Here is a 144,179-nt window from a genome sequence, read left to right on the forward strand (position 1 = left end):
GTGACCCTTGAGTTACTCTCCTCATGCTTTGCTTGATAATTTGTACTGCACGTTCAGCTTGCCCGTTGGACGCAGGTTTGAACAGTGCTGACCTTACATGTTTTATGCCATTAAGTTTCACAAAATCCTGAAACTCCTGACTGATGAAGCATGACCCATTGTCATTCACCACTATGTCAGGTAGACCATGTGTAGCGAATATGACATTGAGATTCTTTATGGTTGCCGTGGACGTGCTGGATGACATGATTATTCATTTTATCGACTTCGAATAAGTATGCACCACCACTAAAAACATCTTGCCCAGGAATCTGCAAAGTCTACATGGATCCTGGACCAAGGTTTGGATGGCCATGACCACAGACTCAGCGGCGATTCCGCTCGTGCTTTGCTGAGCTACATGCAAGTGTTGCACTGATGCATGCATGCTTCCAGCTCAGAATCAATTCCTGGCCACCATACATGGGACCTGGCGATGGCCTTCATCATCACTATACCAGGATGTGTGCTGTATAACTCAGGCATGAACTTCTCTCTCCCTTTCTTGGGCATTACAACGCGATTGCCTCACAATATGCAATCTGCTTGAATAGACAGTTTGTCCTTACGACAAATGTACGGTTTGGCCTCCTCACACATTTGCTTAGGTATGGCAGACCGATCCCCTTTGAGGATACAACCCTTTACCACCGATAAAATCGGGTCCTGGTTGAGCCATGACTGGGGTTTCTTCACTCTCAAAAGCATCCATGATTAACATTAGATCCGTCGGTTGTGGCGTTTCCACCTCCATTGTGGGCAATGGCAACCGGCTCAAAGCATCGGCACAATTCTCTGTGCAGGTCTGTGGTGAATGAAATAATCATAGGCAGATAATGTCAGCGCCCACCTTTGGATGCGGGATGAAGCATTGGTATTGATACCTTTGCTCTCAGAAAACAATGAAATGAGCGGCTTATGGTCAGTCCCTAATTCGAACCTCAGACCGAACAGGTATTGATGCATCTTTTTAACACTGTACACACACGCTAAAGCTTCTTTTTCTACCATGCTATAGGCTCTTTCTGCTTTAGACAAACTTTTGGATGCATACACGGCAGGTTGAAGTTTCCTTGACTCATTGGCTTGTTGGAGTGTGCAACCAATTCCATATGACGATGCGTCACAGGCCAAAATTAAACGTTTACATGGGTCATAATGTACCAGCAGCTTGTTCGAGCAAAGCAGATTGGTGGCTTTCTTGAAAGCTCTGTCTTGCAATGCGCCCCACACTCAGTTGTCGCCTTTTCTCAATAGCATGTGCAGTGGTTCTAGTAAGGTGCTCAATCTAGGTAGGAAGTTACCAAAGTAGTTGAGTAGGCCCAGGAACGAACACAGCTCCGTCACATTCTGCGGCTTGGGTGCATTCTTGATGGCCTTGGTTTTCACGTCAGGAGGTCTGATGCCATCAGCGGTGATTTTCGTCCCGAGGAATTAGACCTCCAGTGCCATGAAGACGCACTTCGAGCGTTTCAGTCTGAGTCCCACTCTATCCAAATGCAGTTGAACCTCTTCCAGGTTGTTCGGATGTTCCTTGGAGTCACGACCGGTGATCAGGATGTCATCTTGGAACACAACGGTTCTGGGAACGGACTTCAGTAGACTTTCTATATTCCTCTGGAATATTGCTGCAGCCAAGCGAATTCCGAAAGGGCACCTGTGGTAAATAAACAGTCCTTTGTGCATGTTAATGCACGTAAGTCTCTTCGACATCTCGACCAACTCCTGTGTCATATAGGCCAACGTCAAGTCCAGTTTTGTGAACGACTTCCCTCTGGCTAGCATTGCAAACAAGTCATCAGCCTTCGGTAACGGGTACTGATCTTGTTTCGAAACCCTGTTGATCGTAGCCTTGTAGTCTCCACAGATTCTGACTGTGCCATCACTTTTCAGCACAGGAACAATGGGGCTGGCCCATTCATTAAATTCGACCAATGATATGATCCGTTCGTGCTGGAGTCGGTCCAGTTCAATTTCGACCCTCATCATATGCGTCACTGCCTGAGCTTAGTGATGGACGGGTCTTGCATCTGAGTCCACATGGATCTGCACCTTGGCTCCCGTGAAGTTGCCGATACCCGGTTCGAACAGCGAGGGGAACTTGCTCAATACTTAGGCACATGTATCTTGCTCCAATGACAACGCCTTTATGTCATTCCAGTCGCATCTGATTTTCTCCAAACAGCTCCTGCCGAGCAGCGTTGGGCCATTGCCTGGAACAATCCACAGCGGTAACTCGTGAACCGCACCGTTATATGACACATTCATTTGTGCACTGCCAATCACCTTTATTAGTTCTTTGGTGTACGTGCACAGCTTGGCGTTAACAGGGCTAAGCCCGGGCCTCACATACTTAGTATCCCACAGCTTATTAAATGCCCTCTCGTTCATGATCGATTGACTCGCCCCCATGTCCAGTTCCATCGATACCGGTATCCCGTTAACCTTCACATTAATCAAAATTGATTTACTCGTGATTATGAAGGAGTACAGTCCATACACTTCCTCCTCTGGCATCTCGGATTCCATATCCGGATGTGCGCTAGTCTGACTCTCATCCTCCCTGTGTTGTGTCGCAGCTCGCTTGCTCATCTGTGGACACTTGCGCTGGAGATGCCCCACTCTCAGACAGCCTTTGCAACTATATTGCTTAAATTGGCACTGCTGGTGCCGATGATTTCCCCCACAACGCCAACATGGAGAAGTCGGATACATTCCCACTGGCGGACTTTGGGCAGCCACAGGTTTCGCGAACACAGCCGGATAGGCCCTGCCATGTGGCGCTCTGCCGAACGCCGAATCAATCGCATTTACAATACTTGCCGAGGTTCGGTTCTTCAGCGCTATTTGCTTTAGACTCCTGTCCATCGACATACATGATTGAGCAGTCTGAATGGCCCTTTTTAAATCCAACTCCTCCACCGCCAGAAGTTTGCGCAGGATCACTCGTGGTTGATACCGATAACAAAGAAGTCCCACAGCATGTCTGCCAACACCGTCCTGAACTTGCACAGTCCCGCTAGACGTCTCAGGTCGGCAACAAATTCTGCCGCGCTCTGGCTCTCCGATCGAACGTGTGTATAAAACCTGTATCTCGAGATGATGATGCCGTCGTCTGGTTTGAGGTGCTCCCGTACCAATGTACACAACTCCTCATACGTTTTCTCTGTTGGATCACTAGGCATGAGTAGATTCTTTATCAGACCGTAGATCTTTGAACCCACACACAGTGAGGAACACGGCCCGGTGCCGATCTGCATCGTCGTTTGTTGGCCACAAAGTACTGGTTCAAACAGCTCACAAAGTCTGCCCAATCTTCTCCCTCCACCAATTGCTCTAAAAATCCAATCGTGCTCATTTTGCAAACAAAGGTTCTTGTATTCTCGTCGCCAAATGTTATGAATGCAATAAAGGTTCAAACTGAGTACTGTTTAACTAAGCAAGGTACAACCTTGGCTTTGCTTTATTTCGGCCCAAAGTGCCTGACTCTCAAAATGGCTGGCCTTTTATGCCTGAGCAGCACCATGTGCGTGCTGCTCATTGGCCTCCAACAATTCCGCCATCTGGTGGCTACAAACAGAATGTATATACATGACAGAAATGTTAAACCGAGGCCCCGTCTGTCCTCTCAGGTGGACGTAAAAGATCCCGTGGCACTATTTTGAAGAGCAGGGAGAGTTATCCCCGGTGTCCTGGCCAATATTTATCTCTCAATCAACATCACTAAAACAGATTATCTGATCATTATCACGTTGCTATTTGTGGAAGCTTGCTGTATGCAAATTGGCTGCTGCGTTTGCCACATTACATTAGTGACTACACTCCAAAAGTACTTCATTGGCTGTAAAGCGCTTTGAGCCGGTGGTCGTGAAAGCTGTTATATAAACCCAAGTCTTTCTTTCTTTTTGAAGGCCTGTTTTGAGAAGGAGGAGCCCTGATGCCCACATGGGACCCATCCGTTCCACCTGCCACCCAGTAAAAACTCTGGCTCCTGTCCATGTTGTGTCCTCCTTCCCATAGTGGAATCAATGAAGGTGTTACATAGAATGACACAGTATTTACAGTATAGAAACAGGCCATTCAGCCCAAACAAGTTTTTTTATCCCCTTCATAATCACTCTATTTGCATTGTGCAAAGGTTATATTCCTATCCATGCTTGATGTGGCTAATGGTGATGTGTTAACGTGATGCCCTAATGGTGAGCTCTTACCTTTCCCAGGACAACTGACAATAACTTCTTCAAAGTTAAGAGGTTTGCACCACACACACACACACACACAGTCATATATATAAAAATGTAGTGGAAAATCTGTGCCTATCTATCTGTCTATACAGAAGAAAAAAAGACTTGCATTTCTATAGCCCCTTTCACGACTACCGGATGTTGCAAAGCGCTTTACAGCCAATTAAGTATTTTTTGAAGTTTAGTCACTGTTGTAATGCGGGAAACGCGGCAGCCAATTTGCACACAGCAAACTCCCACAACCAGCAATGTGATAATGACCAGATAATCTGTTTTAGTGATGCTGATTGAGGAATATTGGCCAGGCAGCTGAGCACAGTTCATCACTGGCTTTGCCATGTGTGGTATCCGGTCAGATGTGCTTGTAAGACATACTGCGACAAAATATCTACAATTGCTTGACCGTGCATGCAGTATGAAAGGCAACAACAATCCAGTACCATCCCTGAAATGAGCCACACTCTCCTGAAAGATTTTCGCTGAGGCCTGTGTATATTTTAAAATCGCTGCATGTGTCACAGGCCCAATTTCCCTGGGATAGGAAACATATCTTTTTCACTGTATTTACACTACAACCTTTGGTTTGCTTTTCACCCATTGTAAGGTGTGTAAATGCACCCTTATATATTGTAATATTTGGTAAGTTACGGCTTAAGGTTGGGCTGTGGTTTGTGTTAATTGGGGCTGGTGTTTCCCTCCCGATTGGACTCCCTGCAAGGCAGAGTCTACTCTTTCGGCTAATCAATTAGAAAGACAGAGTTTCATTTATACAGCGCCTTTCACAATCTCAGGACATCCTGAAGCACTTTTACAGCCAATGAAGTACTTTTTAAAGTGTAGTCATTGTTGTAATGTAGGAGCAGCGTGCAGCCCACCTCAGCATTCGGCGCGGTGGCCCCGACCTGCAAGGACCATCAGCAGGTCGGGGCCTTCAAAGGTACAGCGCGTGCTGGAGAGCGACAGCTGTGAAGAAGGCGACTGGATTGGACATCACCAAGGTCCAGATCGTTGATTGGATCATAGGCAGGTACAGCAGGAGCGGTGAGTGATTGTGGAGCAACGTGATCGGGGCCCAGGAGAGGCGTGTGTTCGAGGGCTAGAAGAGCCGAGGGCCCAGGGGCAGCACAGGCCAGCCCACACTGCAATATGTGTGCGCACTAAGTCCATGCAGCAGAGCTGGTCTCCAGTCGTCTTGGTTAACCCTTGCCACTGGACCAAGACCTAGCTCTGTCAAGCCCGTGAGGTGGCTGGTGAACAACGGTCACCACACGTTAAAAAAATCCATGCACAGGCATCTTCCACCCTTCAACATGTAGTTCGAATCCTGGAATATTAGGTCCTTCATTGAAACACCTGTGAGCTCATCCCTTTTTTGGCGTGGAATCCTCGATACAAGGGACCGTCTATGATGATGACGTAGGAAGCACGGCAGCCAAGTTGTGCACCACTTGTAATTTAACCTTGGAGTCCAGCTGTCATTCTAGTGAAGTCTACGCTGCACCGGCTCCAAGGCCAGGATATCCTGCCTGAGCTATGGTTGCTCTATCAATGCAAGTTGTTGGTGTGAGCACGTGGAAGGCAAGTTGTTGTAGTTGGGAGCAATACCCAGCATGCACCACGCGGGGTGGGGGGCGTGGTTCTGCGCGTCCAATAGTGTGCCGCGCAGAAACCCCACCCTTTCATCACGTTCGTAACCAATCGGGTGGGTGGTGGGGGCTGTCGATCAGGAGGCGGGCTTCACAATGGCCCCGTTGATTGGCGGAGAGGCCTGTCGAGCAGGAGGCGGGGGTTCACAATAGCCAAGCTGATTGGAGGACATGGCTGTCGGTTAGGAGGCGGGCTTCATAGTGGCGGCGCTGATTGGTAGAGAGCTGTCGGTCAGTTTGGGTTGAGATTGGCTGAAGGTGAAGAGCGCTCGGCTCGGCTCCGCCCCTTTTACGACATCGGCAACCAATCGGGCAGAGGGGGTGGCTGGGCCGCGCTGATTGGCTGAAAGAACTGTCGATCAGGAAGTGGGGTTCATAATTGCCGCGCTGATTGACGAAAAGGGTTTGCCCGTCAAAGGGGCGGGCGTCATAATGAGCGGTGTCAGGTTGGGTTGAGATTGGTTGAAGGTCACAGTGCGCCGCACGCCGGTTGTTCATTCTCGGTCTCGTTGTCCTTCAGCGACCGGACCCTCGGATCACCTGGACCTCGGCGCCCCGCAACCATGGCCCGTGCCTCCTCGCTCTTCGCCGCCGTGCCACTGGCCTCGCCTGTTGCCGTCTTCAAGCTAACGGCCGACTTCAAGGAGGACCCGCACCCCAAGAAGGTCAATCTGGGAGTGGGAGGTAAGGATCGGCCCGAGGGGCAGAACAGCGCCAACAAACCCGCGGGGCCTCGGCTTACAGGCGTGGGTTAACGGACAGTCGGGTGTTCGGAGTCCCGTGTCGCAAACTCTATAGATCGCCGGTATAACTGATTTGGGACCATTACCTGACCCTTGAACCCCGATGGGCAGTGTCTGAGCCCCCCCTCCGCCCGATGGGCAGTGTCTGAGCCCCCCCTCCGCCCGATGGGCAGTGTCTGAGCCCCCCCTCCGCCCGATGGGCAGTGTCTGAGCCCCCCCTCCACCCGATGGGTAGTGTCTGAGCCCCCCCTCCCCCCGATGGGCAGTGTCTGAGCCCCCCCTCCCCCCGGTGGGCAGCGTCTGAGTCCCCCCTCCCCCCGATGGGCAGTGTCTGAGCCCCCCCTCCCCCCCGATGGGCAGTGTCTGAGCCCCCCCTCCCCCCCGATGGGCAGTGTCTGAGCCCCCCCTCCCCCCCGATGGGCAGTGTCTGAGCCCCCCCTCCCCCCCGATGGGCAGTGTCTGAGCCCCCCCTCCCCCCCGATGGGCAGTGTCTGAGCCCCCCCTCCCCCCCGATGGGCAGTGTCTGAGCCCCCCCTCCCCCCGATGGGCAGTGTCTGAGCCCCCCCTCCGCCCGATGGGCAGTGTCTGAGCCCACCCTGCCCCCCCGATGGGCAGTGTCTGAGCCCCCCCTCCCCCCGATGGGCAGTGTCTGAGCCCCCCCTCCCCCCGATGGGCAGTGTCTGAGCCCCCCCTCCCCCCGATGGGCAGTGTCTGAGCCCCCCCCTCCCCCCGATGGGCAGTGTCTGAGCCCCCCCCTCCCCCCGATGGGCAGTGTCTGAGCCCCCCCTCCCCCCGATGGGCAGTGTCTGAGCCCCCCCTCCCCCCGATGGGCAGTGTCTGAGCCCCCCCTCCCCCCGATGGGCAGTGTCTGAGCCCCCCCCTCCCCCCAATGGGCAGTGTCTGAGCCCCCCCTCCCCCCGATGGGCAGTGTCTGAGCCCCCCCCCTCCCCCCCGATGGGCAGTGTCTGAGCCCCCCCTCCCCCCCGATGGGCAGTGTGTGACCCCCCTTCCCCCCCCCGATGGGCAGTGTGTGACCCCCCTCCCCTTCCCCCCCCCCCCCGATGGGCAGTGTGTGACCCCCCTCCCCTTTCCCCCCCCTCCCCTTTCTCCCCCCCCCCGATGGGCAGTGGGTGACCTCCCCTCCCCCTCCCCCCCGCGATGGGCAGTGGGTGACCCCCCCTCCCCACCCCGATGGGCAGTGGGTGATCCCCCCTCCCCTTCCCCCCCCCTCCGATGGTCGAGTGTGTGACCCCCCCCCCCTCCGATGGGCAGTGGGTGACCCCCCCTCCCCACCCCGATGGGCAGTGGGTGATCCCCCCTCCCCTTCCCCCCCCCTCCGATGGTCGAGTGGGTGACCCCCCGCCCCTCCCCTCCCCTCCTACCCCGATGGGCAGTGGGTAATCCCCCCTCCCCTTCCCCCCCCCCTCCGATGGTCGAGTGTGTGACCCCCCCCCTCTCCGATGGGCAGTGTGTGACCCCCCCCCCCCTCCGATGGGCAGTGGGTGACCCCCCGCCCCTCCCCTCGCCTCCTACCCCGATGGGCAGTGTGTGACCCCTCCCCTCCCCTCCCCTCCTACCCCGATGGGCAGTGTGTGACCCCCCCCCCCCTCCCCTCCCTCCTGCCCCCGTTGGCCAGTGTGTGCCCTCCCCTCCCCCCCCCCCCCTCGATGGGCAATGTGTGAACCCCCCCTCCCCTCCCCTCCCCCCCCCCCCCCCCCCCGCCCCATCGATGTGTAGTGTGAAATATCAAAATATCACTCCAAATGCACAGTAAATTCCCTTGCGCTGACCTTGGGCTTTTCATGATAGCTGCTGATTGCAAAGACAATCCAAAATGGAATAACGCCGCAGGTTTTATCAGAACAAATAAAAACTCATCAAAGGTAAATATGTGGTTACCGAGGGAATTTCTAGACAACAAAAGTAACTGCAAACGGTTGCCACATAGACTTGTTTGTGACTTGGGTATCTTGACTGTTCCAGATCTGCCTTTCAGTGTTAATCTGCCACATTCTGTATCTGTTCTCAATCTGACTAGAATTTCTTGTCAACTGTAAATATGCTTGATAAATTTTCAGTAATTACGGCTGCTCTCTTCTATACCAGTTTCATATCCTATTTATTGCAATAAAGGCAGTATTGTAACATATGCTGGTACCCGTGATGGTGAACCATTTGGACTGTGGTTGAATTTGGCAACATTGTGTCATGATTGCAGAAGTGTAGTTACCAACTGTGTTTCTTGATATTCTGGCCACAGAGCTTACCTGATGTAAGAGGAGGAGGTCTGTGTAATCCAGTAGTGTGGAATTCACATTATTGGGCTATCATGTAGGCTAGGAGCTCAGTATGTCGGTGGCCAGTATCAAAATGGCAGACTTGATACCACCTGAGTTTAGGTTGCAGAAATAAATACGAATGGGGATCCCATTCGGCCCATCTGTACCTTCCTATAGAAACCAAATGCTCCCCCCCCCCCCCCCCCAGCAGAACTTAATTGCTTCTTGGATGAACCTATAGTATTTTGCCTCTGAAATGTCTTGTGAAGTGTAATATAGACCCTGAATTTGCCCATGGATCCAAGCCCCCTCGTCCTTTAGCATGGTTTAACTTGAAGTAATGTCTGAAGGATAAAAGGGGCATTAGTCGATACAGATCGCTCCTGACTGATGTAACATATAACCTTTGTTTTATGCATTTCATAAGTCTATAAAGGAATCATTTCCAAAACTGGTAATTATCTCCATTGACACTGCCATATTAAAAGCTTGTTCTGCTTTCCTTCTGTACAGAAATTTGCGGCTTCTATTTTACTGCAGTCTTGAGCAATTGGATATGTAAGCAGAATCCCTCCTGCTATCCATGCATCCACCCAGACCATTTGTCTCTACTGGTGATAACCTTCAGTTGACTGACATTTTTTTTTTCTGGTCACTTTTTTGACTTTAGTTGTCAGCGTGCGAATGAATTCTTTTTTCTTTCCATAGAACCTAGTGCCAGTTTAGATTTACTCGCTGAATGCAAGTAACATGATAGAAAGAAAGATTTGCATTTATATGGGGCCTTTCACAACCACCAGATGCCCCAAAGTACTTTATGGCCAATTAAGTACTTTTTTTGGAGCGCAGTCACTATTGTAATGTAGGAAACGCGGCAGCCAATTTGCACACAGCAATGTGATAATGATCAGATGATCTGTTTTTAGTGATAAATATTGGCCAGGACATTGGGGAGATCTCCCCTGCTCTTCTTTTGAAGTAGTGCCATGGGATATTTTATGTCCACCTGAGAGGGCAGACGGGGCCTCGGTTTAACGTTTCATCCGAAAGTGCAACACTCGCTCAGCACTGCACTGGGAGTATCAGCCTAGATTTATGTCCTCAAGTTCCTGGAGTGGGACTTGAACCCACAACATTCTGATTCAGAGGGGAGGGTGCTACCCACTGAGCCACGGCTGACAATAGCAGAATAGCAGCTATCCCAATACCGATAGTCACAGTTGTGCTCTTTGAGAAGCTGCGTTTAATTGCAAATTATAATTTGGGAGGGATTCTGATGATAAGGAGGGGTGGTCGGTGGTTGTGTAGTTTCCTGCTATTCCGCATTTCACACAGTAAAGTTACGAGGCATGACTACCAGAAGAATAACTGAATTTATTGTATGTGTGAAATGAAGGTCTGAATGCAGGCATTAGGAGGTTGATTTTTGGCTGGTTTCGCCTGTCGTTAACGGGGCGGTAATAGCCTCACCAAAACCCTGGTCGCCGTTTTGGAGTGTGGGCAGGAACATCGGCGGGGCCCAGGTACAGAGGAATGGGATGGTTGGGGCGGATGAGCGGCGAGTGTTTGTGGCGAGATGCGGTGAATGTTTATGGCGGAAGAACAGTGAGAGATCGTGGCGGAGGTGCGACAGATGAGGGTACATGGCCCAGAAGAGCCGAGGGCCCAGGGGTAGTACGGGCCAGCCCACACTGCGATATGTGTGCGTGCTAGGTCCGAGCAGCAGAGCAGATCTCCCGTCGTCCTAGTTAACCCTTGCCACTGGATAAAGGCCGAGCTCTCAAGCCCATGTGGTGGTTGATGTGCAACGGTCACCACACTTTAAAAAAAATCCGCGCACAGGCATCTTCCACCCCCTCAATTGGAGTTGAGGACTGGAACATCGGGTCCTTCATCGAAACACCTGTGAACTTGTGGAAGCAAGTCATCCTTGTTCGAGGGACTGCTTATGATGATAAACAGCCTCAAAATGGGGCCGGTAGCCTTATTGCCCTGTTAACACTGGTGGCGTGGCAGCCCGCATTTTAATAGGGGCCTACCATCAAATGTCCAAAGCGCCTGCTGGTTTCAGGCAGCGTGGAAACCGGGGCCCCTATGACGGAAATAGGATCCCCATTGCCATTCTAGAACGGAATTGATCGGGACCTGTGCAGTGCCCACTCTGACCAGTTCCATGGGCGATGGAACCCAAGAGGCTTATTTATGTGGGTGTTGGAGGAGCATTGTCCGGGACCCACACAAATAATCTGAGCCGCTGCTGTCCCGGAACCCCCCCGCCCCCCCACCCCTCCTCGCCACCGGAATGGGAGGTCAGTCAGCGCACTCCACTAATCGGTCACCCCAGAGAGGTCACATGCAAGAAGGCAGACTCAGGATATACGAGGAACAGTAGGACATAGAAGGTGCGAGCGGTTCCAAAATACATGAACTGAAGCCATTTGATAGCAATGTTCCCATTAATTTTTTGGGGGGTACAAGGCAGGTTTTCCCCATTTAGAAGCCGGTGAGCTGGCTTTGTGGGGGCTTCAGAGCGCTGCCTGGCCGCGCAGCCTGAAGGGACCATTGTTTGATAAACTGAGTGGCTTACTATACCACTTCAAAGGGCAGTTAAGAGTCTACTACCACATTGACATGGTGCTGGAATCACATGTAAGCCAGACCGGTTTCTTTCCCTAAAAGACATTTTCGACAATTCAGCAGCTTCGTGACTTCGTGCCAGCTTTTTAAAAAAAAACACAATTCAAATTCTGCAAATGCCACAGTGGGATTTGAACTCGTGGATTATAAATCTAAGCCTCTGGATTGCTAGTCCAGTAATATAACCACTACACTACAGTACTCGTACTAAAGTATGCCCCTGATAGTGAATCTTTTCTGCACTGTCTCCTTGACTTAAGGCAGGGTTCCCAAAATTGGGCACAAACATTCCAGTGGTGTGTCTTAAATAATTTGTATAGGTTTGCTCTTGTGTTGTATATCCCTAATTTTTTAAAGGCCTAGGATTGTGAAGAGGACCTTGTTCTCGTTGCTGTTGCAATAAAGAATTGTCCATCAATATTGGCAGCACAGAAATTTTTCTCGCCGCTAAGGTGCTTTCTGTGTCCTTGAAGTAGCGTCCTTGCTATTGTGGGAGTGTCTCCATTCCATTTTTAACACATTGGGTAGCAGGTTCTTGTAACCGTTTCACATGGTTTGAAATGGCAATATCCTGTTTCATTTCAGTGCATGCTACAAGAGAATGTGCGCACCTGTCGCCGTATAGTTGCAAACATTCTGCAAGCTGCTTCACTGGCATGTGCTGAGTCAACTGGTGTCTACACTGCAGCAGTTCAGATGCCCTTAGCAAGGGCGGGTATGCGCCTACTCCTGCTTGCACACAAAGGGGTCGAAATTCACCGCCCCAAAGGGGCGGCTTACTGAAAAAATCGACCGGCTGCCACGGTCGAATGATTTTCCCTCCGCGAGTCATTTTCCGCTTGTGGGGGGGATTTGAGCGGTGTGCACTTCTGCCGGAAACAACGCAGTGAAGCCGCTGTAAAGGTTACTTTCCAGTGGTGACCTCTGCAGCATGCGGACCGCTGTAAACCGGCGAAGACCGGGATTTTCAAAAAAGGTAAGACTTTTCCCAGCAGTGCCCCCACAAGGTATTCGATGTGGTGCTCAAACGCGACACTGCTGGAGTGTTGCTGCGATCGGAACCCTTTGGTAGGGAAATCGTTTTATTATTTTTAGTGTTTTTATTTCAGATTCCAGCATCCACTGTATTTATCTTTTAATATAATTTTATTTATTTTGGCTCTATTCAACCTGCTGAGTGCTGCTCAGAGGTTTGCACATACCTTTGTACAACTTTCAGGTCTGACTATTTAGTGAAGGTCTGTGGGCTGCAGAGACCTGCTTGGCAGGGTTCACCCTGAGAATGGGAGGAGTGTTGGGAGGGTAACACTTGGTACACCTGCTCAGAAGCAGGATGGCACGCAGGAGAAAGCGTAGCCGTCAGTAACGCAGAGAGGCAACAGGCAAGGGAGGCAGCAGCCATGATTAGTTAGTTCTGTGTTAGGCCAGTGTGCCCGCCATCTTGACCAGCCCGAATCAGGATTGCGGTCGGATAGCCCCTGTCCACTTGGCTGCTCACTCCACTGCGGAACCCCAGGACAGCGCCAGAGCATGCATACAATGACGCTCATTGTGCCACCAGGTGCATCATCGAGCAGTGAATAGGCATCCTTAAATAGAGGTTCCTGGACCACTCTGGTGGCACCTTGCAGTATTCTCCTCAATGGGTCTCCATCATCGCTGTATGCTGCACAACCTGGCCATCTTGAGGGGACAGCTGCTGGAGGTCGAGCCAGCAGTACCACCCGAGGAGGCACAGGAGGAGGATCCCCGTTGCCCCAGAGCTCGGAGGCATCGACCCATCACCACCCTGGAAGGGCTGGGTGCAGACTGGCCAGCACCCTTCTGGGAGGGTCCTCACATATGGAGGTGCCTGACACCTCCCCTGCAATCTACCTCCATGCATTATGTACTGACTGTCTGCCAGGTCTCCCCATGTCAGGAAACTGTATTCTTTTCTGTCCTCCACACTGTCCATCAGTGTCTCCAGCTCCATATCAGTGAACCTGTTGGCTCTCCTTGCATCTCTTATACCAGCCATCCTTCTGGACTCCTTCCAAACTCCTCCTCCTCTCCCCCCGCCTCCTCCTCCTCCCCCCTGCCCCCCCCCCCCCCCTCAGCTTGCATGTCAACAAAGGCCTTGGGAGTGAGGCACTGGAGAGCTAGAGACATTTTTAGGCAAGGGTGGGGTTTAGTATCCACATTTATTCTCAGATTTCAGCAATTTGGGAGGAGGCATGGTTCCATTTGTTTCTGCTTGATATTTACATGACATCTTTTTTTTAAAACTTTGTTCACGGCATTTATTGCCCCATCCCTAATTGCCCTCGAGAATGTGGTGATGAGCTGCCGCCGTGAACCGCTGAAGTCCATTCTCCCACAGTGCTGTTAGGAAGGGAGTTCCAGCAACGATGAAGGAAAGTGATATATTTCCAAGTCAGGATGGTGTGTGACTTGGGTTTGAGAAGTTTTGCTGAATTGCTGCAGGGCATCTTGGTACACACTGCAGCCACGGTGCGCCGGTGGTGGAGGGAGTGTGTTTAAGGTTGTGGATCGGATGCCAATCAAGTGGGCTGCTTTGTCCTGGAAGGGCCGAGCTTCTTGAGTGTTGGTGAATGATGTTCAATCTGTGCAAAGATGTTCATCACTTTAATTATCTCGGTGATTGACCAAGTGTCCAAGAAAGAACAAAACAGCTGCCAGTTTGTGAAGCCAGTACTCTTCTGATTGTTGTTGTGCAACGAGGATGTAAAGCAACAGGATATTGCACCTTGTAATATGTAAGCCGAGTAGAACAGAGAAGCACAATGTCTGACCACATCCAGTAATGGCCAGGCTTTCATTGCGGCCCGTGCAGCTTAAAGGGAAGATTAGTTATAAACACTTTGTTTTTCCTACTTTAACATAAAAGCAGAGTAGAATTTTTTCCAGAGTATAACACAATTTACAAGCGGAATTGTGTCAGTGGATTTGAACGTAAGCATGTGCTCAATTCTTGTAGGTTTCTCTCTTCTCCAACTTAATACAAAAGCTTTCTTTATACACGGGTTCTCCTTATCAGGTTTGAAATGGCCTTGCCTTAGATGGTAGTCTCCGGTCAATGCACTGTCCTTCAGCTGATTCTTACGCACACAAGTTTATATTTCTCTAACATACATACATCAATCTTTTTCAATGTACACCCAAACATCCTTTTGCGCAAGTTGTAATGTCCCTGTTGAATATCCTCCTGGCAGGAATCCCAGTTTCAGTCCCAAGGTCCTGAAACTGGTCACTTGAACAAACTGACTGTTGCTGAGTGAAATCCGTAACACTCTCTTCAATTTTGTTCTCTATTGACTGAGCTGAACATGAACCCTTTCCAGAAGCTGAATTAGCTGAGTTCCATGTACCAACATTTCCATTTCCCTCCTTGTGACCCAAGTTGTAGTCCGCACATTCATTTATCTGCACTGTTTTAAAAACTAACGCATTCTACCAGTTTTCTCCGATGGCCTAGTGGATAGGGGTGCTGTAGTACTAAGCTAGATCGGAAGGTTCGAGGTTTGACTCTTGATCCATTCCGAGCTAGCAGCAAGTGTGCTGCAGTTGTTCTCGACAGTTTTCCAAATCTGATAGCTGCGATTCCTGTTGGATATTGCACGTTTGTGGTCACGACAGGACCTGCCGTGCTGCTTTCCATGGTGGAATAGCTTGTTGACTTTCTTGCTCTCTCCCTCCCTTCACATATGAAGTATGGCTATTTGAAGTACCAGTTTTCAGCTGTGGAACTCTACCCCAGCACAGGTCCGCACCTTCAATAAAGGAGAGAAGCAAATTGGGAGGGTGGAAGAGAACGCAACCATTTCACCTTACTGACCAACCAATGGGCTAGACTTTCCACTAGGTGGCTAAGGCCCCAAAAAATGGGCCTTATTCCAGCGATGTGGGATGTATCGCCTGTGCTGATTGCCGGCACAAGGCCCATTTTATTTTTGCGATTTTTCACTCTGCCTCACCCTGGCGATGTCAAATGGGCGATCTGATTTCACGATCCCCCCCAAAAAAAAAAGTGAAACAGAAGTTTAAAAAAAAGCTTCCCTAGCAACGCTAGTGTGCGCATGTGTAGGATTTTTTGGGTTTTTTTTGCCGCGTTTGGAGAGTTCATGGGTCATCGCACATGCTCAGAAGCACAGGGAGGGTCGGAAAGAGAAGGAGAGAAGCAGTGAGGAAGAAATATTCGATAATTTGAGAAATCTATTTTAAAAAATCTGTATTACATTTGATTGTATTGCTAGCTATCTGTTAACTTTGTTAAATCTGTTAATCATCATCAATGGAACCACAAAAAGCAAGGGAGATGGAGATGGAGAGGCAAAGGGCAAAAGCCTTTAGTGAGGAGGCCAATGAGGACCTTGTAAACGTGGTCTCCACAAGATGGGAGGACCTGACACGGGGTGGCCATGGGAAACCTCCACCCCGTGCCTATAGACGAATTTGGCTGGAGATTGCCGATGTCGTAACATCGGCATCAAATGAGGTGCGGATGGCTGACCAGTGCCGCAAGAGATGGAACAGCCTGCTGGCAGCTGCCAGAGTAAGTTGGATTATCTATATCTAAAACATATTTAAAAGTCATATTTAAAATCACACATATGTATTATTTACTTCGTTTATAAATTATTATGTATTATTTACTTGACATTTATAAATTGCAAACAAAATCCTCTTATTTATTTATAATGTAAAGTAATAACAAATTAAAAATTACATTTATTCACGCTAATAGTAAGTTGCATGTTATAGTATTAAAAATTATTTTTATGCAGCTACCAGAGTAAGTTGCATTTTAATATTTAAAACATATTTAAAAGTCATATTTAAATCATATGTATTATTTACTTGCTGTTTATAATTAGAATAATAAAAATTATTATGCACTACAATGTTATGTAATAATTGAACATTTTAAATCTGTCAGTCTTCAGTTGACAGTTTATTGTCAAGTACAGTAGCTTATGCCGAGCAATGTTAAATTATCATTTACAGAAAAAGATAAGCATCAACCGTGCGGAGCAAAGGATGACGGATGGTGGCTCCGCGACGGTGCACACGAGCTTGCGGTGGCCTCGGTGGGGCCTGAAAGCCGTTCGGTCACGACCCGTGAGTAATGGGAAATGTGCAATATGTCAAACATTACTAAATACATACGAAAAATATCGTAGTTACGCATGTAATGTTATGCAATTATAATTCAATAATTTCGATGTAGTCTTGATCTACGAATGAGGCCATGTTAACCCTGATGAACCCTTATGCATATGTGGTTTTGAAAAGTATTGCAATGTTTTGGGTTATTGAAATATTGATATATATTGATATGTATTATGAGTTATTTAGAAATTTCGTTCATCTTTCGAAGGTCAAGTGTCCGTTTAACAATGCTTGGTAGCCGAGACATCCGCAAATCTAGACCCCTCCAACAGCTCGCAGGAGGAGGAAGAGCAGGAGGAGGAAGAGTAGGAGGAGCAGGAGGAGGAGGAACGGGAGGAGGAGGAAGAAGAGATATTTTTTGTTGTGGGGGGGGGGAGAAACAACCTGCAGCCATCTCGCCTGAGATGGGCGAAGCACTGGGACCGAGTGGTGTGCAGGTGGCGACGCCAAGGCACGTCATTTTGCAAACGCCGATCCCACGGAGGTCCGGTCAGCGTGGTGAGCAATCTCCTACTATGGAGGGCCAGAAAGAGAGCTTGATATCCCTGTGCTGATTGGTCGCGACCTTATCCAGGGTTTCGCGGGATTCCCTGCGAACTGGAGCCAGTTCTCCGCGAACTGGAGCCAGTTTCCAGCATCCTGGAGTGAGTTCTACACTAACTTCTTCAATTGGTCTTCCGAGCAAGCACAGATTGCAAGGGTGACCTTGGAGGCCATTTGGCAGCAGACAGCCGCAACCAATGCCCTACGGCATGCGTTGCTGGCTGGACACGGCGCTGCACCCCAAGGTGTCGTGTCTGCTCGCAATGAGACCCCGAGCACGCAAGCGAGTACTGAAGACACAGTTCCTCCTGACTCGGAAGTGGAGCTTCAGGCTTCCGCTTCCGCTTCGTCACCTCCACCATGGCAGGAAGTCTTGCCGTCCCACTCTGCACGACGTCTTGGTGTCGGTCTGCGTAGACCAAAACGGGTGGGTGGGGTATGAACACGGGGTGGGACTGGACCTGGAGGGAAACGTGGCTGCAGGTAGGGAGGGGGGCGTTTTTTCACAAAGTTTGTTCACTTGTTCAATTGTTCTTGTTCCTGTTTTGTTAGTTGTTATTGGCTAATTGTTAATTAAGATTTTGTATATTTGAGGGAAGGGTGGGTTGGTGCGGGGGGTTGGAGGGATAGTTTACCAAATTTTTTTTTCGTATTTGTTAATAAAAATTTTTTTTCTTTCATTCAATAAATTGTGTGTGTCTTCTCTTAGTTACATTAGTTATCAACTATACAGATGTTATTCCATATTTGTTACTTTAATATACGAGTACTTTAGTAACACTAAACTTTATAAAATAAGCATAAATTCTGATGATAGGCCAGTGCAGGCAAGACAACAAGGACACCCCACGCAATTGAAACTTTTGATTAACCCTAACTGTAAATCAACATCTGAATCTCCACATTTAGCGAGTGGAACTCCTTTCTGTTACGAAAGACCTCCACATTCTTTAAGGGTGCTTTGAGGGCAATGTGCGTACAGTATATTGCTCCATGCAACTTGGGGAAGTCTGCTATTCTATGGAAACCGAAAAGTACTCTCGGTCTGTGCCTCCCTGGTCATTGTGAAGCTTATAAAGTCCCTCCACGAGCATAAAGAGCTTCAGTCACCTGTCAAATGCAGCAGTGTGTAGCATGCTGATGTCTAATTTTAATAATCACTCAACAATATCTAATCACTGTACTCTGTACTCTCTACGCTGTATAGCAGTCAGTTTGATAGGCTCCAACAATATCAGTAAATAACTTCACTATGTAAAAGCTATTTAATAAATTCAATATATAAAACATAATAAATTCTATTATATTTACTAAAAATAACATAATAATACCTATTTATATTCCCCGTCCCAATATTCTGAGTACAACTACTCTCTCTAATTAAATCACAACTAATCCTCCACCCTTCCATTGAAGTCAAAATGGTGTCCATAGTGCCCATTTTCCTTCTCTTAGGCCCAGAAAAAGCAACTATTTCTCAGCACTTGTTTGGGCCTTGCATCGGCCCAGCGAAGTGCATGCTAGATGCTGAAACTTGGGATGGGCCTTGTGTGGGCTATAATTTTGCGATCTTCTCGGTGATCAAAGTGGAAACTTGGGCACCTGTTTTTCGGGCGATATTTTGGACCTGGTTTCCGTTTTTTGCTCAAATGGGCGATAGAGGTGGAAAATCTAGCCCAATGTTTGAAATTCGAAGTGTCAGCTTTGGCTTCGTTGGTAGCACTCATGCTTCGGAGTCCGAAAGTTGAGAGTTTGAGACCCACTCCAGAGACTTTGAGCATAAAAAGCTATGACTCTCCCAGTGCAGTGCTGCACTGTCGGAGGTGCCGTCTTTTGGATCAGACATTAAACCGAGGTCCCCCCCTTGGGTGGACATAAAGATCCCATGGCACTATTTCAAAGGAAGAGCAGGAGAATGATCCCCGGTGGTCTGGCCAATATTTATTGCTTGTCCAACTTTAAAAAAAAAAAGAAACAATTAAAAAAAACCCATCTGATCATTGCTTCCCAAGCGACCAGTGTATTCACTTTGGTGTTATCAACAGAGACTCACTGCTCCATCCTCTCACGTGCAAGAAGTATGTCTCATGCCACTTGTGGTGTCTATAAAGTGCATTGGTCAACAGCTTTGTGTATTATGTTTTTTTTTGCTGTGAATTATTTCCTTCGATCAGTTATTTGTCTTTTGGCCTTGATATTTTCACACCAAAATCAAGCTACTTCTGTTTACAACAACAAGTTGCATTTATATAGCACCGTTAACATAGTAAAATCTCCCAAGGTGCCTCACAGGAGTATAGTCAGACAAAATTTAACACACAAGGAGATAGTGGGACAGGTGAGCGATTTTAAAATCGAGGCATTAATGGACCGGGAGCTAATGTAGGTCAGAGAGCATGGGGATTTATTACTAAATCTTTTCCCATTACTAGATAAAACCGGTAAAACTAGTAAGAGATTCAATAATTGCAGCACATGGAGTTTTCACAAGGGTTAGGGTGGAATTGTGCTATAATATTAGCATGCAATGGCTTAAATGTGTGTATGCATAATTCCTTTGCTACTTTCACTGTTGGCTTAACAGAATAACTGTGATGCAGTGATACAGAGCTATTTCATGAGGGAGTATAACCCAAATTTACCTCCTGATTCCCTGCCCCTCGCCCCAAACACCTTGGTTTTCAACTATGGAGCATACAAAATCGATGGGCATGAAAAGACTAGCTCGTCCATCAAGTGTGCCCCAAGTTTGCTGACGATACAAAGATGGAGGAAAAGCAATGTGTGAGGAGAACACACAAAATCTGCAAAAGGACATAGACAGGCTAAGTGAGTGGGCAAAAATTTGGCAGATGGAGTATAATGTTGGAAAGTGTGAGGTCATACACTTTGGCAGGAAAAATCAAAGAGCAAATTATTATTTAAATGGAGAAAGATTGCAAAGTGCTGCAGTACAGCGGGACCTGGGGGTACTTGTGCATGAAACACAGAAGGATAGTATGCAGGTACAGCAAGTGATCAGGAAGGCCAATGGAATCTTGGCCTTTATTGCAAAGGAGATGGAATATAAAAGCAGGGCAGTCTTGCCATAGCTATACAGGGTACTGGTGAGGCCACACCTGGAATACTGCGTGCAGTTTTGGTTTCTATATTTACGAAAGAATATACTTGCTTTGGAGGCAGTTCAGAGAAGGTTCACTAGGTTGATTCCAGCGATGAGGGGGTTGACTTATGAGGAAAGGTTGAGTAGGTTGGGCCTCTACTCATTGGAGTTCAGAAGAATGAGAGATGATCTTATCGAAACGTATAAGATTATGTGAGGGGGCAGAGAGGTTGCTTCCACTGATAGGGGAGACTAGAACTAGAGGGCATGATCTTAGAATAAGGGGCCGCCCATTTAAAACTGAGATGAGGAGATATTTCTTCTCTTAGAGGGTTGCGGATCTGTGGAACTCGCTGCCTCAGAGAGCTGTGGAAGCTGGTACATTGAATAAATTTAAGACAGAAATAGACAGTTTCTTAAACGATAAGGGGTTATCGGGAGCGGGTAGGGAAGTAAGTGGACCTGAGTCCATGATCGGATCAGCCATGATCATATTAAATGGCGGAGCAGGCTCAAGGGGCCGTATGGCCTACTCCTGCTCCGATTTCTTATGTTCACACTCCTGATGGCTGGAGTATTGAGACTAAACACTTCTCCTGCCCTCCCCTTCCCGCTCGCAGCCATGTACTTTCCTAGGAGAGGCAAAAACATCCAGGGCCAATAGAGGAAAAAAATACACTGGAAAATTCTTCTCTGATCCTCTCGGGCAAACGAAACCAGTCCAAAGTGATCTCTCTCATTCCTTCTCATTGGCTGTCTCTCTCCCTTCAGCCCCCCCCACCCCCGTGCCTCCCTCTCACTCCGTCCCTCTCACTCCGTCTCTCCCACTCCATCACTGTATCTGTCTCTCTCTGAGGGGAGGAGCAGTTGATCTGGTGATCTAGCACCATGGAATCTGGACCGCGACATCAAAAAAGGCGGATTCCATAACCTCGCCAGCTTACAGTACTTCTTTCTCCAACTGCTGCTATTAGAAGCAGCTCTATCGTATAAAGAGGATCTTGGCTTCTGACACAGTGACAGCACTCTTATCATTGGCGTTACAATGAACCATGCTATTCCACAATGTTCATCTCTCTGAATTAGGTATAACTTAATCCCAAAATAATATAGAATTGTTTTCTTAAAATATCTTAAAAATGCTGAGTGGAAAGCAGCATTCTGTCTCTGAATGCTTGAAAAATGATGTCAGTGGGAAAACCATTTATAAAAGTTGGCAACATTTACCTGCAATATCTGTAGGTGGTGCATGCTGGGCACTTGCAGTGTTAAATATCTGTTGCGTAGGTGTAAAGCTCACTGCACCTATTTTTTATGTTTCTATGTATCACGACATCATATTCCGACCTTGAGTCAGATTGCAATTCCAGCACAAATCCACTAGATGGCAGTGCAGGAACAAGGTGGCTCTTATCCGAGGATCGTAATCTGAGGGGTTTTTTCAGGTGACGTGTAAATAAACCCAAAGTAAAGCCTTACTCCACAGTGGGTAGCCTAATGCCACTCCTATTCCCGGCCCCATTCCTGCAGTGTGCTGCGACACCTATGGAATCGCCTATGGATCCTTCCTCACCTCCCCGCCCCTCCTGCTGGGAGATTTTTCCACTTCTCCCAATCTTGATATGACGTCTACTGTGATGCTGCTAACGCTTGTGCTCCAAAGTCCCACGGTATGGAAAAATTCCATAGCCATCTGATACTGTTGGAGGTCGACACTTTTTCCCTTGTCCCCCAATAGGCTGAATTATGTGAACATTGGACCCACCCCCCCCTTCCTTGACAAAGATAATCCATTGACCACCTGTATCCCCCTCCCTCTCTCCCACTTTCCCCCTCCCGTCTTTTTTTCCTCCCCTCCCTCTCTTAATTTCCCCCTCCTTTTTCTTTCCTTCCCTTCATCTCTCACAAAAGACTGAACAGGCTGAGGCTCCCTACACGGGAGAAGAGAAGGCTGAGGGGTGACCTAATAGAGGTCTTAAAAATTATGATGGGGTTTTTGAAGGTCGACGTAGAGAAGATATTTGCACTTCTGGGGGAGTCCAAAACTACGGATCATAAATATAATGAATCCAATGGGGAATTCAGGAGAAACTTCTTTACTCAGAGAGAGAGTGGTTGGAATGTGGAATTCGCTACCAGCTCACTTAGATGTACTTAATGGAAAGCTAGATAAACATGTGGGAGAAAGGAATAGAAGCATATGCTGGTGGGGTGAAATGAAGTACGGTGATCGTGTGGAGAATAAACACCGGCATAGGCCAGGTGAGCTGAATGGCCTGTTTGTGTGCTGTAAATTCTGTAATCTTCCTTTCCCCCTCCCTGGTCCAATTTATTCCCTAGTCCTTCAATCCTTCAGAACGTGATGCCGATGTGCACCACCATGGTTGATTGACCAGTATATATTAAAAATCTTGTGTAGGATGTGAAGTTCCTGTCCACAAACCTTATTTTTGTGTGAGTAGCACTCGTGCCTCTGAGTCAGAAGGTTGTGGGTTCAAGTCCCATTCCAGAAACTTAAGCACAAAAATCTAGGCTGACACTCCCAGTGCTGAGGGAGTGCTGCATTGTTGGAGGTTTTTCGGACGAGACGTTAAACCGAGGCTCCGCCTGCCCTCTCGGGTGGACGTAAAAGATCCTATTCCGAGAAAGAGCAATCCCTGATGTCCTGGCCAATATATATCCCTCAACCAACATCACTTAAAAACAGATCATCTGGTCATTATCACATTATTGTTTGTGGGACCTTGCTGTGTACAAACTGGCTTATGCTTTTTCTACATCACAACAGTGACTACACTTCAAAAGTACTTCATTGGCTGTAAACGTTTGGGATATCCGGTGGTTGTGAAAGGCGCTATTGAAATGCAAGTCTTTTCTTGCTTTTCTGTCAGCATTTAGCATTGTAAATTGCTACGTCAGCATTTCCCCAATTTTGCTGTGATGATGTAATTGAATGCTCTGCCAATGGGTGGCTCTGCAGAGTGAGTTTCTGAAGTCTCTGAATTCCATCTTTTTAAAAAAAATATTATATTCATTAACTAGGTAATTTATTAGTTTCTTATAAATATTAAAATCGGATTCCTTTGAATATAGATAATCCATCTGCTGTCAGTTTCCTAATCCAGCAAAACACCCTAATGTTTACCTATTGCAGACTTCCATTGCAAGGGATCATTATATATGTGGGGGGGATGTGTGTTGGGGGGATGTGTGGGGGGGGAGTGGGGGGATGTGTGGGGGGGTGGGATGTGGGGGATGTGTGGGGGGAGGATGTGGGAATTGGGGGGGGAGTGGGGGTTTGGGGGGGATGTGTGGGGGAGAGTGGGGGTGTGGGGGGGGGAGTGGGGGGGATGTGGGGGGGGGAGTGGGTAGGGGGGGAGTGGGGGTGGGTGTGTGGGGATGTGTGGGGTGGGGGGAGAGTGGGGGGGTGGGGATGTGTGGGGGGGGAGTGGGTAGGGGGGGAGTGGGGGTGGGTGTGTGGGGATGTGTGGGGGGGGAGTGGGGGTGGGTGTGTGGGGATGTGTGGGGGGGGAGTGGGTGGGTGTGTGGGGGGGCTTGGGTGGGTGTGTGGGGGGGCTTGGGTGGGTGTGTGGGGGGGCTGGGGTGGGTGTGTGGGGGGGTGTGGTGGGTGGGGGAGTGGAGATGTGGTGGGGGGATGGGGTTGTGGGATGTGGGGTTGGGGGGGTGTGGTGGGGGGATGGGGTTGTGGGATGTGGGGTTGAGGGGGTGTGGTGGGGGGATGGGGTTGTGGGATGTGGGGTTGGGGGGGGGTGTGTGGGGGGATGGGGTTGTGGGATGTGGGGTTGGGGGGTGTGTTGGGGGGATGGGGTTGTGGGATATGGGGTTGGGGGGGTGTGCTGGGTGGTGGTTGGGGGGGATGTGGTTGTGGTTGGGGGTGTGTGTGTGGGGGATGGATGTGGGTGTGTTGGGCGGGGGCGGGAGTGGGGGGGTTGTGTGGTGTGGGGGAGTGGGGTTGTGTGGTGTGGGGTGGTGTTGTAGAGAGTCGAAAGATATATATAGACTTAGGCATTAGGCACCTGCTGGATATTTAGAACTCACATAAGCTTAAATGGACACACACATAAAATGGCTGCCCAGGCATTATGGGAAATCAGGTAGTCAAACTGTGAACTGTTGAACGTTCACTGACCGAGCAATAACCCTGTGAGGCCCACTGTAGGAATGCCTGGGAAGGCAGAGATAAGAAGGAAGCCATCTCCTGTGAACAAGGCCATAAACCAATTAATTCCCCAGGAAGAAAGATAAGAGGGAAACCATTTGCTGTAAACAAGGCTACAAACCAATTATTTCTCCCAGATGAAAGAACTAGGGAGAGAACATATAAAGTCATCGATCAACCCAAATTGACAATGGTTCCCTGGTTACTAGGAGAATTCTATTGGATTAAAAAACCTATATGTAATCTATAATCGTTATGATTGGCTTGTGTCCAGCCGTGATGAGCTGTGTAACTGCAGTAAGCTGTTTTTTAACTGTTGTAAAACATATAAAGGTACATGTAACTCTTTGTTCTGTGAAGAGAAACCTGGATACGGTCCTGAGTTTTTCCTTCCCGCTGAGCGTAATAAAAGCTGCTTCAGCATTGGAACCGACCCTGAGTGTTGAGTGATTCTTCTAAGAAAACACTAACGCTAACAGGTGGGGTGGGGTTGTGGGGGGTGGGGTTGTGTGGGGGTGGAGTAGTGTGTGTGTGGGGGGTGGAGTGGTGTGTGTGGGGGGGGTGGAGTGGTGTGTGTGGGGGGGGTGGAGTGGTGTGTGTGGGGGGGGTGGAGTGGTGTGTGTGGGGGGGGTGGAGTGGTGTGGTGGTGGTGGGGGGGGGGGAGTTGGAGTTGGAGGGGTTGGGGGTACGGGGGGACACCATGCAGCTTGTGTCGGAGCTGTCAACGACAGACCGCTACTTCAGGATTTCCGCCTGCGCATGTGCCAAATCCTGACGTTGCGGTCAATTCTGAAGGCCGAATGTCGGCGAAGGCTGCCAGTTCGCTGTCAGCCTGACCATAAATTCCTGGCTTTGTACTCCTCTTTCAGTCCATGCATAAAGCAGCTATAGTCTCCAATCTTTTAGTGAGCACTGCTAATCTGTGCTAAATTCCGAATACTTGTTCAGTATAACCACTCACTCCTGCACAAAAGTTATTTGGAGCTTTCGTTGGCTGTGAAAAGTTTGTGAAATGCCAAATTGTATCTTTATAATTTTTTTTGAAGAGTTCCATGATTTTATAGTTTCCTTTCTCTTGACTTGCAGTTTACAGCCTCACAGCTCAGTCTCGTCAAAAGTTACATTATGCTCAGATTGCAACAGACGTAACTTTAAACATTAACCATGCTCACAAGGTAGATGTGTGATTACGTTGAATCTTTAACCATTCCTTTTAACCCCGTTCCATTTAATGTGTCTTGATTGATGGGCATGTACAACAGGCAGTTGCAGTGCATTAGTACTGCAATGTCCTTTAGCCGTGTTCCATAACAAGTTTGTTCATTTGCTCTCCTTTCCTGCTTGTCCCTTGTAGCTTATCGTACTGATGAAGGGAAACCCTGGGTCTTGCCTGTCGTGAAGAAGGTGGAACAACAGATTGCTAATGATTCCAGTCTTAATCATGAATACATGCCCATTCTGGGCCTTCCAGAATTCACCAACAGTGCTTGTGAAATAGCTCTCGGAAAGAACAGTCCTGCAATTGCAGACAACAGGGTAAGTCTCCCAGTTTGTGTAGATCTGAATTCTTAAACATATGAATTGGGACGTGGCGTAAATAATGGAACATTTGAGATGTATTTGGTGGTGCAAGGTGTTGAACCAAACCATCTGCACCTGTTCGGAGGTGCAGATGTGATTTTATTTTCATCCCAATGCGATCATTTAAACTAGGTCCAGTTTGAAATGTGCCTTGAATTAATGAGCATTTACAGGGTTATATCAGTGCTGCAGAACTCGCATGTCATTTAGGTAGAACTGCTGTTCTTTGCATCGATGCAGACTTTCTGTGCCTCTGGCAACAGATTTTACACATTGGGTAACAGTGCTGGAGCTAAGTGGGCACGGCAACATTAAATAAGACCCCACTATGTTGTACACCTGGTAACCAACGTTACCTTTAAGCTGCATGGCTGCGCAGCGCTCTAGGGGTCCTGTGCAGCTGGCGAGCCAACTTTTAAATTGGGAAAAAAAAAGCACATGCATGGAATTTTGAATGGTGCACGCAGCCCAAATTTTTTTTTACAGCGTTCATTGCTGATAACTAGTTCCCTTCAAAATTTGGGAGTGCCGGTCTGCAGGCAGCCAAGCCCATACCTGTGCATTGGTGCTCTGAATGGTGGACAAAAGCAGCAAAACCGCTTCATAGTTACACCCAAACGTTGGCTAACATTAGCAAATGGAGGAAAATTTGCACCAGTATGATTTTGACATGACATTGAGCTGTTTTGAAAGAATGAGGGAGAGCACACACAATAGGAAAATCCAATTTCAAAGTTGTAGCAAAAAACCATTTACAAAACGACACACTGGTTGAGAAGTGAATATTTGAGGTGTTTTTAAATGGTGTATAGGGCTCTACCAAACCATCAATGAAATTACCGCAGTGATTAACTTAATAACCCTGTAAAGAAGGTGGTAAATGATTTAATTTAAATCCTACATTTTCATTAAAACAAGACTCCGTTTAAGATGTGTTTTGAATTGAGGGATATGCACGGCATTACATGTACTCTATAGTTTTTGTACGTCCTCCCCAGGTGAGCTAGTTGTTATGGCATGAAGTTGCTACTGTATTAATGCGGGATTCTACGGTTGAGTTGCGAGTGCTGGCATCTTAATATGCTCAGCTGATTGCTTTGCAAATGAAAAATATAGTCAGACACTGGTACAAATAGTGGGGAAGAATTCATTTGCTTGTTTGTAGTAAATCTAAAAAATTTTTTTTGTTTCAAGCCTCAAAATGATGAGGTCTACCCACGTACACTTCGTCTTTTTTTTTAACCATTGGTCTATTTTGTATCTGAGATTGATGTGTGACTTTCTTGTGTCAGGTGGGAGGCGTGCAGTGTTTAGGAGGAACTGGTGCTCTTCGCATTGGTGCTGATTTTCTGCACCTTTGGTACAATGGAACCAACAATGCATCCACGCCAGTATATGTTTCAGCACCTACTTGGGGTACGTACTTGTCCATTGAAATTTCGCGGCATTTTTTTAAGGATTGTAACGCAACCGAGTTCAGTTCTACCAGCTGCTTTTTGCTGATGACCATGAATTGTCTTGGGAGATTCGGGCCAAAAGGCAAATAGGCTGATGTGACATTGCTTGCATTTGCTGTCTTAAGGCATTCTGTAAATGGAGCACCGCAAAAACACTTCAAGAGTACTTGGCAGGGTTTGGTTGCTATGTAACTCGCAAAGCGAAAGAAAAATGCAAAAGTACAGTGGGACCTGGGGGTACTTGTGCATGAAACACAAAAGGATAGTATGCAGATACAGCAAGCGATTAGGAAGGCCAATGGTACCTTGGCCTTTATTACAAAGGGGATGGAGTATAAAAACAGGAAAGTCTTACTACAGCTATTGGTATTGGTGAGGCCACACCTGGAATACAGCGTGCAGTTTTGGTTTCCATATTTACGAAAGGATATACACTGTACTTGCTTTGGAGGCATTTCAGAGAAGGTTCACCAGGTTGATTCCATGGATGAGGGGGTTGACTTATGAGGAAAGGTTGAGCAGGTTGGGCCTCTACTCATTGGAATTCAGAAGAATGAGAGGTGATTTTATCGAAATGTATAAGATTATGAGGGGGCTTGACAAGGTGGATGCAGAGAGAATGTTTCCATTGATGGGGGAGACTAGAACTAGAGGGCATGGTCTTAGAATAAGGGGCAGCCCATTTAAAACAGAGATAAGGAGAAATTTCTTCTCAGTGGGTTGTAATTCTGTGGAATTCGCTGCCTTAGAGAGCTGTGGAAGCTGGGATATTGAATAAATTTAAGATAGAAATAGACAGTTTCTTAAACGATAAGGGGATAAGGAGTTATGGGGAGTGGGCGGGGAAGTGGAGCTGAGTCCATGATTCGATCAGCCATGATATTGAATGGTGGAGCAGGCTCGAGGGGTCGTATGGCTTATTCCTGCTCCTATTTCTTATGTTCTTATGTTTAATTGAAGGGGATAAAAGCCCTAACTACTTGTTTAGTTACTTTTTTGTTGAGTAATTCCGATCCTTTCACTCTTGCTGCAGAATAAAACTTTCTTTGACTCAGGCGCAGCCCAATTAAGACCAACTTCAAAACATTACTTATCACATCAATGGGATTTTGTTTCCCCCCTCTCTTTTCCCACACCAGCCATTCTTGTGACTTCTTAGTTACTGCCAGGTTACGGACAGTTTTGTGCTACGGATCTATGCCTACAGGAACTGGGATGAGTTGGCCAAAACCCATTCGTAGCAGAGGGAAGACATTACAGGATGGATAGGAAGGACCAATTTCCCTTAGCAGAGAGGTCAACAGCCAGGGGGCATAGATTTAAAGTAATTGGTAGGAGGTATTGAGGGGAAACCTTTTCATCCTGAGGGTAGTGGGGGTCTGGAACTCATTGCATGAAAGGGTGGTAGAGGCAGAAACTCTCTTCACATTTAAAAAGTACCTGGATATGCACTTGACGTGCCATAACCTACAGGGCTACAGACCAAGAGCTGGAAAGTGGGATTAGGCTGGATGGTTTTTTGTCGGCCAGCGCGGACACGATGGGCCAAATTGGTCTCCTTCCGTACTGTAAATTTCTGGTTGTTGTGGACATGGTTTTTAAAATATGTTTCACATTACGCAGTAACTTATTGTGTAATGTGAAACTTACTTATTCAGGGTCGGTTTGATATTTCTTATTGTAGGTGATGAGTGCACAAAGTATAATAAACCTTTTCTTTTATGGCCTTATTTGTTACCAAATTGTCTTCCCAGTTGTGGAATCATGAGGCTGAAAACTAAATTGATTGGATGGCTTTATGGCAAAGTGTATCGGGGCACTGAGACACAGGAGTTCAAAGTGTTGTTGGGAGCTTTAATTTCTCCCCTCGCCCCCATCTCCCCCCATCTCAGCCGCACTGCTGTGAGGAGACTGCTGAATGGAGAACAAGTGAGGTAGAATCTACTGCTCTTGGATATGATTCCTAGAGAGTGGTCCAAGACTGGCATTGACAGAGGCCTGGGAACAGACATCCCTGTTCAGCCCTTTCACCAGTCGGTGGTGTGTATACCGAGGGAACCAGGAACATAAGAAATAGGAGCAGTAGTAGGCCATTTTGGCCCCTCGAACCAGCTCCGCCATTCAATAAGATCATGGCTGATCTGATCCTGGCCTCAACTCCACTTCCCCGCCCGCTCCCCATAACCCCTGACTCCCTTATCGTTCAGAAATCTGTCTATCTCCACCTTTAAATATATTCAATCACCCAACCTTCACTGTTCTCTGAAAGGAGGGTGGCACTTGCTCTAGAAAAAACAGGTTACCCCTTTTTGATTGGTAAAAAATACCTGTTTATGGGTTGTATCAAATGAGCCAAATGGACCAGTAAGCTCTGTTTTGATCCCGGGCCGGTCCCGAGTTGATTGATCCCAATTAATGCAGAGGTGGGAGTGCGACAATTGGCATGAGCGGTCCTAAGTTAGAGGGGAAAATCAGCCATGGTACCCGCTCCTGATCATTATTCAGTGCGAATGTGGGGACATGGGATGAGAATACAATTGCATTTGGCTGTGACCGCCCAGCCCCCCCTTCCCACTCCCAATGGACAAACTAGCCTGTTGACGCTCACTGTCTAGGCGCATTATGAGTAATGATTGCATGAACTGTATGGAACTGTACTCCAACAAAAGAGTCAACACCTGCAGGAGAATAAAAGGGGAAGGGTAGGAGCCGTGGGTAAAAAGACATTCACCCAGCGGTGCCTGTATTCTACGAGCTAGGTTGTAATTTGTTTCGCCAGTGCAGACATCAATCCTGGGAAATTCTCTTGCCTGACATTAAATTGAGTCATGTTATTAGGTGAGTGGCCATCACATTATTCTATCCCTTGAGTTATGATAAATGAATGGATTCACAAACAATTATAAACTCCCAATCCTTTATTGTTACGTTCCCCAGATCATTGCGTAGCCTAATTGAAAGGTCTTTTGTCAATGAGGGTGAAGTGTAATTTCCAGAATTGCTTCTTGATCTTAAATATCATAAAAGATTTCCATTACTAATGGAAGAATTCTGAGCAAAATCTGCTCCTGCCCTGCTTCTAACTGCTTCAAAGCATAAGTAGCACAGACTAATTCAGAGTAATTATAGCATTCTTTTATAATTAGGATTATATTTGCAATTCAATAGATTACACTTCATCCTTCTACATTTTGCCCTGTTAAGCTTTGGATCAAACTTTTATTCATTTACTCTAGGCATATCCCAGTAATCCTTTTTAATGCTGCCTTTTTGAATTAAATGCAACAAATGCTGTAATGTCTCTCCTCAGCTGGCGGACACTTCCTCTCGCTAACGTGCTTGTTTTTTCACCCCTTCATATTTTTTAAAAATTCTCTGGGTGCTGGCAGGACTACATTTACGCCTTTCTTGTTGCCCCATGATGCTGGGGTGTAGTGATTTGTTCTTTTCAAACTTCAGAGGGCATTGAGAGGCAACAATTTGTGTTGGACCATGGCCACTAGTGGGCTAGATTGGGTCAGGGTGAAACCAGTTGAATTGTTACTACAGTCTGGCAGCTTTTGTGGTCACTTTCTCTGAAGCAGCCCACCAATGACCAGATTATGGTGGAATTTGAAGCCACAACATCTGGGCAACTAGTCCGGTGCCATAACCGCTGCTGTTTCCTATTCAGCAAACGATTGATGATCAATTCAGAATTGACACTCCGCTTTTGAAACACATCCAGCCCAATTCACCGCCTCGATACAATGGTGCAGAACTCCCAATATTACATAAGAAATAGGAGCAGATTAAGAGTTCCTTTTTGTATCGATGGAGACGGAGGTTACCTCTCCTTTCTCCGTGAGAGAGAAACCTCTTTGTGACAGTGCTAATGGAGCACTTTCTAAACTTCGCCTCATTAGCTAGAACGTGACTCTCCATCTTCAGAGGAGAGAGGTCGATTAAAGTAAAGTAAATGACAGCAGGGGCCAGGGAAACCAAATCAAATACTTCACATACCAGATGATAACACCCACTGTTCTTCTTCATTCTCCGTCTTGGAGGGTGTTGTCTTGCAACCTCTTCACACATCAGAAGCTTTAAGGTTTGGATACTTAATTGCAGTGGTAACATTAACATTTTGTTCATAGAAAACCACAATGGAGTGTTCACTGCTGCCGGGTTCACCAACATTCGCAGCTATCGTTACTGGGAGCCAGCCAAGCGTGGCCTCGATCTACAAGGACTTCTGGATGATATGGAGGTACGCTTTGTTAATGCACTTTTTATTTCAGCCATTTATCCAAAATTTGCTCAGTGTAAAACTTGATTATTTTGCTCTTTCAAGTGCCGGGTTTATGGCAAAACCTCTAGTGAAGGCTGTGCTTGCAGTCTGCCCAGATGAAATCGGCTCCTCCTTGGTACATATTTCTCTGATAAATCTGCTGTTCTTTTCTTTGCCCCCCCCCCCCCCCCTGTTCTGTGATAAATAGGGAGATTAGCACTAAAGAATCTTAAAAGGGGACGCACACGATAAAACTAGGCTCAACAATAATCGAGAAAATCATAAGAAATAGAGAAAGTCCAGGGGGGAGTTCAAAGGAAAGACTCGAAGGGCTAAAAGGGAATGTGAAATGAGCTAGCAGATAGTATAAAATGAAATGGAGTTTTTATAGGAATGTCAAAAAATATAATTAAGGAATGGGTAGGACCACTCGGGATGGAGGGGGGAAATCTAGTTGTGGAGGATGAAGGTACGGCAGAGATATGTAATAAATATTGTCAGTTTTTACGAATGATGCTGGAATAATAGAGATCACAATATTGAAATTTCCTGATGACACAAAAGAAGGTTTGGCAAACAGTAAAGCAGGCTATAAAAGCAATTAGCGAGAGGAAATGTCTGCCAGCATTTGTTGCATTTAATTCAAAAAGGCAGCATTAAAAAGGAATAAGGGGATATCCTAGAGTAAATGAATAAAAATTTGATCCAAAGCTTAACTGGGCAAAATGTAGAAGGATGAAATGTAATCTACTGAATTGCAAATATAATCCTAATTATAAATGGAATGATACTGAAGTGGAGGGAATGAACAGTCTGAAATACGTAACTTCTTGAAAGCGTGAGTGCGGATAGAGTACTGGTAGCTAAAGCCATAAACATGCCATTAGCATTTTAGGTTTTATAAGTAGGGCCATCGAGTACAAGAGCCAAGGGATAAAATTCTACATGCAAATGGTGAGGACAGAGTTGGAGTCCTGTGTGTATTTTGGGTGTCCCATTATAGAAAGGTCATTTAGCCACAATGGTTGCTCTTCATGTAAGAGTAGGTGTCTAGTGAGGAGAAGGTTAGGCTCCCTTGCAATGCCACCCTGTAGGATTGTTGCTCAATGTCCAAGCTCTTGTGTGGCCACTTGAGTGAAGTACTGGATAGCATCTGACACCTGGGAGTTGTATCCTCGAATGAGTCACCACCAGGAGGGGGCGGAAGTAAATCGGAACAATGACTTTAGCTATACAACAGGCGATGAGAAAGTGTCTGGTTTTTAATCTGTGAATAGCACATTATGATTGGCTTGGAATGCCAGAATTTCTGCAGTTCCTTTTGTTGACACACTGGGAAAGCGGAGGATTGGCAATATTATCAGTGCAGTCTAATGTATGCTTCAGCTTCTCCTGAACAGTAACATTGTTATGGCACTTCACTCAAAAGTATTGTGTGTTGTACAGCGAGGAGCTCAGTAGACAGGATTGTTCCCACAATCAGCAGCTAGCAACAGCTGTACCAATGGTGACAGCTGTAGCTACATCTAGACCATGGAGTTGGTCTCGAACAGGGGTGAACAAGCTTTTGTCCTCGTGGGCTGCGTAGGTGCACAGTTCGGGAGTAACGTATGACGTTTAAAGCCACTAAATATGAAGGTTAAATCTTGGTGTTCAAATGAATTTCTCCCATCAGTGAGGTATCTGTGGTGAGGTAACTGTGCTAAAAAGAGCCTTGCCCAAGCCTCCAGGTCAATGAAATTCAACCTCGATAAACCAGAAACAAAAAAAGAAAGACTTGCTTTTTATATAATGCCTTTCACAACCTCTGAACGTCCCAGAGTGCTTTACAGCCAATGGAGTACTTTTGATGTGTAGCCACTGTTGCAATGTAGGGAATGCAGCAGCCAATTTGCACACAGCCATCTCCCACAAACAGCAATTAAATAAATGACCGGATAATCTGTTTTAGGTGTTGGTTGAGAGATGCATATTGGCCAGGGGAACTTCCCTGCTCTTCGAATAATGCCGTGGGATCTTTTCCGTCCACCTGAGGGAGAAGACGGAGGACTTGGTTCCAAATATTTGTGCAAAGACCGTGCTTTGGTTGCCAGGCTTGAGGACCGTGTGGCCTTCGGGTTGCAGATTGGGCACCTCTAGTCAGAAGCATTGACTTGAGGAAAGTTTAAAGCTTTGGTGATTGCGTAGATGGGGAGCGGGAATGAAGAAGTGTGGTGAACCAACGTTCCGGCTAAGCTGGAAGTCCCGCATAGGCCGCTTACCGGCTTTTCAAGGGGAGATTTTGTGCATGTGCGAAATTTTGAATGGGGCGTGCGGCCTGTTAAAGGGACCGTGCACCCCAAAAAAAATTCGGGGGACCATTGGCTGGCACAGTAATTAGTAGAATGACTAGCCACCTATTGTTTTTTAGCCTGAATTAATCGTCCATCCTCCTGCTTGTATGTACATAACACTGAGTTTAGGGGTTTCTTTTCCTCTTTACCACTAGAAAGCTCCAGAATTCTCCATTTTTTTGCTGCATGCGTGTGCACACAATCCAACTGGTACGGACCCGAGTCAAGAGGAATGGAAGAAGATTGCCGAGGTCATGAAGGTACAGCAAGAGCCGTTTTTAAAGTCTATTTAGTGACGGGCAAAATAAACTGGATGCTATTACCATTCAGTTAAAGGATACATTTTGTGCCCTGTGCATTTGAAATTCACGTGGGGAATTTTGAGTACGGCGGCATTAACCGTTTAAATGTAATCATACCATCTAAGTTAGCTTGAGTTGAGTTTTATCTTCAATGTGTCATACCCAGATTAGCCTGTAGGTTTGTAAAATCACGAAAACATGGAAATACAAGATTGACAAAACAGTCCCATACTGTCTGGGACTTGGTATGGATAGCTGTGAACTTTGTATTGTAATACCCTTGGTTTGCATTTCTAAAGGGTTTGGTAAACATTTCACAATTCCACTTGTGTAGGAGTAATGTTTGATGTACAACTGCTTAAACATTGTCAGGTGGTTTTAAATTTACTTTGCATCCAGCCTGACATTGCACAACATTCAATTGAACTAAATTCAATTTAATCATTTCTTGCTTCATCATCATGCAGTCAGCAAAACCTCAGGAGCATTAAGTTACTGGTCTGGAATCAGAAGTGTAGACTGAAGCTTTCTGTCGCTCTTAGTAATGCGCTGGACTTGCCTTCTTGATTGTCGAGCTCCACTCCAAGAGGAACTGAAGAAACAGGCTTGGGGGTGGTGGGAGGGGTGGTAACTTTCCTGATTCCCTGTGCACTGTTAACTTCCTCACCATCACCTGAACAGTGTACTGATGGTTTGACACATCCAATCACCAGTATAAAATCCTGAAAATAAACAGATGTCAGTCCCACTCCTTTTTGCATAATTATAAAAACTAATAGTGAACTCAATACCTGAAGGAGAGGAGACTGGAACTTTAAGTAGTGTGTGCTTTTTTTGTGTATGGTGAGGGGTGAATTTGTAAAATTAACCTGCAGTGTCCCTTTCCACAACCCTTAATCTATAGCTGGAAATAAATGGCCTATCTGTTTCTTTTTGATTTTTGTTTTATAACTTGCAGAAATTCGGCATCATCCACAGACATTAGCAATGTAGTTTAGCTTGATAGATTCTAAGCATACTGAAAAATACTGTGCGCTGTCTTCAACTGCCATGTTCTATAAAACTCCAGGACCTGTGGCAGTTCACTCTTCACCAGCTAAAGGCTGATTCTTTGTTGTCTCGGTTCGGTTACTTTACGTAATGTATTGCAAATAAATTATTTGGCCACCTTCAGGGTATTTTGGATCCCTTTTCAAGTTTCCTAGAAGACTTAAGTTGCTGGCACTGGACACAAATACCAAATATCATACTCTGCTGTCTGTTTCAGGATAAAAGCCAATAAAAAAAGAGAGCTATGCTATTTGGATCATATAGTAACACCACTAACTGATTCCATCATCTCTAGATGGCCACAGAGAGCAAAATTCATGAGTATTAGCATACGGCGTATTAAGGCACGAATTAGAATTTTACACACTATAGACAGTGTACTTGACTGGACCGTGATCACATCCAGCACCGACTAGATGATCCTGATTGTTCCATAAAATATTAAGAGGTTGTTTCCCCTGGCTGGAGAGCCGAGAACTGGGGGGCATAGTCTCCGGCCATTTAAGACTGAGATGAGGAGGAATTTCTTCACTTGGAAAGGATTGTGAATCTTTGGAATTCTCTACCCCAGAGGGCTGTGGATGCTGAGTCGTTAAGTATATTCAAGGCTGAGATAGATATATTCTAGGAGAATCAAGGGATATGGAGATTGGGCGGGAAAGTGGAGTTGACGTCGAAGATCATCCATGATCTTATTAAATGGGAGGACAGGCTCGAAGGACTATATGGCCTACTCCTCCTAATTCTTATGTGACGTCTGCTGTTGTACATCAGCTGTATTTTAGTTGGGTTGAGAAGTTGTCCCATTGTCTTATCTGTCACATGCTTTCCTTCCACTGTGTAGATGCTCACAAAGCTCATTATTGACCTTTACTAAGGGAAAAAGGTCCTTCCTATCCACTCTATTGAGACTCCTCATAATTCTGTGCACCTCAATAGATTTCCCTCAGCCTGCTCTATTCCAAAGAAAACATTCTCCAGATCTGCTCGTAGGCACCACAGATTCCCTGTAGATGGCGCCGCATTGGATCAAACGCCTGAAAACTAGAAATCTCCACTGACAAGCCCACAAATAGTCTCTGGGCTCCCGAACGCGAGGTGAACGGCAAACACCAATCCTTCGCCGCTCACAGCAAAATCATTAGTTTTACGATTAGTTTATAATTGGCAAATGGCGCAATGATAGAGGTCCTGGGGCTTAATATCAAACAGGACCAGGAGACCACATGTGATACCACTTACCCGTACTGCCATGATGACATCTTTAAGTGTTCAGTACAAATATTGAAGGCAGATAAGACTCTTGCACTGTGTGGAGAATGTTTGTAATTTGAAGAATGATAGACTATATGAAGTAGGTAGGTAATTTTATCTGTTTTTCCACACTGGGACTCTGCTTCTGAATCGGCTAGAGTCCTGAGATCACAGGTTGATTTTCGAATATAACTAAGAAACTGACCTGAAAGCGACAGAGATGGACACATGACGCCTAGTGGGTAATGAAGGAATGCTGACGCTCAACTATACTGGACTTGGTAGTAGTGGCATTAGTTTGAATTTCTCTAAATTTAGTTTGGTTTTTGTTTGTGCGGCAAACCTTATAAGGCACAGCACGTGTAGATTGTTCATACAGTGGGTGCTGTTGAGCATCCTGTACCTCCAGTATCCGATTCAAAATAATGGCATAATAATACACCAGAGCTATTCCAAATTCAATAACTCCAATTGGCAGTAAAATGGATAACATCCTGAGTAGCAGCAGTACATCTCTGGTGACTTCTCCCGTGGCCACCTTTAGGAAACTCTTGTGTACTGATGGTCTGATGTACCTTGCTGGCATTATCTAACCACCATTTTTGAGTGACCTGGCTATTGTAGACTCGATCGACATTTGTTGTCCCTTTAGAAGTGCAGGAATAGAAAGAAAAGAAAGACTTGGATTTATATAGCGTCTTTCACGACCATCTCAAAGCGCTTTACAACCAATGAAGTACTTTTGGAGTGCAGTCACTGTTGTAATGTGGGAAATGTGGCAGCCAATTTGCGCACACCAAGCTCCCACGGACAGCAATGTGATAATGACCAGATAATCTGTTTTTGTTATGTTGATTGAGGGATAAATATTGACCAAGGACACTGGGGATAACTCCCCTGCTCTCCTTCGAAATAGGGCCATGGGATCTTTTACGTCCATTTGAGAGAGCAGATGGGGCCTCGGTTTAATGTCTTATCCGAAGAAATCAAACTTTTAATTAAACACCGAAGGCAAGACCTTTGAAGTCATGGGAATACTCAATATATAAAGAGAGGAACATTGGAAGCAAAAAATGGTTATGGCATCCTGCACTCACAACTTTCCCATAGTATGCATAGAGAACAAACTAAATGCACGGGTGAACTTGCTGGAAGTGCTGGGAAGTCTGGAGGAGTGAAGTTCAACCACGGTCCGGAAGTAATCCGTTGAATGTTTCGCACTCTTTCTGTGTTGTATCCTTATGTCTTTATCTTCTGTCCATTTGCAGAGAAGGTTACTTTTCCCGTTCTTTGATTCAGCCTATCAGGGCTTCGCGTCTGGAGACTTAGAAAAAGATGCCTGGGCTGTTCGTTACTTTGTGTGCCAGGATTTCGAACTCTTCTGTGCACAGTCCTTTTCTAAGAATTTTGGACTATACAGTAAGTAACAGCTTCCAATAACTTTTAGAATGTTTAAGGAGCCGTACATTTGCACACTTAACAGTGAAGGAAGGAAAGTGACAAAGCAGCAACAATATGTCCTGAAGTTCTGTATAATCATAAGAGGGTTGAGAAGTCTGCAACCCATTCTATTGCCCGAGTAAATAACCTTGCACAAGCATAAATGGTGCCTAAATATAAAAGCTGACACAGCTCCAAAGAACATGTGAAAGTAAGTAATTACACAAAGTGCAGCAGGGCACAGGTTTATAACTTGAGGTGCGTGTGTGTACCCAATTGTTGCAAATTTGCTATGGATTCATTCTCTGGCTCATTGGCTTCACATGCTCCCTTAAGAGGACTGAGCCTCTTTGTTTTATGGAAGTTAGTTCTTACTACCCTACTCATATGACGATATAACCCACAGATGTAACAATAGCGCCCTGCTGTGATCTTTCACGTGTGTATCTCTCCGTAGTACCATATTGGGACCAGAAGCGGAGAAGATTGGTTTGAATCATCAAACAGCTTTATTCTGTAGTGAGGTGAAACGTACAGAGGAGTGGGTAGGATCAGAGTCTCTGTAACTTGCACCAATGACACACAGTTATACAAAGCCCTGCTGCGACTGATCTGCAAACAGCGATATGTTCCTGGAACACTGAGTGACTGTCAACCGTGCATAGTTCTCAAAAATGTCATTCCTATTGCTCTTAATAATGACTTTCCCCTCTCTGTTGTCTTTATCTCTTTCCCCCCCATCTCCCCATGTCCCATGCCAAAATATCTTCAAACACAATTCCATTGCTAAAGGAGTGAGTACCTCCCTCTGCTGTTCTGGAACTGGCACCAACGGAGTTGCTTGAGAAAAAGGGTTCTGCTGACTACTTCCCTCCTCTTCCTCTCTTCCTTTGCACACTCTCTCCTTTTTAAAGAAATTTCATAGCTCAGCCACCCCAGACCTCACAGCCGAGCTCAAGACAAAATAACGTTGTACAAATGCCACATTGACATCTGCCATCCACTTCAGGGCCTGTGATTGTTTAGAAAACTGGCACTTGGGAAGCAAAATTTCCCTGCAAGTTTAGTACACACGATGGTATCGATTTTAACGCCTCCCCCCCCCCCCCGCCACCCATCCCCCCAAGAGAGAATGGTGAGTTGCGCAGGGGAGGGGCGGTGGGGAAGAAATGTCTGGGTTGGTAGGCATTTGAATGTTTAAGCATTTAGGAATGCTCTCATAATGATTTGGGCAAAATATCACTGGCCCTTTAAAAATTATAGTAGGTTCTGAAGATTGATTTTATAATTCTAGCTATTTGTATCACGTTTACATCCAGAAGAATTCTACAACAGAAAGATGGGCCTCGATTTTAACTGGGGGTGGGAGGGAAGCATCAATTGGGGATCTCAGCGTGAGATCTCCTGGGCTCCATTTAAATAACCCAGGACTGTCTCCCGCCCAAAACCTTCGGCAGCTGATGCCAGTGCCGAGTGGGTGAGGCAAGGCTGGGCTGGGGAGGCCCAAGGACTCCCTTGCTGTGCCTGAGGAAAGCATCCCTGCCCCTCCTGGCCCACAAGGATTTCACAGGAAAGTAATTAAAACATTTTTACCCTGGTGTCATGCGGTGAGCTTGACTCTGGGCGGAGCTCCCCCAGAGTCGTCGTGAGAATCGCATCTTTACCGGTGCGCAACATTTAAATTTAACTGAGGCCCTCGGCTGGCTTCAGCAGGAGCCTCACCCGACTTCAAAGCCGGTAAAGATAAGATGGTGCCGGGCGGGAACGGAACGGCCTCAGGTTGGTATGTGGGCTCTGCCTGATCTGAACCCCCCCCCGGGCCCAATGCACCATTCCTGCTTGGGGGGGCAGGGGTTAATACCGATACCATCGTGTATACTAAACTTGCAGGGAAATTTTGCTTCTCAAAAGTCAGCAAAATTCCAAGGTGTTTTTCCTTAAAACTTCTCTTCTCTCCCTTCCTTATAGCAATAGGAATTTATCAGAATGATACCAGGGATGAAGGACTTCAGTTTTGTGGAGAGAATGGAGAAGCTGGGATTGTTCTCCATTAGAGCTGAGAAGGTTAAGGGGAGATGTAATAAAGGGTTTTGATAGGGTAGAATGGGAGGGTTGGTAACCAGGGGACACCGATTTAAGATCATTGCAAAAGAACCTGCAGGGAGATGAAAATCTTTTTACGCAGCGCTGCCTGAAAGGGGGGTTGAAGTAGATTCAGTAGTAACTTGCAAATGGGAATTGGATAAATACTTGAAGGTGAAAAAAAATTTCAGGGCTATGGGTAAAGAGCATGGGAGTGGCACTAATTCGAGTCGGCACAGGCATGTTGGGAAAATTGGCCTCCTTAAGTGCTGCATGATTCTATGAATTAAAATCTTGTTGGTGCAATGCTGCTAAAAATCCAGAAGATGGCAGGCAGTGAGTGTGAATGCAGCAGGGTGTGCAACACTATAGATAAGTAATAATTTGCACCTGTTTCGCTTTCCTAAAATAGATCAAAGCAAATGCTCAAAGGCATGTGATGCTCAGAAAAACTTGTGTTTTGATTTTGTGCTGTTGGGATGTGTGTGTGTGTGCATGCGTGCGTGCGTTTCACAGAATAAGTTAATTAGAAATGAATGAGTGCAGTATTGAAAATGGATTCTTCTGTGCATAAACGCTACATTTACTCTTTGCCAATGTACCAAAAACAAACTAACTGGTCATTCATCTCATTGTAGTTTGTGGGACCGCGTGATTCACAAAATGGCTGCCACACTTTTTTCTTGTCAGCAGCCAACCGAAGTGCGATAAGGTGCTGCATAAAATGCATAAAATGCAATTCTTCCTGTCCATTTTGGAGTGCAAGTTTGAAAAACTCGAACATGTAACCCCCATATTCTAAAAGCAGCCAGGTTTCATTTAAAAAAAGATTGTCCCCCAATGGCTTGTAATTTTGGCTGCAGCTTAGAAATCGTGAAATCTGTATAAAGTAAAACCCATCGCATTCCCAGTCAACCCAGCAAAACAACTTGGGGTGCGAGATTTATTTAAGTGTTTAAACGCGAGCAGTGGGGTCGCTTAATGCAGCAATGAGTTGTGCAGGCTGGAAACTTCCCGCAAGAGTAAGATGTTGGTCAGAAGTGGCAGTGAATACCACCACTGGGGACAAGCTAACTGCAGTTAGGTGTTGTTGACCCTCTATTGACCACAGTTGGTTGGCACCATACACTTCAGAAATTGAGAGTGCGCTCTCAATAGGGACAGCTGTTCTTGTTCTTTTCTTTTGATCAATCAGTGCGATTTTACATCTGCTTGTCATTCCAAGGCTGCACTACATACTTGATCAGATGTAGTTCAGTAGGAATTTTGGCTGCAGCTTAAAAATCGTGAAATCCGTATAAAATAAAATCCATCGCATTCCCAGTCAACCCAGCAAAACAACTTGGGATACGAGATTTATTGAAGTTTTTAAACACGAGCAGTGGTGTTACTCACAGTAAGTTGGGTAATACCCCGGATATAAAAGGGGTCAGAGGGTCTAGTAAGGAGGAGGAACTGAGGGAAATCCTTATTAGTCGGGAAATTGTGTTGGGGAAATTGATGGGATTGAAGGCCGATAAATCCCCAGGGCCTGATGGACTGCATCCCAGAGTACTTAAGGAGGTGGCCTTGGAAATAGCGGATGCATTGACAGTCATTTTCCAACATTCCATAGACTCTGGATCAGTTCCTATGGAGTGGAGGGTAGCCAATGTAACCCCACTTTTTAAAAAAGGAGGGAGAGAGAAAACAGGGAATTATAGACCGGTCAGCCTGACCTCAGTAGTGGGTAAAATGATGGAATCAGTTATTAAGGATGTCATAGCAGCGCATTTGGAAAGAGGTGACATGATAGATCCAAGTCAGCTGAAAGGGAAATCATGCTTGACAAATCTTCTGGAATTTTTTGAGGATGTTTCCAGTAGAGTGGACAAGGGAGAACCAGTTGATGTGGTATATTTGGACTTTCAGAAGGCTTTCGACAAGGTCCCACACAAGAGATTAATGTGCAAAGTTAAAGCACATGGGATTGGGGGTAGTGTGCTGACATGGATTGAGAACTGGTTGTCAGACAGGAAGCAAAGAGTAGGAGTAAATGGGTATTTTTCAGAATGGCAGGCAGTGACTAGTGGGATACCGCAAGGTTCTGTGCTGGGGCCTCAGCTGTTTACACTGTACATTAATGATTTATACAAGGGGATTAAATGTAGTATCTCCAAATTTGCGGATGACACTAAGTTGGGTGGCAGTGTGAGCTGCGAGGAGGATGCTATGAGGCTGCAGAGTGACTTGGATAGGTTAGGTGAGTGGGCAAATGCATGGCAGATGAAGTATAATGTGGATAAATGTGAGGTTATCCACTTTGGTGGTAAAAACAGAGAGACAGACTATTATCTGAATGGTGACAGATTAGGAAAAGGAGAGGTGCAACGAGACCTGGGTGTCATGGTACATCAGTCATTGAAGGTTGGCATGCAGGTACAGCAGGCGGTTAAGAAAGCAAATGGCATGTTGGCCTTCATAGCGAGGGGATTTGAGTACAGGGACAGGGAGGTGTTGCTACAGTTGTACAGGGCCTTGGTGAGGCCACACCTGGAGTATTGTGTACCGTTTTGGTCTCCTAACTTGAGGAAGGACATTCTTGCTATTGAGGGAGTGCAGCGAAGGTTCACCAGACTGATTCCCGGGATGGTGGGACTGACCTATCAAGAAAGACTGGATCAACTGGGCTTGTATTCACTGGAGTTCAGAAGAATGAGAGGGGACCTCATAGAAACGTTTAAAATTCTGACGGGTTTAGACAGGTTGGATGCAGGAAGAATGTTCCCAATGTTGGGGAAGTCCAGAACCAGGGGTCACAGTCTAAGGATAAGGGGTAAGCCATTTAGGACCGAGATGAGGAGAAACTTCTTCACCCAGAGAGTGGTGAACCTGTGGAATTCTCTACCACAGAAAGTAGTTGAGGCCAATTCACTAAATATATTCAAAATGGAGTTAGATGATGTCCTTACTACTAGGGGGATCAAGGGGTATGGCGAGAAAGCAGGAAGGGGGTACTGAATTTGCATTTTCAGCCATGAACTCATTGAATGGCAGTGCAGGCTAGAAGGGCCGAATGGCCGACTCCTGCACCTATTTTCTATGTTTCTATGTTTAGTATGCTGTTTTATAACCAGGAGTCTCGTCCCGTGTAACAATATTCTTATTTTTAAGCTAGAAGGACACAGTCTAATTGCCGTAAGCCAGCTCAGGCCTGAGATCAATTGGCATTTAATGGTTAATGGTAAGGAAAGTTTATAGATTGATGGATTGTGGAAAATTTCAAGTCCAAGTCAATGTGGAAATTTCCCCTCAGTAATGGGAAGTATCTCTCATTGACCTCAGCTTGAAATAACTCTTTAAAAATACTTTTGACAATTTGAAATGTGCCAGGTTCTCTTAAAACTTTTTATCGACTGTCATATTTTGATTTTCTTTTCTTCACAGAAAGTAGTGTTGAATAGAGTTATATCTAAGGGTTCCATTTTAAAACAAAGCCAATTTGCGCAGGTTTAAAATAAGTGGCTGTAGACACTGAATATGGGTGTTGAGGTCAGATGGAATGGTTTACGGAATTCGCAACTGATGTAATTGGGGCCCTTTGTCTCATCCCAGGCCCATTAGCCAGGTGATTGCCCCCCCTCCCCCCCGCCTCATTCATCTTGAGAATAGCAGGAGCTGTCCTCTTTAAACTCTCAACCCATGGGGGCGGAGGCGAGGTAGCCAGTTCTATTGACTGGCCTACTGGTGAATTACGACAGGGAGTAATTCAGTGCCACCGCCCATAAAAGAGACTCATTGACAGACAATTTGTTTTTTAAAAGACGCAATGACGCATAACCCTGAGCCTGGAGCTAGAAGCTGCAAAATGCAGGTGGTCATTTGGAAGTCGTTTGAAAGAAAGATAATGCCAAAACTAAGCCAGTCAGCCCACGAAAGGCACAGGGTGCGTGGTTTAATTTTCTTTCCATGTCCATGTCGAAGAGAGAGGTGAGGTTGAACAAGTTAAGTAGAATTTGCGTTGACTATTACTGCGTGCTCACTTGCTGAGTGTGAAATAAAGCATCTTAAGAATTGGTATCTGACCTCGTCTCACCAGCTGATTCAGTCCTTCGAACAATTACAGAAGGACACATTCAAACAACGCTTTATCCAAAAGAGTTCAGTTATCAGCACAGATTGCATGGACTAGGCTTGCATTCCCTCGATTATGGAAGATTATGGGGTGATCTAATTTGAGGTGTTTAAGATGATTGAAGGAGTTGATAGGGCAGATAGACTCAAAGGAATGGCCTCCTCCTGTTCCTCTCTAGTTTGGGTCACAAGGCATCCCTTGGCTATGTAATGGTACATTTAGACATTGGGTGGTATGGGCATACCCCTAAATGTAAGATGCTCAGACTACTTATGAGAGTGACCAGTACCACTGTACCCTAGAAAGTATCTAAGTCAGACCCTAACTTGTAATGTAGATCTTGGAAGGGAGTTGCTAAACTTATTATTCTCTTTTTTTTTCCAACCATATCTGAAAGATTTTCTCCAGTCACCAAAAGGCATTTTTTAGTCTCTATTATTTGCTGCGATGATGAATACTTGTAAGTGGTTGTCCTGTTTTGATCACAAAACAATAATGCATTTTGAGAACAAAGTGGCTGCCAAAATGATTTGATTGAATATAAACAGACGGTGCTGGAACTGTACAATAAATAGGTCAGCCAGCATCTGAAAGAGAAGGGAGTGGATTTGGGGTCAAGTGATGTCTTTACAAAGGAACTGGATTGATCTCCATTGCGAAGGTGATTGAGGATTGTAAGAAATACTTAACAACACTAAATTATTTTTTGTGGGGGGGCATTGAGAAGAGAAATTTATGGAGATCAACAGGTGCTAGGGAGTGGACCATAATTGTACATGGTATCTTGATGGAGTAGGATTGATGGGCTGAATGGCTTTGACTGAATGGGGTGAATGGCCTTTTCTCACTCTGGATTTTTAAAAAATGTTTTTGGAAAAATTAGCATTGCATCTAAAGACCAGGAAATTCAGCATTCAGTTAATTTTTCCTATTAATCTGACTGGAATAGTTTCCTTCCAAGCCCTTTTTACACTTACAGACTCAGTTACTCTTAATATTCTCTTGGTCAGATTCCCATTCTCCATAAAAATTCTGCAGCCCATATCCTATTCCACACAAAGTCTTGCGTGCCCATCAATCGCCCCTCCACCCTTGTCTTCATTTTCCTACATTGGTTCCCAGTCCACCAACACCTCGGATTTTAAATTCTAATGTGTGTTTAAATTCCTTCGTGGCCTCAGCCCTCTGTATCTCTGTAACCTCCTCCAGCTGTACGTATATTCCCTCTCACCCTCAAACACACTATTCTTTTGACTCCAGAATCCTTTACCCAGCACCAGCGACCGTGCCTTCAGCCACTTCGGTCTCGTTCTCTGTAATCTTTTCTGCCTCACTCTGCTTCAAGACCCTCCTTAAAGCCGACCCTTTGATCACCCCATCTAATCTCTCCTTTGGCTTGGGATCCATTTTTTCCTCACTCCTCTGACGTGTTGTGGGACATTTTTCTACTTTTTAAGGTGCTTTTTAAATACTAGTTATTGTGGCAGTCATATTAGTAGCAGGAATAATTCTAATCACTTGGATAAAATGTACAGTAGATGTCCTGAGATATCATCTATGGAATCTCAATCTTTAGATAAGATTTAGAAAGCAAAGCAAGTCTTGGATTTAACTATCTGCTCAATAAGAAACTTTATTTCATTCTGCAACCTCATAGTCCTATTGGGGCTGCTCAAAGCCAACTCACTATATCAGACATTTGGTGCTGGCTTTTCACTATCACAGAGTCTTGAATGTCATTGTCCATGCTTGGTGTTTTGCCATGGTTGTGTATATTTCACAATAGACTGGAGAAATGATGAGTTGCAGTCATGGAAAAGCTTCTGGAGCCATGATCTTCTTAACTCCAGGTAAATTTGCCTTGGACGCAAGAAACTTGTAGTTCAGTGTTAACGGAATGATCCATTTCTTTTTGCTTCCTCCCTTGTTTTTTAGATGAACGTGTTGGGAATCTGTGTATTGTGGCCAAGGACAGTGACAATCTGACCAGGATTCGATCTCAAATGGAGAAGGTGGCCCGTACTATATGGTCAAACCCTCCAGCTCAAGGGGCTCGTATTGTAGCCACTACACTTAATGACCCACAACTCTTTGCTGAATGGTGAGAGATTGTTGATGTATGAGAAATGTTTTCTCGCAGAGGGTCGTGAATCTTTGGAAATTTCTACCCCGGGGAGTTGTGGAGGCTGTGTCTTTCAATATATTTAGGACGGAGATACTCAGATTTTTGAATGATAAGGGAGTCGGGGGTTATGGGTAGCGGGTGGGGAAGTGGAGTTGAGGCCAGGATCAGATCAGCCATGATCTTATTGAATGGCGGAGCAGGCTCGAGGGGCCAAATGGCCTACTCCTCCTATTTCTTAAATTCTTATGTTTTAAAGAAGCACTCTGCAATAGTGATGCTTAATCCTTCTTAAACAATAAATGCACCCTCAAAAGTTTAAAAAAATTAACTTTTAAGCCTAACACCATTTTTAAGACTTTTAACTTGTTGCTGACTGACTAGAGTAATGGAGTGGACACCATATCATGGTGCAAGAGTTAGGACAGGTAACTAAAACCTTTGTTCAAAGATGGATTTAGCAAAAGGTTTTAAAGGTGTGGAGAGTGAGAGGGCTGGGAACTGCAGAGACTTGCACAAAAGGCAAGAGGAGGAAGACTGAAAGGCATGTGGAATGCTTGCCTTTATTAGCTGAGGCATAGAATACAAGAGCAGGAGGGGGGGTTATGCTTGAACTGTATAAAACACTGGTTAGACCACAGCTGGAGTACTGCATGCAATTCTGGTCACCGCAATACAGGAAGGACGTGATTGCACTGGAGAGGGTACAGAGCAGATTTATGATGATGTTGCCGGGACTGGAGAATCTAACTTATGAAGACAGATTAGATAGGTTGGATTTGTTTTAATTGGAACAGAGGAGGCTGAGTGAAGACCTCATTGAGGTGTATAAAATTATGAGGGGCCTAGATTTAGTGGATAGAAAGGGCCTATTTCCCTTAGCAGGGAGATCAATAACCAGGGGGCATAGCTTTAAAGTAATTAGTAGAAGGAGTGTGGTGGAGGTCAGATTGGTAGAAGGTTTAGAGGGGATTTGAGAGGAAATTTATTCACGCAGAGGATTATGGGGGGTCTGGAACTCACTGCCTGAAAGGGTGGTAGAGGCAGAAATCCTCACTACATTTAAAAAGTACTAGGATGTGCACCTGAAGTGTCGTAACCTACAGAGTTACGGACTAAGAGTTGGAAAGTGGGATTAGGTTGGATAGCCTCTTGTGGCCGGCATGGGCACGATCGGCCAAAATGGCTGTAAACTTCTGTGATTCTGTGTGACAGTCAGACAGAAACTATAGGCAGTCCCTCGGAATCGAGGAAGACTTGCTTCCACTCTAAAAATGAGTCCTTCGGTGGCTGAACAGTCCAATATTTTTACAGTGTACTTTTCAACGTGGGACTTTCACAGTCTTATCCTGGAATGTCCTTGGAGTCCAAGCCATCTTTTTAGGTTGTGGTGTTTGAGTTTCAGCATTTTAAACTCGGGTACTCCTGTAGAATGCCTATAGTTTTCTTGTGACCTTTGCGTGCCCGGGTTAATCCTGGGAATTCTAACCCTTCTCCTCCACATATATTCCTTTTTAATACTTTGCGTTAAAAAGAGGTATATTGAGAAAACAATTCATCACTTGTGGGTTGGCAATTTGGCAGTAATTTCCAATGCTTTCATAGTCTGTTTGATTGCCCAGCTCCAAAAGAACTTGCATAGAGTAGTAGAGTCTATAGCACAGAAACAGGTCATTCTACACTGCCATTTATGCTCCACACGAGCCTCCTCCAACCCCTTTTCATCTAACCATCAGCATATCCTTCTATTCCTTTCTCCCTCATGTGTTTATCCAGCTTCCCCATAAATGCATCTGTACCATTCACCTCAACTACTACTTGTGGTAGCGAGTTCCACATTCTTACCACTCTTCGTGTAAAGATGTTTTGCCTGAATTCTCTATTGGATTTATTAGTGTCTCTCTTGTATTTATGACCTCTAGTTTTGGACTCCCCCATGTGGAAACTCTTTCTCTATGCATACCCTAAAACACCCTTTCATAATCTCTACCAGATCACCCCTCCGTCTTCTCTTATCTCCAGAAGAGAGTCCCGGCCTGTTCATCTTTCCTGATAGATATATCCTCTCAGTTCCAGTATCATTCTAGTGAATCTTTTGTGCGCCTTCTCTAGTACCTCTATTTATTTTTTATAATATGGAGACCAGAACTGTTCACCAGGTGCGGCCTAACCAAGGTTATATACAAGCTTAACATAACCTCTGCTTTTCAGTTCTATCCCTCCAACAATTAACTTAAGTGCTTGGTTTGCTTGTTTAATGGCCTTATTAACCTGCGTTGCTGCTTTTAGTGACTTGTGTATCTGTACCCTTAGATCCCTTTGCTACTCTTCCCAATTTAGACTCTTTATTATCCAAGCAGTATGTAGCCTCCTTATTCTTCCTACCAAAATGCACCACCTCACACTTGCCTATATTTAATTAATTTGACAATTACAAGCCCATTCTGCAAGTTTATTATTGTCGTCTTGTGATTTCTTGCATTCTTCCTCAGTATTAACTATACCACTCCACCCCTGCCCCCCTCCAATTTGGTGCCATCAGCAAATTTTGAAATTAGACTCTGATTCTCAAGTCCAAATTGTTAATGCTACATTTTTATTGTGCCTTTCACATCCTCAGGACATCCCAATTAAGTACTTTTGAAGTATAGTTACTGTTGTAATGTAGGGTAACACAGCAACCAATTTACAGGCAGCAAGGACCCACAGATAGCAGTGTGATAAATGACCAGATAATCTGTTTTAATGATATTAATTGAAGGGTAAATGTTGGCCAGAAAATTGGGAGAACTTCTCTGCTCTTTGAATGGCGCCACGGGACCTTTTTATATTCACCTAAGGGGACAGATGAGAACTTAGTTTGACGTCTTGTCTGGAAGATGGCACCTCCGACAGTGCAGCAATCGCTGTCAACTTATGTGCTGGAGTCTCTAGAGTGGGGCATGACCCCACAACCTTCTGACTCAAGAGGTGAAGGTCGCTGCCACTATAGCCAAAAAGAAGTATGCCCACTGAGATCTGTATCCTTGGGCAAATCAGAAGGAGTTTCAGCCTGTTCTGCTGGAATCCCTAGATCACCTGTGCCTTGTGTTTCACCCGTATCACTATCCAAATCTTCCAAAGTTCTTGTATGAATGATGTAAGTGTGGGAGGTGGCAGTTGATGCCCTGGTAAAGGGTATGCTGTATTTCTGGTAGACTACAGTTACTTTCTCTTCGTTCTGTGTGCCAGCTGTGGCTCAGTGGGTAGCAAATTCGCCTCTGAGTCAGAAGGTTGTGGGTGCAAGTCCCACTGCAGGGACCCGAGCACAAAAAAAATCTATGGTGACACTCCAGTGCAGTGCTGAGGTAGCGTTGCACTGTCAGTGGTTCCGTCTTTCAGGTGAGACGTTAAACCGAGGCCCTGTCTGCCCTCTCAAGTGGACATATATAAGATCCCATGGCACTATGTTTAAAAAAAAATTATCTGGTCAATATCACATTGCTGTTGTGGGAGCTTGCTTGAGTGCAAATTGGTTGCCGTGTTTCCTGCATTACAACAGTGACTACACTCCAAAAGTACTTCACTGGCTATAAAGCACTTTGAGATATCTGGTGGTCGTGAAAGGCGCTATATAAATGCAAGTCTTTTTTTCCCTAAGAGCAGTTTGAGTATCTAAGCATTCGTCTGCAGATGGATAGTGCAGTGTGACTACCTGCCCATTGATCAGTATTTAGGAATGTTTGTGTAATATCTAAATAACATATTAAACACTCCTGTATCTGCTTTGTTATGCTTCCTGGTTACAAAACCTTACTACTACTTGTCATGTTCCTGCATTTGTATCAACTTTTGCCATTATAAATCCCTATGTTCACCTTTGTAACGGAAGCTGCCTATTTCAACTTGTCACGCTGTACTTACACCCTCCTGTCAGTTGGTGGCGTAGTGGTGCATTAGTTTTATACTTCCCAGCTCCTCAGCCTGAATTGCATTGGAACAAAACCAACCAATTCTACTTCTGTATCCCAAATTACTGCATGTTTTGCTATTTAGTTACAAAGAATAATCAAAGCAAAGTATTATATAGCAATAAGGATGCAATAAATGACTTCAAAATAGTCACTGAATTACATTTGCATGCCCTGATCTAATTATCTCCTGCCTTCTAACTTTGCCGCATCTGAAGACTGCACTTGGTTTTGACTCCACTTGTGCAAGGCCATGGGAGATTGACTGGTACAATACGAATCTTCAAACATCACAGTCTTTTAAACAAACAACAACTTGCAGTTGTATAGCACCTTTAACATAGTAAAACATCCCAAGGCGCTTCACAGGAGCATTATCAGACAAAATTTGACATCGAGCCACATGAGATATTAGGACAGGTGACCAAAAGCTTGCTCAAAGAGGTAGGTTTTAAGGAACGTTTTAAAGGAGGAGAGAGAGAGAGGTGGAGAGGTTTAGGGAGGGAATGTCAGAGCTTAGGGCCCAGATAATTGAAGGCCACGGCCGCCAATGGTGGAGCGAAGGAAATCGGAGATGTGCAAGAGACCAGAATTGGAGTGTTTATAGTTCATGCCAGGAGCTCTGCGCTTAACCTGGGAAGAACGTGCTCCTTCCAAAGTTTCTGTCGATTAGCTCTACGATCAATCATTTTGCATAATAACCGATCTTTCATCTGTGGGAATCCTCCAGTTGTGCCACTGTGTGCTCTCCGGTTGAAAGTCAATTTGGCCTTTTAAAAATAGACGAGAGAATCAAGACGCCAGGGTGGTTGGACACACACTGGCAGCAATTTTTCTCCCCCTCCTAATAAGACGTGTGCTGTAATGTGCATAGCCCTGGTGTTTATAATAGCGATGGCTTACATACTGTATTCTGATTAGCATTTATCAGTGCCAGTGCAGCAGCTTTGCTTAATTTCTTTTACAACGATACAGATTTCTACCAGGTGTTTTTTTTATATACGATCTTCTACTCATTTACAATTGTATATTTGTGCCATATTTTGTTTCTTTTTGCTGTTTTCTCTGACTTCCTTCCTTAATATTAAGTTGACCCTCTGAGGCACATTCTCCAACAAATTCTTGACTTATTTGTCATCACTTTGCCCAGCACCATTATCCTGTTCTCCATGCTCTACCACTGCACATGCAGGAGCTTGCAGGCTTCAACTCCAAAACTGGTTGTCCTCCTTTCTCATTGAGCCATTATTGCAGCCGAGTGTGCACTCCACAGGTGCGTTAACAACCTGGGGGAGGTCTGTAGTGAGTTACCAAGCTTGTTACCGGCTTAAAGTTTGCAAAATGATCTTTCTTACAGATACGTACTAACTGGTGCAGAACTCATGTTAGCACTGACTGATGCATTTCACTGGAAGTGCGCCAACTGATCATGTTTCATAGAATCGCAGAAATTTACAGCACAGAAGGCGGCCATTCGGCCCATTGTGCCAGCTGAAAGAACTATCCAGCCTAATCCCACTTTCCAGCTCTTGGTCCGTAGCCTTGTAGGTTACAGCATTTCAAGTGCACATACAAGTACTTTTTAACTCCGATGAGGGTTTCAGGCAGTGAGTTCCAGTCCTCCATCACCCTCTTGAGTTCTCTTCAACTCCCCCCAATCCTTCTACCAATTACTTTAAATCTATACCCACTGGTTATTGACCTCTCTGCTAAACGAAGTAAGTCCTTCCGATTCACTCTATAATTTTATACACCTCAATTAAATCTCTCCTCTGTTCCAAAGAAAACAACCTCAGCCTATCCAATCTTTCCTCGTAATTAAAATTCTCCAATCCTGGCAACATCCTCGTAAATCTCCTCTGTACTCTCTCTAGTGCAATCACATCTTTCCTGTAATGTGACCAGAACTGTACGCAGTACTCCAGCTGTGGCCTAACTAGTATTTTGCACTATATCGTGTTTTTGTTCCAATTTCCTCATTACCGGTTTGAGATTTCCTCTCAAAGAACAGGTGGTTTGAACAATCGAGCACATTGGTCACATTATGACTCCCAAGTGTCTGAATGAGGTGAAAACATTTGGCTCTGAATATACATGGTGGAGGCCTTCATTGACTTAGTTGGCTAAGTCCTCCATGGACTGGCCCAGCTAGTGGTGGTGACAAATTCGTACTTCAGCTATACCCAACCGCGCGGTTAAAGATGATATAGATTATGTGGGTGAGACCAGAACTAGGGGCCATAAATAAATCCAGTAGAGATTTCAGGAGAAACTTCTTTACCCAGAGAGTGGTAAGAATGTGGAACTCACTACCACAAGGAGTAGAAGAGGCGAATAGCCTAGATGCATTTAAGGGGAAGCTAGATAAACACATGGGAGAAAGGAATCATCATCATAGGCGGTCCCTCGAAACGAGGATGACTTGCTTCCATGCCAAAAAAGGATAAGTTCACAGGTGTTTCAATGAAGAACCTAATATTCTAGGTCCCGAACTACATCCTCAAGGATGGAAGATGCTTGTGTGTGGATTTATTTAACGTGTGGTGGCTGTTGCACACCAGCCACCACATGGGCTTGACAGAGCTAGGCCTTGGTCCAGTAGCAAGGGTTATCCAAGACGACTGGAGACCTGCTCTGCTGCACGGACCTCGTGCACACACATATCGCACATAGAGAAACTGGCAGTTTGAGAAACGCTATTTTATCTGCACATGGCTGATTGAGATCTATTGAATAAATAGAGTTAAATTGAATTAAGAGTGTTCAAGAGATTATAAAATACAGTCAGGACACCAGGGACAGTTTTCCTGCTCTTCTTCTTTGAAATAGTGGCCATGGGATCTTTTATGTCCACCTGAGAGAGCAGGAGGGGCCTCGGTTTAACGTCTCATCTGAAAGATAGCACCTCCGACAGTGGGAGTACTGAGGGAGAAAGGAATAGAACTCTTAACAGTTAAATCCAGAAAAGAGCAGGGACCTTTAACCCAGGGATGTCAAGGTCAATTCTAGCACCTCCAACAGCCCTAGTCAAAATTAGCTCCCTCATCACAGATCAGAAATCAAACCTCGGATTTTCTGAGCTTGTTATCACACCAGGCAGCACAGTTGCCCACTGATCCACTGTAATAAACTATTGTTTTTAACTATTTCCCCTCCCACCCCAGGAAAGATAATGTGAAAACCATGGCTGATCGTGTGTTACTGATGAGAGCACAGCTGAAGGAGAAGCTACAGAAACTAGGGACACCCGGCACGTGGGACCACATCACCCAGCAGATCGGAATGTTCAGCTTCACAGGACTTAACCGTAAGTATATAGAGTACATTTTTCTTTGTAAAGCTGTGGGGGATTAACGGACAGCACTTGTCAAGGATTCAGTTCCCCAGAGTTGAGCTGGTTTGGTAATTGTACTGCAGTTTAAGTGAGAACTAAGGAGCAAGTTTAAAATGGGAGGATGAAACTAACAGGCAGAGTAATGGCCTTGCTTTGCACCTACGAGCACACCCGGGTCAAGAATGGCATGAATTCTAAAAGATGATGAAAGCAGAACTGCATTGCCCATTCCCCACACACTGTCCTTCTGTGTTCAGTCTTAGACAGTTTAATGTGTAGATTTTCCATCGGGGATGCATTGAGGAGGCCACAGCTGTAAATAGGAATTAAAGAGGATGCCATTATGCCAACAATTTTTGTTATCCAAACCACGTAGTTTAGAAATCATGCTGCTTCGCGAAACCACAATAGCAAGGCATTCATATTTCTTGTGGAGTAGAAATCGTCACCCTTTTCAACACTTTATTTTTAGTTTTCAACAAATTATGTGTATAAAACTCCCTTCCTAAAGAACAGGTGGTTTGAACTATTGAGCACATTGGTCACATTATAACTCCCAAGTGTCTGAATAAGGCTCTGAATATATACGGTGGAGTCTTCATTGACTTAGTTGGCTAAGTCCTCCATGGACTGGCCCAGCTAGTGATGGTGACAAATTCGTATTTCCGCTAATTCCAACCTCGCGGTTAAAGATGATATAGATTCTGCAGGCAAGACCAGAACTAAGGGCCATAAATAAATCCAGTATGGAATTCGGGTGAAACTTCTTTACCTAGAAAGCGGTTAGAACATAAGAAATAGGAGCAGGAGAAGGCCCTACAGCCCCTCGAGCCTGCTTCGCTATTCAATAAGATCATGGCTGATCATAGACCTCAACTCCACTTTCCCGCCCGATCTCCATATGCCTTGATTTTCCCTAGACTCCAAAAATCTATCTATCTCGGCCTTGAATATATTCAAAGACTCAACATCCACAGCCCTCTGTGGTAGAGAATTCCAAAGATTCACAACCCTCTGAGTGAAGAAATTCCTCCTCATCTCTGTCCTAAATGGCCTACTCCTTATCCTGAGACTGTGCCCCCTAGTTCTAGACACTCCAGCCAGGGCAAACAACCTCTCAGCATCTACCCTGTCAATCCCCTTCAGAATCTTATGTTTCAAGAGATCACCTCTCATTCTTCTAAACTCCAGCGAGTATAGGCCCATTCTACACAATCTCTCTTAGAATGTGGAATTCACGACCACAAGGAGTAGTTGAGGCAAATAGCCTAGATACATTTAAGGGGAAGTTAGATAAACACGTGAGGGAGAAAGGATTAGAAGGATATGTTGATGGGTGAGATGCAGAGGAGGCTGGTGTGGAGATAAACACCACTACGGACCAGTTGCGCTGTTTCCGGGCTGTAAGTACTTTGTGATACTTTTGAGCAACCTAAGTGAAGGGCGAAGGCCCACGGTGCAGGATTTTGAATGAAAAAAAAACACCTGCATGCATCGTTCACTTGAGTAGTAACAAAGTCAGCTTTTGATTCTGGTTACAACACTTTTATTGCTTCAGCACGCACAGTGGTTACGCAGACATGATACAATTACATGTAGATATGTGCCCCTTGCATTGTACCATCTATTGATGGCGGACATTAGCTATTTATACATTGCCAGTGTGGGTGTTGTAGAGTGTCCTTTCTGTCTCCTATTGGTCCCTCTATTATTGCAGCACCTTGTATGCCACTCTCCCTTTAGTTGCTCTGGACTTGCCTTTTCCTTTCTACTATGTAAATGCAAGTTGTTGTTGTTGTATCAACACTGGACACCACCAGAGATGGAAACAGTAGATGAGACTTACTCAGGAATTAATTAGGTGATACCAACTGTCTCAATTTTAGAAATAAAGCACCAGTCTCACCACGTTCAACATTGTAACCTTTAGTCTTGCCCAAAGTAGTCACCAGACAACTACCAACCCTGACCTCACGCTCTGGTTTCTTGCGCAGGGGTGAAAAGAGAACTTGCAAAATACAACGTGTGGTGTTCTCCGTCAAATGAGCTGCAGCCTGGAAAATGGCATAAGGGGAAAGGGGCTTAGCCAGAAGGAAATTGAGCATGGTGTTTGCCATGGCTGATTGGTAGCACTCGCCTTTGAGTCAGAGGTTGTGGGTTGAAGTCCCACAAGAACAACTTGCCTTTATATAGCACCTTTAACATAGTAAAACGTCCCAAGGCGCTTCGCAGGAGTGTAATCAGACAAAAATTGATACCAATCCACAGAAGGAGACATTAGGAGGAGAAAGAGGCAGGTTTTAAGGAGCATTTTTTATGGTTTCAGAAAGACACAAAATCTAGGCTGACACTCCAGTGCAGTACAGAGGGAGTGCTGCACTGTCAGAGGTGCCGTGCTTCGGATGAGACGTTAAACTGAAGCTCCGTCTGCCCCCTCGGGTGGACGTAAAAGATCCATGGCATTATTTTGAAGAACTTTGAAATTCTCCCCGATGTCCTGGCCAGTATTTATCCCTCAACCAACATCACAAAAACAGATCATTATAACATTGCTGCTTGTGGCATCTTGCTGTGCACATAATGCCTTTTCTTGCATTACTTTAGTGACTACACTTCAAAAGTATTTTATTGCCTGTAAAGTGCTTTGGGACGTCTTGAGATCGTAAAAGACGCTGTAGAAATGAGTTTGGTCTGTCTTTTTCCTTTCAAAGTTGCAACTTAGAATTGAGGTTTTTTATGGTGCCAACTATTGAAAATATAGTTCTGGGAGCTAATGAGGAGCACCACTCCTAGGTCTGTGATGATAATTTGCTGAATGCAAATATAGGAATCAGTGCAGGCCTCCTCCAGCATGTGGTGCTTGAGATCTCAGCGAATGCCAAGTGCCTGCTATAGTTTAGACCCTGGGATCTTCAGCTGTTCCCAATTCATGTGACAGATATCGAGAGTAGTCCATTCCTCCTCAGTGCACCTGGCAAATAACTTGGAAATTTTTGCAGATTTTCATTGCAGCATTTATTGCCGGCAGCTGCAGTGTTTGCACAAACCATTAGAGAATGTGCCTGGGGTCGTCTCTGTTTATTGTCAGTCTAATTGTGTTGAAAGCTCTGGGCAGCCAAAAGACCCTACAAAGACCTTCCGTAATGTTGTTGCCAAAGCATCTGTCTTGCAGGAGTCTCTGAGCAACTGAGCTCTCTAAATATTTCTCCCAAAGCATGCATGATTTTTTTCCAACAAAAGTCGTTCTATCTGCTAGAATTGCTCTTACGAGGCATTTGTAATATTCACTCTGTTTTGCGCAAGAGTTGGGGCGGGTTGGGGAAAATTCCGTGGCCAAGATTTTTCAATTGATAGGGGAGGGTTCCGCAGTTTATGGTTGTACTTGATCAGGGCTGAAATTGCCCCTTTTTTTTAAGGCCCGTTACCGCCTCCAAGAGGCGGAAATGGGGCTGGAAGGCCTTTCCGACCGGGGATAGGCAGATGGTGCAACCCATCCCGAATTGCCCCCGGATTGGGGGCGGCAGAAAGTATAGAACTACGACTCCTGCCATGGCCACCTGTTGAACCTTGGCGCCCAGTGTTTAAGATTGGCGGAGGGAGGGAGAATGATGGTACCAGCAGCGAGGCTCTGTGGTCTAGTTTTCGGAGGATTTCCACGCATGGGCCCAAAAGAAAGAAGTAAATTTTGTTTGTCCCAGCAGCTCTGAGACCGCTAGCACTGCCGCTGGTCTCCGCGGCCTTCTGACTTCCACCGTGGCTGTGGCAGGACTCGGCAGCAGAGGCTGGGAAATCCACCTGAATTATGCTTAATGGCCTGTCGGCTGGAAATTTGTCCAGGGTTAAGGCGAGTGGGAGTTTCGTCCCAGCGAAGATACCCCACCCTCCCACTTGTATCAGAAAAATTCAAGCCTTTCTGTGTTGCTTTTAGGCAAACCTGTCCTTGTGGCTCGCGTGGCCTAAAGGAAATGTTGTGGCTAGTCTGCTTGTCAGATCACCTTTTGAAGGAGGCAATAAAGTCTTTGGGGAGAGAAGAACAAGTGCCCCGTTCCCCCTCCTGTCCCCGGGGCCCCTGTTCCCCCCTCCCGTTCCCCCCTCCCTGTCACCCGGGCTGGCCCCCGTCACCCAGGCTGGCCCCCGTCCCCCCTCCCTGTCACCCAGGCTGGCCCCCGTCCGCCCTCCCCGTCACCCGGGCTGGCCCCCGTTCCCCCCTCCCCGTCACCCGGGCTGGCCCCCGTCCCCCCTCCCCGTCACCCAGGCTGGCCCCCGTCCCCCCTCCCCGTCACCCAGGCTGGCCCCCGTCCCCCCTCCCCGTCACCCGGGCTGGCCCCCGTCCCCCCTCCCCGTCACCCGGGCCTGTACGCTGCCATTTTGGTGTAGCGTTGAATGCGTCTGGAGGTGTCAGCAGATTGGGGAGTGGTGTGGTGGGCCCAGGAGAATGTATTTATTTTTAAAACTTTGATAAATAGCCCTACTATTCATTCCTAATTCAGCCTACAGGAAGCTTAGACTGTATGGACTGGACTTTGCTGCAGCTGCTTCAACAGGTACCACTTTGGAGACGGAATGTCCCCTCTTCTCTCCACTCCCCCGCCCCCCCACTCAAAAAGCCAGTATATTTATGTGGTGTTTTGTGTAGTAGTTCAGACACTACTTTAAGTGCCGTCATGGCTGGTGTTTTCCGTCTTGCCCGCCATTCGAACAGCAGTCCCACAACAGTGATAATAAATCACATTCCAAGATGCAACCCTGTTCCCTGGACAGGCACTCTGTGTAATTCTTTATGCTAATTGGCCAGCAGATGCGAGGTTGACACCATGTGATTGAGATGAATCCCTGGACCTCTCACCAGTCCAATTTTTTTTTCGGGGGCCTGATATCTGTTCATTTTAGTTCTCAGGAAGTGGATGAGACTGACGAGGTTGCATTTAGTTGCTTTGAAAAGTCGGTGGTGATCCCCCTCCTTGAACTTCTGCAGTCCTTGTGGTGATTGCGCCCCCCTCAGTGGTGTTAGGTAGGGAATTTCAGGAGTGTGACGCAGGAGCAGTGATGATATGCTCGTCAGGATGGCGTGTGACTTGGAAGGGAACTTGTAGTTGATGGTGTTCCCATGATATTACTGCTCTTGTTCATCTTGGGGGTAAAGGCTATGGGGCTGCGCGATGCTGTCAAGGGTAGGTTTGGTGAATTGCTGCAGTGCATCCTGTAGACAGTATATACTGTGGCCATGGTACACCAGTAGTGGAGGAGTTGGGTATCGAGACCAAGTGAAATCTTCTGTCCTGGAGGGTGTTGAGCTTCTTGAATGTTGTTGTTGCTGTACCCATCCTGGCCACTGGCTAATATTGCATCCCACTCCTGACTTGAACCTTGTTGATGGTGGAGAGACTTTGAGGGGTCAGGTGGTGAGCCACTTGTCACAGAATTTTCAATCTCTGTCCTGCTCTTGCAACCAATGTTGATGTGGCTTGTCCAGTTCAACTCCTGGTCAATGATGATACCCCTGCCCCCCTCCCTGTAATGTATGCATCAGTGAGTATGCTTATGGGTTTGTAGAGCTGTTGAGTTGTGAGTGGCTTAGCCAGTCACATGATGTTCACAAGACTCAATAAAACCCCAGCCAGTTGGGTTCAGGGGATCCACGATGAGGCAGGTGGTTGTGAGCCTGGTGGATGAACTGGTAATGTGTACTATGATTGTTAAATCTTTGCTAATAAACCAGCTAGTTATTGATAGCAATGTGTAGATATGAATTCCTAAGCAAAGAACCCATGAAGCAAATACATTACACCCCCCACCTCCAGGATGGTGAGAGACTATTTAATGGTGATGCCATAGGACAAGGAGAGGTAGCTGGGTGTTCTGTTGTTGAAGATGGTCATTGCCTGCCACTTGTCAAACTAAGCTTGGATGTTGAACATCTGTAGACTGGCATAGGCTTCTTCATTATCAGAAGAATGGAACTGGTGCTGAGGATGATCTTGTACTCTTGCAGACTACTCTTTAATGTTGGGGACTCTTGAGTTTAAACCAAAGAATCTTGGTTGCAGCAGTACTGAATTTGATCCCATGATCTGTTGGCATCCTCTAGTAAATATGTGCATTCAAATTCACAGCACAGTTTCCATGGGTGATGTGTTGCAGTAGTTATAGAAGTATTTAAAAGGCAAACTGTCAAGAAGAGCACAACTTTAAATTGGCCTTTCAAAAGTATGGCCTCTGATTTAGTGCTCCATTTAAAGGGAAACTTGATTTGGGGAAATGTGATCCTGGTCTCCAGCTTTATTCTCCCGTTGCTTTATAGCTGCAAGCTGGGCATCCACGGCTGGTGGGCAATGCCCATCAGCACCCTTCTGAGAAGAACTTCTCACTCACTGACTTGATAGTATGCACCATCATGCCACGAGCTTTGATGCAACACATCTCCAGCAAACTACTGACATTTTAAAAGAAAAAACACACTTCAGTGATGGATCACTTTCAAATTGAACTCAGCCCTCACATAAAATATCTGGGTCGGTACACCAATCCAATGGGGAGATGCACACGGGTTGGAGATAGCATCATATCATCATCATCATTATCATAGGCAGTCTCTCTGAGTCGAGGATGACTTGCTTCCACTCTAAAAGTGAGTTCTCAGGTGACTGATGAGTCCAATGTGGGACCTACAGTCTCTGTCACAGGTGGGGCAGACCGTGGTTGAAGGAAAGGGTGGTCGGGGAGTCTGGGTTGACGCAAGCTCCTTCTGCTGTCTACGCTTGTTTTCTGCTTGTTTTCGGCGATGGAACACGAGGTGCTCAGCGCCCTCCCAGATGCTCTTCCTCCATTTTGGACGGTCTTGGGCCAGGGATTCCCAGGAGTCGGTGGGGTGGTTGCACTTTGTCAAGGAGGTTTTGAGGGTGTCCTTGAAGCGTTTCCTCTGCCCACCTGGGGCTCGCTTGCCATATCTAAGCTCCGTGTACAGCGCTTACTTTGGGAGCCTCGTGTCGGGCATGCAGACGATGTGGCCCGCCCAACGGAGCTGATCGAGTGTGGTCGATGCTAGGGATGTTGGCCTGAGCGAGAATGCTGACGTTGGTGCGTCTGTCCTGCCAATGGATTTGCAAGATCTTGCGGAGGCAGCGCTGGTGGTACTTTTCCAGCGTTTGAGGTGTCTGCTGTATATAGTCCGCATCTTTGAGCCATATAGGAGGGCGGGTATCACTACTGCCCTGTAGACAATGAGCTTGGTGCTGGATTTGAGGTGCTGGTCTTCAAACACTCTCTTCCTCAAAAAACCGAAGGCTGCGCTGGCAAACTGAAGGCGGTGTTGGACCTTGTCGTCAATGTCTGTTCTTGCTAACAGTAGGCTCCCAAGGTATGGAAAATGGTCCACGTTGTCCAAGGCCTCGTCGGGGGGTAGTGCTGTATGGCGGGATCAGGTTGGTAGAGGACCTTTGTCTTACGGATGTTTAGCGTAAGGCCCATGCTCTCATACGCCTTGGTGAAGATGTTGAAGATGGCTTGGAGTTCGGCCTCTGAGTGTGCGCAGACGCAAACGTCATCTGCGTATTGTAGTTCAATGATAGAGGATGGGACGACCTTGGATCTGGCCTGGAGGCGGCGGAGGTTGAACAGATTCCCATCTGTTCTATAATTCAGTTCCACTCCGGCAGGAAGCTTGCTAAGGGTGGGATGTAGCATTGCAGCAAGGAAGTTTGAAAAGAGCGTTGGTGCGATGACAACCTTCCTGCTGTCCAAGACTTTCCACCTGGACCTTCCCGCTGCCAAGACTTTTGTTCACCCACGAGATGTGGCCGACTCAGCTACTGCACTCGATCCCCGATAGCGTCCGGTGAGCCTCCGACCACAGGTTTGGGTTCTACCCTCTCTCTCCGCCCTCGCATCCGGCTCCGTTGGCGCTTTGGCTCTGCCCTCTCTCTTCGCACCCGACTCCGGCAATGTTCTGACCTCCCTCTGGCTGCTGGTCCCACTCAACTGCGGAGCCACTGGCGAGCACATGGTGCGTGCAATCACAGAAACATAGAAAATAGGTGCAGGAGTAGGCCATTCGGCCCTTCGAGCCTGCACCGCCATTCAATGAGTTCATGGCTGAACATGCAACTTCAGTACCCCATTCCTGCTTTCTCGCCATACCCCTTGATCCCCCGAGTAGTAAGGACTATATCTAACTCCTTTTTGAATATATTTAGTGAATTGACCTCAACAACTTTCTGTGGTAGAGAATTCCACAGGTTCACCACTCTCTGGGTGAAGAAGTTTCTCCTCATCTCGGTCCTAAATGGCTTACCCCTTATCCTTAGACTGTGACCCCTGGTTCTGGACTTCCCCAACATTGGCAACATTCTTCCTGCATCTAACCTGTCTAAACCCATCAGAATTTTAAACGTTTCTATGAGATCCCCTCTCATTCTTCTGAACTCCAGTGAATACAAGCCCAGTTGATCCAGTCTTTCTTGATATGTCAGTCCCACCATCCCGTGAATCAGTCTGGTGAACCTTCGCTGCACTCCCTCAATAGCAAGAATGTCCTTTCTCAAGTTAGGAGACCAAAACGGTACACAATACTCCAGGTGTGGCCTCACCAAGGCCCTGTACAACTGTAATAACACCTCCCTGCCCCTGTACTCAAATCCCCTCGCTATGAAGGCCAACATGCCATTTGCTTTCTTAACCACCTGCTGTACCTGCATGCCAGCCTTCAATGACTGATGTACCATGACACCCAGGTCTCGTTGCACCTCTCCTTTTCCTAATCTGTCACCATTCAGATAATAGTCTATCTCTCTGTTTTTACCACCAAAGTGGATAACCTCACATTTATCCACATTATACTTCATCTGCTATGTATTTGCCCACTCACCTAACCTATCCAAGTCACTCTGCAGCCTCATAGCATCCTCCTCGCAGCTCACATTGCCACCCAACTTAGTGTCATCCGCAAATTTGGAGATACTACATTTAATCCCCTCGTCTAAATCATTAATGTACAATGTAAACAGCTGGGGCCCCAGCACAGAACCTTGCGGTACCCCACTAGTCACTGCCTGCCATTCTGAAAAGTACCCATTTACTCCTACTCTTTGCTTCCTGTCTGACGACCAGTTCTCGATCCACATCAGCACACTACCCCCAATCCCATGTGCTTTAACTTTGCACATTAATCTCTTATGTGGGACCTTGTCAAAAGCCTTCTGAAAGTCCAAATACACCACATCAACTGGTTCTCCCTTGTCCACACTACTGGAAACATCCTAAAAAATTCCAGAAGATTTGTCAAGCATGATTTCCCTTTCACAAATCCATGCTGACTTGGACCTATCATGTCACCTCTTTCCAAATGCACTGCTATGACATCCTTAATAATTGATTCCATCATTTTACCCACTACTGATGTCAGGCTGACCGGTCCATAATTCCCTGTTTTCTCTCCTTCCTTTTTTAAAAAGTGGGGTTACATTGGCTACCCTCCACTCCATAGGAACTGATCCAGAGTCTATGGAATGTTGGAAAATGACTGTCAATGCATCCGCTATTTCCTTAAGTACACTGGGATGCAGTCCATCAGGCCCTGGGGATTTATCGGCCTTCAATCCCATCAATTTCCCCAACACAATTTCCCAACTAATAAGGATTTCCCTCAGTTCCTCCTTCTTACTAGACCCTCTGACCCCTTTTATATCTGGAAGGTTGTTTGTGTCCTCCTTTGTGAATACCGAACCAAAGTACTTGTTCAATTGGTCTGCCATTTCTTTGTTCCCCGTTATGACTTCCCCTGATTCTGACTGCAGGGGACCTACGTTTGTCTTTACTAACCTTTTTCTCTTTGCATATCGATAGAAACTTTTGCAGTCCGTCTTAATGTTCCCTGCAAGCTTCCTCTTGTACTCTATTTTCCCTGCCCTAATCAAATTCTTTGTCCTCCTCTGCTGAGTTCTAAATTTCTCCTAGTCCCCAGGTTCACTGCTATTTCTGGCCAATTTGTATGCCACTTCCTTGGCTTTAATACTATCCCTGATTTCCCTTGATAGCCACGGTTGAGCCACCTTCCCTTTTTTATTTTTACGCCAGACAGGGATGTACAATTGTTGTAGTTCATCCATGCGGTTTCTAAATGTCTGCCATTGCCCATCCACAGTCAACCCCTTGAGTATCATTCGCCAATCTATCCTAGCCAATTCACGCCTCATACCTTCAAAGTTACCCTTTTTAAAGTTCTGGACCATGGTATCTGAATTAACTGTTTCAATTCTCCATCCTAATGCAGAATTCCACCATAATATGGTCACTCTTCCCCAAGGGGCCTCGCACAACAAGATTGCTAATTAATCCTCTCTCATTACACAACACCCAGTCTAAGATGGCCTCCCCTCTAGTTGGTTCCTTGAAATATTGGTCTAGAAAACCATCCTTTATGCACTCCAGGAAATCCTCCTCCACCGTATTGCTTCCAGTTTGGTTAGCCCAATCTATATGCATATTAAAGTCACCCATGATAACTGCTGCACCTTTATTGCATGCACCCCTAATTTCTTGTTTGATGCCCTCCCCAACATCACTACTACTGTTTGGAGGTCTGTACACAACTCCCACTAACGTTTTTTGCCCTTTGGTGTTCTGCAGCTCTACCCATATAGATTCCACATCATCCAAGCTAATGTCCTTCCGAACTATTGCATTAATCTCCTCTAACCAGCAATGCTACCCCACCTCCTTTTCCTTTTATTCTATCCTTCCTGAATGTTGAATACCCATGGATGTTGAGTTCCCAGCCCTGATCATCCTGGAGCCACGTCTCTGTAATCCCAATCACATCATATTTGTTAACATCTATTTGCACAGTTAATTCATCCACCTTATTACGGATACTCCTTGCATTAAGACACAAAGCCTTCAGGCTTGTTTTTTTAACACCCTTTGTCCTTTTAGAATTATGATGTAGTGTGGCCCTTTTTGTTTCTTGCCTTTGTTTACTCGGCCTTCCACTATTGCTTTTTACCTTTCTACCATCTGTTTCTGACTCCATATTACTTCGCCCTATCTCGCTGCATAGGTTCCCATCCCCCTGCCATATTAGTTTAAACACTCCCGAACTGCATTAGCAAATGTTACCCCGAGGACATCAGTTCCAGTCCTGCCCAAGTGCAGACCGTCCCTTTTGTACAGGTCCCACTTCCCCCAGAACTGGTCCCAGAATTTGAATCCCTCCCTCTTGCACCACTGCTCAAGCCATGTATTTATTCTAACTATCCTGCTCCCTCTATTCTGATTAGCACGTGGCACTGGTAGAAATCCAGAGATTACTACCTTTGAGGTCCTACTTTTTAATTTAACTCCTAGCTCCCTAAATTCAGCTTGTAGGACCTCTTCCCGCTCCTTACCTATATCGTTGGTACCTACATGTACCACGACAACTGGCTGTTCACCCTCTCCAGAATGCTCTCAGCCGCTCCGAGACATCCTTGACCCTTGCACCAGGGAGGCAACATACCATCCTGGAGTCTTGGTTGCAGCCGGAGAAACTCCTATGTATTCCCCTTACAATAGCGTCCCCTATCACTATAGCTCGCCCACTCTTTTTCCCATCCTTATGTGCAGCAGAGGCACCCACTGTGCTATGAACCTGGCTGTTGGTGCCTTCCCCTGGTAAGTCATCTCCCCCAACAGTATCCAAATCGGTATATCTGTTTTGGAGGGAGATGACCGCAGGGGACTCCTGCACTAACTTCCTGCTCATGCCTTGTCTCTTGGTCACCCATTCACTTTCTGTCCTAACCCTTACCTGCGGTGTGACCAACTCACTAAATGTGCTATCCACAACATTCTCAGCATCGCGCATGCCCCAGAGTGAGTCCATCCACAGCTCCAGTGCCGTCATGCGGTCTGTCAGGAGCTGCAGCTGGACACACTTCCCGCACACATAGTAGTCAGGGACACTGAAAGCGTCCCTGACTTCTCACATAGCACAGGAGGAGCAGCGGCCTCTCCTCCTCCTACGAACTGGATCTCTAGCCATCTCAATGCCTGCCCTCAGCCAGGAGCTAATACCTGGGAGAGGGAAGCATTGCCTCAAATCTCTCACCACCACTCTCCACACTTCTGATCTCTCACCATCTCTTTGAAAGGCGCTGCTCAGCGCTGAGCTTACGGCTCACACCCCACCGTAGGCAACTAGGCCCATATAGTAGAGCTTGGTCTCCAGTCGTCTTGGACCCCCTTGCCACTGGGCCAAGACCTCACTCTGCTAAGCCCGTGTGGTAACTGGTGTGCAACGGCCACCCCATTTTAAAAGAACTCACGCACAGGCATCTTCCAACCTTCAAAATGAAGTTCGAGACATGGAAAGTCAGGACCCTCGTGGACAACCCCAACAGCGACAGACCAGAACGCTGCACTGCTATCGTTGCCTGGGAGCTCAGACGCTTCGATGTAGACCTCGCCGCCCTAAGTGAGACCTGGCGGGCAGGGGAAGGCCAACTCAAAGAGCAAGGTGGTGGTTACACCTTCTTCTAGAAAGGCAAGCCAGAAGAAGTACGCCTCCTCCACGGAGTGGGCTTCGCCATCAAGAATGAGCTGCTGGGCCGTCTCAAAGACTCCCCTTGCAGGATAAGCAAACGTCTCATAACTCTTCAACTCACTCTAGCCCGAAACCAGCGCACTACGGTGTTAAGTGCGTACGACTCAACACTGGACGCTACAGATGAGACCAAAAGGGAATTCTACTCCAGCCTCGAACAATCCCTGTCCCGAGTCCCAATGAACGACAAGCTGGTCCTTCTTGGCGATTTCAATGCCAGAGTTGGAAAGGACATTGCATCATAACACTAGCTCCGGCTCCCCGACCCAATCTCCCTTCAGGCACAGCTCCCCGTAGGAAGGCGGGATTGGTGAATTTACTCTCTGCCTGAATGAAAACTGTAAACTATTTTCAAACATACCCGATGAAGGGTCGTATCTGGAACATTGGCCGTCTGTTCTTGGATACTGATTGGCTGGTTTGCATTTGCTGTGTGCTCCTTCCTGTCTTCGCTCTTGTCAAGTGAATGATTCTTGTTGCTTAGTGTTCATGCCCTACTGCTGTGTATGGAATTTGTCTGTTTTTCAGATGAGACCTTAGCGTCTCTGACTGCCTTTTCCTATTTGGCTCAGGAGGTTGCTGTAGATCCTGTGCCACTATTCAGAGCAGAGCAGCAATTTTCCTTGGTATCTTGGCCCGCAAACCTCCCTCAAATAACAGATTAATTGTGGTCAGTCATCTCATTCTCTGTTTGCGGAATCTAGCTGTGCGTAAATTGGTTACTGCATGTGGCTTCATAAGTGCCAAGCATTCAGAAGTAACTTATTTGACATGAAAAGCTTTGAGACTTCCTGAAATTGCGACGGGATCATTATAAGTGCAAGGCGTTCTTCTCTTCTAAGTTTATACACCACCTCCACCATCTCGGCAGCCTGCAGCCCTTAATCATCCTTTATATTATCATGATGTACAAAATTGTTTAATGACTTGGGAAGCTTTCTGTTTTCGTTTATATATATATATTTTTTAATTACATGGCAGATAACCCTCCACAGTTTGATACGAGTGTCTTTAATGAAAACTGTAGTGGGTTTTTATGTGTTGGTGGATTGGTGGAGCCCTTTGTCAGCACACCTCACCCACGGTTACCTTGGGTTTCCTGTAGTCCCTGTTGAGTTTCGTTTCGCTCTTACTGCCCTTTTAATACAAAACAACTGCACTAATTGAGCCGCATCCCTTTGTCCAGCGACTTTGTACCATACAATACTTAAAGCAGTAATGCCATCCAGCTGTACCGCCTGTGTGTTTTGTTTTGGATAGTTGCAGATTCACAAAGGGCTCGAGAACTTTATATTTAAAAAAAAAACAAAAGGAAAAAAAACTTTGCATCATACTTTTATTAATGGGAAGCAGACTGTTTGGCTTAGTGAAGGATCTTGTGCAATTTGAGAGTCTGTTGAGAGCGCCTGTTTTGGTGCCCTGAAGGAGTCAATTAGATGTACACATAACACACCACCAGGGTCTTCTGCCTGCTGCCATGGCAGTATCTCTTTCTATTTAGCAAAAGACCCCAGGTATCTGATAAAGAGCCACGTTAAAGACCCCCGTCTGCTTTGCAAGAGAGGACCTCTGGGAATGGAGCTGCTTCTATATCGGGCTGGGTGGTGAGCCAGGTGCCCCTGGCTCCCGATGAGCAGCTGCTGGCAACCTCAAAATAAACCTGTTGGATCAGTTAAAGCAGGACACTGGGGAGACCCTCTCTCTTGTTATTTTGTAGACGGGGCCTCTCAAGAGGCTGTATTTAGCCAGTTTCATTGTTTACTATGGTATTCCCATGAGCTGACTGTGAGTATGTGTGTGTGTGTGTCTCTCTCTCTCTCTCTCTCTCTTTCACTTTGTTTTCCTGTCTCTCTCTTTCTCTCTCTAGAGCCAATGCCAGTTTTTAATGTTCTGTTTCCATCTCTTACTCTCCTTCCCGCCCCGCCCCCCCACCCCTCATGGCCGGGGACCCTGGTTTGGGGCACCTGAATAAGTCGCAGTCCATTTTTATTCCAGGATTGTGTGTGGGTGGGGGGAAAGCTGATTACATGATTGTTTACTTTCCTTGTTGGAAGCCTTGCTTCTGATGGGCAGAGGCTGCTATTTACTGATTTACGTCAGTGGAATAAATCCGGATTCCAGGATTTGTTTGTTAAACTAACATTTTGTGAATCATGTTCCAGCTGTTTTCCAGTAAACGAGCCAGTGGCTTTGGCCACTTGTCTGCGCTTCCCTAGCACGGCCATTATCCAGTAATTAGCCCAAGTAGCCGTTTGTCACCCATGACACTCGATGGTGGGGCAATTTGACCATGGGAGTTTCGAAGCCGAGTCCTGTACTGTCCCAGTCATGGGTCCACACACAGTATGCAGTGTGTGTCACCTGGGCACAATCGGGAATGGAAAGCCTTGCTGAATAGGGCAGCAAGAAAATAAATATAATATTTTGTGTTCTGTTTCTTGTGTTCCCACTCTGTCACTTTCGCTCTCTTTCTCCCTCGATCATGTTCTCATTCTTTGGCATTCTCTCTCCCCTTCTTGTTCCTTTCTCGCTCTATCGCTCTTACTCTAGTTCTCAGTCCATATACTTTATTGCATTCTTGCTGTTTATTCTCTTTCTGCCTCTCTTGCTCAATCATTTATTACTATAGATTATATTGTTTGCAAGTTCTTGCTCAATAGAATTTTTGTACTGAACAGTAGACCTCGCCCTCACCACATATCTGAAAAGTAGACTCCAGGATTCTCTAAAATCTATGTATATTCCCACTACATTAGTACCTTTACTGTGTAGTAGTTTGTTTGTTTTTAAGTTTCACACCCCAGAAACGTGTAATGTTGTGGGACAGCCCTGAGTTTCTTGTACACAGAAAAGGTACATGGGAAGAATTCCGATGTGGGGAACTGAGAAACCCCTTTGATTCTTTTTCTCTCATGCCTGGGGATCCTGAGGTTAACCAACTCAGACCAGACCAGAGCTGAAACCTGGGCTGGAAGGCTCAGAGCCACTTTATCCAATGCACTTGCTAACTGAATAATTTAGGGGACAGAGACATTTTAATTACTGCCTTAAAGATAAACTATTGGGACATCCTGAAGAAAAACATTTCCACGTATATAACGTCTTTCGTATTTCAAAATGTCCACAGCCAATTAATCGTGTTTGAAGTATAGCTATTGTTATTATATAGGCAAACATCGCAACCAATTTGCACATTAGCATGGTCCCATAAACAGCAAGGACAAAAATGATTGGTTGAGGGATAAATACTGGACAGGAACTCCCCTGCTCTCTGAATAGTATCATGGGACTTGGAGTTCCACCTGAGCAGGCGCACTGCATTTAACGGCACCTCTGACAGTACAACACTCCCTCAGTATTCATTGAAGTGTCAGCCCAGATTATGTGCCCCAGTCCAACAGTGGGGCTCGAGTTTCTAACTCCTAGGTCAGAGTGCAAGCACTGAGCCAAGGCTGGTTTGATCTAATTTATTGGACTGTGTGCCCAAAGCCCAAGTATGTTTGTCTAGTTTGAGCTGGGGTAGTGGTCCCGTTAATTCAATTACAATACTAATGGAACTTTAAAAACTAGCTGCATTCCAAAGTCATGTTGCCAGCCAAACCCGATACAGACTTTACGGAGATTTGTTTCAGTTGTCTCCACGATTGGATAACAAGAGAAAGCAAAAGCACATTCAAAACAATGCCGTGATTCGCTCAGTTTTAACGGCAGTGATTACTGTAGATTTTAGCTGATGGCCATAACTTCTAGTTAAGTATTGAAGACTTTTCAAATCATTGAGCCAGTGTGTAAGTTTCAAATAGATGGATCGGGCCACTTAGCTCCCACAATTATACGGCTAAGAAACAAAAGAATTAACGACATAAATAAAGGTTAACTGTAAAATAATTTAATGTAGAAATTGGAAGCATTTGTGATTTTCATTTCCAGGATCTTGCTCAGTATAATATCTACAAGAAATATCTCTCTCTATTCACTTATTCATCTGTTCAGTGAATTCCCTTGATAGTTAGTCTGAAACGAGATCTGACTTTGTGGTGGTGCTCTGCTGCTTTTCGAAGGTGTGCAAAAGATCCTGTGGAGGTACAGGATAAGGACATTTTAAAGAGAGATTTTCCGTTCGTTACCCTGGACCAAAACTTGTATAGGTAGTGAACATACTCGTGAATGTAAAAACTCACTTACGAGTGGCGTAAAATATACAAGTTGAAATGTCTAGAATAAAAAGGGTTTTTTTTAAAGTCCCAACATCTAAGAGGTTGTACTGGACTCACATTCCCGCTAATGAGAATTTTTTGCTGCATTGAGAGACAACCTTTTTCATCAAAGATTTCACCTTTTGAAACAAAGTGCTTCTTGTAAACTTGTAGCAGTGTTTTATTGCATCCCTCCGTACTGGAAGTTTCAAAGCAAAAGTTCCCAGTTCACCAGGCCCCTTTTAAAATGAATAAATATTTGAAAAACATACCTGTATCAGTACTGAAAATAAATACACTGCATGAACAGACTGAAAGGGAGCTTTCTACATCGTCCTTGTGGCAAGTCATTGAAGTGTAAGCCCCATCTAGTGGTGTGTATGTGTGTTCTTAATCTCACTCTCTGAGGAATTTTCAAATGTCTTTAACCTTCATTAGATTGAATCGCCAGCATTGGATAACCTCACGATCACTTTTGTTTCCAAACACACATTTTCTGTAGAATTCTTGATGGCTGAAAATGAGTGGTAAAGCTATAACTTTAAGCAGGAAAATTGATGCTCAAATAGAAACATAGAAAATAGGTGCAGGAGTAGGCCGTTCAGCCCTTCGAGCCTGCACCACCATTCAATGAGTTCATGGCTGAACATGCAACCACAGTACCCCATTTCTGCTTTCCTGCCACACCCCTTGATCCCCCTAACTCCTTTTTGAATATATTTAGTGAATTGGCCTCAACAACTTTCTGTGGTAGAGAATTCCACAGGTTCACCACTCCCTGGGTGAAGAAGTTTCTCCTCATCTCGGTCCTAAATGACTTACCCCTTATCCTTAGACTGTGACCCCTGGTTCTGGACTTCCCCAACATTCATAAGAACATAAGAACATAAGAATTAGGAACAGGAGTAGGCCATCTAGCCCCTCGAGCCTGCTCAGCCACCCAACAAGATCACGGCTGATCTGGCCGTGGACTCCGCTCCACTGACTCACCCGCTCCCCATAACCCTTAATTCCCTTATTGGTTAAAAATCTATCTATCTGTGATTTGAATATATTCAATGAGCTAGCCTCAACTGCTTCCTTGGGCAGAGAATTCCACAGATTCACAACCCTTTGGGAGAAGAAATTCCTTCTCAACTCGGTTTTAAATTGGCTCCCCCGTATTTTGAGGCTGTGCCCCCTAGTTCTAGTCTCCCCGACCAGTGGAAACAACCTCTCTGCCTCTATCCTGTCTATCCCTTTCATTATTTTAAATGTTTCTATAAGATCACCCCTCATCCTTCTGAACTCCAACGAGTAAAGACCCAGTCTACTCAATCTATCATCATAAGGTAACCCCCTCATCTCTGGAATCAGCCTAGTGAATCGTCTCTGTACCCCTTCCAAAGCTAGTATATCCTTCCTTAAGTAAGGTGACCAAAACTGCACGCAGTACACCAGGTGCGGCCTCACCAATACCCTGTACAGTTGCAGCAGGACCTTCCTGCTTTTGTACTCCATCCCTCTCGCAATGAAGGCCAACATTCCATTCACCTTCCTGATTACCTGCTGCACCTGCAAACTAACTTTTTGGGATTCATTCACAAGGACCCACAGGTCCCTCTGCACTGCAGCATGTTGCAATTTCTCCCCATTCAAATAATATTCCCTTTTACTGTGTTTTTTTTCCCAAGGTGGATGACCTCACATTTACCGACATTGTATTCCATCTGCCAAACCTTAGCCCATTCGCTTAACCTATCTAAATCTCTTTGCAGCCTCTCTGTCTCCTCTACACAACCTGCTTTCCCACTAATCTTTGTGTCATCTGCAAATTTTGTTACACTACACTCTGTCCCCTCTTCCAGGTCATCTATGCATATTGTAAACAGTTGTGGTCCCAGCACCGATCCCTGTGGCACACCACTAACCACCGATTTCCAATCCGAAAAGGACCCATTTATCCCGACTCTCTGCTTTCTGTTAGCCAGCCAGTTCTCGATCCATGCTAATACATTTCCTCTGACTCTGCGTACCTTTATCTTCTGCAGTAACCTTTTGTGTGGCACCTTATCGAATGCCTTTTGGAAATCTAAATACACCACATCCATCGGTACACCTCTATCCACCATGCTCGTTATATCCTCAAAGAATTCCAGTAAATTAGTTAAACATGATTTCCCCTTCATGAATCCATGTTGCGTCTGCTTGATTGCACTATTCCTATCTAGGTGTCCCGCTACTTCTTCCTTAGTGATAGCTTCAAGCATTTTCCCCACTACAGATGTTAAACTAACCGGCCTTTTGTCTGCTCCCTTTTTTAAACAGAGGCGTTACATTAGATGCTTTCCAATCCGATGGCACCTCCCCAGAGTCCAGAGAATTTTGGTAGATTATAACCAATGCATCTGCTATAACTTCCGCCATCTCTTTTAATACCCTGGGATGCATTTCATCAGGACCAGGGGACTTGTCTACCTTGAGTCCCATTAGCCTGTCCAGCACTACCCTCCTAGTGATAGTGATTGTTTCAAGGTCCTCCCTTCCCACAGTCCCGTGACCAGCAATTTTTGGCATGGTTTTTGTGTCTTTCACTGTGAAGACCGAAGCAAAATAATTGTTTAAGGTCTCAGCCATTTCCACATTTCCCATTATTAAATCCCCTTTCTCATCTTCTAAGGAACCAACATTTACTTTAGTCACTCTTTTCCGTTTTATATATCGGTAAAAGCTTTTACTATCTGTTTTTATGTTTTGCACAACTTTACATTCATAATCTATCTTCCCCTTCTTTATTGCTTTCATAGTCATTCTTTGCTGTCATTTAAAATTTTCCCAATCTTCTAGTTTCCCACTAACCTTGGCCACCTTATACGCATTGGTTTTTAATTTAATACTCTCCTTTATTTCCTTGGTTATCCACGGCTGGTTATCCCTTCTCTTACCGCCCTTCTTTTTCACTGGAATATATTTTTGTTGAGCACTATGAAAGAGCTCCTTAAAAGTCCTCTACTGTTCCTCAATTGTGCCACCGTTTAGTCTGTGTTCCCAGTCTACTTTAGCCAACTCTGTCCTCATCCCACTATAGTCTCCTTTGTTTAAGCATAGTAGGCTCGTTTGAGACACTACTTCCTCACCCTCAATCTGTATTACAAATTCAACCATACTGTGATCACTCATTCCGAGAGGATCTTTTACTAAGAGATCGTTTATTATTCCTGTCTCATTACACAGGACCAGATCTAAGATAGCTTGCTCCCTTGTAGGTTCTGTAACATACTGTTCTAAGAAACAATCCCGTATGCATTCTATGAATTCCTCCTCAAGGCTACCCCGTGCGATTTGATTTGACCAATCGATATGTAGGTTAAAATCCCCCATGATTACTGCCGTTCCTTTTTCACATGCCTCCATTATTCCCTTGATTATTGTCCGCCCCACCGTGAAGTTATTATTTGGGGGCCTATAAACTACGTCCACCAGTGACTTTTTCCCCTTACTATCTCTAATCTCCACCCACAATGATTCAACATTTTGTTCATTAGAGCCAATATCGTCTCTCACAACTGCCCTGATATCATCCTTTATTAACGGAGCTACCCCACCTCCTTTCCCTTCTTGTCTATCTTTCCAAATTGTCAGATACCCCTGTATGTTTAATTCCCAGTCTTGGCCACCTTGCGACCACGTTTCTGTAATGGCCACCAAATCATACCCATTTGTAATGATTTGTGCTGTCAACTCATTTACTTTATTTCGAATGCTGCGTGCGTTTAGGTAGAGTGATTTAATACTAGTTTTTAAACCATGATTTTTAGTTTTGACCCCTCCTGCAGCCCCTTTATATTCATATATATTGTCCCTTCCTATTACCTTGTGGTTTACACTTACCCCAGTGCTACTCTGCTCTGTTGCCTCCTGCCTTTTGCATTCTTTCTTGGGATTCTGTTCATCTGAACTCTCACCCACTCTAACTAGTTCAGAGCCCTCTCCTGGGTTCCCATCCCCCTGCCAAGCTAGTTTAAAGCCCTTCCAACCGCACTATCAAAACCACCTGCGAGAACATTGGTCCCGTCTCTGTTGAGGTGTAATCTGTCCGACTTGTACAGGTCCCACCTTCCCCAGAAGCGGTCCTAATTGTTCAGGAAACTAAAGCCCTCCCTCCTACACCAATGGGAGAGTGGAGAGCACCAGTTCCAACTGTCACAGGAGAGAGAGTGGAGAGCACCAGCTTTATGGTTTACAAAACTTAATTCTTGAGATTTTATTCTCTCAACCCTGTCTTTTTTTTTTACATTCTATCCAGGCTATGCTACCTAGGTAGAAATGATCGATCCTATGCCACGAGGACTGGTTATTCCCCGGATTGGGGAGGTACCTGCTCTCTGTTGTGTAACTGTCCCAAGATGAAATTGCAGGCATTGACCTGCACCTCGACGCTCTTGTGAAGGGCAGGCTTCAGCCATTTGTTCTCCTTAGAGCAGCAAAGGCTAAGAAGAGATTTAATAGCAGAGTTTGAAATTATGAAGGGTTTTGATAGAGTAGATAGAGAGAAACTGTATGCAGTAAAAAAGTCACAGATTTAAGATGATTGGCAAAAGATCCAGAGGCAAGCTGAGAGTTTTTTTTTTACACAGCAAGTTGTTATGATCTGGAATGCGCTGCCTGCAAGGGCGGTGGAAGCAAATTCAATAATAACATTCAAAAGGGAATTGGATAAATACGCGAAAGGAAAAAAATATTCAAAGCTATGGGGAAAGGTCAGTGCAGTGGGACTAATTGGACTGCTCTTTCAAAGAGCCGGCATAGGCAAGATGGGCCTAATGGCTTCCTTCTGTGCTGTATCATTCTATAATTTGCAGGTCCTGGGCTCCACCGATTCCAGGGTCAGGCACATCGCTGTGCCATGTGAAAAGCAACTTGTGACGGAGTACCCTTGTAATGTTCTCCTGAGGCTTGTGAGGCGGAGCAGTGGAAAGCTTTAGCCACCTGGAGGATCTCTGCTGAAAACCCTCTACTCTTTTCCTTTCCTGGAATAATGCCCCGGGGGCCTCGATCTAACGTCTAATCCGAAAGGTGGCACCGCATCCTGCACTTCCACAGTGAAGTGTTGGTCTAGACTCACTCTAAGCACAAGTCATGGAGTGGGCCGTATCCCCATAACCTACTGACTCAAGGATGTAACTAACTGAGCAAAGTTGATGCCAAAGAATGAGGAGAAAAGTTCCACTGCCAGCACTGACATTCTTGTTGAAAATTCATCGTGTGACAATTTAAACTGAAGTCAACTTGAGATTTTTTTTTTTAAGCACTTTCTTAAAGGTTAATAGGAACATTGTGTCTCCAAGTGAACTGATGGTGGCTAATTTCTGAGATCCTATTAACTTATTTACTAACAATGTTCATCTTAAGAACCAACTTCAGATAGGAGCAAGCCAATGGCAGACTCCCAACAGAAAAAGATGCTGACCCTTTCTCTCTTTGTTTTTGTTTTACAGCCTCCCAGGTGGATTATATGATTAAGAAGAAGCATATCTATCTCTTGGCCAGTGGCCGCATCAACATGTGCGGTCTAACCACTGGCAACTTGGATTACGTGGCCGAATCCATAAACGAAGCGGTGATGAGCAGCCAGTGTCCGTAATCTCGCTCGCTCACTCTCTCGCTCACTCACTCGGTGACATTGTGACCACTGAAACAAACAATTTGTAGATGTGCTTGTGTGTGTGTGTGTTGGGGTGGGGATGGGGGAGGTTCTTTTCTCGATGTTGTGGATTCAAGTTCCTACCACCCCCTTCCCCCCCCAAATTTTATATAACAAGTTCAGTTGGCAATGAGATGCCCTCAAATTGCTCTGTAATAAAGTAATCAAACCACAGGAACTCTCATTAATTGAGCTTTAAACCATGGTTCAGTATCCGACCACCTTTGATTTTTATCCTCACAATTTGCAGTGCACTTTTATAAATGTGCATCAAATGGTGCCTGTGAATTTTAATAGAAGTCACGGCTGATGCCTGGCCCCCACCTCCAAACATCGCGAAACTGACCTGTGACAGAGTTATCCTCATCTGCATTATGTCTCTGTATTTTTGTAAGTGCGTAACAGGATACTTGGAGGTCGGGCGGGAGGAGGAGAGTTAAGATGTAAAGCCACACGAGCAATGCCGATCTGATCAACTCTGGATTAGATTGGTGTGTCTTGAAACACATTGTTAAATATCGTCTGTTAAGACAGAAATGGTCTGGGGCACAGTGAGTGTTCTGTTGTGTGGTCCACTTGTGAGATTAACACACGATGCAGACCAAAGCCCTATAATCCTGTGAAAGTATCTGCAGAACTTGCCTTCTCCATGCATGTAGGGTAAATATACTGCCCCTGCCCCCACTTTGCCTGAGCAGACAGTCCTTTCTCTGCGCCCCTTTCATAGGCGAGGCTTTTCAGTATTCGAGTGTGCTGCTGAATAACTAAATGTAAACATTTATAAAAAAAAAAGCAGCCAATCACTTCATGTGTTTGGGGTATGTGATTTTTATTATTTATTTTTCTTAACTCTTCCCAAAGGGCAGATTCACTTCAAAAACGTCTCCCTTTCTAAGTAAACAAAACCCAATAAAATGGGCGTGTTTTAATTCCCAAAATCACAGGCAAGAACTTGGAAAAAAATTAGATCTTAGTAAACTGAGAGTGATTTTAATTTTCTTAAATTTAAACTGGAGTGATGCTCCAATAAACTTTACCACAGAAGTGGGGGGAGGGGGGGGGCTTGAATGGAACAAACATGAGTGTGAGCACTTTGAGAACAATGATTGGTCTGAATAACATCTGATTAATATCTTCATAACATAGTGAAGGTATTAAACTGCTTGATTCAAAATAGTCTGCTATTTGCTTACTGTAATCCCTGTTCAAGGTAATGGTGTTGTGTGAATGTGGGTTGTATAACCTACAGCTGTGGCAGAAGGCAGGATTCCTGCAATAATTGATTAGAGCCATCCAATTCAAGAGATGATTTTAGTGACATGTGTAGGACATCCTACAGCACATAATTTTCAAGATGCAATTGCTGAACGAATTCTAAATGTGCTGAAATTGTTCCGTTGTGTCGAGACCTTTTTATCGTGATCAGATCCTCTACAAGCATGTTGTCAGTGATCAGTCCAATCTTGGAGCCTTGGCCAATACGAGACGAGAGCAGAGCTGCTCCACACAGTCATGCTGTTGTAAAGTGGATGGCAGGCTAACTGGATATTTCTTACAAATGTTTCTTTAAGTATTCCACTGGAAGGGAAGAACAAATCAAGGAAATCAATATTACAGGGGGAAGTAATTCCAGATTTACTTGTCGTGTTTGGTTGTGAGGTGCCACAATCATACAGCCGTAATGAGGTCACACAGAGTGACAGTGGTGTTCCAATCACAACCTTTAAACTAGTGGGACTGAAGGATTGATAGAGAATGATTAATTCAAAACTGCATTCGGTTCTAATTTATATTGAAGGAACTTATTAACATAATGAAGATATTAAACGGCTTGATTCAGAATAGTGTTGCAGGTACCATTCCAGTCCACAGGTCTTTGTAACAAGTGAACTGTATCAGCTATCCCTGTAGTTTTGCGAGTTAATCATAGGGACTGTGCAGCTCCTAGTGGGGCCAAGGCAGGCAGCTCTTATATGGAAATACAGTATTTGTGATGCACACTGCATTAACAGCGACTGGTCTTCACCCCTCCCCTTCCCTATAAAGCAATTTCAAACCCAGAACTCTGCTGACCAGCAATCTTGCTGCAAATCACTTAGCGGAAGATAGCAGGCTACAGTAATGTCAAATAGGAGTTTAGAGTCTTACAGATAATTAACAGCAATGAATGTAACCAGCTTGCGGTTGACTCCACATCACCATGCCACCACCCAAGCTGGCGGTTTTTAATGGGGACGATTCTTTGTCACCTGGACTGCAGTTTCCATACAGTAACGCCCATTTTATTATGGGGATTGAGTTAGAAATATCAAGCAGATTTTAGTTTTTGGGTGGGGTGGGGGAAGAGGGAAAATCCCACCTCCTCTTGTTATTTCCCAGTGGCTGTCTGGTTACAACCCAAAGCCCTTGTCATTTTATCAATTTGTCGCATTTGGTGATTGAATGAGCAGCTGACTGGCATGTATCTGCAGGTCATATAGCAAGCACATTAGTGATTCAGTTCCAGTATATATACCTGCTATAAGCTTCTTGTAGTATAATCAGAATGTCTAGAAAATAATATATGGGATGTGTAAGTATGGATAACTGGCTAATCCATCCAATTAATATATATATAAAATGTAAACGGTCACATTAAAAAAAAAGCACAATACAAGGAAATAAAAAATGTTAAATATATGGTTCTGTTCTTTTCTCATTCTCTAGCTTCAGGTCATGCTAGCAAGGCTGCAATTATTGTCCATTTATTGAGATGGTTGGTGGTGTGCTGCCGCCTTGAATTGCTGTACTCACTGACAGAGTATCGTGAGTTGGATTATTTTCCTCGCCCTTCAATTAATTTTGCGCCGCAAATTCCTGGAAGTGGGACCTTGCTGAACGATGGGATCAATAGTCTATCTCCTCTCCTTAACTAATGAAACTTAAGGATTTGAATGGTCAGCAAGTCAGCGATTCGCAACTCATGGCATATCTCTTTCTCGCCACAGATTGCTGAATTTTTTTTTTACACACACAACGGGGTCCCTCTTTAACCCGCTGTTATTTTGCCAGCAAATTTTGGCCCCTTGTGATGGTGCTCCCACAATGATATTGGGTAAGGAATGGCAAGATAGTGACCATGAAGGAGCTGTGGTGTCTGGCCCAGTCAGGATGGTAAGTGACTGGAGGGAACTTGGAGGAATTGCCAGGACATTGCTGCTTTTGTCCTGCTCGGCGGTAGAAATCACAAGGGAAGGAAACACTGACAAAGTCACCTTGTTGAGTTCCCGCAGTGCATCACGCACTGCAGCTACTGTGTGGAGGATGTGGATATTTCGTCCAATGGCAGGGACATAGAATATGGTTTCATTTTATAGTTTAACGGATTATTTTTTTACAGCCGTATCTTGATGTGCTACCTGTTGACAACCTTGAAGTAAACGGAGATTGGGAAACACATTATTGGAGGGAGGTAACACTGGCACTGTTGAACTCCCTTATCCCCAAGATTTCAAAGCAGTGCAGAAAGAAGTTCAATGCCCTCGCCATGTAACCCTAAAGTTAACCGTGGCTCAGTGGGTAGCACACTCGCTTCTGAGTCAGAAGGTTGTGGGTTCAAGTCCCACTCCAGGGACTTGAGCACAGAAATTGAGGCTGCTCTCAGGTGGAGGTAAAAGATCCCGTGGCACTATTTCAAAGAAGAGCAGGGGACTTTTCCCCGGTGTCCTGGCCCATATCTCTCAATCAACAGCATAAAAACAGATTATCTGGTCATTATCACATTGCTGTTTGTGGGAGCTTACTGTGTGCTAATTGTCTGTTGCGTTTCCCACATTACAACAGTGATTACACTCCAAAAAGTACTTCATTGACAAAGTGCTTTGAGATGTCCGGTGGTCGTGAAAGGCGCTATATAAATGCAAGTCTTTCTTTTCAAAGACACCCTGAGTAATATTTGGTGCACGAATCTCCTTTGTTCCATCCTGTGCTGCTCCTCTATGATAACGGAATGCAAGGATATGAAAAGCCCTTGCTGCAGGTAAGGGGTGTGAGGGGGTCAACCTACTGTCAGTGGTCTGATCCTATCAGAAGCAGTGTGGGGCAAGTCCAGGTGTATGTAGGCAGAGTAGCAAAAAATAATTGCATTGAATTTACAGCACAGAAACAGGCCATTCGGCCCAACACTCAAGCTTCCTCCCATTATCAGCATAACCCTCCATTGCCTCCTCCCTCATATGCTTATCTAGCCTCCCCTTAAATGCATCTATACTGTTCGCTTCCTGCACTCCCAGTGGTACTAAGTTCCACATTCTCGCCTCTGTAAAGAGGTTTCTTCTGAATTCCCTATTTGATTTCTTGGTGACTATCTTATATTAATGGACTCTAGTTTTGCTCTTCCCCACAAATGGAAACACACTCTGTCTACTCTTATCAAAACCTTTCATAATTTTAAAGACCTGTATTAGATCATCCCTTAGCCTTCTCTTTCAAGAGAAAAAAGATCCAGCCTGTTCACCCTTTCCTGATAGGTATAACCTTGCAGTTCTGGTATTATCTTTGTAAATCTTTCTTGCACCTTCACTGCTGCAAAAAGCATTTCTCAACTGCAGAAGTCACTATTTAAGCCAGTTTTTTCAGTCTTAAAATGTCCCTCACTTTCACCTGTATCAGCTGATCCTGGCAGCTGCTGTGCCTTATAGAAGCCGTAAGTAAATGGAATCCCCATAAGCATATTGGGGATCCCTCTTTGTGATTGGTTGGCTTGGCCCATGTGATCTCAGGGGTGCTTGTGAACCGCCTGCATCCCCAGGATACGTGGGCCTTTACGCATATGTATGGGCAGAGGCCCAGGAGCTCGAGTCAATGGACCTTCAGCACCATCAGGTAGGTTTGTATTTTTCCTGTGATTCGGAGGCATTCGTCTGCGGAAAGCCTCCGACCACAAATTCAGGCCCTATATCTTTTAGGTAGCCAGGTCAATGGTTCATAGATAAATATGAAATAATTAGTATGAGAGGCAAGGAATCAAGTGTGTTCATTAGAACACTGCTAACTGAAAGATCTGCAAATTATTGTAGCTCGGTCAATAAAATTATCAGCAGTGAAATTGCTTGTATTTTCACCCCTACCTTTTGTTTGTTCCTAGGTAATCCACTTTACCCCTGGAACAATGAAATTGCCCCACAATATTTCTTTTATTCTTACCTGAACAGCCGTCCACCTCATCACCTTCAGCAGATTGTCAACAGTAGTTTTCATTTATTCTTTGGTTACAGCTGCTGATTTCTACAAACTATTTCTGCCATCTTCCCTTCTGCTGTTAATCTAAATAATATGTCAATAAAATGCTGGAATGAGGGGCAGAAAATATGACACCTGAGTTCACTTCCAAGATGGGTAAATGAGATTTTAGGATGGGCAGGGGATAAAGCAGTAGATTGCTTGCAGTGCTCGACACACCCAATGTTTTTCCTTGGGCTCTTTCAGCTGTTTGGCCAGTGAAAATGGGGTCAGTCCTGCCACCCAACAGACATTTGTATCTAACAGAGACAAGCTTCAGTGGGCCGTCTCTCATTAATAATGCTATTGCTTTATTCAGGTCAATCCCTCATCTTAATTCCAGCTTTTGTACCTCTGCTTATGGCCTGGCTTTTGATGTCAATAATGCAGTTTTTTTGCATAAAAGACTTGGATTTATATAGCGCCTTTCACGACCACCGGACGTCTCAAAGCGCTTTATAGTCAATGCAGTACTTTGAGTGTAGTCATTGTTGCAATGCAGAAAAATAATTCCAATAATTTATTCCAGTTATCTTTCAAAACAATTTCTCAGTTTAAGCATTTTATTATATCTTTTTTTCTATCTTTAATGGTTATATTGATTTAGTGGTAGGGGAAAATCATGTTGCTCAGAGCAAAGTATCAGTCTCTCACCCTCACTTTCCTTTCAGTAAATCTCAGTTCTGACTCTACGCCAATGCCTTCAATTCCCCATTTGGTTATGTGCAGGCCATCCTTTCTGTACCTGTTCCTGATTGAGTGGAAAAATCCAATCCTTGATAAAATGAACAGTCAATTAAAACATTCTTGCTATTTATGCTTCCAACGAAGCCTTTGTTCTCGACCTGGAATCGAGCCTAGTGCTCTAAGAGCTTGCGCATATTTCTTTGATCGTGGGCCTACTCTCCAATTTAAAGCTGCTGTTGCAAAAATCAAGTCATTTTTAGCTCCAGAAGTTTCAACAACTTCCTTGCATTTGTAGCTCTATCCCTTTTCCTCATTTACCAGAATATGGGGATTATTCAACCAGATTCCTGCATAAAGTGCACAGCATCCTATTGTTGAGAAGCCAGGCCTGAGAGCAGCAACACATTCCATGCTCTGAAAGCAGAGGGTTGTACTAGTCAGGGACCTCAGAAAATCAAACTTGTGAGGTTGGGACTTGGAAGTCGTTTTGAAACTCTTATGGGGAAATAATCTCCCTCATTTTTTTTTGGTTGCAAAGTCTCTTTAACGTGCTGCGCGGCCCATTCAAAATTTCACGCATGTGAGAAATCTCAATTATAAAAAAAATCAGTAAGCGCCTGTGTGGGACCTCCAGACAGCTGCACACCCACTCAGCTTAACGGGAATGTTGCTATGAGGATAATTTGACTTTTGGGTGATGGTGTAAACCAGGCATTATCAGCTCAGCCACCTGTTAAAATACCTCTCTTTTGAACGCGATGAAAACAAAAATTGGGAGATGTATTTAACCTGAGTAGGGGGTGCAAGGGGCAACCCAGTATCACCTGTTTTACACGATCGTCAAAATTACCTCCCCAATGTTTCTACAAGTGTTGTTATCACTGCTTCTCTGTTCCTCCTAAACTCCAAGTATGCCCCGCCCCCTCCCTACACACATTGAATTTCCTCCTTGCACCTTCACTTTGGCAAAATCAAAATGTGTGGAACCATTTCCAACTCAAGACAGACTTTCCCATGAACTTGCTCCCTCTCTGCTGCAGGCATTGGCTACTTGCTCTGGTGCAGCTTCTTGCACCTCGCCCAGGTGGCAAGGCAATTATTCATATGTAATTGAATATGAATATGGTTCATCAAAGCCCGGCCCGATCCTGAGTGCAGCCATGGTCTACCCATGCTCACTTCTGACAGCTATCCGTGGATAGTGCTTAGGAATTGTAACCCTGCGTCATTTCCGCCTTGCTAGCTCAGGAGCCAATTGTAGCCTCCCTTATTGACGACCAACCTATAAATCAGTTAACTCGGCAGGGATCAAAATTGGGACCTTCCTAGTCTGCGTGACTCAATTATTCATTGGCTCAACTCTCTGCTCGATCAGGAGAATCCTTAAAGGCCTTCAATAAATATTGTAAAATAGACAAAGAAAGGTTGATGATGGAGGATGGAACACTGGCCTTTATCATCTGAGATCTAGGTTGTAGGAAATAAACAATGTTTCATTGGTACAGTACAGCTGCTGATCTGAGCTTGGATTTGAGGTACACTGGCCAATGCAGATCCACCCTGCACTTGGTGCACGATTTATCTGAAATTTCTAATGATCATCTGGTGGAAACATTTCTGATTCTATTATAACCCATTGAAAAGTCAAGGTTGACTCTGCAGGACATCACCAAATGAGGGGAGATACATTTCAAGTAGTGCTCAGGCAATTTCAGGCTTGGATTTTAAAAAGCTGTAGCATGTAAGAGGAAGAGCAGACAGAGGAAGATACAGAGTTCCACAGCTTCAAAATCTTTGCACTCCTCCAATACAGGCCTCTTGCACATCCCCTATTTTTTTCGCTCATCAGTGGCCGTGCCTTCAGCTGTAAAGGCCTTAAGTTCTGGCATTCCCCCGCTAAACCTCTCCTCTTCTAAAGAAGCTCCTTAAAACATACATCTTTGATCAAGCTTTTGGCCACCTGCTCTAATATCTCCTTTTGTGGCTCAGTGTCAAATTTTGTTTGATAAGCGCTCCTGTGAAGTGCCGTGGGATGTTTTACTGTGTTGAAGGTGCTATATAAATGCAAATTGTGGTCCTGGGAAAGAGTGAGTTGGTAGAACTGGCTGACTCCAATCTAGACTGTCATGCAGTTTTATAATACTGTACCAACCTGTAGGCACTTAATGTTGTCGTCTATAGAATTTAGAAGAATGAGGGGATCTCCTAGAAACATATAAAATTCTGACGGGATTGGACAGGTTAGATGCAGGAAGAATGTTCCCGATGTTGGGGAAGTCCAGAACCAGGGGTCACAGTCTAAGGATAAGGGGTAAGCCATTTAGGACTGAGATGAGGAGAAACTTCTTCACAGAGAATTGTGAACCTGTGGAATTCTCTACCACAGAAAGTTGTTGAGTCCAGTTCGTTAGATATACTCAAAAGGGAGTTAGATGTGGCCCTTACGGCTAAAGGGATCAAGGGGTATGGAGAGAAAGCAGGAATGGGGTACTTAAGTTGCATGATCAGCCATGATCATATTGAATGGTGGTGCAGGCTCAAAGGGCTGAATGGCCTACTCCTGCACCTACTTTCTATGTTTCTATGTACAGCTATCAGTGGAATCTATGTATTTTACTGGTGAATTAAAGCTTTCACGATTATGATGGGAAATAGACAAAATTAATCCAAACAAGTTGCACACTGTCATGGAAGATTCAAATACTGAGGGATGCAGGTTAAAAGAGAGCAAATTAGGAGCAAGAAAAGTCAGGTTGATGTTTTTTCATTCAATGAGCAATGCATTCATGGGATCAAGGTAGCCGGTGAGGCCATAGAAGAAGGAAGTAGAAGTGGCTTTGAGGCAAGCATTTGCATTGCTGGTAAAAAGGATTGAAATAAATCAGAATATTGACTACTGGGATTGATCTCTCAAACCGACACCGGTTTATTGGGTGTATATATAGATATAAAACAATCATAACTGCCACTGGAATACTTTTGTTCTAGTAAGCTGTGTGCAGTGGTGGAATATTTTCATTAAATCTCATGAATTCGACCAAATGTTTAGTTGTATTTGTGGTTTGGTGCCACAGGAGGATTTCAAGTACTTTGATTAGGTTCTGCTGTAACATAATAAAGATTGAATGTAATTGTGTTTAGTGATGTGATGTTTTTGTGGCATAGGATCACAAAGCACAGCTGAATTAAATGTCTTTTTAGTTTGTTAACTCAATTAAGCCGAATACTGTTCGTTATTAGATTTTCTTATGTTTAGCATTGAGAAAATGATAAAATGTTAGAATAAAGGTCAATCTTAGTGTAAAACTTGGGTAATGCGTGCACCTTGGGGCTGGAAAGGTGTCTGGAACTCTGAGGTGGGCGTAGGTTTTGAGGTGTCATCAACAAAAATCCTGAAATTAAAAAATTCGTACAAAGCATTTTCCACACACAATTAATGTTTAGTCTCGGAGCAAACACAAAATACTGCGCATTGTAGTCAAAGCTTATAAGCAATTGAAAACATGTTCTCATGATACAAATGGTAACCATTACAACAAAGTGCACATAATTATTGGACTCCATAGCCAATCCTCTCATCCTTCTGATGAAACACTAAACAAGAGATCACATCTCCCTCTTCGTGATTCAGGGGCATGTCAAAGAACCTATAACATTTTTTGAAGAGCTGTAATTCCTCCCTCAACCAGCACCACCAAATAACAGATCAACTGTTCATTCAACTCACTATTTGAGATCTTGCTGTGTGTTAAATGGCTGGCATATGTAGAAACAATCACTACATTTCCTCTTCATAGGCAGTCCCTCGAAATCGAGGAAGACATGCTCCCACTCTAACAGTGAGCTCTTAGGTGACTGAACAGTCCAATACAGGAACTACAGTCTATGTCACAGGTGGCACAGTGGTTGAAGGAAAGGGTGAGTGGGACTGGTTTGCCGCATGCTCCTTCCGCTCTCTGCGTTTGTTTTCTGCATGCTCTCAGCGACGAGACTCGAGGTGCTCAGCACCCTCCCGGATGCACTTCCTCCACTTAGGGCAGTCTTTGGCCAGGGATTCCCAGGTGTTAGTGGGGATGTTGCATTTTATCAAGGAGGCTTTGAGGGTGTCCTTGAAACGTTTCCTCTGCCCGGCTTGGGCTTGCTTGCCGTGTAGGAGTTCTAAGTAGAGCGCTTACTTTGGGAGTCGTGTGTCAGGCATGCAGACAATATGACCCGCCCAACGGAGCTGATTAAGTGTGGTCAGTGCTTCAATGCTGGGGATGTTGGCCTGATCGAGGACGCTAACGTCTGTCCTCGCAGGGGATTTGCAGGATCTTGCTGAGTGGAAAATGCTTTGTACGAATTTTTTAATTTCATGGTTTTTGTTGCTGACACCTTAAAACCTATGGCCACCTCAGAATTCCAGACACAAGGTGCTCACATTGCCCACGTTGTACACTATTAATGATGATGACATTTCCTCTTCATAGTTTAGGTTCTTCCTGATTGGGCTCTGATCTGCCACTGGCCCTCAGACTTTTGTCCAGTTCATCCGTTAGGAAGCATAAGCACAACTTGGCTTCACTCGCCTTCCAGTCTTCCCCCTCCTTCCTGCCATTTCCCCTAGTGGTCAATGCTGAGATCAAGAACTTGTAGATGTCAGCAGTCTGAGCTAAGGTCTCTATACATTCTGATGCAGCAGCCAAAATTTGAGGTTGTTGCAAGAGTGGAGTGTCTTATTTAGGCAAACGAGGCAACCATTCTGGACCAGCAATGTCTCAAACAGGAATGCAACGAATGCCCAATTATTTTGGTGATATGGTTATCTTTAAAACCTACAATATACCAGAGTCCAATGCCACATTTCCTATTTTCAAAGTTATTACAACCGCATTAGAATACTGTATTTAAAAAGATGCCAGAATGTATCCCACTGTGGTACAATTCACTCATCGATTTTATTATTTGTGATGAGCAGAGAATTACAACCAGATACGATAAGTCTTGTTCCAATTTTTATTCTGTTAGCAACTCAACAATTACATTTACAACAGTTAAATTTCAACTATATCAGAGTGGAACATTTGGTTGTTTAAAAAAAAAAGTACCTAAAAATAAAGTAAATAAGAATTTTAGCTTTTTTTGGAGATCGCATACTTGTGATCGATTCACTGAATCTGATTGCACTAGAAGAAACATTGCATGTATTGTGCTAACGACACAGTAACGTTATAATTTGATTAATGTATTTGATAATATAACATTTTAAATAGTACTCCAGTACACGCTCCTATTCTATGTCCCAATATGAGCTATCATATAAAATCCCTACATAAAAAATAATGCATGTCTTGTAACTTTGCAATGTACCTAGGGTAGGACTGAAACTGTGTGTTTTTGACTAGCTTGGGCTCAAGCTACTTCCCACTATTGCCTGAACTGAGAAACAAAAATGCAACTTTTTTTTCCCACCATTTCCTTTTTCCTTCACCTCACTCGAAATTTTTTCCTGCTGAATTGGTTCCTTTAGATTTGTTGCAGATCTTCCTTGTCTTCTATTCACTTTCTTAATAAACCCTTTGCAAAAACGTTATGGATTTGTTTGCAATGCAATTGGTAGGTTCTGAACCCATAGAACTACAGAACCTTAGACATTTACAGCACAGGAGGCCATTCAACCCATTGAGTCTGTGCTGACCCTTTGGTAAAACAATCCCAAACTAATCACCTTTCACGCCACCAGCTTCCATGTTCAACGGATCATCCTCCGCCATTTCCATCACCTCCAGCGTGATCCCACCACCAAACACATCTTCCCCCACCCACCCCCCCTCAGCATTCCGAAGGGACCGCTCCCTCCGCGACACCATGGTCCATTCCGCAGACACCTCCAGCACTGCCTCCCCTTCCCACAATTACATTTACAACAGTTAGATTTCAACTATATCAGAGTGGAACATTTGGTTGTTTTTTAAAAAAAAAGTACCTAAAAAATAAAGTAAATAAGAATTTTAACTTTTTTTTGGAGGTCGCACATTTGTGATTTATTCACTGAATCTGATAGCACAATACATGCACCTTCCCATGCAAGTGCAGGAGATGCAACAGCTGCCCTTTTACCTCCTAGCCTTCCCACTATCCAGAGCCCCAAATATGCCTTCTAGGTGAAACAGCGATTTATTTGTACTTCTTTCAATTTAGTATACTGTATTCGCTGCTCACTCTGTGGTCTCCTCTACATTGGGAAGACCAAACGTAGATTGGGTGATCGCTTTGTGGAGCACCTCCATTCAGTCCGTAAGTGTGACCCTGAGCTTCCGGTCGTTTGTCACTTTAATTCTCCACTCTGCTCCCACTGTGATATCTCCATGCACTGTTCCAATAAAGCTCAATGCAAACTCGAGGAAAAGCACCTTATCTTTCGTTTAGGCACTTTACAGCCTTCTGGACTTAACATCGAGTTCAACAATTTCAGACCATAACCCCTGCCCATTTTTGGTTCCTTCACAACCCCCCTCCCCAATCTTACGTTTTTTTTCTCTGTCTCCAATGGCAGCTGGTCATTATTCCGCCATTCACACCCTATCTAGACGAACCTTTTTCCAACTTCTGCCGTTACCATTTCAATTCGGCTCATCATCCCTTTTGTCGCTTAATCTCACCTGCCTTCCACCCTATCCCTTCCCTTTTGTTCTTTCTTCCCCTCCCCCTTTCAGTGCTCCTTAATTACCTGTTCATTTCGAACATTCGCCAGTTCTGACGAAGGGTCATTGACCTGAAACGTTAATTCTGTTTTTCTCTCCACAGAAGCTGCCTGACCCGCTGAGATTTCCAACATTTTCTGTTTTTATTTCAGGTTCCAGCATCTGCAGTATTTTGCTTTTGTGCCTAAACTAATCCTGTTGTCCCATGCTCTCCCAATAGCCCTGCATCTCCCTCAGCTTCAAATTTTTCCTTAGGAGATGTAATGGTCTCTGCCTCAACTACTCCCTAAAGCAAAGCATACCATGCTCCAAGAACCCTCTGAGTACAGACACTTCTTTTAACCTCCCCTCACTCTTGCTAACAATTCCGCATTGATGACGCCTCACCACTTCACAACTCAGCCTATCAAAACATTTCCTCTTTTTAAGAACCTAAACCAAGTCTCCTCTTAGCCTTTTCTGCTCTATTTTTTTTTTGAAATAGTCCCAACGTCTCCTCATAACTATGGTATTCCCTTCCTGATATCATCCTGGTGAGTACACATTGTTGTATACTCTCTCTGGTTCTAATGGCCTTTCCATAATGCCCTGGGCACTGAGGTTGGATGTCATACCACTGGAGTACCCAACAAAATTTAACTCTACATAGTGCTCCTCTCTCTGTAACAGGCACAATTTTAAATTCATGCTCATTTTGATATTTTTTTTAAAACATTAAACCAAGCTTTGAGTATTATCGATGATATAGTGGCCTAGAATTTGCAGTCGGAGGCTTCCCGTGGGCAGATGTCTCTAACCGCAAATATTTCTACGCAAGTGTCTGTTCATGGATTTTCGGAGACTTCTGATCCTAGGCCTTTACGCGAAGGCCTGCATAGAGGCTCACGTATCCCAGCAGTGTATGCGCTTCGTGTGCATCACTGGGATCACGTGGGCCGGCCCAACCTATCAGAGATGGGGTGTTCCCATTCATACCATAAGCATGAATGGAAATACCCCCAAAACACACAAGCACTTATGATTAAAAAACATTGAATCACGTATTTAAAATTGATCAAAATGGAATTTAATTATTTAAAACAAATGTAATTTTTTGAAAAATAAATTTACATATTTTAAAGGGTCTAAAATAAACTTACCTTATTTAATTGGATTTTAAATGTTAACATTCTTGAAAAAAAATTATTATTCTGTGCTTTGAAAACCTTACGCTGATAAAAGCAGGCCTTACACCTGCTTTTATCAGTCATAAGCATTTCAAGGGTATTCGCTGGGCAGGAGTTAGGCAAATAGCCCAACTCTCCGCCCGCGGAGGCCCTTTACTTCCGAATGCGTGCTCGTAAAGCCCGCAAATTCAGGGCCCTTAAGTCATGCATTTCGTGCACACCTCCTGCAAGTGTCACACTGCAGCTCAACCTTTCTCTCACCGTGAGAAAAGCCATGGATGATTTACTTGTTAGATTTTTTAAAAAATTCTTGCATGTAGAAAACACTGGTCATACTTCAATGTGCTGAAAGTCAGGTTTCCTGCTGGTTTTTCTGCTTGATGATCTGGCCTTTCCTAAAGGTCAGCAGTTGGGATTTAAAAGCAACCCACCAATCTATAGAAATTTAAGTTGGCAATTAGCTTCCAATTGACCACAGGATGTTCCTACATCACTTTCCCCACAGGAAATCTCTGATCAGTGGCCTTATAGGCAACCCCGCTCAAGACTCCAGATTACCCATGCGAAATGCCACGTGAGATTAGCTAGCAGAGACAGCACTGTAGTAATGAAAATACAACCAAAATCTATTTGTCATATTCTCCCTCATTCAATTCAGACTCCTCCACCCCCATTGTAAACATAGTCAAAAGTAACCCTTTACATACTTTGTTGTTTCAGATGTAGAAGCAGTTCAAAGCACAAACTATTTATAAAATATTTATTGTGCATATACACAAATGATTTGTACACAATAGTTTAACAATAGCAATCACTTGCAAATGCTTCATCTTGCTCAGTACGATTACTCAGACATTAGGCCCCCATTGTGGCTCAGTGAAGGGAACAAATAAATGACTGCGTTTATAAATTGAGGGCATGCAGTAGGCATGAAACTCCTTCCCTAACAGCACTGTGGGAGTACCTTCACCACACGGACTGCAGCGGTTCAAGAAGGTGGCTCACCACCACCTTCTCAAGGGCAATTAGGGGTAGGCAATAAATGCTGACCTTGCCAGCGACGCCCACATCCCATTAATGAAAAAAATCAGCCATGTTAACATATTTGTCGGCATCTTTAATTTTTCATCTCACTTGAGTTAGGTTAAAAACCTCTGTGCCCCTCCACTTACCTCTCCTATAAAAACCTCGTTGTAACCCATGACTTTGACCAAACCTTCAGTCACCTCTCCTAATGTCTCCCTTTCAGCATCAGTTTCATTAGCCTTTCTGTAGCAGCACCCAGGGATACACTTTAGATTAAAGGCACTATATAAATGCAAGTTCTTATTAGATGGCCCCCACAAATAGTACACTCTACTTGGTTTGCAACACACTCATTGGGCAGCTCAACAGTTTTGCCAATTATAGCTGGGAGCACTGCATTAGTGCATAAAGGAAGGAAAGGAATACTGGCATTTATATAGCTCCTTACACGACCACCGGATGCCCCAAAGCACTTTACAGCCAATGAAGTACCTTTTTGGAGTGTATTGTCAGAAACGCAGCAGCTAATTTTCATGCAGCAAGTTCCTACAAACAGCAATGTGATAATGACCAGATAATCTGTTTTAGTGATGTTGGTTGAGGATTGAATCTTGGGTAGGACACTGGGGACAACTTCTAAATAGTGCCATGGGATCTTTTACATCCACCTGAGAGCGCAGACGGGGCCTCGGTTTAACGTCTCATCTGAAAGACGGCACCTCCGACAGTGCAGCATTTCCTCAGTACTGCACTGGAGTATCAGCCTAGATTTTGTGTTCAAGTCTCTGGAGTGGGACTTGAACCCACAATCTTGTGTCAGCTGTGGGTCAATGGGCATCACTCTTGCTTGAGTCAGAAGGTTGTGGGTTCAAGTCCCACTCCAGGGTCTTGAGCACAAAAAGAAATCTAGGCTGACACTCCAGTGCAGTGCTGAGGTGCCGTCTTTCGGATGAGATGTTAAAACCGAGGCCCCGTCAGTTTTCTCAAGTGGACGTAAAAGATCCCATAGCACTATTTCAAAGAAGAGCATGGGAGTTATCCTCGTGTCCTGGCCAATATTTATCCCTCAATCAACATAACAAAAAAAAATCATCTGGTCATTATCACATTGTTGCGTGTGGGAGCTTACATGTGTGCAAATTGGCTGCCGTGTTTCCCACATTACAACAGTGACTACACTTCATTGGCTGTAAAGCACTTTGAGACATCTGGTGGTCGTGAAAGGTGCTATATAAATCAAGTCTTTCTCTCTCAGGCAAAGGTGCTACCAACTGCACCACAGCATGTCCCAAACATAGTGTTAAATCAATATGAAAAAGCTGGGAGTTCAGGTTGAATAGCCTGATTAATAACTATGGAGGTAAATTTTACGCTTCAACCTACGTTGGTAGGAATTGGGATGTGGAGGTAATGGTGCTCAATTCGCAGCCCACACGATTTCCCGTCCACTGTGCAGGCCATGAATTGGGCGTGTGTTGATTTATTCACTCAAATTCCCAATATGTGTTCCCATCATATGCTCTGAATGGGGTAAACCAATTGTAAAGTTTACTTCATTGGGTTATAAGCCAAGGTTTGTAAAAAGAAAAGGCTCCAGTTACCACAGGAGATCTTTCTGAACAACCTTCCATTCAGTACACAAGAATCAAAGTTGAAGAGAAGCTACATAAGGATAACCATTTCTTCAAACCACTTTTTTTTGGCCAATTTCCTCCCTTCCTCTCCTCTCTTCTCTTCTCCAGAAGGCACCATTAGGTGCACCCTCCAATACCTCGGTCAAGTAGCCACTGTCCATGAAGGAGTCTAGAGCATCGAGGAACATTGATTTTTTTTTTTGTAAGTCGAGTATCATTTCCTTCCTTCTGTCACATTTTTCCAAAAGATCTTCCTGATCAATGCATTTATAGTTTGAGCTTTATAGTTTGAGCGAGACTCATTTTCCAACACAAAATGTAGCATTATTTTGGAAAAAATTTTCAATTCTATAGACAGAACCACAGCTTTATGATACAGAAGGGAAATCTCCACTGCAATGAGAGTTCTGATGGTAATAGTCACTCACTACACACAGTCCTGTCGCATTGCTTGCTGTAACCTGGAGTTGCCAGTTATCTGGTTTTGGCACAGCCAGGCAGTTTCAGTTTTAAGTGGTGTGTTTTTGTAACCCAGATACCGGTGGCCTGGGAATTATATTTCTCTTGGCAAAAAACAAAAAAAGTGGTTTCCTCCATGGAATAATAATCATATTGCATTCTCAGAAAATACACATTTCAAAGCCATGCATTCCCCTGTTTTTCATTAAAAGAATTTCATTCTTCCTTCAAAAGACTGATTTTTTTTTTATAATAGAAGTAATTCGCCTCCTCTACTCACTTCTGTTCCTTATGACGTGGAGGCATTGGCTCCTAAAGTTTGCATTGAATTATCTCAGCAAACATCAGATCTCGAGCCACAATCTCACTACCTGGCCAGAATGGGGTTGGAAGGATGGGCCAACCCTAACCTGCACCCATTATGCACAGTTATGTCATTATTCATTGAGAATTTTAATAGGAACTTGCAGAGATAAACTATGCCAAATGCCATTCCTTTCCCTCTCTCCCAAAGTCTACCTAGATCATTCTTCAGCTGAGAATGTTCTGACATCTCTCTGCCCTTAATGGTCCCGGTGAGGATTTTTCTTTTTTTTATGGCTTATTGTTGCTTATTAGAGTCTGGCACTGATCCGGTGATGGCTCAGTGAAAAGTGGGAATTCACTCGTGGAAAAATCAGTTCAATATTCAATAAATAAAGGATTAAACAAAATAGAAAAATATAAACATTTCTTGTTTGGAGTTCAGCCTCCCCATCGCCTCAAGGTGTGCTGAGGTCAACAGCTTCCGCCTTAGTGAAGCCCATTGTGAATTAATAGCAGTTTGTTCCAGGGGGTTGGGGTTTTCAATATTAAGTGACTTGACTTCAAATAACACCTTTTTGAATTACATTGAAAGCTTCTTAAAGATTTTGTTGCCATGATGCACTGTGTTTGGTGCCATTGATTCTCTTTAGGAAATACAGAGTAGGCAATTACTGAAAATAGAACAAATGTTGGAAATCTGAAATTAAAAGAAAATACAGCAAGTGTACAAGCAGGTCATCAGTAGCTGAAAGAGAAAGGTATGTTGATGTTTTGGGTGCAGGCATTTTATCAGAAGTGTCAAGCGTTTGGCTGGAGAAGCCTCTTATCGAGGACCATATCAATGTCAATCCTCATAAAACATTACACCAGAAATGTTAACTTTCCGTTCACTTTTGGAGGCCGAATGACCAGCTATGCATTTGTGGAACGGTCTTCCCACCTTCCCAATTTTCTCTCCTGCAAGTCCTCTGGTATCTTATCCAAGTCTATGTGTGCACGGCTGGAGTAAAGACGAGCAGAGTATTCAGTCATGAGAGCATCACCCAAATTCAACACACAAGCTCTTTCCATTAGGGGGTCACTGTATGGAGAAGTGACTGATTTCTCTCCCAGTCCAGGTGTGCAGAGACCAGCTGGAGCACCTTGCCGCCACTATCAGCTGACTCAACATTGGTTAGGAATCAAAACTGAGAATTTCCTGGCCACATTGGGATTTTCTCACTGGCCCATTGAGGAGTCCTTCTTGAAATTCTATTCATATTTATCATATATCAATCAACTTGGAAGTCAGGAGCGGCGTGGAGCGGAGGGCTCAGGGAACAAGTTATTTACAATATACATCAATGATTTAGATGAAGGAATTGAGTGAAATATCTCCAAGTTTGCAGATGACACTAAGCTGGGTGGCGGTGTGAGCTACGAGGATGCTGCTAAGAGGCTGCAGGGTGACTTGGACAGGTTAGGTGAGTGGGCAAATGCATGGCAGATGCAGTAGAACGTGGATAGATGTGATGGCAAAAATGTGAAGGCAGAATATTATCTGAATGGCAGATTAGGAAAAGGGGAGGTGCAACGAGACCTGGGTGTCATGGTACATCAGTCGTTGAAAGTTGGCATGCAGGTACAGCAGGCGGTGAAGAAGGCAAATGGCATGTTGGCCTTCATAGCTAGGGAATTTGAGTTTAAGAGCAATGAGGTCCTACTGCAGTTGTACAGGGCCTTGGTGAGCCCTCACCTGGAATATTGTGTTCAGTTTTGGTCTCCTAATCTGAGAAAGGATGTTCTTGCTATTGAGGGAGTGCAGCAAAGGTTCATCAGACTGATTCCTGGGATGACAGGACTGACATATGAGGAGAGACTGGATCGACTGGGCCTGTATTCACTGCAGTTTAGAAGAATGAGAGGAGATCTCATAGAAACATATAAAATTCTGACGGGACTGGACAGGTTAGATGCAGGAAGAATGTTCCCGATGTTGGGGAAGTCCAGAACCAGGGGTCACAGTCCAAGGATAAGGGGTAAGCCATTTAGGACCGAAATGAGGAGAAACTTCTTCACTCAGAGTTGTGAGCCTGTGGAATTCTCTACCGCAGAGATTTGTTGATGCCAGTTCGTTAGATATATTCAAGAGGGAGTTAGATATGACCCTTATGGCTAAAGGGATCAAGGAGTAAGGAGAGAAAGTAGGAAAGGGGTAGTGAGGTGAATGACCAACCATGATCTTATTGAATGGTGGTGCAGGCTCGAAGGGCTAAATGGCCTACTCCTGCACCTATTTTCTATGTTTCTAAGGTGGTGGTTACATCTTCTTCTGGAGAGGTAAACTAGAAGAACGCCGCCTCCATGGGGTTGGCTTCACCATAAAGAATGAGCTAGTTGGCCGCCTCAGAGACTCCCCTTGCGGGATAAACGAATGACTCATGACCCTTCGGCTCAACCAAGTCCGAAAGCAGTGCACTACGGTCATCAGTGTATATGCCCCAACACTAGAAGCTACAGACAAGATCGAAGAGAAATTCTACTCCAGCCTTGAAGAATCCCTGTCCCGAGTACCAACGGGCGACAAGCTGATCCTCCTTAGCGACTTGAACGCCAGAGTTGGAAAGGACACAGGCATCTGGTGAGATGTAAATCGGCAGAGAGGGGGTTGGGAAAACCAACTCCAACGGTAACCTTCTGCTGACGAAATGCTTAGAACATGGCCTTGTCATAACCAACACCTCGTTCCGTCAGAAAAACAAGTACAAGTCTTCATGGCAACACCCTCGATCCAAGCACTGGCACCTGCTGGACTAAGTCAGCATCCGAGTGAGGGACCGCAAGGACGTGCGCATCACCGGCGCCATGACAGGAGCCGACAACTGCTGGATGGACCACCACCTAATCCGCTCGGTGAAACCCATCAATGTTGCCCAAAAACAGAAACAATGCCGCAGGAAAATCAATGCTGGAGCACTCGGAGATCATGCTAAGAAAGCGCTATTCAGCCAGCGCCTCACTACCAACCTGGCGACTCCCAGTGATTCAGAGATGCAGGGTGCTCACGGTGCCTGGTCTGCCCTCAAGGCCTCCATAATTAAGACCGGTGAGGAAACGCTTGGTCACTCAACCAGGAAACACCAAGACTGGTTCGACGAGAACGACCAGGAGTTAATAAGCTGCAAGCGCAAGGCATTCTTGAATTGGAAACAGCAAGACAACTCGAGTGCAAGAAAGCAAATCTACAGATGTCTGAAGGCCAAGGTCCAACAAAAATCTCGAGACCTAAAGAACAGATGGTGGGTGGAGAAAGCGCAGAGATCCAGCAACTAGACAACAAGCACGATGTGCGTGGATTCTTCAGTGCAGCAAAGACAACCTATGGCCCAAGGACCCAAGGTCCTAGCCCATTGCGGTCGAAGAATGAAGAAGTTCTCATCAAGGACAGAGAGGCAGTCTGTGCTCGCTGGAAGGAGCACTTTGAAGATCTCCTTAACCGAGACTCTCCAACGTGAGTGTACTTGATTCCACTCTACAGCATGCTACGCACCACCATCTAAGTACAGCCCCAAACTTGCATGAGGTTGAAAAGGCCATTCAACAACTGAAGAACAACAAGGCCTCAGGTGCAGATGGAATACCCGCCGAAGCACTAAAACATGGTGGAGAAGCACTGTTGGCAAGAATACATGAGGTCATTTCTTATTTGGAAGGAGAGCATGCCAGGGGATCTGAGAGACGCCATAATTGTGACCATCTTCAAAAAAGGGGATAAATCCGATTGTAGTAACTACAGAGGAATTTCCCTGTTGTCTACCACAGGGAAAGTTATTGCAAGAATCTTCAAGTGCCTTTTCCCTGTGGCAGAAGAGCTCCTCCCAGAGTCGCAATGCAGATTCCGCCCACTAAGGGGCACAATGGACATGATCTTCGTCACACGGCAAATACAAGAGAAATGCAGGGAACACCACCAACCTCTGTACATGGCCTTCTTTGAGCTGACAAAGGCCTTTTGACACCGTCAACCGTGAGGGATTATGGAGTGTATTCTTCAAATTTGGCTGTCCTCAAAAATTTGACACCATCCTCCGCTTGCTTCACGATGACATGCAAGCCGTGACCCTGACCAACGGATCAACCACAGGCCCAATTCATGTACAAACCTGGGTGAAGCAGGGCTATGTCATCGCACCAACGCTCTTCTCGATCTTCCTTGCTGCAATGCTCCATCTCACCCTCAATAAGCTCCCTGCTGGAGTGGAGATAATCTATAGAACAAATGGGAAACTTATCAACCTCCATCGCCTTCAGACCAGATCCAAGGTCGTGCCATCCTCGGTCATCGGATTATAATATGCAGATGACGCTTGGGTCTACGCTCACTCGGAGGACGAACTCCAAACCATCGGCAACACGTTCACCATAGCAACGAGAGCATGGGCCTTACACTAAACATCCGTAAAACAAAGGTGCTCCATCAATCTGGCCCTGCCACACATCACTGCCCCCCCGATTATCAAAATTCATGATGAGGCCTTGGACAATGTGGACCATGTTCCATACCTTGGGAGCCTACTGTCAACAAGGGCAGACATCGATGACGAGGTCCAACACCGCCTTCACTGTGCCAGCGCAGCCTTTGGTCACCTCATGCAAGTCTTTGGAGAGTGTTTGAAGATCAGAAACTTAAAGCTGGCACAAAGCTGATGGTCTACAGAACAGTAGTGATACCTGCCCTCATATATGCTTCTGAGACATGGGCTATATACTGCAGGCACATCAAAGCACTGGAGAAGTACCACCAACACTGCCTCCAGAAGATCCTGCAAATGCATTGGCAGGATAGGCGCACCAATGTCAGTGTTCTTTCCTCAGCATCAAAAAAGCTCGACCAGCTCCGCTGGGTGGGCCACATCATCCGTATGCCTGACACGAGCCTCCCAAAGCAACCGCTCTACTCAGAGCTCTGACACAGCAAACGAGCCCCAGGTGGGCAGAGGAAACGTTTCAAGGATTCCACCAAGAACTTGAAGTAGCTGTTCAACATCCCCACTGACACCTGGGAATCCATGGCGCAAGATCACTCAAAGTGGAAGAGAATAATCCGGGAAGGCGCTGAACACCTCGAGTCTCTTCGCCAGGAGTAAGCGGAGACCAAGCGCAAACGGTGGAAGGAGCACACGACTACCCAAGCACTTCAACAAACCAGCACTTCAACCACCGTCTGTCCAACCTGTGAAATAAACTGTAGTTCCCGCATCGGACTTATCAGTCATCTGAGAACTCATTTTTAATTATTTTTTTTCAAAATATACTTTATTCATATAAAAATTTGCACAATACATTGGAAAGCAGTTCAGTACATTTGGATGCGATCAGCAATTCCATACAATACATCTGGATGGTGACGCAGTTCCGTTCAATACATTTGCTTGCTTTACATTTCAATGTGCAATTCAGTACGATCCAGGATACATTGTAATACATTCAGCAAATTACATTACGTGTCACTATATGGTACACGGAATGGGTGAGGATACAGTTACATTTCTTTGCGACATACATTACTAAACAGAACTTGCATTATACAGGTGTTTTCAGATCATAGTGCTCTATGTATACAAAAAGTTTACAAGTGCAGCCTGAGGGGAGTTTTATACTGATTCCAGCCCCTGGATTTACCGTGGTGGAAGGGCTTTTAAACTGTGGTTCTTCCCCACCGTGCCTTTGCAGCGACTGCACCAATTTTTAGTGTGTCCCTCAGCACGTACTCCTGGATCTTGGATTGCGCCAGTCTGCAACACGCAGACGTGGACATCTCCTTGCTCTTGGAAGACCAGCAAGTTTCGGGAAGACCAAGGTGCGTCTTTCACCGAGTTGATGGCCCTCCAGCAGCAGATGATGTCTGTCTTGGTGTGTGTCCCTGGGAACAGCCCGTAGAGCACAGAATCCTGTGTTACGGAACTGCTTGGGATGAACCTCGACAGCAACCACTGCATCTCTTTCCAGACTGCCTTGCAAAGGCGCAATCCTGAAGGAGATGGGTGACAGTCTCATCTGCCCCGCAGCCGATTCGGGGGCACCGTGCTGTGCTGCTGAGACGTCGGCTGTGCATGAAGGATCTGACGGGTAGGGTCCTCCTCACCGCCAACCAAGCTACGTCTTGGTGTTTGTGTGAAAGTTCTGGTGATGAGACGTTCTGCCAAACGAGTTAGACAGTCTGCTCGGGGAACCACCCGACAGGGTCCACTCTCTCCTTCTTTCGTAGGGCGTCCAGGACCTTACATGCCGACCACTGCTTTATGGCCTTGTGGTCAAAGGAGTTTTTTCTGAAAAACTTTTCCACGAAGGACAGGCATGGTCCAACTGGTGGGGGCGTTTCGCGGCAGCGTGGCCAGACCCATCCTTCTCAACACCGGGGATAGGTAGAACCTCAGCACGTAGTGACACTTGGTGTTTGCGTACCGGGTTCTGTGCACAGCTTGATGCAGCCGCACACAAAGGTCGTTCGGAACATCCTTTCCTCAACTGTCCAGAGATTTGTACATCGTGTCTCTGCGGACACGGTCCATTTTGGACCTCCAGACAAAGTGGAAGACGGCCCGGGTGACTGCCGCGGCACATGAGCGTGAGATGGGCCAGACCTGCGCCACGTACAACGACACCGAGAGCACCTCACTCCTGGTGACCAGGTTCTTTCCTGCAATGGAAAGGGAGCGCTGCTCCCACAATCCCAGTTTTTGTTTCACTTTGGCGATACGCACTTCCCAGTTTTTGGCGCACACCCCATCCGCTCCGAACCATATTCCCAACACCTTCAGGTAATCTGTCTTAACGGTGAAGGGAATAAAGGATCGGTCAGTCCAGTTGCCAAAGAACATAGCCTCGCTTCTGCTGCGATTGACCTTCGCTCCAGAGGCCAGTTCAAACTGGTCGCAGATTGTGAGCAATCTGCGGACCGACTGCGGATCCGAGCAAAAGATGGCGACGTCATCCATGTACAGGGAGGTCTTGACCTGAGCGCCTCCGCTGCCTGGGATCGTCACCCCTCTAATGCCCTCATCCTTCCTGATGGACTCGGCAAAGGGCTTGATGCAACACACAAACAAGACAGAGGAGAGAGACAGCCTTGCCTGACTCCAGATCTGATCGGAAAGCTTTCAGTTTCCCACCCGTTTTTAATGTGGAAGCAGGTCATCCTCGACTCTGAGGGACTGCCTATGATGATGATGATGATATCAATCATGTAATCAGTTTGCACCAATCACTTCAAGGTTAGGTGAGATACACAAACCCAATGCAATTTAAAAAAAGAAAAACAAATTTATGATTTAGTTTTTTTTAATACAATATATAAACTGCAAAGCTTTTCTAACGGTTACAAATGAAAGTCTTGCTCACACATCCATCGCACATGAGACATCACATTTTGTTAAAGATGCAAAACAATCTTAGACAAAAAAGAAAATGAAAGTCAATTTCAATCTCAGCTTCTTCTGACCTGCAGGTTCAACCTTACAAGCAATTTGCTGAGCTATAGTTCGCCTCAGGAGTTTAATAAAATCTACCACTGACCTGGATTCTCACAGGGTGTATTTCAGCAGTGGCCTGAAAAGGGACAGGCCACGTCGCAGCTAATGATCACAACCGGGCTCTAGTCAGTTATGTCACAGGGGATCGGCTAGTAGTTCTGGTAAGTTTATATACAAGCCAGACACTTTTACAGGCCAATTGTCAATATCCTGTTAACCTACAGAAGCAGAGCTATATAAAACAGCCGTATCCATGCATCTTAAGTTAGAAAAATCCCAATCTTGCTCTATGGTTTTTAAACGCACACATGCGTTCATTTTCTGGCATCGTGCTGTGGGGAGCCTCTCCTAGTAATGGCGCATATTCAGGTACATATTTAAATGAATGATTTTCCAATCATGCACGCCAAGTGCCCATGTTTCTGATATGCGCCCCCAGCGAGATACACCCTGCCAGTAATGTAAACTCAGATATTACCTCTAAATAGGGCTGCCAACTCTCCGGGATTGACCTGGAATCTCCAGGAATTAAAGATCAATCTCCTTGTCAACAACCCAGGAAAACGCTCATGGGGCAAGAAAAAGTGGGCCAGATTTTGCTGAAAAAAATAATGCCGTTGTGAACGACGCACACAGTTCTTAATGCGCAAATCGGCCAGCAACTTGTGGGGAGGGAGCGATAGCCCCATGAATTGCAAATTACAAGTTGCTAGCAATCTCCGGCGTTAGCTTTGCGAAAACGTCATCCCTGTGATTTTCATGAAGTTGCTGCATTTGCACCGTAGTTGCTCATTAAACTCGCCACAGAAAGCTAAGTCATGCAGAAAGTTACATCATGCAGTTAACAGCGTAAGTACCCTTTAAATGACGTGACGATTGTTAAACTCTTAATCCAATCTTTGGTTCCCCTTTCTGTACCCGATTTGACTCTAATTTCCGTTCAGCTCTTCCTCTGTTTATTTCTCAATCCTCAAATGTCATTGGTTAAGGAGAGATACTGTTGGTCCTGTCGTTCACCAAGGTCCCAAATGGCCCGCTGCCTTCGCTGCTCCGTTATTAGCTCGGACTTAAGAGCAACTTCGTGGGCCAAATCATTTTAAAACCTAAATATACAGGAACAAGTCTAACGGGGCACACTGCGAGATGTCCCGCCCCAGCAAAATCTGGCCCATTGTGGTTTTTTCCATTTGCTTTGAACACTTTTGATTATTAGTTATTAAATATTGGAGATGGGGGAAAACGGCTGTCCAACTGGACGGGACGATTGGGTGCCGGAGGTCATGCGGTCCAACCAAAGTTGGCACAGCTACCTTTTAAAAAAACGGCCAGGAAGAGTAGTACCACATCATTACAAAAATTAGTAAAACTTTTCATTATTACTTATCCATATGCAAAGGTCCACCCCGCACACACAATTTCTCCTCCTCCCCACCCCCGAAGGCACCAATTGTTGCAGGGCTGTGGTTCGATGAATGCGGATAACCCTCCAGTCACCCACTGCAACAAGGACCTTTCCACGTATCACAGCCGACTGCGACGTCTTCACCTCCTTCCAGAACACCTTTCAATCTTTGATCTGAGCAATCACGGTCAAGTGGTCAAAATTAGGAACGTACAATTTTTGTACTTGTCTGCCAATTTACCCGAGTTAAGCGATGTGCTTATAGTTTATATGGATTGTGCCGCAATTAAAAACGAAACAGGACTGCGCCTTTCCTGACGGCTCACTGAGCTTACCCAGACCAAGCAGTAAGTTATAAGGTTCAATCCTACGTCAGTGCTGAATTACCAGATCTCAAACTGTGTGCGGGTGATATGGGTGCTAAAATTGGCCTCAGAGTACGGGGTTACGGAGAGGAAAATTACTCAGAATCCCTGCTCTTGCCATTTGGCGATCCTTGCTGGAAGCGTACTTTTGTACACTTTCGGCAAGGAAGACTGGGTTGAAGTGTGATGACCTGCTTGCTGTCAAACAACCCGTTATCAAGGCTCACACATGTATAATGGGCCGTGGGCCAGTTATCTCATCAAGGACTCGATGATTATCGAAGAGGAAGGAAGGCAGAAAATTGTCAAGAGGAAAAGAGCAGATCTACAAAAATCGAGTATTTAAAGATGTGCAAAGGTTGAATAAATCTACAATATGTGCAGCCCCTGGGAGTTAAAGTATGTTATCATGGCCCAGTTATGACTGCAAAATGGTTTGTTGATCATGATGCAAAAGCTGCGGCACAAGTTGAATACAGTCACCAATGTGACCATGCATTGAATTCTCCAGTGAATACTTTAATTTTCACCATATAACTGCAATAGTTGCATGCATTGTTTAAAAAAGGGGGCAGACAAAAGGCAGGTAACTATAGGCCGGTTAGTTTAACATCTGTAGTGGGGGAAATGCTTGAAGCTATCATTAAGGAAGAAACAGCGGGACATCTAGCTAGGAATAGTGAAATCAAGCAGACGCAACATGGATTCATGAAGGGGAAATCATGTTTAACTAATTTACTGGAATTCTTTGAGGATATAACGAGCATGGTGGATAGAGGTGTACTGATGGATGTGGTGTATTTAGATTTCCAAAAGGCATTCGATAAGGTGCCACACAAAAGGTTACTGCAGAAGATAAAGGTACGCGGAGTCAGAGGAAATGTATTAGCATGGATCGAGAATTGGCTGGCTAACAGAAAGCAGAGAGTCGGGATAAATGGGTCCTTTTTGGGTTGGAAATCGGTTGTTAGTGGTGTGCCACAGGGATCGGCACTGGGACCACAACTGTTTACAATATGCATAGATGACCTGGAAGAGGGGACAGAGTGTAGTGTAACAAAATTTGAGGATGACACAAAGATTAGTGGGAAAAGCGGGTTGTGTAGAGGAGACAGAGAGGCTGCAAAGAGATTTTAGATAGGTTAAGCGAATGGGCTAAGGTTTGGCAGATGGAATACAATGTAGGAAAATGTGAGGTCATCCACCTTAGAAAAAAAAACAGTAAAAGGGAATATTATTTGAATGGGGAGAAATTACAACATGCTGCGGTGCAGAGGGACCTGGGGGTCCTTGTGCATGAATCCCAAAAAGTTCGTTTGCAGGTGGAGCAGGTAATCAGGAAGGCGAATAGAATGTTGGCCTTCATTGCGAGAGGGATGGAGTACAAAAGCAGGGAGGTCCTGCTGCAAATGTACAGGGTAAGGTGACCAAAACTGCACCTGGAGTACTGCGTGCAGTTTTGGTCACCTTACTTAAGGAAGGATATACTAGCCTTGGAGGGGGTACAGAAACGATTCACTAGGCTGATTCCGGAGATGAGGGGGTTACCTTATGATGATAGATTGAGTAGACTGGGTCTTTACTCGTTGGAGTTCAGAAGGATGAGGCGTGATCTTATAGAAACATTTAACATAATGAAAGGGATAGACAAGATAGAGGCAGAGAGGTTGTTTCCACTGGTCGGGGAGACTAGAACAAGGGGGCACAGCCTCAAAATACGGGGGAGACAATTTAAAACCGAGTTGAGAAGAATTCCTTCTCCCAGAGGGTTGTGAATCTGTGGAATTCTCTGCCCAAGGAAGCAGTTGAGACTAGCTCATTGAATGTATTCAAATCACAGATAGATAGATTTTTAACCAATGAGGGAATTAAGGGTTATGGGGAGCGGGCTGGTAAGTGGAGCTGAGTCCACAGCCAGATCAGCCATGATCTTTTTGAATGGCGGAGCAGGCTCGAGGGGCTAGATGGCCTACCCCTGTTCCTAATTCTTATGTTCTTATGATAATTTTTTGGAATATTTCAATGTTAGCGCAGGGCTAACTGTCGCTCCAGCTCTATGCTAAAATCAACTGGCCTTTGGACGGCTGAGCCAGCAGTATAACTTGACGCTGGAAGATTGCACTGCTTCTGGCCAAACAAACAACTCGGATCACAAAAGTTCTGCGGTAACGTGTGAGATGAAGCAAAATCTGTGCCAGGAATGTTAAGCACCACAAAATGTGTAGCGTTTGAGAGGTAGGACAGAAAGAGGGTGTATGTAAACAAAACCTGACTGGGGCACAAGGGAGAGATGAAACAGATAGCAGAGCAAGGATACAGGAAAGGATTAGAAATGTCCTGTTTAAGACTAGGGACAGTCATTCATATACAGTTATTCATCTGAAACGAGTGAATACTTTGTCTTGGCTATTTCCTACAGGATAATTGGTAACTGTTGCAAGGTTATGGCTCAGATGACATTATACACTGTCAAGAGCAACATTTTTGAAACAGATACCATAACGTGGAAAAAACCTTAAATATTAATTACTCTCTACAATATATATGAGATAATTACAATAAAAATATTTACCTGAAGAACTTCAGAGGTAATACAATTCATGAGCAGAGCACTCAATCTGCAGTGATATGGGCTGTTAGCATGCTTTGTGTATATATATTAGACAGGATGACACAAGGAGGGGCAAGAATATTTCCTCTTGCTCAGTAAGTAACATGGTAAACATAGCAAGGTTTCCCACATATACCATTTCTACTGAAACTGTGAAAGCATTCCTTTAGAACACATTTATCATTTCGCTAGGAAATGGTCCTATTTTTACAACTTTGTTAATGTTTTGTGACCAGAAGCGATCTTTCCCCCCACCCCCCCCCCCAAGGGTAGTTACAAGACAAAGACACATCAAAGGGGCTCATGTGATCTTGTGAACTGCAAAAGCCTAGCTCAAATGGAGCATCCATGTCATGTGAAACCTGAGAGGTGTTACATTCCTGAAGCACACTCCAGTCCGTGTCACAGAAAGGGTGTGTTTACAACATCACAATGCAGCACAACACACTCAGATTATAATGGGGGTAGGCTGACTGGAATGGAGGCTTTCATGGAAAAATAATGCATTTTTGTTGTGCAATCCTGTACATACATTATATAAAATGCTAAAATCACCCAATTCGAAATCTCTCATTTGTTCCTCTAAGTAAAATGAAACAATAGCAATGAAAAACCTGCAAAACTTCCAATTCTTGATCGAAAGGATCATCAAATGAAAAAAACAAAGCTGTATCGAGTTACTTGGGCCCCATTGTCTCTGCTTTAGTTTTTGTTTCATGTTTACAAACCCAGCCAGTGTGTGACTATCACGGCATCTATTGTTTGGGCTCTTGTGTAAGGAATGGTTCATAATCAGTGCGTCACTCTCCTTGTAGCCCCTACTCTTGCTCTTTTGCATTAACTTTGCTGGAGATGTCAGATCTTTAGCTGAGGTACGTTTAAATTCTCTTCAGGGCTCTTCTCACTGTCCCTGGACTTCTTCCTCTTTTTCCCACCTACACAGGTTTACAAAGACAAAAATATAAATGATTTAAAATGCACACACTTTCAAGACTAAGTGTGCTAGCCTGGCTCAGTTGGTAGCTCTCTTTCCTGCGAGTCAAAAAGGTTGAGGGTTTCAGCTCCTAAACTAGATCGAAACTCCACTGCAAAATTGAAGCAATGTTGGAGGTGGATGAGATGTTAAACTTATGTCTGCCTGTTCCTGTATTCATATGGACACCAAAGGATCCAATTACACCCTTTGAAGAAAAGCAGGAGTTTTCCCGGTGTCCTGGCCAAGCATTGCTCCTTCAATTGATACCAAAAAATATCAACTGGTTGTCCATCGAATTACTACATGTGGGACACTGCAGGCAGGAACAGCTGCCTGTCTGGCTACATAACAGCCACTGTACTTCAGACGTATTTGTGTGTGTAGGAAAATAGGAATTGCAAGCCAAATAAAGACTAAGGTCCATCTATTTTGCCTTCTACCATCCTGGTAGTTGCAAAATGCGATAATGGAGTTGTTGGCTAATCACGGCAATCAATTTCCATCAAGAGTCTACAATAGACCCAGCCATGAGGCGAGGAAAACCCCCACTGGTGGAGAGCTTTGGGAACCACAGATCCAAAGCCACCTGTTCCTCCCAAGCATTGCTGCACTCACCACACATCATGTCTCAAATTACTCATATACTGTGTCCCAAAATGTGAGTGAAGCACTTTCAGATGTGATGAGATACTTTATAAATGCAAGTTTTATAAAAACAAATATTGATTTAAAGACCGTCTGACCAACAGAAACACATTGGATAACACACGGGTAGTTTTGAGACAAATGAACTACAATAATCCATGATCAAATCTGAAGATTTCCTGGTCTCTCTGGTTCAATACTAGACCTCACAGTATCTTTACCAACTGAGCCATCAGGGGACTTTATTTAGTATTACTACTCTTGCATGGGACAAAAAAAATCTCTCTGTACTGTACTTGTGTATCAAACCTAACAAACAATTATTGTAGTTATGAATGAGGACAAGGTAATTTGTGTCACTCAAAGAAGTGGTGCAGGTGATACCTTAGTGGACTGACAATGGTTAACCTTTGTAACTTACTTCTTGCTATTGTCATGAACCTCGAGGATACATGTGGACAATGTGAGGCCTGCTACACATCATCCTGCTGGTGGTTTCAGTCCAACGGCATGTTATTTCTCTTTTACCGATATCTCTTCAGGTCAATACTGCAGGAGTGCTGCATTGGTAGAGATGGTGTCTTTTAAACGAGATGCTAAACTCTCTGCCTGCCTGTCCAAGTCGATGTAAAAGATCCTATTAGCACTTTTTTTTTTGAAGAGAAGGGAGTGTCCTGGCCAGCATTCATTGCTCAAACACCACTAAAACCAGATTAACTGGTCCTTATTCTATCTGCTATTTTTGGGGCCTTGCTGTCTGCAAATAGCTGGCTGTGTTTGCCCACAAAACAACACTGACTACACTTCAAAAAGTAGTTAATTTGCTGTCAAGTGCTTTGAGATATCCCGAGAACATGAAAGGTGCTCGATAAATGAGTCTTTCTTTTTTCCTATTCTATCTTGTGCATTTTTGCAATGGCCTCTCCAGTTCAGGCCAGTAGGAATCGGTTCCTAAATGCCTTGTGGGCCGCCACTGGGTTTGCCACAGAAGCCTAGGATGATCGCAAATTGGCGAATGCTGGAAAAATAATCTAAATTCCATTTTACTCACCAAGAACGATAATGAACTTTAATCAGAGAAATACATTTTAAAAGCTAATTAAAAACATTTACTATACAGATGAGGAGCTCATCAGTGCAGTTGAGAATAACTAAAACAGGCCACAAAAGCAGCAGATGGGGGGATTATTGCATTCATGCTAGTCACAATCTGGAGGGTTACCTTGCTTACAGCCTGTGCAAATCAGGAGCGTACAGGCCAATGAAAGTCTGGGGGAAAGAGCAATTATAAAAATATTCACTGCAATTCTTTTTAAAATGCATCAAATTTCCTGCCTCGATTTGAGATCCGCTAATTTTAGGCCTCTCTCCCCCTTCAGTTAGTTCACTGCCCGCGCTAACTGGGAACAGCTACGTATGCTGCAGAGCAGCTTCATTCGTTCATTTTAATAGGTTCAGAGCTTCAGACTTCCCCCAGGGAGCTGATCGAGAGTCTTTGATCGCTGCCTCTAAACATCGCTGGGATAGTGTGCGTTCCCAGGGCAGGAGGCCCTGGATTGGTCCTGAGGCCAGTTCAGAATTGCGACCCCATCTAAAAAATCAATTCGTGCTGCGTAGGATGTAGCGACGGTACGGGAGCGACGGGTACGGGAATCAGAGTGAAAGTGGAAAACTGATGTCATGGTGGGGACTATATTATTAAGTGATGGGAGTACTTTGAACAAAAAATATACTCTCCATGGATCTCCCTTTCCCTCTGTACCATTTCCTCAAGGAAATTTCGAGCCCTAGGGCAAATACAAGTCATGGGTGGTCGCCTGGCTCCCAACATCAGTAAGCTATCAAGTTAGATTAACCCTTTGTCGGCCTACCTAATAAGAGTATGATTGGCCACACATGGAGCAACACTACTGGAGGCAACAGCCCAAGTATCAGCTCCAGTTACCTTTATTACACTGCTGATCAATTTCACTTGTTCTGGGCTTAAAGTTGACCTGCAGTAAAATTATAATTGGTTACTAACATTATTCTGCCTTAGCTTTAATAAAAAATCCACCACTATTGGAGCAGCATGGGGCTGTGTACCAATTACAAACCTGACATTTGCAACATCTTGTTAGTGGGTAATGCCGAGTTAACGGCAGACCAGCCGCTCCTCTTTGTCTTTGCACACCACCCAGCAAATAAACACAAAGGAGAACTCGGGAGGGGAAAGGAAGTGGTGGAAGAGAGAAAATAAAATAGTGGGGAGGGGAAGCAGTTTACCCAGAATTTAAAAAAATCCCCATCATCTTCTGAAACCTGGCTGACAACACCACTAGGACGGCAATCAAACTGGTGCAAAAGGATCTACTGAATCACCTTTACCTTATGGTTGGAAGGTAAGCATTGCACACACATTCAGAAATCCAACCTGAGCTGGGAGCTCAGGCCAATTAGAAGCGAGCACAAACAGTTAACATCAGCTTAACAGAAGGTGATCTTACCGTGCAAACTTAATTTGTCTCATGGGACAACTACAGAAAAGCAGCCAATAACCATTGGCAGTATTGTGATTAATTTCAGTGACAGGATAGGGCAAAATGAGCCAATCTTTGACTTTAGATTACCCATTGTCAACACTATCAAATTGCATATTTTGCAAATGAATTTAGTAAAACACAAGGCTGCAAAACAAGTTACTATTTGTCTTCATTTATGGATGACAGTGAGAAAGCTCAGTGAGAGTTACAATATTTTCATGAAGATTGAAGAACAGACCCAAACCTGTAATAATAATCTTGAACAAATGGTACTGTTTAATGTAGGGTTGAGGATTCAAAATTCAGATTCCGTATTCTTTGACCCGGATTTTACAGCAGTAATGACACCAAACTGTCAGCGTTCACCGTCATTATCCCTCTGAAACTGACCGTAACTTCAGGATTGAGTGCATGCGCAGCTAAACATAGAAATCTTGAAATTGCGGTCAGTCATTCACTGCTCCGACACTGGCTGCGCTGTGGAACCCCTCCAGAACCGGAAATCGATGAAATCAGTTGAACTGCTGAAAATGCAAGCTTTTCCGATCTAATATTGCTGTTAAACACCCCATTAAAAGTTAAGCTTTGTTGGAATCGGTATAACTGGGGTTTTAAAAGTTTATTGACTGCTGAACAGCTGTTCTGGCCCTGGAAAACGAATTTTATGTTTGTGGAATGTCAAATTTCTCCATGATGATAGAAAATGACTAAAAATTTTTTAAAAAAATCTAAAGTTTGATTATGAAATCTCAGTTTCTACCTTAATCCCAGGTGTATGTCCCAATCTTTATTTCGGTCTCTAAATTTTTTGAAAAGTGTATTGAATCAGTGCTTTTTATTTCCTGGTTTGCTGTCTGAAAAATCTTCACTGCGATTGGCTGCTTAGACAGCTTGATGACATCACTGCTGTTCTGAGAATACCATTTTGACAGCGTTTGACAGCCTTTGAGTCTGGCTTTAGACCAAAGAGGTTTCCAGAGAAGACCAAACTCAATGCTGTTTCTACTTGGCATACTTGTCAAGTTTCGTAACAACCACATCCCAACTGAGGCGAAGGTAAACATGCCAGATCACCCGGCTGCCCAGGCCTAAGCAGGATGTGGTGGTGACCAGGGCCGAAATTGTGGGCAGCTGAGGGATGATTTTGGTTTGGGGATAAGGCTGGCATTAGTTCTGGGAGCATGGAGCCAACCTGGGTCACAGACTCGATGAGCAAAGGCTTGAAGGGCAGTTTAAACTTGACTCCTGCACGTGTGGCTGGTTGGGGAAGAGAGAAATATCCCTGATTAGCTGCAAAAACAAATTCATGGAATATTTTTAAATCCAAAAGTGTAAGAGAGTTGTAGATAGACCAGTTGGACCGAATAGCCTGTTTCTGTGCTGCACACGATGTAATACGTTGCCAGGGAAGATAGTTGAAGTGGTCAATATAAATGGGCTTAAGAAACAATTATCAGTGTTTTAGGTAAGAGAAGGGCGTAAGGATTATGATAGAATTGTTATGTCAAAAAGGGACAGGCTTTTTGAGCATAATGGGCCGTTCTTGTTCCTAAAAATGCTGGTTTTCTCTGTCCCCAATCCAGTACAGAATCTCCATGTACTATAGCCATAATACATGTATTGCATTTCACAGGGGCCGAGTTGTTTTTTAATAACATTAACAGTTGCACTAACTTAGTTTCCTCAGGAGCTTTTTGCCAAGTGTCTCTTCTGAACTGCTGCTCAGTGAAGTGCTCTTTTTCCACTCGGGATTGTTGACCTCTGGGTCAATGTTTATGCCGATGTTTTCACCATCTGAAAATAAACAGAAAGTTAACTCGCAGGAATGTAGCTCAAGAGGGTAAAGATCCTCGATGCAATTATTTGAAATCTTTAACTCATTAAGAAAGAGCTTTGAAATGCTTTCGGTTTGTTGCCAGTTACTTCCAAGGAGCTGTTCTCGAGTATCTTCCTTCCACTCCACCACCCTTTTATTTATTTCTGGCACGCACTGTTCTCCGGTACATAAAACAGACAGGAGAGCTGCTCTCAGGACTTTGCTGCCAATGGCATTCTGGACTAACTGTTAAGGGATGTAGGAGAGTGCCACAGGGTGACTCCTGCCAATTTTCTAAAAATTCCCCATCCCACCCAATTTTTTCCCCCTCGGCTCCCATTTAAGAAATTAGGAGCAGGAGTAGGCCACATGGCTCCTCGAGCCTGCTCCACCATTTAGTAAGATCACGGCTGATCTTCTACCTCAACTCCACTTTCCCGCCCGATCCCCACATCCCTTAATTCCTCTGGAGTCCAAAAATCTATCGCTCTCAGCCTTGAAGTTACACAATGACTGAGCATCCACAGCACATTGGGGCAGAGAATTCCAAAGATTCACAACCCTGAGTGAAGAAATTCCTCCTCATCACAGTCTTAAAAGGCCTATCCTTTATTCCAAGCGAGGGGAAACAATCTCTCAGCATCTACCCTGTCAATCCCCCTCAGAATCTTACATATTTGTGCTAGCACTTCCTGGGATGCTGGCAGTTCCACGGATGCTGGCAGCCCTCTGATTTCGCACCCAAGTGGCCATTCTTAATGCGTCAGCAAGACACTGAGCATTGGCAGTCTATTGACCATTGAGTGGGAAGGAGTATTACAGTTGAACTCAATCTGGTCTTCACCTGATAAACACACACACTTTCTCTCAAGGGCAAATGAAAGCGATCAGGAGTGGGGACTGTCCCCACCCCCGAGTAATTCCCCATCCCAGCCCAGGATGCTGAGCCCCAATTATAATGCCCCTACTGTTTTCTCCAGATGCTTTCAGTGAAGGCAGCTCAGACCAGGGATTAAAGCCCGACGTTTTCTTAAACTGTGCAGTTCCGTTACACATCACAAATATTTACCCACTGAGCATTCAGGGAAGCACTTGCTCAGCAACTTTATTTCTCCTTTTGCTGGTGGGGGGCACTTTTGTGGGCCTTTCCTCTGGATTTATGGTTCCTAGGTTCAGAGTCTGTGGGATTGGGCAACCATATGATTTATGGTTATTTGCATGTAATTGTCCATGCTGCCAGTTTTCTGAAGCTAGAATGGGAACAGATAGGCCCCCCGTGCTCCCACCTCCCCTCCACTCTTAATAGCGACCTCTTTTGTATCTTGGAGTTGATTAGAACGGGGCAGTCATGGTAAAACCTATCCCAGGCAGTGATGTGACAAAATATCCCTGATTTATTCGGCAGCACAATGGTGAACAGGCTGATTCTAAGTAGAAATCCCATGAGCACACTGAAGCTAATCGGTGAATCTAATCCCCTATTTTGTTTGCTCATAACGAACACACTGTTGAGCTTAGCACTTTGTTCCTGTAATTGGTTTGAAGGTTGATATTTTGTTTGTATTCCTCGTCAGATATTTATTGTTAAAGTTTAAATTTAAAAAAAAACACTTACATTGTTCAATTTTGAATCCAGTCATATCAGAGTTATTTACTGCATCTATTCCCAAGAAAAACAGATCACTTGGGCTTTTCAGTCCATCTGACTTGCTGCCTGTAATTGAGACAAAAGGCTGTGCAACTGAAAAATACATCATTTCATTGTAGTTTTAATCAGGTACAAAGAAATTGCACTCTCTTATAGCAGAAAGTACAACAAACACATTCAGAATGCACAGCATAAAATTCGATTCCATTGCAAGATCACACAAGTTAAATGCAATTAAGCAGGACACAACAAAGATAGCTTACCGTACAGTACACGGTGAACGCAAAGAGTTAATTGTTCAAACTTCAGCCAAAAGTTGTGGTATTGTACTCTGTTGGATTAATAGTCTGTAAATATATTTTTTCCATGAACAACCCTCGGCTGTCGGCCACCTATAGAAAGCTTCTGTAACTGAGACGAGTAATGGGAGGACGTCATAAAGCTATGAAAGTCACAAACTAGAGAAAATGAAACATTTTCATCTTAATGGTGTCCCGTTCTTAAACCCACCATCAACCACCACTTTTTTGGCAAAAATATTTGCACTTTCCCACTTGAGTTTGTTTCTTTCATTACCAACAAGTTCACCCACGCTACTTTCAGGGGTGGAGGGGAGAAACAGGAGAACAATTAAAAGAAAACTGTAAAGTTCTGGCTGGGTCCTTATCCTATACAGATATACTACCTCAGTTTTACTATTTGTTGAGGTCCATAATGTTAAGCAGCGGATTTGTAATGATCTACTCTCAAAGATGTATCAACACATTGCACATTGCAAAGGAGGGCCACAGTATTAATGTTCAGCAGATGCTGGAATAGCTCAGCCCCTCCCTTCTTTTGCTATAGTGTGAGAAAAAGTGGGGTAATGTTGAATACCCAGCATCCCACAGCTGGACAAGCCACGAATGACCGCACATGAAAAAGACAACAGAGAGGCGACGGGGAGAGGGGCTATAAATGGTTCGGGATGGTATTATGAATGTCTTTGCACTACAGCAACACTATTCAACCTACACACAGTGGAATCTGTTTATAGGGGGAAAGAAAATCCCACGTCCCATTTTACTTGCTATCGAACTGAATCGCCCAATAATCTTGTCATCACCCACTGATGACGAAAGAAATTAATTACAGTTACTGTAACCTGTTGGGACCATATGAATGTTCCTCACAGATCCATTAAAATTACTTCCTCCAATCCTTGCACATTAGTTGAATGTCTTATACTTTCGGAAATGCACTCATTCCAGTTCAACTATAAAAAACAGTCCGAGAAAATGTATGAGGAAAGATAGGATAGGCTGGGGTTGCTTTCTTTGAAACACAGGAGGCGGAGAAGAGACTTGATTGAGGTGTATAAAATTATGAAGGGCCTAGATAGAGTGGATAGGAAGGACTGGTTTCCCTCAGCAGAGAGATCAATAATCAGGGGGCATAGATTTAAAGCAATTAGTAGGAGGGTGGTGGAGGTCTGGAACTCACTGCCTGAAAGGGTGGTAGAGGCAGAGACTCTCATCACACTTAAAAAGTACTTGGATATGCATTTGAAATACTGTAACCTACAAGGCTACAGACCAAGAGCTGGAAAGTGGGATTCGGCTGGATAGCTCTTTTTCGGCTGGTACAGACACAATGAGCCGAATGGCCTCCTTCTGTGCTGTAAATTTCCATGATTCTATGAATCATAATTTTCTTGTGAAGCTTACAGATAGTTTTAAATCGGGCCCACAGTCAAACAAGTAGAGAATAAGCTTGGAATGGGAACCCATGATTCACCCTATGTCACAGATCAGAATGTAGTAATTTCAAGTGAAGGTTTTTAAATCACAAGTTGAATGAAATTGTTCCCATGATCTGTACTCACCTCTTTTTCCAAACTGGGATCTGCTTGAGATGCTAGTGGCACACTTTTTACAGTAGCAGCTGAGGTTGGAATGAGCCGACTTGAATCAAACAGGTTTAAACCAGGATTAGAAGGTGCAAGGTTTTACTCCAATTAAATATTTAAGATCACCAAAATAAATAAGCACAGAAATTTTACAAGCCCATTTTAGATAGGGATTGATAGAGACAGGATTCTCAATCTGAACCATGCCTTCTGGGGAAGGGCAGGAGGGGAAACAGGAGAAGGAAAAAAAAATGAAGGTCAAATAATAGTTGTATGGTAATGAAACCTTCCTTCAGGGAACGTTGGTGGTGGTCTTATAGCAGGATTATCTCATGGCTGATCTTGCAAGATCCAGCATAGTTGAATGCTGTAGAACATGATCTGTCTCAGTTTTCCCACTCCTCCTCTGGGCAGTCCATCAGAGACAGGCAAACCCAGCTACCCTTGAGGGATTGAGCGTAGATATTAAGACATAGCCACTGAGTTAGGAGTTCAAGTCTTTCCTTGCCTTACTTGAGCTGCCTAATATCAGAGTTTGTAAAACGTACATGGTGCAGTGTGATTGGTACGACTTGTACAATAACAAATTTAAAATTGTAGTAATGTAAAACATGGTGTTCTAGAAAAGGGATCGAGACTACCACAATTCCATTCACTTGAGCTTCTTACAGGACACCATCTTTGTCAGAAAGAGAAAGAAAAGTTGTAGAAGCATGTGAATTTCATCCTGGTGACTTCATGCTTAACATTTCCAGCATAAAGTGCACGTGTTTAAAAATAAAAAAGATCCAAATTCCAGGACTCGGGAGTCAATGGCAACATTTTCACAACACGATACAACACGTCACCATAACTTGCGTCATCCCACAAATGCTTTGCCATAAAAGTTTACCCAGACACAGCATTTAAAAAAAAATAGTTTAAAAAATAAATTAATTCTTTTTGGTGGCCTGTAGTTCAATCTGGGAGCTTCTTTTGGAAGGGAAGCAGGAAAGGTTGCAAGAGGGCGAAGAGAAGGTAAAATAGTAATGCTTTAAATGCAACCACAGCTCAGTTGGTTTTCACAAAATTTCATTAACTGCTATAATATGAATAATTCAATTGTGCTCACTGTTAAAAAACATGTTTCAATTTTTTTTTAATTCAGTATTTAGAATTGATCACAGTTATCCAACTTGGGAAGTATACAATGTCAGGAACAATTAGCATTGAATATATTCAAGGCGGAGATCGACAGATTCTTGAACTAAAGGGGAGTCAAGGGTTATGGGGAACAGGCAGAAAGCGGAGGTTAGGCCAAGATCGGATCAGCCATGATCTTATTGAATGGTGGAGCAGACTCGAGGGGCCACATGGCCGACTCCTGCTTCTTATGTTCTTATGAAAGGATTGTCCGAGTGCATTTCAACGGTTGTTTCAGATGTCTTGTGTGAACCACAAACAGAAAATAACATAAACAAAGCAGATGCAACAAAAATAAAAGTGTGCAGGAGGCCGGGGAGAGACTGGCATCCTGGCAAGCAGTGGGAGGTGGTTGTGGTCTGTAAGCACATGATGCAATGTGATCATTTGTATCGCAATAGGTCATCATAATACTTGGACGAAATGTCATTCTAACATGCCGTGCAGCTTATTCTGCTTACCCTTCCAAAACATCAATCATTTTTCATTGAACAAATCAATAAGTTAAATAAAGCATTGGTGACGTATTACCTGGTTTGTATCTGATGCAGCATTGCTAACACTTGCCACTTACTCACGGGTCCTGCAATTTGAATCGTGTTGAAAATGTAAATGTTTAGAATTTCCTGCATATAGCATCAGTATTAAAAAAATTAAAATTCTACAATTCTGGAACTCGAGTAAATCACATCGTTGGCATAAAATGTACAGTAACTGGTTTTATAGATCTCAGTGTTCCTATAAAAGGCGGATATAGAGTTTATCAACGGAAATAGCAGCATCGTTTTCGAATGTCTTAGTGGGTGAATAAACGGCATGATGAGCCATACACAGGTCAGGGAGGCCCCAATGTTGATCATTAGCCTGTGCTGAGTCAACTGATTTGAACCACGCTGGTGGTGGAATGTTAGTTGGCCTCAGCGCACCTAGACAACAAGGTATAGGGGAAACAAACAAAAAAAAAATCAGCCAGGTTCCTACTCCTGCTTAATAGCCAGTAACCGCTGCTGGAAAGCACACACATTTGGATATCAGGTTGAGACAGTATCTGGCTAGCCATAATACCCGCCACAGTTTAATCGTGCAGCAGCAATTACTATCTAGCTGACATATGAAGAACAGCCAGTTTGGTTGAGGTACTGGAGGGCTCCCAGCATTTATGCCACCTGAGGAAAAGAATGTTTGAAGACCAGGCCCTCAAATCTACCATCAAGCTCATGGTCTACAGGGCTGTAGTAATACCCGCCCTCCTGTGTGGATCAGAGGAATGGACGATGTACAGAAGGTACCTCAAGTCGCTGGAGATATATCACCAGCGATGTCTCCGCAAGATCCTGCAAATCCCCTGGGAGGACAGGCGCAAAAACATCAGTGTCCTCGTCCAGGCTAACATCCCCAGTATTGAAGCTGGGCAGGCCACATAGTTCACATGCCAGACACAAGACTCCCCAAGTAAATGCTCTATGTGGAGCTCCTTCATGGCAAACGAGCCAAAGGAGGACAGCGGAAACGTTACAAGGACACCCTCAAAGCCTCCCTGATAAAGTGCGACATCATCACTGACACCTGGGAGTCCTTGGCCGAAGACCGCCCTAGGTGGAGAAAGTGCAACCGGGAAGGCATTGAGCTCTTCGAATCTCAACGCCGAGAGTGTGAAGAGGTCAGGCGCAGGCAGCGGAAGGAGCGTGCGGCAAACCAGTCCCACACACCCCTTCCCTCGGCGAATATCTGTCCCACCTGTGACAGAGTCTGTGGCTCTCGTATTGGATTGTTGAGCCACCAGAGAACTCACTTCAGGTGTGGGCAATTCCGAAGGACTGCCTATGATGATGGTACCCAGTCACTACCTTCAGGGAAGGACAGGAGAAAATTAGGGGGGGGGGGGGGGGAGAAAAGAAAGTAGAATACTGGACGCTTCCGCTTTAAAAAAAATGTTGCCCTCACCGATTTTTGGTACAAAAAGGTTATAAGTTTATGAAGATAAACAAGCAAGTGCAATTAAACGCTGGAGAGGAAAAAAGATTTATGATCGATTGCAAAAATTAGTTTGAATTATTAGTGGAAGGAACACACAGAAATCATTAAATGTTGACCAGGGAAAAAGTGCATAACAATGAAAACGGGACATCTTTAAACAAGGTGTAAATAAAACTGGCCAAATAGAATGACAACATCCACAAAGTGCAAGTCATGCAATTAAAGTTTATCTGTAACAGGTTTGAAACTAGACACACACACAAAAAGTGAGCAGTATTAAACAAATGTTGGCAAATGCTGTAATCTACCGCTTTATTCCCAGTTTAATTGCATTAGCGCTATGCATCCAATTACTGCTCAGAAGTCTCAGTGCCGTCAGAAATTGTTTTGCCTGCAAAGGAAAATTTCTCCAGATAAACATTATGCAGTGGCCCCATTTAATACGGGCAATGACAACGGCAGACAGATGCGAACACCACAAGATATTACACTAAAGCATTTATGTGAAGTCCCTGCTGCTCAATGTGACGGTTCAGCAGGGATCACGTGTCCACCTGCAGCTGTTGCTATTAGCGGGCGGGGTCTGACAGCCTCAATGTTGTTGTCAATGTATGTTTTTTATTTGCAATAGAAATTTTAAAATTACCTAATTTAAATTAAGCAATTGGAATAAAACGGGAGCGGGGGGGATTTTTTAATTCTGATTGGAATTATCCAGCAATTCAACTTGAGCAACTTCAAGTTAACAGTAGACTGTATTGACAACTCTTCACCTTTAAAGAGAAAATGTCCCTTTTGTTGGCCTGCAGCATATACAGTAATCAAATATTTTAGAAAAACAAATCCTTGGCATGCTCTGCATTAACCTTCTTGGAAATCACCGTTTATAAAGTTTGCCATTTTAAAATTAATTTAAACCAGAAAAAGGCAATGGCACTGGGGAAATCTATATTTCTCCCCCCTCCACCCACAACCCCCCCGCCAAATAAACACTTCCCCATTCCCAAAAAAATATTTTATGATATGCAGTCCTTCAGATCATTTTTGAAACGTTGCAGCACTTCAAAAGCCAGATTAAGCAATATCGAGTTCTGACTAAGTCAAGACGTGTCCTTTGATGACTGTGCTGAATTACTGCCACCCCTTAATGTGAACATTAGAACAATATTGTGTTAGTTGTGCTTCAAGCTTAACTTCAAACCATCACTGGTTCCTCTCTTTCCATTCAAGTCATATATTCAGAATTTATGTACAGTTGCAAGCTTTATGTAATGCTATTCGCAAATTTGAATAAGTATGAACATGGCAAACACTGACAAACAATGCATATTGAGATTAGCTCTGATGATTGAAAGCAAAAGCACATCTTAACAAGACTGCCAGTAATTTTACCATGTGTAGCCACCACTGCACAGAAACTAGCCACCAAAAATCATGCCAAACACAATCAAAAGGGATAGAGAGTTCGAGGATTGGAAAGCCTTGGTCTTCTAATTCTCTTTATTTGGGTCTTTGGAAATTTCACTGCTCTTTCTGAAACTTTTAGCTTCCTCCATTAATGTTTATTGACCTTTTCTATCTTTCCCGTGATTTACACGTTCAAAATGCCTTCCAATTGTAATTCCTTGCTTCCTAATTCATCTTTCCTCCCTTTGTTTTAATGTACTGTCCCAAATTTCTGGTATTCCTTTGCTTCCTATGTCCCTTCCTCATCTCCAAGAACTCACAATTGAAGCCTGCAGGTAAAGATGGCACCATACCTATTAGTACCTTGGGTGAAACCTTTTCATAGAATCGAGGGACCAGGTGGCCTATTACGACTCTTAAGGTACAATAGGAGGCCATTCAATGTAGTGGTGGCCACACATGATAAAACTACTGGCAGCCTGGTTAAGATGCACTTTTGCTTTAATTCATCAGGGCTAATCTTGTCCCACTCTTTCTCATAGCCCTGCAACTTTTTTCTTTTTCAAGTATATATAATTCCCTTTTGAAAGTTACTACTGAATTTGCTTCCACCACCCCTTCAGGCAATGCATTCCAGGTCACAACAACTTTCTGCATAAACATTTTTTATTAAAATATATATTTTAAAAAAAACATTTTTCGCCTCATCTCCCCTCTGGTTATTTTGCCAATTATTTTAAATCGATGTCCTCTGGTTACTAACCCACCCGCCAATGGAAACAGTTTCTCCTTACTTAGTCTATCAAAACGCCTCATAATTTTTGAACACCTCTATTAAATCTCCCCTTAACCATCTCTGCTCCAAGGTGAACAATTGCAGCTTCTCTAGTCTCTCCAGATAACTGAAGACCCTTATCCCTGTATAATTCTGGTAAATCTCCTCTGCACCCTCTCCAAGGCCTTTTTGTGTGTCAGCCATGGCTCAGTCAGATAGTTGTGGGTTCAACTCCCACTCCAGGAACTTGAGCACATAAGAAAACACCCCAGTGCAGTGCTGACGGAGTGCTGCACTGTCAGAGGTGCCGTCTTTTGCATGAGACGTTAAACCGAGGCCCCGTCTGCCCTCTCGGGTGGACGTAAAAGATCTACTTGGGATCCATTTGGGATAAGTATTGGCCAGGACATTGGGGATAACTCCCTTGCTCTTCTTCAAAATAGTGTCATGGGATCTTTTACATCCACCGGACAGAGTAGACGTGGCCTTGGTTTAATGTCTCATCTGAAAGACGGTACCTTCGACAGTGCAGCACTTCCTCCAACTGCACTGGAGTGTCAGTTTAGAATTTTGTGCTCAAGTCTCTGGAGTGGGATTTGAGCCCACAATCTTCTGACTCAGTGTCGAGAGTCTACCCACTGGGCCACAGCTGACACTTTATGCAGGTATCCCTATATGCAGCCTAAAATGTTAGCTTATTACTAAATACAAGCTGGTTTTAAAAATGCATCAATACCCAAAGTGTCAAGTAAATTTAAGCAAGAACAACAATAGCAAGGTGGAAATCAATAATAAGAACCCACAAGAAATATTTCAAAATTGGATTGGAATATTGAAAAAGAATTAAAATAGGAGAAATGTTCATCGTTTTAGCTGATAATGTAGTTCAAGTGAAGGGGATACTCTTCCTTAAAATACACAATTGCCATTTATAATGCTCTGTAATATCGGGCTACTTTCATTGAGAAAATGATACCACATCACATTGACCCTTTTTATACAGATGTAAGCTTGCAGTCGAGACAAGCTTGATGTTTTGTTGGCTAATTCATGTCACTATAACACAATAGGAGAGGGCAGTTACTAGCCAAATCAGTTAAAAATCAAGGAATAAGTCAACATAATTAATTCTGAAAACTAGCTGAAAAATGAAGCAATAAAAGTCATCAATCAAAAACAGCTGCGTGTTTTTACGTGGTGTTGAAAATTGGTCGCTAAAATGAACTGTGACTAATTTTGCTGGACATAGACAACAGTGGATCAATAGAATTATCTGTTGTGTTCATAGCACTTATTGGGAAATTCCAGATTTAGTTGACATGCTGTAATTTATTCCCCAAAAATTGTTGAAACAAAATGCAAGCTGAAGATAAATTAATTTATCCAGTTTTGTAAACTAATTTCAAACTAATTAGCTAAAAAAATCAATATTATTGACTTCATTTAAATAGGGACATTGAAGTTCTTTACTGCAATGCTATTGAATCTGACTTCATTTATGCTCATCTGAAAGAATGAAATAACATCCTTGACATTAGCCTGGGGCATCACTTCAATATATGATATAATTTAAAAAAAAATGTATTCATTGGATGTGGGTGTCGCTGACAAGGCCAGCATTTATTACCCATCCCTAATTGCCCTTGAGAAGGTGGTGGTGGGCCACATTCTTGAGAACTGAGTGGCTCGTTAGGCCATTTCAGAGGGGCAGTTAAGAGTCAACCACATTGCTGTGGGTCTGGAGTCACATATAGGCCAGACCGGGTAAGGACGGCAGATTTCCTTCCCTAAAGGTCATTAGTGAACCAGATGGGCTTTTACAAGAATCCAGTAGTTTCATGGTCACCATTACTGATACGACTTTTGATTAACTGAATTTAAATTGAACTCATGTCTCCAGATCATTAGTCCAGGTGTCTGGATTACTAGTCCAGTAACATAACCACTAAGCTACCGTTCCCAACAATGGAGTTGTAATATTAACAATGAAGTTGACAATAAATCCAACAAAAGTGTACAAAGCATTATAGAATCAAGCAATAGAAAAATATAACAAATGTCACAACTGAAGTACATTGATAATCATTCAGTGAATGTAAAAAAAAACACTTTTGAGGTCCTTACTGTAACCACCACAAAGTCTGGCAGCCTCATCAGTTTTGCAAAACAGAAATATGGAATAATTGTTGAACTCCAGTAACACACTGTCAACTAATCACATAGCTTAACACAAGACAATAAATGTTAGTGAACAGATTAAGGAGCAATCCATTGGTGGAAAGATTAGGTATTAATGCACATCTTTAGAACCACCTCAGCTTCCAAAAGTTGGCATTATAGTTAAAATGGAATCACTATCTGTCCACTATAATGAACAGTCCCGTATGTTTTATGCTGCACTGGAGGAGGGGAATCATTAGCAGATTAAATTAACAACTCCCCCTTCTACAACAGAAAACTCTCGGCAGCAGTTCATTACCATGTTAGTGATGGCTTTAAACACAAGGTGCAGAAATAGTTTTTAAAAAGCATGCAGTTAGGCTAAGTTAGAAATGGCAAAACATAAACTAATGGCAAAGAAAAAAAATACACAACCTTTGTGGTGCATTGCAATGCAGCATTCCAAGTGTTTTTGTGCAATCAGCATTTTTCACAGTCAAATACTGTTCATCAGCCTTTAATGCTTCGTGTAAGGCCGTAGACATTGTAAACATATGCAAGAGTCAGTGCAGGGTTTAAGGTACAGTGGGCAATAAGGAGGGCAAACAACCAAAGTTACATGGCCATGGATATGAAGTTTAAAAGTACATATCAAATACCACAGCAACAGCAGCCATAAATCGAGGTGCAAATGAACAAGCTTGCTTCAATTAATGCAGAGTGGTTAGCTGGTTTTAAATCTCCATTTTTCCTTTATAAATTAAAAATAAAAGCCAGAATGTTTGGCGCTGAAGTCTGTCAATGCACCGATACATCCAAGCTAGATGCACTTTTAAGGGCGCAGGGCATCCAAGTAAGCTATACTGAATTCTCATCAAGGATATGACTCAGTGACTTACGAATCACATGGTTCATCTCACGCAACAACTTAGTGCTATCGGTGGACCCGCTAGTGGTTTGGTCTTTACTTGTCGATTCTGTTATCAGCAATTCGACTTCAGGGGTCTGGGGAGAAATGTCCATTTGTGTTGCTGCTACTGCATTTACGTACTGCATCCTCGTGATCTGAGCAGAAAGAAAGCCATGCAATTTTATAACACACCATAGTATTGCAGGTTCTCGGAGAAATATGGCGGCGACAGGAGGGAAGACTGAGCAATTCTCAATTTAATAAGTTAAATATCATTTATTTTTGTTTGTAGACCTCACCTAGAATTTTTATAAATTATGTCCCCATCCCAGTTTTATGCCATGTGCCCACCTCTCTCAAAGCACTGACTTGTGTTGGGGTACAGTTCAACACATGGCCATGCTCTGGAACCTCAGCCAAGTGACTATTCTACATGTGTAAACCTGGTTGACAAGCTACTGATCATTGTATAGGGGAGGGGAAGAACCAGCTTAATTCTAAGAGCCTCCTCGAAGACCAGCAAAACAGGCGCAATTAACGGAAACTCACAATATTGATTAAATCGATCTGGGCCGCGGTCTGTTTTTGGGATGGGGCCGGCTTCTAGCGCAATGATTTTTAAAACGAAAGCAAAGCCAGCATTTATTGGTCATCCCTAATTGCCCGAGATGATAGTGGTGAGCCGCCTTCTTGAACTGCTGTAGTCCGTGTGGTGAAGGTACTCCTACAGTGCTGTTAGGGAGGGAGTTCCAGGATTCTGACCCAGTGACGATGAAGGAACAGCGATATACTTCTAAGTCATGATGGTGTGTGACTTGGAGGGGAATTTGGAGGTGGTGGTGTTCCCATGCGCCTGCTGCCCTTGTCCTTCTAGATGGTAGAGGTCGTGGATTTGGGAGGTGCTGCCGAAGAAGCCTTGGCAAGTTGCTGCAGTGCATCTCGTAGATGGTACACACTGCAGCCACAGTACACCTGTGATGGAGGGAGTGAATGTTTAAGGTCGTGGTGCCAATCAAGCAGGCTGCTTTGTCCTGAATGGTGTCAAGCTTCTTGAGTGTTTTTGGAACTACACTGATCCAGGCAAGTGGAGAGTATTGCATCGCACTCCTAACTTGTGCCTTGTAGATGGTGGAAAGGTTTTAGGGAGTTAAGAGGCAAGACACTCGTCATAGAATACCCAGCCTCCGATCTGCTCCTTTTGCCACAGTATTGAGAGTCTGGTCCAGTTAAGTTTCTGGTCAATGGTAACCCCCAAGATGTTGATAATGGGGGATTCAGCGATGGTAATGTCGTTGAATGTCAAAGGGCAGTTGTTAGACTCTTGCTTGTTGGAGATAGTCATTGTCTGGCACTCGTGTGGTGTGAATGTTACTTGCCACTTATCAGCCCAAGCCCGAATGTCGTCCAGGTCTTGCTGCATGTAGGCATGGACTGCTCCATTATCTGAGGAGTTGCAAATGGCACTGAACACTGTGCAATATCAGCAAACATCCCCACTTCTGATGGAGGGAAGGTCATTGATGAAGCAGCTGGGCCTAGGACACTGCCCTGAGGAACTCCTGCAGCAATGTCCTGGGGCTGTGATCACTGACCTCCACCCACCACAACCACCTTCCTTTGTGCTCCGTATAACTCAATTGGTAATTGGCTGGATTGGATTTGTCCTGCTTTTTGTGGACAGGGCATACCTGGGCACTTTTCCACATTGTAGGATAGATGCCAGTGTTGTAGCTGTAGTGGAACAGCTTGGCTAGAGGTGTGGCTAGTTCTGGAGCACGTCTTTAGTACGATAGCCGGGATGTTGTTGGGGCCCATAGCCTTTGCTGTATCCAGTGCGCTCAGCCGTTTCTTGGTATCACAGGGAGTGAATCGAATTGGCTAAAGACTGGCTTCTGTGATGGTGGGGACCTCAGGAGGAGGCCAATATGGATCATCCACTCGGCATTTCTGGGTGAGGATGGTTGCAAACCCTTCAGCCTTATCTTTTACACTTGAGTGCTGGACTCCGCCATCATTGAGGATCAGGATATTCATGGAGCCTCCTCCTCCCATTAGTTGTTTAATAGTCCACCACCATTCATGACTGGATGTGGCAGGACTGCAGAGCTTTGATCTGATCCGCTGATTGTGGGATCGCTTAGCTCTGTCTATAGCATGCTGCTTCTGCTTTTTAGCATGCATGTAGTCCTGTGTTGCAGCTTCCCCAGGTTGGCACCTCACTTTTAGGTATGCCTGGTGTTGTTCCCGGCATGCTCTTCTACACTCCTAATTGAACCAGGGTTAATCCCTTGGCTTGATGGTAATGGTAGAATGAGGGATGTGTCAGGCCGTGAGGTTATAGATTGTGGTGGTGTACAATACTGCTGATGCTAATGGCCCACAGCGCCTCATAGATGCCCAGTTTTGAGCTGCTAGATCTGTTCTGAATCTTACCTATTTAGCATGGTGGTAGTGCCACACAACACAACGAAGGGTGTCCTCAATATGAAGGCGGGACTTCGTCTCCACAATGACTGTGTGGTGGTCACTGCTACCAATGCTGTCATGGACAGATGCATCTGCGACAGGTAGACTGGAGAGGATGAGGTCAAGTAGGTTTATCCCTCGTGTTGGTTTGCTCACCATCTGCCGCAGGCCCAGTCTGGCAGCTATGTCCTTCAGGACTCGGCCAGCAGGGATGCTACCAAGCCACTCTTGGTGATGGACATTGAAGTACCCCACCCAGAGTACATTCTGTACCCTTGCTACTCTCTGTGCTTCTTCCAAGTGGTGTTCAACATAGAGGAGTACTGATTCATCAGCAGAGGGAGGGTGGTAGGTGGTGATCAGAAAGATGTTTCCTTGCCCATGCTTGACCTGAAGCGATGAGACTTAATGGGGTCCGGAGTCAGTGCCCTGGGCTACTCCTTCCCGACTGTATACCACTGTGCTGCCACCCCAGTGGGTCTGTCCTGCCGATGGGACAGGTCATACTCGGGGGTGGTAATGGAGGAGTCAGAGACATTGGCTGAAAGGTATGATTCTGTGAGTATGACTATGTCAGGCTTGACTCGTCTGTGGGACAGTTCTCCCAATTTCCAACAAAGCTTAATGCAAGCTCAAGAACAATATTGCATCTTTCTCCTCGGCGCCCTGCAATCCTCTGGTCTGAACACTGATGTCAGTAACTGGAGCCATAGTCTCACTTTCAAATCTGTTTTAATTTCATACCCAAGCCCTGGGTTTTCCATCGCTACCATTTTCCTCAGACCTCTCACTTCCTCAGCTATTGACACATTCCTCATTTCTTTTAATGATTATTTGTTCAATGCTTCTGTCTATTATTTGACTGAGATGATTTGCTACATCATTTCACTGATGCTTCCTCTTTCTTTGATTGTATTGTTTCCACATTTTTTATTTTGCTCACATCAATATGCCTATCCATAATTTTTCAGTTTTAAAGCGGAGTATGAACCTGGAATGTGCATAGACTATCTGCTCTCTCCTCAGATGCTGATTGGCCTGTTGCGTTTTTCCAGCTTTTTCTGCTTTTATTACTTCATGTAAACAGCCTTAGTGCCAAAAATCTGATGGCTATGTTAAGATTAGTCAAAAGATCGGCCTGGATTCTACAGGGCCAATGACAGCATACGCACGTCGGAAGTCCTCAGAATGGCCCCGCAAGGTCCAGGTTTCCGCATGCATGAAAACCCGGAACTTGCAATCTGTCAAGTTTCTCCTTGACAGATTGACCACATGCACTCCAAAAATGTTTTTGCTGGTGCAGAGTTGGGCTATTTTGCCCAATGAAAACCCGCGAAACCCTTATGCCCGGTAAAAGCAAGCGTAAGGCCTGCTTCTTTCAATGCAAGGGTTAAAATAAATATTAAATTAACATTTTTAAAAAAATAATTAAAACATAAAAACCTTTAAAATTAGTTCATGTAAATATTGGGCCAAAATAAATAATTTTTAAAATAAATTATTTTAAATGTTTAATGAAAGGGAATTTTAATTAATTTTGAACATGGGAATTTTTTTTAAAAATTAGAATTGTGTTTCATTTTGGGGCTTTCTCATAAGCTTATGGGGATTCCGTTTGTAAATGGAATCCCCATAAGCTTACGAGGAATCCCCCTTTCTAATTGGTTGGCCTGGCCCACGTGATCCCTGGGTTCTTCCGAACTGTCCGCGTCCCTGGGATCCGTGGGCCTTTAGGCAGACATATGCCTGGAAGGTCAGGACCTGAAGACTCCAAGCCTCCGGAGACACCAGGCACTTTGGGATTTTTTTTTAGGTTCGCAGGTGTATTCTGGTACACCTCTGATCTCAAATTCAGGGCCAATGATTTACATTTGCACAATTGCCTCAAGTTCACCATCCCATGTATAGGGATGCACTGGTCAGACGGTTGGCCTGGCTAACACAATTATGGCAACATACAATTTTGTCACTAAGCATTATCAAATATGATCAGCTGCCATCCACACAGCGATATAGTTGGAGTTCAGAATAATGAGAGGGGATCTCATAGAAACGTTTAAAATTCTGACGGGTTTAAGACAGGTTAGATGCAGGAAGAATGTTCTCAATGTTGGGGAAGTCCAGAACCAGGGGTCACAGTCTAAGGATAAGGGGTAAGCCATTTAGGACTGAGATGAGGAGAAACTTCTTCAGCCAGAGAGTGGTGAACCTGTGGAATTCTCTACCACAGAAAGTTGTTGAGGCCAATTCACTAAATATATTCAAAAAGGAGTTAGATGTAGTCCTTACTACTAGGGGGATCAAGGGGTATGGCGAGAAAGCAGGAATGGGGTACTGAAGTTGCATGTTCAGCCATGAACTCATTGAATGGCGGTGCAGGCTCGAAGGGCCGAATGGCCTATGGCCTACTCCTGCACCTATTTTCTATATTTTCTATGTTTCTAAACAAACATACTTTTCCAGGATCGCTAACACAGAACAAAGTTTTTACCTTCACAAACTGGAGGTCGTTTAATAGCCGTACAGAGTAATCTGGAAGATAGTGAGAGCTACTCAGGTTGATCTGGTGGGAACTGCCCCCAAATTCAGTCCGTTCTGTTCGATTTACTGATTCTGACCTCTGTAATCCGTTGCTGCGTGATGGCGATCGAGCGACTGGGTAACACATAAAAATTGAAGACAAATAAAATGATAACCTTCAATTGTTATCTTGCAAATAGTTTTACGTAAATGCTAGTTGCAAAAAAAAACAGATTGGTATGCTTCTGATAAAACAAAGTAGCTAAATTATATTGACAAAGCCAGCTATCAGCTGAAACAGCTGATGATCCAAAGTGCTACGATAACCATTACACTTCGAAAATGGTTCCAAGGCTGGTGAGATATGGCTGCTGTTGAAAGGACCATTTTAACATTAAAAACCTGTCTGCTGATACACTTCACAACATTTCTCACCACTATGCGACCTAGTTAGCGTATAATTTCATTTGAAGTGAAGCAGAAATTTCATTATGAAAGTTTGTTCGCACTGCTGTTGAGCAATGGCTAACAGCACCATCTATTGGTCAGTAACACTTACAATTTCTCATGACCAGAAATTTTTAAGGGGCCAATTTTTCTGTGATTTCTGCCCGGGGAGCGTTTATTCCTTGGGCTCAAAACAGAGGAAATAGGGGCAGAAACCCACGATGTCAGAGTGACAATAGTCAAAAGATAGAGGTTGTAATTGAAATGAGGTGAAAAGCAATGTTTCTGACCCTTGTACCTCACTTTGCTCATAGTTGGTCAGCGGGGTGCCCAGAAGAAGTGGACCTTATGCCCAGATCCTAGAACATAGAACGTAAGAAATAGGAGTAGGAGTGGGCCATTCGGCTCTTCGAGCCTGTTCCGCCATTCAATAAGATCATGGTCTCAGCTCCACTTCCTTGCCCGCTCCCCATAATCTTTGACTCCCTTATCATTCAAATATCTGCATGATCCAGCCTCCACAGCTCTCTGGTGTCGAGAATTTCAAAGTTTCACGACCCTCAGAAGAAATTCTTCCTCATTTCGGTTTTAAATGGGCGACCCCTTATTCTGAAAGTATGCCCCCTAGATCTAGATTCCCCCATTAGGGGTAACATCCTCTCGGCATCTACCCTGTCAAGCCCCTTCAGAATCTTATCACCTCTCACTAAGATCACCTTTCATTCTTCTAAACTCCAATGAGTATAGGCCCAACCTGCTCAACTTTTCTTCATAAGACAACCCCTTCATCTCAAGAATCAACCTCATGAACCTTGGCCAGGATTGGTATAGGAGGCCTTCCGACTACTATTTTTGGGACAGCAGCCAGAAGGCTCTGACCACAGAGCTACTACTGCAGGCCTCTCAGATCTGCAGCAACAGCAGACTTTCCTCCTCCGCTTGCAGGCACTAAGCCTTGCCGGGGCAGCAGGCCCACAAATGCAGAGGTTCAGGTCTGGCCAGGCACATCACACTATGCCTGACTAGCTCCCAGGTGTAGAGCCCATCGGAAAATCACCCCTAAATCTCCAGCAAATGTTAAATTTCTACCATCAAAGTGCACTTAGAAAAAAATCAAGATTAATACATCAAGACACAAGAAGACTGCCTTGACCATACTCTGATTTCTCTTGGCTTTCTAGACATTCAATCAGCAAATCTGACATACAACGTGCCCAGTACTAACACTTTGCTTCTTTATAAACCGCACCTAATGAAATCCAAGCTGGCTTCCAATGGAAAAAACAAATTGCCTTTTAATTGCAACTCTGAAACCGGTCAGTAAAAAGCTTAAATGGCTCAATAGGTTCAAACTTGGTCCTTTTCTTTCTGGCATCAATTTTCACATCCATGAAATAAAATCTTCTCCCTCCAACAGTAGTGAAGGACCTTTGCCATAGGAATTTTGTAGAAAAGGCTACAATGATGGCTGGTGCAGGAAACAGATAACTAAATAAATATCCCTCCTTCTCTTTGCTCCATCAATGGCAGGGTCTGTCTAAATCCCTTAGCCTCTCCACCTTCTGTAAGACCTCCCTTAAAAGCTACTCCTTTGAACCCAGCTTTTGGTCACCCCTCCTGATCTCTCCTTTGGCTTAGTGTTGGTTTTTCCTCATGTCTCTGTGACATGCCCTGGGATAGTTTTCTGCATTAAAGGTACTAAATAAATGCAAGTCATTGTTACTGTTGCTTTTCTGAGACTGGCATTAAGGTGCCTTGTTGGGGACAGTGTAGGAGTGGTTTTACTCTGCATTACGTGCAACATCTGAACTGGAAGTTCTTGTTTTATAATACTCCTGTGAAGCCTATGTTAAAGGTGCTATATAAATACAAGTTGTTGTTGTGCTTGATGCTGTCTTGGATTACAAATACAGTGAGCAAAGTATTCTGCAGTCTTGCACCAACATCCTTCACCTTAATGACATAAGCCACACACATGCAAACATTAATAACTGCTAACCATCTCTTCAAGTACCACTTCCCACCATTAGAATTGCATTTCTTTTAGAAATAAATGTTCGGGTGGTCAATAGTGGTGCTTCTTGCAAATGTTGTGTAATTTTTACTTAAATATACAAATAAAAGAAATATGCAGATTACACAAGTTTTGTTGCAATTAAACATGCTTTTTAAATAATCCTTTTTATTTTGTCAGCCAGGTACAGGATATTAGTGGATTCCCATCATTATGTTTCCAAATCAAGCTACTGAGAAATTGGTATGTACAGAATTTCTGTTTGCCTGATGCATAGCGTACACTCTCCCCTCATAGGGACAGACCCCACTTACTTGAGTTCAGGTAGCTTAGGGACAGGTCGGCAGAGCTGAAGCTTTGGGACTCCTAAATGTGTGCAGGAATATTGATGGAATTTAGCCAGTTCAAATCGTGCAGCCTTTTATTACAAAGGGGTGATGAGCATCCCACTGCTTGACTAGCTAGGGACAGCAGTCAGCTTACAGGGTTGTTTGGAGCGGAGTGGGAAGAATTCCTGGCCCCAGTGGCAGGTCTACCCCTCCATGTAGCCAGTCAATCATCAAGAGTGCCTGGATACACCAGACATTACTGCTTCAGGTATTGGATTATCAAGTTTGCTAGAAGGTTGACTTTGTTACGAACTCTATTGTGAAGGACGTCGTCTTAGAGCCACTTGTATCCCAAAGAATCCGGATTGCAAGGGAATCATTGGATATGATGACTCTATTGATTAGAAGTGGTATTAATATTGTGTAATATGTTGCCAAATACATTATCAGAGAGCTGATCCGTTGTTTCAGGTTGGACCCTTCGTCAGATGACTTGAAATGTTAACATGTCATTGTCGTTCAGACACTAACTGACCGATTATGCATTTGCATTATTTTCTGCTCTTATTTCAAGCACTCTCAATTCTTCTTTCTATTACTGTCTTCTATTTTCTAAAGTACTTACATTACACTTCAAAAGTACTTCATTAAGCTCTTTGGGACATCCTAATATCGTGAAAGGCACTATAAATGCAAGTCTTTCTTTTACTTACAAATATCTTAAACGTTAGTTAATTTTTTTCTCATAAAGCCTTTTAGAGTAAACGGCACAATTTTTCTCTCCCATAACAAACATGTTCAGCATCATGCAATGAAATAAAATGGGCACGGTCATATCCAGAAAACATTCCCAGATGGTTTCTTTCTTAAAGCGGTATTTTTTTTTAAGCTCTTCTAGGACAAATTGCTAGTGGTGGCTTCATATGGAAGCAAACATGTTTCGACAATGAAAGGTTTTCACTGGTTGGTTGAAGCCTGAAATTAAACAATCTACATACAGCAATGTTCCAGGGGACGACCTTTCCTAATAAGGATTCCTGACTCATCATTTACCAATTATTTTACAAAATTAAACAAAATGAGTTTGAGCAATCTCAATTCAGTTTCTAATGAGCATCATCCCACGACAAAATTGCTCTTAATCTTTCACTAAATTGGCAATCTCACGCAAAAAGCCCATCAGAGAATCAGAAAGTGCCACACTGGTGCAAAACGGAATGTTCTTATGAGGTAGGGGTTGAGACACATTATTGAACCAATATAGAGGGAACTTTATTTTGCATCTAAATGCATTGTGTCTGACTTGACTTGAGCACAGAAGGAGGGCATTTGATTATTGTGCTTCTGCCAATGCTAGCTCTTCACAGGAGCGATGTTTAGTACTCACAAGATAGGTTTACGATGAAGAAATTATCTTAAGCCCATTTGATTCTGTCCTTCTAGAATACCAACCCTATTGTCTTTCTGTTATGGCACCTAGCAGTTTGTTTTTTTACTGTGAGGGCCCTAAAAATGGAAGGTGCTCCATTCCCCAGCATTAAATTTCTTAATTTTGAACAACATTCACACAACCACAGAGATACTAAAAATACATTTGAATATACATGACAAATTCTTGATTGGGAGGTTATGGGATTCAACCAAATAAATGTGTAACAGTACTTGGCTAACAGAAGCTTATGTAAAGAAAGTAACAAGACACATTGACTTGAAGAGTGCTAAGCGTTGGTTATATTATTTCGACAAAAAAAGCAGAGAGACAGACAGACCACACACACACACAAAGACAAAGATCTTGGCATCAAGCTGTGGAACACTGGTGTACAAATGCTTAATCAATTTGTACGAAATTCCTTACTTGCTATTTTGACAGGGTTTTGACTTGTTTATTTTAAAACCAACCATTAAATTAGCACAGAATTTTCTTTCACACCAATATGTTATGCATTCATACGCTAGCACTCCATGGCACAATCTCAAGGCTAAAGAGGACAGCAGTATGGCAACTTAGAGATGAGACCATTTGGCAGTTCCACCAGTACAAGGCCAGCGGAGCAGAAACCCCGTTCACCCTCCACTGAGGCCAGAGGCCCTGTCGCAAATCTAGAGAATGGGGTCATTTGCATAGTCAGGGCAGCGGTGGACATCCACAAGGACTCTTCAGCGCCGGTGACCTCAGCCCGAGCATGTCATCCCTTCCACTGTGCAGCAGAGTCCCCCGACACCTACATAAATTATTTGACATTCACCAGAGACACTCCAACTAGAGATGGTAATTGATTCCCTCCAGGATCCAGTAAAGATTTTGGGACTTCAGGAGGTCTCAAAAGGATTCGTAGCAAGTCTCAACTGGTGTGAGTTCTAAGGCCTTACAAGGGCAAAAAAGAGAAGTGCGAGAACTGTTTCCAATTTGCCCCCTTGACATTACGGGTGACGTGACGGGCCCTTGACCAAAATTTGACGGTCCGGTCTAATCAGGGTGGCATCCTGGACAAGCCGAGATCCAGTCCATATTCCAGGATCCCCTCAGGTTTAAATGAGACTTGCAGCCTCTCCAGGAATCTCAGGGCAAAAAAAAGTCTACATTCATGAAAGTGAAACAAGGGCAAGAGACAAAGATAATGGATGAAAGTATGAACAGCAAAAATGGAAAAATATGCAAAATTATCAGGTGGAAAAACAAACAAAAATTATTGTCGATAAAAGATAGAAAACATGAAACGAGACAGTGAAAGAGTGTGGAGGGGGAATCGGTGGAAGCTGGATGCAGATAAATGTGGTGTGTGTGTGTATGTCAGACATAGAAATATTTTTGAATCTCTCTCTCGGAAGAATACAATTATGTAATGAAGCCACAGAAAATTACCTGGGGATCCAGCAAGAGATTCGCCTCTGCTGAAAGCAAAGGTCCGAGACATAGAAACAGGCACTACACAAAGACAAGGTAGAAAGGGAGGAAAGATTTTAGGGTCACACAGACAGAGACAAAAATTAGTAATCACAGTTCCTGCAAGCCAAATACTCATTAAAACATGATAGAAACCATATTTATCCTAACAAACATACTCCATTAAATGTCTATTATGCAAAGATTTGAGATATACCTCATTCTGATAAGAGTTGTTTATTTAAAAACATTTTTTTATTGTGGGCTAAGACTTTTAAAATAATTTGAAAATATATTTTTCTCATCTCTTTTCTTGGATTTCCCCACAGTATGCACTGTAATGTATGCATCTGTTGAGTTGAGAGTGGCTTAGCCAGTCATGTGATGCTCACAAGACTCAATAAAACACCAGCCAGTTGGGTTCGGGGAATCCACGATGAGGCAGGTGGTTGTGAGCCTGGTGGATGAACTGGTAATGTGTAGTGCGATTGTTAAACCTGTTGCTAATAAACCAACTAGTTCTTACCAACAATGTGTTGTTGTGATTTCTTAAGCAACGAACCCATGAAGCAAATACATTACATGCACTATCTCTGATTGAGGACAGCTGGGTGATCTGTTCCCAGACCTTGATAGACATGAGTGTGGCCTGGTGTGATTCTCTCGATCTTCATCCAGGACAGGTCTGGGGGTGAGGGGGGGGGGATTGGAAAGCATTGAAGGAATCTTCAGCAGCTCCACACAATAACAGATAAGATTATTGCCACGTGGAAGATCAGAGTTGCAAACCAACAGCCTACCAACTCCACGGCACAGTGCATGAGAGGATCCAACACACTGCGCCATCACATCGCACTATAACCTGCGGACATGGAACCCCTTTTGCCTTTTTAGTGCTGCAGAACCAATTCATTCAATCAATACACAGACTGGCCTGAACTGCGTGATATTTCCAATGTCTGTTCCTCCAAAAAACTTGTACGTATTTCCCTCTCTCTTCTCAACCCTTCGAATATAGGAAGCTAGATTAACTACCTTCTTCATTCTGCGACTATTTATCTTTCATACGCTGTAGGAGCATAGCCTCGCCTGATAATTTTAAGGAAACCTCATTTTAACTACGCACATAAAAGTGTCATCATGACACTGTAAATGGCAGTACTACAGAAGGACTCCTACTCTATAACACAAAGTTCTACAGCTTGCATTACAGCACCAATTAATTTTAAACTAAAGCTAAACTAAAACTTAAATAACTCGCACTTGGCCCCTTAAATAATCATGTTTTCCTTATTGACCTCCGTTTTGTTAGGGTTCCTTCGTGCCATAGTCAGTCAAATGCTGCCTTACTTTTGAGGATAGCTATCCTCACCTCTTCTTAGCGATCATAAAATTGCTTCATCAATGGCCTTCCCTGCATCACAAGATCAGCAGTGGCGCTGTTCACTGCTAATTTTGCAACATTCAGTGTGCTATTCATAACTCCTCTGCTAATAAAGCAGTCCGTGCTGCATACAGCAGAACCTGGATCGCATCCAGGCTTGGACTGAGGAGAGGCAGTTAACATTCATGCCACAGTGGGGCATCTAACAGCATCTGCCATGAGTTAGACTTGTCCTTGCATGTTTAGATTTTAATTTTTTTTGCACGGCAAGTTGCTGAAAGTATGAGCTACTAACGTCACAGTAAGGGAAGCAGGGCATCTGGGAGCTGAGTGAACAGGGCAAGCAACTATTGCTCTCCTTAAACAATCAGATGGAAAGATTGAGAAATAAACTGCACAAGGATGGAGAAGGAAGGGTGAATTCAATGTCAAAACTTTTGGATATGCGAGTTTAACCACACATCTGCCCCCCCTTCTCCCCCGCCCCCTCCCCCCCCACCCGGGCTGCATCATTTGCGCAAAAATAATGGTGAGGGTCATTGGCCTCAACATTATTTTGACAGCAATATCTTGGGGCTCACCACTGACTAAAATCTTAACTGGACCAGCTCGATCAACAGCGTGCTACAAGAGCAGGACAGAGGCTGCATATTCTGCAATGAGTGGCTCACCTCCCTACTCCTCAAAGCCGCTCCAGCATCTATAAGGCTCTGCAGGAGTGTGATGGAATACTCACCACTCACCTGGATGGGTGCAGCCATCAAGAAGCTTGACATCATATAGGACAGAACAGTTTTCTTGATCAGCACTCCTGCCACTGGACTCAATATTCACCGCCCCCCCCCGCCTCACCCATCACTGACAAACTACAGCTACAATATGCAAAATCTACAGGAATGCACTGCAGCAATTTAACAAGGTTATTCCAAGAGAGTGGGAATGTGTCTCATCACGCCCTTAAGGCGTCGGCCGGCAGAATCGGTCCCTCACCCAGACACAGGGGATCGGCTTCAAAAGAAGCTCGGGGGGGGGGGGGGGGGGGGTGGTGGTATGTGGAGGCCGAACTGAAGGGATGAGAGCCCTTACACTATGCATCATCATAGGCAGTCCCTCAGGATCGAGGCAGACTTGCTTCCACTCTTAGCATGAGTTCATAGGCTGTACAGTCCAATACGAGAACCACATTTTCTGTCACAGGTGGGACAGATAGTTGTTGAGGGAAAGGGTAGGCAGGGAGCCTGGTTTGCCGCATGCTCCTTCCGCTGCCTGCGCTTGATTTCTGCATGCTCTCGGTGGCGATACTCGAGGAGCTCAGCGCCCTCCCAAATGCACTTCCTCCACTTAGGGCAGTCTATGGCCAAGGACTCCCAGGTGTCAGTGGAGATGTCGCACTTTATCAGGGAGGCTTTGAGGGTGTCCTTGTAACCTTTCCTCTGCCCGCCTTTGACTCATTTGCCGTGGACGAGTTCCGAGTAGAGCCTTCCTTTGGGAGTCTCGTGTCTGGTATGCGAACTATGTGGCCTGCCCAGCAGAGCTGATCAAATGTGGTCAGTGCTTCAATGCTGGGGATGTTGGCCTGGACGAGGACGCTAATGTTTGTGCGCCTGTCCTCCCAGGGGATTTGCAGGATCTTGCGGAGACATCGCTGGTGGTATTTCTCCAGCGACTTGAGGTGTCTACTGTACATGGTCCACGTCTCTGAGCCATACAGGAGGGAGGGTATTACTACGGCCCTGTAGACCATGAGCTTGGTGACAGTTTTGAGGGACTGATCTTCAAACACTCTTTTCCTCAGGCAGCCGAAGGCTGCAATGGCGCACTGGAGGCGGTGTTGGATCTCATCATCAACGCCTGCTCTTGTTGATAGGAGACTCCCGAGATAGGGGAAGTGGTCCATTTTGTCCAGGGCCATGCCATGGATCTTGATGTTTGGGGGGGCAGTGCTGTGCGGCGAGGACAGGCTGGTATAGGACCTTTGTCTTACTAATGTTTAGCGCAAGGCCCATGCTTTCATACGCCTCTGTAAGTATGTCAACTATGTCCTGGAGTTCAGCCTGTGTGTGTGCACAGACGCAGGCGTCGTCCGCGTACTGTAGCTCGATGACGATGACACTATGCAGCAGCAGCATCAAATGAAGCCCGGTGGTGGGGGCAGGGTATTCCCCAATCTAAGCAAGCCTATTGTGCATGTCCAGACCTGGGTGTGGTCCATACTAGGGCCTTGGGGAGAGACAACAAAGAAGCTTGTCCTGCTGTTTTGAGCTTCTTGCAAAGGTACAATTTAATCATGGGAGCAATACTGACAATGCCATACCTTAAGCAAGCCTTCTGCATGATGGTGCTGTGGAGGAGTCGATTGATTCGACGTCATCACATGAGGAACCTCAGATCACGTAGTATGAAGGACAGGAGGCCTTACCCACGTCGGGTATATCGAGACAGGCATTCATACCTGCACCTGAGTGATGCAGACTGTGTCAGAAGGCTGCGATTCCGTAAAGATGTTGTAATCGAGATCTGAGAGTTAGTAAAAGCAGACCTGCAACCTAGATGAGTCAGGAGGACTGCTTTGTCAATTGAAGTGAAGGTTACAGCTGCACTTGCATTCTATGCATCTGGAGCGTTCCAGGCCACAACTGGGGGTGTGTGCGCCATTTCTCAACATGCAACACATATCTGCATTCGGCAGGTGACTGCTGCACTATATGCCTGGAGGAATGACTACATAAAGTTCCCCATGACCGCCCAGACAATGAGTGAAAGGGCTGTGGGCTTCTCCAGGATTGCTGGCTTCCAAAAGGTACAGGGCTTGTTTGTACTTAACTTAAAAGTTTGACACAAGAATAATTTTATTAAAGCTAAGTTAAGATCACTTACAAACTTTTAAACTTGTGAATTTACATAACTCACAAAAAACTTTTAATTGTACCCTGATTGAAAGGCAGGGCTGGCTACTGGGAGACAAAGGGTATAAGCCTCGCCTCCTGGCTCATGACGCCCTTATGTGTAACCTGAACGGAAGCTGACCAGGAATACATGTCGCACATTGCGATGCGCAGTATAATAGATAGGACCACTGGCATCTTGAAGCAGCATTTCCGATGGCTGGACTATTCCAGTGGCTACTTGCAATACTCCCCTGAGATTGTCGGTTAGTTCATTGTTGTGTGCTGCATGCAGCATAACTTAGCCATCATGAGGCAGCAGCAGCTGGTAGTAGAAGACCAAGCTGAGGTGAGAGTGGCTGATGATGATGAGGAAGATGCAGATGATGATGATGATGAGGAGGAGGAAGACGAGGAAGCTGTGTAACTACCTGAACACGGAGCACGACGGCAGAGGAGGGCTGACCACCGTGCCCCTTGAACGATTGCTCGAGCCTTGCGCCAGCAGCTCATCCGTGAACGCTTTACTGCCTGAAGGCTCAGCGGCAATTGTTTGGACCTGTTTCATAATGTTGTGTTGTGTTAATGGAACAAATAATGGAAATTATTCTTTTTTACTTCAAAAAATTGTGTTAATAATGGAACAAATAATGGAAATGATTCAGTTATCATTTAAAATATATTTTATTCAAAAGTTTAACAAACACTTGTTTGTACTTAACTTAAAAGTTTGACAAAAGAATATTTTTATTAAAGATAAGTTAAGATCACTTACAAACTTTTAAACTTGTGAATTTACATAACTTACAAAAAACTTTAAATTTGAGAACAGTTACAACAGTAACAATAATAATAACAAAAAGATTGCACCTATCTCTCCTCCAGCTTATTCTAAGACCGCCCGCTGTGCTTGGTCTTGTTGACTCCACCCCTGCCTGCAGGCGATGGCGCAGCATTTCTTGGGTTGGTACCAAGCTTATTCTTTCAAACATCTCGGGTAATGCGCACTTCTTGATTTGGGGGGGTGGGGGGGGGGCAGGGGCAGGCGGTAAAGTGGAGGGCCCAGCTTGGGCCTCTTCAGAGGCTGGTCTGGGGATTGAAGTGGGAGTGGCAGTTGATTCCATCAATGGGCGCGGGGTCTGGGCGTGTTCCTTATTGCAGCAGCTATCTCAAACATTCCCTCCCTCATGTGCCCTGACAGTGTGTCAACTACCTCCAACATTCTCTCCCTCATGTTCACCAACAGTGTCAGCTACCTGCAATGTTCCCTCCCTCATGTGCCCTGACCGTGTTTCCATTTCTTGTGAGAGTGTTGTTACTTCTCCCGATACCTCATCACGCACTCCACTGATGGTGTCCAGGAGTGATCGTATAAGGTCAATGCTCTCCGCATTCATTGCCATCATCTGAACTACATCTGTTAGATCCTGCACCTTAGGAGAGTGCTGGCGAGCTCTCCTTCCCTTCCTCACCCTGGGTATGGCTTGCTGCATCCCACTGGGACCCGCAACCTCAGACGGTGGGGCCCTGGGTGTGCCTCGCTGCATCCCACTGGAATCCCCAACCTCGAACTGTGGGAAACCATGGAATTTCCCACCAACACTTGTATCACTCAGGAAAGGGGCTGGCACCTAAATGGGCAGCACCTGCATCTTCTCCACAGTGAGTACAACAGTGGGGCTTCATCCGTCACCTGCCCCTCCCCTCCATGCTCTTGGTCTGGAAAATGTTCTCCTTTTCAGACTTGTCCGCGTCTGAATCTTCTTCTGCATCAGCTTCAGCCTCGTCGGGGTTGGCCTCAAGTTCTGCAAAATATAACAGAACAGACAAATGGTGAGCAGCAGAGGACGGGGCAGGGTGGCATGAGTAGGCTCACACAGCGCAGGCAGCAGGCTCATTTGAAGGACCACGATGAATGATAGCATATTGTATCAACCGAAGCGTAGCTGATGGAGACAGCCCCATGAACTGAAGCATGGCTAGCCCACGCAGTCCTTCACATTTAGCAAAGCCAGACTGTGGAATTTGCAGGACTTACCCTCTCCCTCGAGTGTGGGCCCAGCTTGTGAAGTGGTGGTTGCTTTTCTCCAGGGAGTCAGTGGGTGCAGATTTGCTGGGCCTCCTCCTGTTCGAGTTCTTTCCCTTTTGTTGTGTGCCACCTTCCTCTGCAAAGATGAAAATATAACTTTTTAAAGAGGTTGTCTTTCTGTTGGATGGGACATACAGATGGTCACATTTACAATTTCAGTGAATAAATTAAAATATTACTTACACTAACTACTTGACCACGGTCCTGCCACTTCTTTTTGCACTGGCCTCAGACCTTGGGGTGGTCACCGTTGCACAGTAATCTTCAAGTTGGTTCCAGCGTTTCTTCATTTCTTTTGGTGAATCTTTTATGTGACCTCTGCTGGTGTCCAGTTCATGCCATCTGGCCTCAATTACAGTAACTAGTGCCTCCACTTCATTCTGTACAAAATCCTTGGTCCTTATGCCGCATTGCTTCTTGTATTGCAGCTCCGATTTTTCCAATGAGAATTAAAGTTCTCACACACAACTGGCTCTTTAAAAATGTCCGAATGCAGACCGGGAGCTGTACTGGGCATGTGCGCTCATAGTAATCACATTAAAAATTTCCTTTTTTTTCCGGCGCATGCTCAGAAGGGGGGAGGATTGTTTTTTTGGCGTAGACATTAGGCTCCACCCCGGAAGTTAAAGGACTGGCTGCACGGTGCCAAATTCAAAAAAATAGAACGGAGAAACTTGCTAGTTATTTTTTTGTAGTCGTCGGGGCCCAAAAAAACAGGCAAACTCTTGCATTACGCCAAAAAACAGCATTGGGGAAAATTGAACCCTTGGTCTCAGAATAAGAGGCTGCAAATTTAAAACAGAGATGAGGAGGAATTTCTTCTCTCAGAAGGTTGTAAATCTATGGAATTCTCTGTCATAGAGAGCTGTGGAGGCTGGTTCATTGAATATATTTAAGGCGGAGATAGACAGATTTTTGAGCGATAGGGAATAAAGGGTTATGGGGAGCAGGCAGGGAAGCGGAGGTGAGTCCATGATCAGATCAGCCATGACCTTATTAAATGGTGGAGCAGGCTCGAGGGGCCAAGTGGTCTATTCCTGCTCCTATTTCTTATGTTGTTATTTTGTTATGTTCTTAAGGTGAAGCTCTTTCATATGCATGTAACTGGCTATCCGCTGATGCTATGGTGCCGTGGGCCCTGGTACAACAGAAAATTACTGTCGATACTGCTTATAATCCAAGAGATCGACTAGCATCTAATAAAATCACTGGCATCTAACTAAAAACATTCTACCCTCCTCAAACATTCAAAAACTGCAGGATTGCTTCTGCATCGTAATATGCCAATAATTTATAAAATATATTTTTACTTCTGAAACTTATTGATTTTCTGGTGTTTGTACATTACAGAAATAAACAAGTGCGAAGCACACAATGCGCTATTATTAACTCATGGCCTCCTTTCTCTTCTATTTAATGAAAAGTGTTAACTCATTTAAATAATTAGATGAAATAAATGGATTGACACCTTTAATGGCAAACTATGAAAGCACTAATGTGTTTGTTACTAATATTTCACAGTGCAATTTCAACTCAAACAATTTTTTGTAAACATCCCGATCAGAAATTATTTGCTGCTACTTGCTCGGTCAGTCTATGTAACTCTGCATCTCCAACAGAATCATAGAAATTTACACCACAGGAGGTCATTCGGCCCATCATGTCCGCGCCGGCTGACAAAGAGCTATCCAGCCTAATCCCTCTTTCCAGTTTTTGGTCCGTAGCCCTGCAGCCCCAACTTCTGTCTGAGGCTGAACTAGACTGTTCGCAAGCTTGGTGTCATATTTGACCCTGAAATGAGCTTTCGACCCCATATCTGTAGCATAACTATTTCCACATTCGTAACATCGCCTGTCTCCACCCTTGTCTCAGCTCATCCGCTGCTGAAGCCCTCATCCATGCCTTTGTTACCTCTAGACTGGACTATTCCAACGTACTCCTGGCTGGCTCCCATATTCTACCCTACGTGAACTAGAGGTGATCCAAAACTCGGCTGCCCGTGTCCTAACTCGCTCCAAGTCCCGCTCACCCATCACCCCTGTGCTCGCTGACCTACATTTGCTTCCGGTTAAGCAATGCCTCGATTTCAAAATTCTCATCCTTATTTTCAAATCCCTGCATGGCCTCACCCCTCCCCATCTCTGTAATCTTCCTCCCCTTTCCAGGGGGGAAACAGCAATTCCAGTCACAAAAATACCCTTCAACCATCCTGCTTCCTGCCTCTGAGCCAATTTTGGATCCAACTTGCCACTTTGTTTTGGATCCAATGGGCTTTTACTTTTGTGACCAGTCTGCCATGTGGGACTTTATCAAAAACCTTGGTAAAATCCATATACATGTCAAATGCACTACCTGCATTGATCCTCCTTAACTCCTCAAAAAATTCAATGAAGTTAGTCAGACACGACCTTCCCTTAACAAATCCATGCCGAGTGTCCTTGATTAATCAGTGTCTTTCTAAATGAAGATTTTTCCTGTCCCTCAGAATTTTTTCCAATAATTTTCCCACCACTGAGCTTAGACTGCCTGGCCTGTAATTACTCGGTCTATCCCTTTCACCCTTTTTAAATAACAGTACAACGTTAGCAGTCCTCCAGTCCTCTGGCAACACACCTGTAGCCAGAGAGGATTGGAAAATGATGGTCAGAGCCCCTGCTATTTCCTGTCTTGCTTCTCTTAACAGCCTGGAATACATTTCATCCGGGCCTGGGGATTTATTCACTTTCACAACTGCTAAACCCCTTAATACTTTCTCTCTCATTGTTTATTTCATCTAATATTTCACATTTCTCCTCCCGGATTGCAATGTCTGCATCGTCCCTCTTTTGTGAAAACAGACGCAAAGTATTCATTAAGAACCATACCCACGTCTTCTGCCTCCACACACAGGCTACTTTATGGTCTCAAATAGGCCCTGCAGTGACCAACAGTAGCCATAATACTGAGCAGAACGAAATGACCATTTAATAGATAGTCTGCTATTAATCTAAGAGCAATGTAGGAAATGAGAAAATGGTTCAAAATGGCGTCACCAAAAATATAGCGGAAATTTGGTGACTCCTATCATAATAGGATGGTAGAGTGCAGCCAGTGACTGAATAGCGTAGCGTTAACAAGTGAAAGCAAAGAGTGTGTAATCTTGAATAGGAGACAACGCGAGTAATACAAGATGCATTACCAAGAGATTGAGATTTAAAGCAAGATGCAAAGAAAGACTGCAAATAAATAGCAGAGAATAAAAATTTGGATGCAATTTGGGAAAAGTCAAAGGTTGTAGTTGCCTTGGAGAGAACGGGGAGGGGGAGAGTGGCAGAGAAGGAGAAAATTAAAAGGGCAGATAAAGAGGCATCTTCTCAGGCACTAGTCAAGTTCTTTTCTAATTTGGCAACATCTCAAGAGAGAAAGGAAATTATCAATAAATGGTGATCCGAATAAAAAGAATTGTTAAAAAGTGTTAAAAAGAACTATCCATGGTAATTCATTAGCGGTTGCTAAGTTAAATCACGCAGGATCACCTCTGCTACCCCAGCTCCCCTATTGTGCAATAGTGGGCCACCCTGACCTGCGAGAGGACACCACTGCAGGTCGGGAGTATAAGAGCTGGAGCATGTAACTGCAGCTTCCAGCGCGAGCCGACACAAGTGTGGCGAATGTTTGTGGCGGAGGAGCGGCGAGAGTTCGTGCGGCTTTGAGGTGGGCGACTGGGTGGCATCATCGGGCCCCAGGTCGCCATTTGGAGAATGGGCAGAAGCATCGGCAGGGCCCTGGTACAGCGGAAGAGCGGGAAGGTCATGGCGAACTTGCGACGAGTGATC

General features: G+C 44.6%; 2 protein-coding genes across 3 annotated transcripts in view; one reads left to right on the top strand and one right to left on the bottom strand.

Moving 5' to 3' along the window:
* Nucleotides 1-6,346: 6,346 nt before the first annotated feature.
* On the top strand, nt 6,347-76,645 carry got1 (glutamic-oxaloacetic transaminase 1, soluble). Its single transcript, XM_070876470.1, has 9 exons — nt 6,347-6,613; nt 25,941-26,122; nt 27,460-27,583; nt 31,758-31,870; nt 34,380-34,484; nt 38,099-38,249; nt 46,402-46,567; nt 53,703-53,845; nt 76,123-76,645. The coding sequence occupies exons 1-9, from the start codon at nt 6,493-6,495 to the stop codon at nt 76,266-76,268; spliced, it is 1,251 nt and encodes a 416-aa protein (XP_070732571.1). The 5' UTR covers nt 6,347-6,492; the 3' UTR covers nt 76,269-76,645.
* A 29,160-nt stretch (nt 76,646-105,805) lies between these two features.
* Nucleotides 105,806-144,179, bottom strand: part of LOC139260195 (metal transporter CNNM1-like) — a 151,631-nt gene continuing 113,257 nt past the window's right edge. Inside the window, exons 6-10 of one of the 2 annotated variants that reach the window (XM_070876469.1) lie at nt 128,301-128,464; nt 123,333-123,498; nt 113,012-113,110; nt 111,255-111,374; nt 105,806-106,372 (exon numbers count right to left, since the gene is read on the bottom strand). In XM_070876469.1, coding sequence (XP_070732570.1) covers nt 106,293-106,372; nt 111,255-111,374; nt 113,012-113,110; nt 123,333-123,498; nt 128,301-128,464 — 629 coding nt within the window. In that variant the 3' untranslated portion in view covers nt 105,806-106,292. Of the gene's footprint in view, nt 106,373-111,254; nt 111,375-113,011; nt 113,111-116,580; nt 116,698-123,332; nt 123,499-128,300; nt 128,465-144,179 lie in introns of those variants that run through there. The other variant, XM_070876468.1, reaches the window with a different exon arrangement.

Source organism: Pristiophorus japonicus, chromosome 3 (assembly GCF_044704955.1).
Source record: "Pristiophorus japonicus isolate sPriJap1 chromosome 3, sPriJap1.hap1, whole genome shotgun sequence".
In the NCBI taxonomy this organism is placed as follows: domain Eukaryota; kingdom Metazoa; phylum Chordata; class Chondrichthyes; family Pristiophoridae; genus Pristiophorus; species Pristiophorus japonicus.

Excerpts from the sequence above, each read along its gene's own strand:
- got1 (XM_070876470.1), top strand. The coding sequence starts at position 6,493 with ATGGCCCGTGCCTCCTCGCTCTTCGCCGCCGTGCCACTGGCCTCGCCT. Across the intron at positions 34,485-38,098 it reads AGATTGCCGAGGTCATGAAG|AGAAGGTTACTTTTCCCGTT; the intron begins GTACAGCAAGAG and ends GTCCATTTGCAG. Across the intron at positions 46,568-53,702 it reads CCACAACTCTTTGCTGAATG|GAAAGATAATGTGAAAACCA; the intron begins GTGAGAGATTGT and ends CTCCCACCCCAG.